Source organism: Danio aesculapii, chromosome 7 (assembly GCF_903798145.1).
Source record: "Danio aesculapii chromosome 7, fDanAes4.1, whole genome shotgun sequence".
NCBI classification, from domain to species: domain Eukaryota; kingdom Metazoa; phylum Chordata; class Actinopteri; order Cypriniformes; family Danionidae; genus Danio; species Danio aesculapii.
In genome coordinates this window covers 22,193,945-22,316,836 of record NC_079441.1, presented here as the reverse complement: position 1 = coordinate 22,316,836, position 122,892 = coordinate 22,193,945, and the positions used below count along the sequence as shown (strand labels likewise).

The 122,892-nt window shown below is 36.9% G+C and overlaps 7 protein-coding genes across 7 annotated transcripts; 3 read left to right on the top strand and 4 right to left on the bottom strand.

The window, feature by feature from the left end:
- Positions 1–1,291: 1,291 nt before the first annotated feature.
- Positions 1,292–8,597, top strand: cideb (cell death inducing DFFA like effector b). Its single transcript, XM_056462799.1, has 5 exons — positions 1,292–1,471; positions 3,915–4,029; positions 4,214–4,363; positions 7,807–8,000; positions 8,101–8,597. The coding sequence occupies exons 1-5, from the start codon at positions 1,446–1,448 to the stop codon at positions 8,240–8,242; spliced, it is 627 nt and encodes a 208-aa protein (XP_056318774.1). The 5' UTR covers positions 1,292–1,445; the 3' UTR covers positions 8,243–8,597.
- A 1,372-nt stretch (positions 8,598–9,969) lies between these two features.
- homezb (homeobox and leucine zipper encoding b) lies at positions 9,970–16,170 on the bottom strand. The gene is made up of 2 exons (XM_056461291.1): positions 15,412–16,170; positions 9,970–12,612 (listed from the first exon to the last, which is right to left on the bottom strand). The coding sequence occupies exons 1-2, from the start codon at positions 15,724–15,726 to the stop codon at positions 10,753–10,755; spliced, it is 2,175 nt and encodes a 724-aa protein (XP_056317266.1). The 5' UTR covers positions 15,727–16,170; the 3' UTR covers positions 9,970–10,752.
- Positions 16,171–18,392: 2,222 nt separating this feature from the next.
- On the top strand, positions 18,393–23,055 carry si:dkey-183c6.9 (E3 ubiquitin-protein ligase TRIM11). Its single transcript, XM_056461289.1, has one exon. The coding sequence runs from the start codon at positions 18,479–18,481 to the stop codon at positions 19,946–19,948; it is 1,470 nt and encodes a 489-aa protein (XP_056317264.1). The 5' UTR covers positions 18,393–18,478; the 3' UTR covers positions 19,949–23,055.
- Positions 22,940–27,240, bottom strand: ccdc166 (coiled-coil domain containing 166). The gene is made up of 7 exons (XM_056461290.1): positions 26,829–27,240; positions 26,698–26,751; positions 25,907–25,961; positions 25,694–25,838; positions 25,402–25,481; positions 23,414–23,590; positions 22,940–23,313 (listed from the first exon to the last, which is right to left on the bottom strand). Exons 1-7 carry the CDS (start codon positions 26,930–26,932, stop codon positions 23,059–23,061), a joined length of 870 nt encoding a protein of 289 aa, XP_056317265.1. The 5' UTR covers positions 26,933–27,240; the 3' UTR covers positions 22,940–23,058.
- A 1,400-nt stretch (positions 27,241–28,640) lies between these two features.
- Positions 28,641–57,967, top strand: si:dkey-183c6.8 (protein O-GlcNAcase). Its single transcript, XM_056461288.1, has 17 exons — positions 28,641–28,926; positions 34,992–35,043; positions 40,316–40,413; positions 44,167–44,297; positions 44,459–44,630; positions 45,419–45,517; positions 46,292–46,561; positions 47,648–47,734; positions 48,352–48,770; positions 51,163–51,337; positions 51,445–51,501; positions 52,866–52,951; positions 53,053–53,157; positions 53,258–53,349; positions 55,651–55,846; positions 56,663–56,819; positions 56,899–57,967. Exons 1-17 carry the CDS (start codon positions 28,887–28,889, stop codon positions 57,033–57,035), a joined length of 2,373 nt encoding a protein of 790 aa, XP_056317263.1. The 5' UTR covers positions 28,641–28,886; the 3' UTR covers positions 57,036–57,967.
- A 3,843-nt stretch (positions 57,968–61,810) lies between these two features.
- si:dkey-183c6.7 (urea transporter 2) lies at positions 61,811–85,185 on the bottom strand. The gene is made up of 8 exons (XM_056462692.1): positions 84,866–85,185; positions 83,231–83,420; positions 81,553–81,681; positions 81,268–81,460; positions 76,858–77,005; positions 62,221–62,352; positions 62,100–62,149; positions 61,811–61,993 (listed from the first exon to the last, which is right to left on the bottom strand). Exons 1-8 carry the CDS (start codon positions 84,978–84,980, stop codon positions 61,811–61,813), a joined length of 1,140 nt encoding a protein of 379 aa, XP_056318667.1. The 5' UTR covers positions 84,981–85,185.
- A 29,423-nt stretch (positions 85,186–114,608) lies between these two features.
- Positions 114,609–122,293, bottom strand: syt4 (synaptotagmin IV). The gene is made up of 4 exons (XM_056461287.1): positions 121,987–122,293; positions 119,900–120,753; positions 117,338–117,458; positions 114,609–115,680 (listed from the first exon to the last, which is right to left on the bottom strand). The coding sequence occupies exons 1-4, from the start codon at positions 122,018–122,020 to the stop codon at positions 115,370–115,372; spliced, it is 1,320 nt and encodes a 439-aa protein (XP_056317262.1). The 5' UTR covers positions 122,021–122,293; the 3' UTR covers positions 114,609–115,369.
- Positions 122,294–122,892: the final 599 nt, after the last annotated feature.

Sequence of the window (122,892 nt, the reverse complement as noted above, 5' to 3'; positions counted from 1 at the left end):
TTTGCCAAAGACTAAAGATATACAATTTTTTTATTTTTGTTGTGACGTGCAACTGAGGAAGTTGCTTTGGTTTTCAAAACAAAAGTCTTTGATAAACAAACGACAACAAAAAGGAAAAAAGAAAAGAAAATGCTATGCTGAAGAAAAAAATCATTAAACTTGTTGTGTTTATATTCCAGTTTGTAATGTAAAGCAGAGTAAGAGGATGATTTTGTCAAATTAAAGAGATTAAAGACAACATACATTTTTTTTATTGTTAATGATCTAAATAAAAAACAGGATAACGTAGTTTAACGATTTAGTCACATAAAAGTAAAAAAAAAAATGCCGATTAATTACACTACAACTCTATTTTCACAATTGCTGTTTATTTTTTTGTAGTATGTAAAAAATGTATATTATAAAATAGGCTAACTGTAAATTTATACAAAAATATTTTGGTCATGTAAACGTTTTTAAAACTCAATAAATAAAACTTAATAAGTACACCTTAATAATAATAATAATAATAATAATAATAATAACAACAACAACAACAACAACAACAACAACAACAACAACAATAATAATAATAATAATAATAATAATAATAATAAAACAATACCTATAGTTTAAATAATAAAACAATTAAAATCAAATGTATTCTGTATGCAAAGGTAAATGTGCAACAAACTAACCAGGTAATGACTACATTCTTTATTTATATAGGGAGAGGTTGTAGGTTTCAAAACTATTAGATTATAATATTATTATCATATTTTTGATTTTTAATAATTGGCAATAGATAATGTTTGCACTTTCAAAACTACCTTGCATACAGGGATAGTTCACTCAAAAATTAAAGTCCTCACCTAAAACAACGCTGCATGATTGAGGTGTGCATTAATAGCATAAAACGATGACAGTTCACTTGAATAAACGCGGTCATTTCTTCACCCTCATGTCCATTTAAAGGCACAGTCCACCTAAAAACTAAATGTTTTAATTTACTCACACTCAAGCGGTTCTAAACTTTTGAGTTTCACAACACAAACGAGTTATTTTGAAGAATGTTTGGGGAAAAAACAGCCATTGACATTCATAGTAGAAAATTAAAAACACCATGAGAGTCAGTGGTTACTGTTTGTTTCTAACATTCTTCAGTATAAGATAGTCTAAATGATGGCATAATTCTAATTTTTGGGTAAACTATCTCTTTATATCATGTACACCCTGCCTCCTTAAAAACACATGGACAATCAAAGAGACCTTGCCCAATGACACAGTGTGTCAGACAAAATCATCAAGCAAAGTCCACTTGGCTTGAGTCACAGAGCACATTACTCTCTAAAAGAGACTCTCTAACAGCTCAGACGCAGAATCACATATATATTCACTTCAAATAGAGTAGCAGCAGGACTGTAAACAAACTGAGGTGGAAAAAAAACAGAGGATCGAGCACCAAAATGGAAGCAACATCCTCACTGTTCAAGTAGGTTTAGTAACATTGATTTGTTGCCATTACTTTGTGTTATTTACAATATACGGTATTACTTTACAATAAGGTCATATTAGGTAATGTATTAGAGGCATTACAAACATTAGAAAATACATTTATTACAGTATTCATTCATCTTTGTTAATGTTAGCTAATGAAAATATTTATCATTTATTAAATACATTATTAGATCATCTTATCAAGCATGAAATAGGATTTTTTTTAAATATTGCAGTAGTAAATGCTGAACTATACTTAATAATGTACATGTTCTGTTCATTCCTAGTCCATTTTAGTACATTAGCTAACAATACTAAAACCTTATTGTAAAGTGTGACTCAATATAGCCTTTTATCTTCTGATGTTTGCTTAGAGAATGAAGCATATGTTTACATGGAACATTTAGATTTGAGCAAAATTTTTATTGAACAACTGAAAGAAAAATACTTGTTGACATGGAGTTGAAACTGTTTCATCCTTTTTCTTGAAGGATTGACCTTTAACTGTTGGTCTCTCACAATACATTTGTTTTACTCCATTAACAGCTCTTTAGATAAGACGATAAGTCTGATTACAGCCTTGTGCTGTCTGTGCTTGTCCTACTTTTAAAGCGACTATAAAAGGAAAAATGACAATTATGGAAATGTGTTTTTATTTGCACCAATGAAAAAAATGAGGATTATAAAGGACTGTATATTGGTCATTCTTATTCATGTAGTGTGAATGTGAAGAATGTGGACACAATCCACCCAAGAACTGGGATAAAAGCTTTGTGTTATAAACAGAACTTTAAGCCATGTTACTCAGATATTTTAGTGATAATCTTTACTTTCACTAAATCTGCGAGTCACTTGAACAGGAGACTTAGATCAGTCTGAATTGTCAACAAATAATCAGACAAGTTTTTTTTAACAGGATAATTCAATTATCAAATAAAACACCTCCAATTCTCTCATAAAAGCTCAGGAACGTCTAAAGAGGATGCCAAGATTTTTAGCGAATAGCGAATTTGTAATTTAATTTTTGGTAAGACATCAACACATGTATCAGTCATATTAACCAATACAAACGGAACTTACTGTACTTCTAAGGGGGAAAATGTCATATAAAGCAAATAATGATCGTTTTCAAAATCATTTACAGAAATTAGCCCAGAAATAAAAATTATTATTATTTTCTTATCGTAATATGACCAATAATCATTATTTGCCAACTTTTCTTTTGATTATGATCTTTAAATAAAAATAAATTTAGCCCAGAAATGAAAATTGTCATTATTTATTCATCCTAAAATAACAAATGATCTTATTTGCTAACTTTTTTTGTCTGATGAACTTTAAAGAAGCAAATGAGATTGATGATAACTAATGTTGCCAACTAATTTTCAGAGGAAGTTGCTAAAGGTGTTGTGATATCATCATGTGATGATTGATGTCATTATGTAACCATGACAAAAAACGTTGACATTACACAGAATCAACATTGCTATACTTAAACTGACAGGCCGTTTTTGTAGATAATGACATTTGAAACATGTTAATTTCTATTTGTTTGTAAAAGAAATGAAAAAACAACATTGGTTTTTGTTATGATTAGATATTTTAAAAATAAAATACTGAGTTTTTGGAAAAATTACATCGTATGCCTTTTTATTAAAGAGTAAAAATGAAAATTCTGTCATCATTTACTGATTATCTACTTGACTTTCAAACCAGTTTGAGCTTTTTAGCTGGAGTTTTTGTTGTTGTTGTTCTGTCAAACACAAAAGAAAACATTTTGAAGAAAGCTGAAAATCGGTAACCATTGAGTTACATAGCATTTGTTTTTCTCACTATGGAAGTCAATAGTTACTGATTATCAGCTATTTGACCAATCAGAGTCATTTGAGGGCGGGTCTTTCGGAGGAACTAGGAAATATGTTTTCATGTTAGCTGAGTAGCTGTATATAATCAAAGTGAGATTTATGAAAAAATAACATGATTTTTTTCAAGTGTAACATGAGCTCATATTGCTTTGCGTCTTATAAACACAATCAAGCCTTAAAATTACATACTGGACCAACCCTTTAACATCCGGCCCATGTCTTGCATGCCACCTTAAGGACGGTGCCACATCTGTCAAACCAGGGCCATGTTTGGCCCACATGCTGTATGTCAGAGCCTGCTGTGCCAGCTTTATGCCAAATCTGGCCCAGAATTCTTTGGTACCTGGGAAGGTGTAGCATGCATAGGCTACAATTACTGAACAGCAGTTAGCTAGCAATATGATTCTCGTAGTATAGCTACGATGCGCTATACTAATCCACTCTCTCCAGGCTGAAGTGCTGTGGCTTAGGGGCAAAATGTAGCTAAACTCTGCACAATGTTGGCCTTCTAGTGTCAGGATTAGACAGCCCTGCTTTATTTACATCGACATTTTGGTCTCCTCCATCTCTCAGGTCAGTGTCTCGGCGCGTTTGGTCACCTCCTCAGCGTCCGTTCAGAGTGTGTTCCTGGAACAGAGAGGTCAAAAAAGGCATCACTGCGGGAACCCTGGAGGAGCTCAAAGAGAGGGTATGAACATGAATCAAAACAGGCAAGCTTGGTTTAGTTTATCTTGCCTGCAGAAGTTCTATCGGTGTTACACATTTCTAGACATTCTACAATGACCTGAATAACTAAAAACATCAGGAACAGTTCAATAATTATGATGTAAATTAGTGGCGTGTTTGACAGAATACTGTAACTCTTACCTCAGGCAGGCCAGGCTCTGCTGATTTCTAAAATGCTGACTCTGGTGTGTGAGGAAGACGGGACAGAGGTGGACTCAGATGAGTTCCTCATAGCCCTGCCGGACAACACTGTTTTCATGTGTCTGCAACCTGGAGAGATCTGGAGGCCTCATCCGGTATGTGCGTTTGTGTTGGGGAGAGTTAGTTTATTCACGTTATTCGTTCAAGCAAATCCTGAATTAGAGAACACGATGTGTACACTCAAAAAAGATTACTGCTGCTTGTTCAAACTACCTGTTTAAATTGAGCTGAAACAACACAATTCTTGTCATTTCTTTGGCCAACTTATTTGTTTTATGTTCAGTCCACTTCAATTTGTAAACCATTAAGTTATCTTAAGCGTTTTGTGTTTGGAAGGAATTGTGTTGGTCCAACTACTTGGTTAGAGGATTTGTGGTTCCCAGGATGCTTTGCATGGGATTGAATTAAGTGAGGGTAATGTTTACAATAAAAGTAATTAATAAAAGTTAATAGAAAGACTTGTTAGAGTTTAATCTTCACTTCAGTTTGAAGATTTAGAAGATTTTTTTTTATTATTGTTGCAAAAAGTTTACATCACAAAACAGGGAACAATCAACATCGCAAGGCATCTTGACCATTAAAATAAATAAAATAAATTAAATATTGTTACAACTGCAACAAGGAGCAGTACAAAAGAATGACATCAAAGGAAAAAAAAACATTGTAACAATAAATATTCTGAAAATGAAGTACAGAGAGCTTCAGTTATTTTACTTTGGCTTCTGAAGTATTTGAAGCTTTGAGCCACTTTGCCGACCTCAGAAAGAAAACATTGAAAAGAGGGTCTGCACCTTTTCCACTTACAACAACGAATATGATATTTACCCATTACTAAAATAAAGTTCACAACATCAGAGAAAGACAAATGTAAATCCCCTTTGTAAAATAAAATATCTTCTAGAACAATAGGGGGGACGGAAGTCATCTTTAAAAGATTTAGAAGATTTTCATGTAATGTTTTGAGTTTTTAGATTACCACCTTGCAGAAGCACCCATGCTTTAGGTCTTGGTAGCTTAATTAGCAAAAATACAGTTTGTTGCTTTGCTCAGTGAGCAATAACTGTCCTAAAATTAGTTCTGAGATCTCAATCGTTTGTATATGTACTCGTGCTTAATAATGTCTCTTTTAGTTAATTTAGGAATAACTTCAAATAAAACTAAGAGACATCGAAATGTACCCCACATTTTAGACATACATGATATTATCAGAGCTTTGAGTTTGAGTTAAATAAAACACAAATGCATTTTAACTTTTATTTGATAAAATCACATTGGACCAACTCGCTTGCATTTAACTGCGTTAACTATTTTTAGTTGGTGCTACTCAAATTTATTGGATATCTTTAATTAAATTGAGTTCATCCAATATAATTATATTTTGAGTGTAGTCACAAATATTAGTCAAAAAACTTTGCAAAATATATTTTATAGGGCTACACTTTATTTTCAAGCTTGCTCGTTGCAGTGTTACTATTCATTTAACTACTGACTAATATTAGTTAAGGAAGTGTATACTGTATGAATGCGGGTTAGGTTTAAAATTAGTTGCATGTAATTATGCACAATCTTTGGTAGTTAATATAGTAAGTACTTGAAATGTGACGGACACCTTCAAGTAAAGTGTTAATGGTTATGAAAAATTTCCATGGTTTATATATAAATTAAAAAAATTCCTGCAGGTAAGGGTTAGGGTAACGTAACGTTAATTTTAGTATTTATTTTTTTTTTTTAATAACCAGCCTGCAACATTATGGGGACATTATTTTATTTTATGGTTGGAAAAAATTATGATGAGGTAACACTCTGTGTAGGTTGTTTAAAAAATAACCACCCTGCAACATTGTGGAAACCTTATTATAAGGAAAAAATACAAGTAACCAAGACAAAGTGTTCTTTATTTGTTTAAGTTATAGACCCTATTCACAAGAGATGTTTCAAACACGGATAATCCTTTACCATTTTTAATATTTACATTTGTAAAAAACATATGTACATTTATAAAGCTATACTTTGTATTAAATCATCTTTGCATCAGATTACAAAAAAAAACCCTAAACTCTTATGCAAGGTGTTTTTATGTATCGCCTAAACAGTGCCATTGTTTACTCTTCTGGCTGCGATTAATACATTACTTGTATTTTTTCCTTTTTTTGAAGGTTGTGAAAACATATAGTGCGTTTTTCTTTTGTTATTTGAGTAAATTGTAATACAAAACATTTATTTGTGGAACTCTACCATTCACTGCTCTCCGAGTTTACTCAACTATCACGACTGCAAACCTGGAAATGTTAAATTTGTAGGTTTCTTTTAAAATAAGCACCCTACACTACCTAACAAAAGTTTTGTTGTCGATCCCAGTTGTAAGAGCAACAAATAATAACTTGACTTAGTTGATCACTTTTCCAAATGACCTATTGGACCCCGCATGGCCCCAAGATTCTCCCAGAATCTGTCAAATTTGGTGAAGGAAAAATCATGGTTTAGGTTTACATTCAGTATGGGGCCGTGGGAGAAATCTGCTAAGTGGATGGCCACATCAACAGCCTGAGGTATCATGAAGACGTTTGTACTGCTCATTACATTACAAACCAGCCCAGTCACCAGACATGAACACCATTGAGCATGCCTAGGGTAAGATGGAGGCATTGAAGATGAATTTAAAGAATCAATGAACTCTGGGAGTCCTGCAAGAACACTTTCTTCGCCATTCCAGATGACTTTATTGATAAGTTATTTGAGTCGTTGCAGAGATGTATGGATGCAGTCCTCCAAGATCATGGGAGTCATACACAATATTAATTCTTTTCTCCACTGCAGCATGACTTTATATTCTATACTGCACATTCTGTTAAGTGACAAGACTTTTGTCTAAGCAAAATCAGACCTTACGGTCCTAATGAAATCATTAAAAATCAAGACATGATCATATTTTATTTTGCTGATTAAGCATAATCTAGAGGCCTTTGCCTTTCATTTTAAGCCACTTCTGATACCAAATGATCAAGTCGAAGTCAAGATATTATTTGTTGTTCCTTAAACTTGATTAGGCGACAAGACTTTTGTCAGGTAGTGTACCAGGGAACATCATTTCATGGTTACAAAATAATAAATAAAATAAAATGATAAAATAAATAAAAAAACGAGGGAACATTCTGTATAACTAATTTTAGGTTAATTAAAAATAACCTTACTGCAACATTCTGAGAATATTATGATTGACAAAGATAAAATCTAAAATTATTTTAGGAGTCTGAGTCCCTCCTTTCCGGATCCCTTCCTCCATCTCTCTCAAATCTCCCTTCTTGTCATAATAAAAGCACAAAATGTCAACAACAAAACTATCTTAAAATTCCCAGTTAACAATCTGAATGCTTTTTGGAAGCTGGAATTTTATATAAACAGTAATTAGATGAGATGATACGAATGCAGATGTGCTAAAGCTTTCACCATTAAAATGTGTGTAGATTTCCTCACATGTATTAATATGTCACTTATATCATTCAGTACAGTATATTTTCGTAACTTACTCTTCTTCTAGTTGCGTCAAAGGGGTGGAAACAAACCAGGTGATAGTAAACCAAGGACAGGAAAAGACATCGCTCAGATAACCTTTGACCTCTACCGTACGCATCCCAAAGATGTGTTTGGCTCGCTGAATGTTAAAGCCACATTCCAGGGGCTTTACTCCGTCAGTGCAGATTTTCAGTGCTTGGGGCCAAAGAAGTTCCTGAGGTAAGGTTGCCCTCCTAATACTGCAGTACAGATTACAGATAGAGACAAAATAACCTTTATAATGACTCTCAACTGTATTTACCTTTCTGTTGTCCATCAGGGAGGCTCTCAAAATGATGTCCACTCTCCTTCACGCTGCTGGTCACTTGCTGATCTCATCCGCTGCTGTGATTCGCCGAATTATCCAAGGGGCGGACATGCTTCAAGCCCAGAATAACAAACAAATTGAGTATTGGGAGTAATGAGAAATGTATCATTTAGAAGACATGAATTTGAGATCAGGAACATGGGAAAGAGATGTTTTTTTTTTCTGAGATGTAAGGATACACAGATTTATATGGTAATGCTAAAGTTTAATTTAGCACAAATGATGCATCAGCTTTGCATCATTTATTGTATGAAAATGTTCATTGCTTTACTACCATTCCAAAGCTTATGATCAGTGTTTTTCAATCATGTACAAAAATAAACATGTTTTTTTGTACTTCATTGAAAAACTGGAGGCTTGGGTGTCACGCGATCCTTCAAACATCATTCTAAAATGCTGATTTGGTGCTCAAGAAACCTTAATTAAATAAAAAAATATGTTTTTATTTAGCAGAGTAATAAATGTTAGTGTTTTTAGAAACTCCAAACTTTTGAAGAGCAGTGTACATTGATAATATATAATAATAATATTATTTTTATGAATTAATGCTAATCTAGTTTAATAATTGGTATAATAAATAGTATTTTTTTCATTGTTGGTTAATATCTGAAAATGAAAATAAGCTGCTCTATGAAAATGCTTTTTCCCTTATATATTTTTTCTATATATATATATATATATATATATATATATATATATATATATATATATATATATATATATATATATATAGTTCAGATGCAAAAGCCTCTAAATGCCATCAGAAATAGTCTTCTTAAATGAGCATTTTTGTTTGTCTGTAGTTTCAGATATTTCACTGGCGATGAATAGGTTATGAATATGTCCTGGCCAAATTCCCTCCATCATGACCTCCCAATCATCCCCATCCACCGAATTGGCTCTACCACTGCTACCAATAGCTAGTGTGTTGTGAGCACACTGGCACCTTCCGTCCAATCACCCAAGTAGATGCTGCACACTGGTGGTGGTGTGGAGAGACCCCTCACCATCATGATTGTGAAGCGTTTTGCATGTATGGCCATACGTGATAAATGCGCTATATAAAATTTACATTACATTACATTTTTATTACCTTTAAAGTCAAATAACAGCATATAAACATAGGAGAACATTTGAAGAACATTCTCATTTTAAAGTTTTTTTTTGCATCTGAACTCTTCATGTTATTATATATCATCTCTCTCTCTCTCTCTCTCTCTCTCTCTCTCTATATATATATATATATATATATATATATATATATATATATATATATATATATATATATAATTTTTTTTTAGGGGCTGGGCGATTAATCTAAATATAATCTAAATCGACATTCAGAATCTATAATCGATCTAATTTTTACTACACATTGCACGCTTGGAAGCTACACCAGAATAGCCTTGAGACGGCATATTTTCCATTACAATAAAATTATTTACATTAAAATATTTGTTTACAGAAGATTCAATAATTATAATAATATAATTTCATTTATATAATTTTATTTTAAGTAAAAGTTTAAATAAATAAATAAAATGATGGTTCATTAATTGTAATCGATTTAAAATATTCAAGCAATCGAGGTTTTGATTTTAGGCCAAATTGCCCAGTCCTATATATAGGACTACCCAGTGTTACTTACTTATAGTGTCTTTATAGATGTACATTAACTTTTTAGCTTTCAATATGTTTATTATGTGATATACTGTGTATTTCTTATTTGTAAGTCACTTCCGAAGATGGTGTTGGCTAAAGAATGAATATAAAAATGTTTTGCCATAACAGTGAATGTTTATCAATAAAATTAAACATATATAAAGATGTTTTAGAATCAATTTATTAAGTAAAACCAAACTGGTACAAAAAGCTTCAGCACAAAAAAAGGACAGTCTCTCTAGTCAGCTCACTCAATGCATAGACTAAAATTTATATTGAAACTACTTAATATTAATTAGTCTTCAAATAATAATAATTAAAAAAGATCACATAATTTGATTGGGGAATTAGAAACCAAGCGCATAAATTAAGTAGTATTATATCAGCTCACTGTTTCCATCACAGAAACAAATCTGCAGAGCACGCCGTGGATCTGAAAGATTGCTGTTATGTTAGAACCTTAAATACAACTGAACTTTGTAAAAGCAAACATCTAGATATCTAAGCCCGAAGTGTAACTCAAACATTAAAATGGCAACACACATGCATTCGCTCTGTTGAGTCAAACCGTGAACCACAACGAAGAGACCTCCGATCGAACAAGCTACAAAACAAAATACGTTTTACAGTAATTCAGTGCCTTGCCATACACAATTTAGGTTTCGATTACTTTTAAGGTACATATTCTATTACTAAATATTTTGTTTTGATTCAAGTAAGATGCTTAGTTTTGGAGATACATATTGCATAACAATGTTGTGAGAGAGAGGTTCTACAAGGCCCTGGATCATAGCATTACATTGGGATGGAAATATCCATACAGGTTAAAAGGTGGTCAAAAAAAAGAGGGGTTTTGTAACATCTTTGGCAGTGATGTGGAATTTGCTTTCCACCAATCTGCACAGCTACAAATGCCATCGTAAGCAGATTTCACTTCTCAGGTCAAAGTTCACCCTCATGCTCAATTGGGGCACTTTCATTATAAAGTTCGTTCCATGTTGCTGGTCCGCTCGCGCTGCTGCCGTTAATTAACGCAGAATCACCCACACTCAAGCCCGAGCTCAAGCTCTCGAAGGAGATTCTTCCTCGCGAGTATTTCCCGCCTCTTTTCTGCTGTTGCGTTATGGCCGCAATGATGCGCTCCCTCTCCTGTGAGGTCATCCAGCGCATCTGATTGTGTTTAACGTGGTAACGTGTGTCTCCGTACCACTGGATGATCTCTGTCCTCGTCAGGCCTGTCTTCTTCTGCAGGATCTCGTAATCGTCGCTTGTGGGCCACTGGCAGCAAAGGAAACTCTGCCGTAACATTTCCAACTGTTCCCTCGTCTTCTTTCGGAGTCGCACGTTGGGTTCTACCAGCCCGCGGCGGAATGATGGGGAAGGAGAAGGTGAGGGTGAAACGTCAACTGATAACGGTTTTGTGGAAGTGCTGCCGTCGTCTAAGTCGCCGCCTTCATCGCTTACTTCATCCTTGGTCTCGTTTGATTGGTTGAGTGGCCCCTCGCTGTCAGCCACATCCACATCAACCTCAAACCCAGCCTCAGTGTCGTCAACTTCATCGTTATCATCAAAATCCACACTGGGTATATCATCGTTGTCCTGACTGTTCTTTTGCATCAGCTGCAATGAGCGATTGTGCTTCGCGAGCTTGTTTAGCCAAGCTCTGCCATTCTTACGAAGCTGATAGCGGCTGTCCGCGAACCATTTGCGGATTTCACGCCGACTGAGTCCAGTCATTTTCTGGAGCCGCTGAACTTCACCATCGCTGGGCCAGGATTTATTTACGAAACTGCGACGCAGGGCCATTAGTTGTGCTTTGGATTTTTTCCCAGGCAAGCAGTGTAGTGACTGTGACAGCTCAGGGAGCTCAGGGAATGATAACGCAGGTGGTTGCTCATTCGTCATCACAAATGATGGATGTCCAAAAGTATCGATCAGCTGGACTCCAGTATTTTGTAGTGGTGCGTTTCTACTTTCACTTTGGAAGTTGGGATTAACTTGAGGAACTTGGGGTGCATGTCCCACACCATTTTTGTACACAACGTTAGAAGGGAGAGAGTGCTGAACACCATTATTGGACTGGGAAGCATTATTCTGCCCGAAACGCAAGTGGGATTGGTCAGTGGTGATGTGATGAGGAACAGTATGGCTGGGTTTAGGTGTGTGGTCTCTCTGATCTGCATGGGTGTTTGACACAGGTGGTGGAATAAAAGCCTGTTGCACAGCTTGCGTTTTATCAACCGCTAAACAATCCTCATCATCATCGATTTCCACACACTCGTCATTTGTTGCTTTTTTCTGAATGTGCCACAGCTTGCGTCTCGTCTCCTGGATGTCATCATCGGCCCAGCTGATTCCGTAACGTACCCGTTGCATCATGAACCACGCTTTCACTTGGTCAGGCGGTAATGCACACTTTCGTGCTAGAGCACTCGCCTCCTGTGATGTGGGGTATGGAAATGAATTAAACGCTTCCACGAGTTCTGACACGGCATCCAGTTCATGAACCTGCTCAGAGCGCACCCAGATCAGCTTTAAGCCCTCCGAGACCAATGGAAGACAGACCAGGTTGACCTGGTTGTGGGTCGATGTGCCGGAGGTCACCGTTGGCCTCTTCTGGGCTCCTGAGGAGCAGGGTGACTTCTCCTGAGGTAATTCAGGGGATGAGCTCTGTGTTCCCTCAGGAGAAGGAGAGTCGTCCATCTTCTCTTCTTGTTCTCTGGCCTCTGTAGAGGACGAGGTCTCATTTAAGTCATCAGGAGTCTGGAGTGAAGCAGATTCTGATCCCTCAGGGGTGATTGGCTGTAAGGAATGAGAAAGAAATATGAATACAAAATCATATGAAAAAGGGCTGTGCGATATGAGCATATATATACAGTTTGGATAAAATTAAAAGTCTATCAGCAGAAACATATTAAATAACAGCATGGTGATAAAGTTGCAAGCTTGAAAGTACTATATGTCTACATTATGCATTTTATTTAACAATATTTTATGTTGGACCTGTAATCATACGCTTAGAAAAAGTGTTTTAGACTTCAATAATATTTATTTTAATATTTCTAATCAAACGCTTGCCCTGAAGTACAGAATAAAGTTATAAATATAATCAAATACAAATGTGTACATTTTTAAATATATAAAGTTGAAGTCAGAATTATTAGCCCCTCTGCCCCCAGTTTCTGTTTAACGGAGAGCAGATTTCTTCAACACATTTCTAAACATAATAGTTTTAATAACTCATTTCTAATAACTGATTTATTTTATCTTTGCCATGATGACAGTAAACAATATTTTACAAGACTATTCCATACAGCTTAAAGTGACATTTAAAGGCTTAACCAGGTTACTTAGGTTAACTAGGCAGGTTAGGATAATTAGGCAAGTTATTGTATAACGATGGTTTGTTCTGTAGACTATCGGGAACAAATTTGCTTTAAGGGGCTAATAATTTTGACCTTAAAATGTTTGTAAAAAATTAAAAACAGCTTTTATTCTAGCTGAAATAAAACAAATGAGATTTTCTCCAGAAGAAAAAATTATATTAGACATACTGTGAAAATGTCCTTGCTCTGTTAAACATCATTTGGGAAATATTAAAAAAAATAAAAATAAAAGGGAGGCTAATAATTCTGACTTCAACTGTACATTGAAAATTAAATAGTCCTTTTCGTGTAGACACACACACAGTATACATACAAAGGTGACAACATTGTCAAAACTATGTTCATATAGATCCATGAAAACTGCTAAATTGCTCTGCAAAGCGACATGGCAATGTCACTTTGTAAAATAGTAATATGATATTAGACAGTACATTTGGGATCTTGGGGGACTTTTTATGTAGATTATGTATATAAGTCTGGAGTTGCTTTCAAAGCAACATGTCTATAAGTTTCAACCTTCTCTGAAGCAGGCTTACTTCACAAAAACAAAATTAGATTGCATCATTTTAAGTGAAGGTGTGACCCAGCAACTTCTGTTTCCTCACAGGGGTGTGTTGAAAATAGCTCATTTGTGTTCTTTGGTCAAGGGTATTTTTTGTGAAGAAACTATTCTGTATAGCAAATAGGGTTGGGCGATGTCGACCAATTTGGCATCGTACGATGTCTATTGTGAAACATTGTGACGGACAATGGCATTGTCGTCATAGGTGGTGGTGAATTAATGATTTCTGAATAAATAATTCATATGGAATTAATTATTTGTAGCCTACCGTTTCAACTACCTGACCCGCATGCTCTTTGTTTTACCCATAAACAAACCATAAATAATTAAGGATAAGTCACACACAAATAACCACCTTTCAATCACTTGTTCCGAGGGACTCTGGCATGAATAAGCAGAGTGATCTGTGTCGTTATAATGGCATCGACAAACTTGGTTGGTAAAAAGGTGCAGAACCAACAGGAAGCAACCAACAGTAAGTCATCTAAGGTTAAAATACAAGTGTAAAAGCGAAAGATTGAAGCAGTGTACTGACACTGTGACACGTTACCTGATAGATTCAAAAGAATGAAGAGTCATTAGATTAATTAAATATTACATTTAAAAACTATAGTGAGATGCGATACAGCTGTACATCCTTGATAAACTGTCCGACGTGCATTGCTCTCTGGGGTTTTGTGCTAAAAAGCACCCGCTGACTGCTGGAGCTCAGACACTGCAGTGCATGACAGTGTGTGTGTGTGTGTGTGTCTGTGTGTGTGGTCACGTGATGTGCGTTTTCAGCGGTATAGTGTGAAAGGAGGGCTTTTCAGAAATGCTAGATGAAACACCTGTGTGGACGTGGATCATTTTCGTTCTAAAATGCCATTTTAAAACTACGACGTATTAGTGTAAATGGGGTCGTGTGTATTTTTCGCAAACGGATTGCTGCTGCGATGGGGGTGGGGAGGAGGATCGCAATGCCGGCTCAGCATCGTGATGTCTATCGACCATTGGCGATAAACGATGGCATCGTCTATCAACCCAACCCTAATAGCAAATACACTTTAAATTTAATACAGATATATTTATTATTAATTTACAAAATCATGTGATTATAGTTTAGAGAAACATACTAATACAAGTTTTAAAAAAATTTAATTCTTAATCTATTTGAATATTTGTGTGTTTTGTCCCCCGAAAGTGATGTTACTGAGTAAAAATGAACAGCCAAAATGCATTTGAGATTAAACAGTCATGAAACTCACCCTTGCAAACAAGCAACAAACACAAGGATGTGCTGACAAATCATTTATAATAAACACTGCAGCATTCCAGAAGACAAATAAGGTAAAATCAGTTAGATTTAGACTTGGATTATGACTGTTTCCAAACAGGTTTTCCTAAACGCTCCCCTCTCAGCCATTGGTCAGCCAAATCCACAGCCCCGCCTTAAAAGCGCACCATTGGTTAAAGCAATGACGCTTTGTCACAGTGTTCACAGCTTCATGTAGGCCTAGTTTGTTTTTACCATGTTTACGTTAGAATACTAAGAGCTGTTTCTGTACATTCACACGATAAATAACACATAACAAACATCTCTAACGATCCTCGATAAGACAGGACCTCAGGTGTATACACAAAAACTGTTATAACATACAAGACAAACCTCACCTTATCTTTAACGAAGCTCTTGCCCAAGACACCGTTAACGCTCGGTGTGTCTGGACCCACCACAGTCTTGTCCGGTCGGGAAACGTTAACGTTAGATCTCTCGCTCATCGCCGAGCTACACAGGCTGGTGACCGGGTGAGCGGCGTGCAGGTGCTGGCTGAGGCATTTAACGTCTTGAGCTTTATAACCACAAATCCTGCACTCGTATGCGTCCTTAGCCGTCTCCGCGGCATCTCCTCCAGGCTGTCCCGCAGGATCTGGAGGTGAAGATCGCGAGCTAGCGCTTTCGAGCTGCGGGGCTGCGCACTGCTCCATGGCAACCTATGAACGACCGAGCCAAGACGCAATTCATACAAGCGAGCACTGAGGCTAACGGCTAAATTTCTCCCACTGCCAAGTCAATGTGCTAGAGCTTCAGAAATGGACGAGTTTCATCTGGATAAAATAAGTGCAGAAGGAGTCGACATTCAAGAAGTGAAGGCTGAGTCCTAATTTATGGCCACACTGCTGGTCTGAGTACAGAACAAAGACTGGCTAGCCTGTGAGCTAACCGAAGAGCTTGTCGTGTTGGCTTCGCACAAATGCATGAAAAAGTGGAAAACAGTCAGCTCAGGTGCACAGCGGGTTAATTTATTGTTTTTCTTTTTTTCAGGAGTTGAAGTTGTTAGAAAAATAAAGCAAGTGAAAGCGTCACTCCCTGTAACTCGCTCTCGCCATCGGGTTGCACAGTTTACCCAGAAAGCTGTCACAGGTTCGGTCTGTCGCATCCTCCGAATGTGAATCCAGAGCAGCTTCAAAATAAAAGTCCATCAAGAGGCGCACTCTTTTTCTGCTTCAAGAAGATTGCTTTACATTATCTAAACATTAGCAACAATATAAATCATATTTACAGTCACATTTATATAATCCTAAACATTAAAAATATATATAATTTAGTTTATATTTCGTTATTTTGTCATTTGTAAAAATATAGGTTTCAATAACTCGTTTGAATTATTTTTCTAACATACTGTTTACATTTTTTTTACAAACGCTAGGACACATTTCTCAATATTTAGGTCACGTTTGCAAAACTCTTCACACAATTTTCCTATAACCGACTTCTAGCTTGGCAAAACTGTTCATTTCACATTCAAAATGCGCTACAACTACCAAAACACCTTATTCAGATCTCAAATAAACTCATTCTTCCAGAACACTAGCAAAGGTTGACAGCTGACAAACACACTTGGTCACTCACAAAACAATGACCTAAAACACTAACATGTAGCATTACACAGTGTTTTCTTGTTAAACCAAGGACACATCTCTGTTTTTAATTGCAATATATATTGTTTATAACTGCAACATATGTTACTGGAATGAATCAGACATGATGCAGAATTCGTCAATATTTAATGTCATTTATTTTATTTTTTTGCACCAAGTAATTCCAAAATAGAGGAATTTGTATACACACCATACACTGACACAGATACAATAGTATGATGATAATCTACTCGCTCTTCTCCATTTGGCTGCAAGTTCTCATCCACATCACATCTTATGTCATATAGGGCAATACACCTAGGAAAGAATCTTCTGGCATGCCTGATCCATCCCAGCCACTATTCTTTCTCTTACAGCCACATCTCTATTTCTGGCTGGGTCCATGTTTATGTCTCAATACAAACCTATTCAGCAGTTGTCTCCTTTTGCAATGAAATTGAAAAAGTAACACCTGTGTAGATGTTTATCTACAATGAGAATCAGCGGTGGCTGGTTAAAGTAATTTTTTAGATTTGAAATGTTTCAATAAAATATTTCTGTTGAATTTTGCTGTCTTATTCAGTTTTGCATGACATTATTGTTTTGAACAGAAGTTTAACAGTTTTGAAAACAGTACGTAAGCAAGTGCAAAGTGTCCTGTACGTACAAAGATTTTTGGCAGTCGTTGTGTCTGAGTGAGAAAATAATTCATAAATTTGAGGGATGTAGTCACTGAATGCATTTTGTGCCAAAACAATGAAAATTGATCCTGAGTTTAGCCCACATAGACTTTTGTTGTGCTCACTGTGTGTAAGTATCTAAGTATTGAGAAATGTGTCCTAGTGTCTGTAAAAAAAACCTGTAATAAATAAATAAATAAATAAATAAACTACATAAAATATTGACGAATTCTGCATCATGTCTGAATCATTCCAGTAACATATGTTGCAGTTATAAACAATATATATTGCAATTGTGAGATGTGTCCTTGTTTTAACAAGAAAACACTGTGTAATGCTACATGTTTTTAGTGATTTTAGGTCATTGTTATATGGGTGACCAGGTGTGTTTGTCAGCTGTCAACCTTTGCTAGTGTTCTGGAAGAATGAGTTTATTTGAGACCTGAATAAAGTGTTTTGGTAGTTGTAGTGCATTTTGAATCTGAAATGAACTGCTTTGCCAAGCTGAAAGTCGGTTAGGAGAATTGTATGAAGAGTTTTGCAAAAGTGACGTCTGTAAAAAAAACTAATACATAATATACTTGTTAATACACATACAGTTTCTATTTGTTTCTATAACAGTGCTGTTTTAGCATTTGAAGTAACAATTGTCTCTTTTTTTGCTTTAGAAACATTAAATTATTAAAGTAAATTTTAATGCAATTGAAGTTTATTTTAAACATTACAAATAATGAATTAATAACTAAATAAATAACAGAGTAATACTTGAACTTGATAAAGAGCTGCTATAAGTCATGTCTAATGTATTTTTATCTTGTCAATAATAAACTCATAAAATCACGTGGAAGGGTGGATCAAGCAGAAATGTCTGTATATCAGAACAACGTGCTGTTCATAAAGTAGTAAAAGAATAAAGGTCACAAAATGAGCCATCATAAACATCTGTATCCTAGCAAATATCATTGCATTAGTTATAAATTAACATGTCCCATACTGTAAAACGCAAGCAAAGGTCATCCGGTATATATACATAAAGAAGAGTTTTACCTAACAGGCTCATAGTGAGTAAAGAGTGAGAAAGAAAGAGCACATTTGTAACCATCACAAAATTAATCAGAATTTTATTATCAGCAGCAAATATGTCTAAATTTCACAAGAAAGCTTTATTTGTGAGCTGTGATTTATGTGTGGAGGTGAAAACCCCGGCGCTGAAGACCTGCCTGAAGTGTGAAATCTCAATGTGTGCTCAGCATCTGCAGACGCACCTGACCACTCCAGTTCTTCTGCAGACCCATGCACTGACCAGCCCTGTGCAAGCAGGTTCCAGTGGTCAAATAGCCAGCAAGTGCTCAGCTCACGGTAAGCTGGTGGAATACTACTGCCTGGATGACCATGTGCTGGTGTGCATGTCTTGCGCCATCGAGAAAGGACATCGGCTGCATAACATGAAGACGCTACCGACCGCTCACTTGGAGCTTGTGGATAAACTAAATGAAGAGAAGAAGACACTGGAACAGAGGAAGAAGCAGGCTAAGCAGCTGGAAATGTGGCACAAAAACCAAACACAGGCTCTGGAGAGCTGCTTCCGTCAGCTGATGGAGACTGAATCAGCCCTGAAGGATCTGGTTTTCAAACGTTTACAGACCTCAGTTTCAGCCAGACTCAGGGCTCTTCAGATGGCTGATGTAGCTGTGAGTTCGGCTCTAAAGGAAGAGGATAATTTCAACTTCTTGCAGAAATTTGCAAGTGTACACAAAGCTATAATGGACGCTCGCATAGTGGATTTAAAAAAGGGCTTGGAGTCAGAACCTGACAGCATGAAATCAATCAAAGAAATCAGAATGAACGTACAACATATTGAGAAGCAGGTGCAGAGACTCCAGAGAAAGTTTCTTGTTTTTGTCGACCCTGAATTTCATCCATTTGCAGAGAATGAACCAAATGCAGTCTCAGAGCTGACCTTTGACCCCCAGACTTTAGGCCCCGGGATGACACTGTCTAAAGATCTCAAAACATTGTTCTACAACTCATCTGGCATCCACAACTCACCAGCCCCATTGAAAACCCAGACTGTTCGCTGCCAGCAAACAAATAGAACATGCAGTCTGCGCTGGTTTCTCAATCTTTCTGAACATTTTGATTGGACCATTGGCCTTTGTGACACCAACGCCAGAGATGGGAACTATGTAAATGTATTTGGACTGAAGAAAGAGAATAGTCGTCTCTTATCTTTACAAAAAGGAGGTGCGAGGGAACACTCTTCAGATTATTATACCAGACAAATACGGTGCCATACATTTGAGACACTGACAATTTCTCAGGAATTCCATGTTACTGGTTCATGGAAGGTAGAAGTAATCTGGGACAATTCTTCAAATCTTCTAACCATTTACAGCAGAAACAAACCAACAAAAGGATTGTTACTGTGTAAGCTCACAGCAGACCGATACACGCAAAATCTTTGCCCGTTTATTACTCTGGAACATACAACTTCTACTCTACAAAACAGACCAAACCAGAGAGTGGATCACAGGATGTATTGGGACCAACAAGGCATGAAACAAGCTGACAATTCATTTACAGAATTACTGTGTGTGCTCAATAAATAATCAGTTAGAAATATATAAAAATGTAAATGAATAAAATGCTGGAAGAGCAAACATAAAACTAATATTACTGCATTAGCTTAGTTTAGATGAGAATGATATTAATACTGACTTCAGACTTCACGATTTTCAAAGTAGTTGCATTACAGATGTTTTCACACTGCATGACTATATGGGGTAGAATTCTGTTGGGGCTGTGTTTATGCTTTAAGAGTTTATGCTTAAAGTTTACATGACTTTAAGAATCGCCGACAACTTTGTCTTGGTCCACAAACTACATCTCACAACCAAACACAAGCAAGAAGTGACATGGTAACACCGCAAGGTCACGTATCTTTTGTTATTAACTATATAATGAGAAAGAGGCCTTTAATGGGATAGAAAATGCACTTATTTTGCTCACCTGGCTTTTGAAGGGAATTAGCATTTTCTTTTCAACTTTTTTTCTTTTTTGACTGCCAAATTTCCACTAGATCCATTTCTTGGGTCCTAATAGACTGGAAATAAGCCCTTTTAACTTCTGCCCTAACCTCCCGCTGGCCTGCAGATACCCATACTAATGGATGCTGCTCTCGGCGTCGCAGTGGCGCAGTAGGTAGTGCTGTCGCCTCACAGCAAGAAGGTCGCTGGTTCGAGCCTTGGCTGGGTCAGTTGGCGTTTCTGTGTGGAGTTTGCATGTTCTCCCTGCGTTCGCGTGGGTTTCCTCTGGGTGCTCTGGTCTCCCCCACAGTCCAAAGACATGCGGTACAGGTGAATTGGGTAGGCTAAATTGTTCGTAGTGTATGAGTGCGAATGAGTGTGTGTGTGGATGTTTCCCAGAGATGGGTTGTGGCTGGAAGGGCATCTGCTGCGTAAAAACGTGCTGTATAAGTTGGCGGTTCATTGTGCTGTGGCAACACCAGATTAATAAAGGGACTAAGCTGAAAAGAAAATGAATGAATAAATTAATGGATGCTGCTCTCTTATTGGCTGAAGGTAATCGCCAACGTTATTTTTAATCAGAATACACTTCACATGGCATGATTTGAGTCATCAGCGATTCTGTCAGATCGCGTCTTTGATAGTTCACACTACGTGATTGTTACTGATGTGAATTTGCCTGTGATTTCAGGCATTTGTCTGCGATTTCTCAAAACCTGTTAGCGAGTCAAAATCAGGGCTAAAATCATGCAGTCTGAGCTCAGCATAAGTCTGCAAAAATACATTCAGATAAATACAAGTTCAAACAATTTCAGAATATTTTCAAATTTGGGACAATAATAAATAAAACAAACAAAAATGACTATTAAATACTAATTATAATAATTAGTCTAGGTTTTAAGAAGACAATGAAATAATACAAAAATAACTGTCTATAAATAATTGATGATTTTAAGCCTGCTTCATTTCTTTGTCAACCAGAATGTAATATCTCGGTTTTACAATGTTAAGAAATGTTGAGTAATATATTTCTGTCATGCATATGTTTATCACTGTCAAGAAGTGTTACTGTAGAAACTCATAACAGGCATTCTGTCGTAATAGAGAATTTAAAATGAGATATTTGTTGTGGCAAACTTAAGCATGTAAATCAGCACGTCACTTTTGTCTTTGATAAGTGAAGTTTATTTCTAAACTAATTCCGAGAGGAGCACGTGCTTATGATTGATCACGGCTGGTCCTGCATTAACTAATGCATGATTCACCAATCAGATGATTCCTTACTGTACGTTCACAACGAAAGCGGCGAGAGCGTCAAAGTAACCGGAAGTCATTCATTTTCAATGAATGGCAGCGAGGAGCAGCGCGGCGCATCTTCGCCAGTGTGGGTGTCTAGGAGAGTTGAAATCAAGTCAACTTTATAGTAATGAGTTATGACGCGGTTTGGCGGCAAGCAATCAAAATGAAGTCCAACGCTTGAGAGGAGTCCAGAGAACACAATCCTGTGAACTCTGGTTCCGATCACAGTTGTTCCCAATGGTTTGATTTTTGCAGTAGCCGGATTTCCAATTATTTGCAATGTTTTCTTACAGGAACACACATTTAAAAAGTTACTGGCGAGTGATGTGCATTAATGTTATATATCTTTAAAACAGCGTGAATCTCATGCGACATCTCATTTCTGCTTCAGGATATTTCAGACATATGGTCACATTGGATAATTAAGTGGAGCAAAGCCACACCACGTGCAACTCAATCTTCCATTGTTAAATGAATTTGATAAAAAGTGCGCAACATTTTCACGCTAGAAAGCATGTTTTATGCAGGAATGTAACTGATATGCTGCAACGGCCCCTTTAAATACGAGATCAATGTAGCAAATTTTGACGCTCTCTCCATCGGAGCTGAAGGCAGACAGCATTGTCGCCAGGTCGGCCAGAGCGACATTTGCCGCTCTCACCACCTTCGGTGTAAACGCAGTTACTCAGTATAAATAACCAGTTTCTTACTTTAGCTAGCTTCGCCTAGAAGAAGCGCCCCTTTCATCCCTACTCCTCCTCCTTTCCCTTTATAGGGTGGCACGGTGGCTCAGTGGTTAGCACTGTTGCATCACAGCAAGAACGTCAGTGGTTCAAATCCTTAACAGGCCAGTTGTCATTTCTGTGCAGCGTTTACATGTTCTCCCCATGCTTGTGTGGGTTTCCTCCGGGTTCTCCAGTTTCCTCCCACAGTCTAAAACATGTGTCATAAGTGAATTGATCAATTTAAGTTAGCACTGTAGTCGAGCTCTTAACCTGCAGTATATCTTTATATAGCAATTTATAATCTGTCATCAGCTCTAAATAAGGGGGGAGTTCTCGAGGCCTACCTGTGCTCAAACTCCCTTCTCAGCCTGCAAACGGGAGGGAGTCCCGGGCTTGAGGATCTTATGAGCTCAGTGCTCTCTCCCTGGACAGCATGCCAAACAAGCTTTGTAATCAATCATTAGCCAAGTATGAACTACTGAACATAAGCAGATATAAACCTGCAGTGTAATCAATGTTTTAAATCAATAATGTTTTGAATAATGAGCTTATTTATTGCAATGTAAAATGCCAAAGAGTATTCTTTTAGCAAATACTTCAATCTCAAAATAGTTTTCATATGTTTGCTGAAAGTCATCTACTAATAAATACTGTGTTGTAACTGAAGGATTATTGTTTTGGGTTCTCTTCTTGTTTGTCAATCAATCCCACTGGTGTGTATTTTGAGCACTGGGAAACACGTTGAGCATGGAGCTTTTGCACATACTCTTTCTCCTGCAGAAGCTGCCGTTGATGGCTCTCAAGAGATTTCTGCTGTCTTTGTAGGGCGTGTAATCTCTGAGCCAGGTTTTCTAACTCCGCTCGTATGCCTTTGTTCTGCTCAAGCACCTCCTTCGAATAGGACATCAGAGTGTGTTTTGCCATCTAGGTAAATGGGAGATACAGTTGACCTAGTCATGCCAACAGTAATGTGACAGTTCAGCCATGTTAATTTATTCACTCACTCACTCACTCACTCTCTCACCTTTGTGATGGAAAAAGTGAAAGCTTGCACTTTTTCCTTTGCCTTTTTCTCATGTTTCTCCTTCTCTTTTTTGAAGTCATTCCTGAGAGCCAGCAGAGTCTTTGAATGATGACTCTGCATGGCAGCCACTTCCCTTTCCAGCTCTGCAATACGACACGACTGCTGCTGTTGTAGAGTCTACAATACACACACATGCAGGTATAAATATAGGCCAGTTTACAACAGCAACTATAACAATAATTATAGTAGCATCAATTGCACAATGTTGTTCTTTTAAAAAAAATGTTTTTGTCATCTGCCTATTTAAATGTGCAAAGCAGGATGAATTACGATTGGCTGTCAATGTTTTTATTCATTCATCAGTTGAAAAAAGTGAATGATGATGCACTGAGCTGTTATCATTATATTTGTTTATACTTTTAGATTTTTAATTTTATTGACTATTAATTTATTTGAATAGTGCTTTCACAATAATTATCATTTATTTATTTAATTATTTAACCAGGAATGTCACATTGAGTACAGTATCTCTTCTACCAGGGAGTCCTGGTCAAGACAGGGAGCATAGGACAGTTACAAAAAAATACATATCACAACACATAGACACACACAAAAATATTAGAAACCATAATCAATTGTCATCACCATCATCATTCTAAAGCAGCTTTACAAATGGTGCACATTATTACATTACAATCAAAATCTGAAAAGGTTTAGGTGTTGAGTATATGGAGGAAAGTACAGCGGTCAAGCATATACAGTTGAAGTCAGAATTATTAGCCGTCCTGTGATTTTTTTTTCTCTCTTTCACACATTTCCCAAATGATGTTTAACAGAGCAAGGAATTTTTTGTAGTACTTCCTATAATATTTTTTCTTCTGGAGAAAGTCTTATTTGTTTTATTTCGGCAAGAATAAAAGCAGTTTTTTTTTTTTTAACCAATTTTAGGTCAATATTATTAACCCGCTTAAACAATATTTTTTTCAGTTGTCTGCTGAACAAACCATCATTATACAATGACAATGAAAAAAAAAAAAAGAAAATATCCATTGAGCGGCAGTTCTGTGGCCACAAATGCCTTGTTGATACCAGAGGTCAGAGGAGAATGGCCAGACTGGTTCGAGTAGATAGGAAGGCTACAGTAACTCAAATAACCACTTGTTACAACTGAGGTATGCAGAAGAGCATCTCTGAACATACAACACGTCCAACCTTGAGGCAGAAAACCACACCGGGTACCACTACTGTCAGCTAAGAATAGGAAAATGAGGCTACAATTTGCACAGGCTGACCAAAATCGAATAATCTCAGACTGGTTTCTAGAACATGGCAATGAGTTCACTGAACTCAAATAGCCTCCACAGTCACCAGAACTCAATCCAATAGAGCACCTTTGGTATGTGGCCGACAAATCTGCAGCAACTGCGTGATGCTATGATGTCAATATGGTCCAAAATCTCTGACGAATAGTTCCAGTATCTTGTTGAATCTATGCCACAAAGGATTAAGGCAGTTCTGAAGTCAAAAGGGGGTTCAACCCGGTACTAGGTAGGTGTACCTAATAAAGTGGCCGGAGAGTGTAGTTAAGCCTTTAAATTCCACATTGAATTCTTGAAAAATATCTGGTAAAACATTATGTACTGTCGTCATGGCAAATATAAAAGAAATCAGTAATTAGAAATTAGCTATTAAAACTATTGTTACAGAAATTGGGGACAAATATACAGGGGGGCTAATAATTTAGGAGGGCTAATAATTCAGACTGCAACTGTGATATCTGTGTGTTTATTTTTAAAACTGTATCTTTACACATATCTCCACAGTTACTGTCCCTGATTTGAAGGGCCCATAATTTTACATAAAAATTCATTTAATTGGAGTTTGGCACAAAAAAGGTCCTCTATGAATACAATTAATACAAAAACCTATTACACAATTGAATAGTTTAACGAGCTTTTTAATTGAATTTTTAAAAACTAATTGACTACCTTGACGTCTTTCAGGTCTGCAATTTCCATATTTAGCTTGGCCAGCTGATGTTCCATGTGCAGGATCTCTTTTTGCAATTCTAAAAACTCCAACACACATTTTAACTAAGTGCAATATTTTTGGTGATTTGATAGTATCTAATCAAATATTACCTAATACTACCTGTAGTTTTTACTTATCGTATAATTGGAAATAATGCAAAGATTTAACAAACAATTTTTTCTGTCATTTACATAAATCTTTAATTTTTATCCTTAATTTCTTGTACCCATTCATACAAACTTGTCTCACCGCTGGCCTTCTCCTCGTGTTTTTCCTGCATGCTCTGTCTCTGTCTCAGCAGCTTCTCAAGTTCCTGATGACTCTGATCACTCAGAGACCCTATTGCAGTCTGTCTCTTCTCTGCTCTCTTAGCCAGATATGAGATATACTCTTCCTGCCCAGCACAGATAGATAAAATATTTATTTATTTATTCATTCAATCATTCATTTGTAAGAACTTACACTTTCCACTTGAGTCTGCGCAGCCTCATTCTGAAGAAAGTCATTTTCTTTTCGTCTGGAGTTGACTGTGTTAAACAGTCAAACACTTGATGTCAAAACAGGGTTGGTGAAAAAACCTGGATAAATTAATTAATTAACAAATCCCAGCATACATTTTTTGTGTTTAAAAGAAGTCTAATAGATGTCTACACATAAACCTCTTGGCTAAAGCACAGCTAAATTAATACTCTCTCTGAAATGTCTAGGAACAGACCAAAATAGACTAATTATCAAGTACGCAGATTTAGACAGACTTCACTAACCATAGTTAAACCAGGGTATTTGTAATAAAAAATACAATAAATTTCACTATAAAGTGGTCTGGGCAAGCTGGCTCCGTGGTTAGCTAGCACTGTTGCCTCACAGCAAGAAGATCGCTGGTTCGAGTCCCGGCTGGGTCAGTTGGCATTTCTGTGTGGAGTTTGCATGTTCTCCCCTTGTTCATGTGGGTTTCCTCCGGGTAGGTGAATTGAATAAACCAAATTGGCCGTAGTGTATGTGTGTGAATGAGTGTGTATGGATGTTTTCCAGTACTGGGTTGCAGCTGGAAGGGCATCCGCTGTGTAAAACATATGCTGGATAAGTTGGGGGTTAATTTCGCTGTGGATGAATGAAGTGGTCTGTCATCAGGTCATCAGATCCCTGAGCCTGGCTAGATGACAAGTGCACTAAACGTCTTTAAAACAACCAAAACACACCGTCCTGGCCTGGTTATGAAGAGTTAACAGTTTTTTTGTTTTTGCAAAGGATACAGTTGTTGAACTCTCATCTTCAGTGTGCGTAGCTCCTCAGTAAGAATGTCATATCTGTGGGTTGAAAAGAGTAATAAACTGTCTACCTTAAAAATGAGTCACTTTTCTTTGGTTTTCTTCAGACATCTTACTCCATGTGCAACAGCGTTTCTTTCTGTGATTCATCCTGTCCTGCGCTCTCAGACGAGACATTTGCTTCCTCCTGCTGCTTTGACTCGCGTTTCTTCTTTGACATCCTTTAATACTATGTTAACTCGCTTTCATCAAACTTAAGACAAAGGAAATTGTGATGTGTTTACTATCATTAATCAAGTTCCGACGCTTTTCACTTTCACAGTTGGTTGAACGGTGTAACCAAGACAACCACAAATAAGGCTAAACTGACTTATCGCACACAAATCAAGCGTTTGTTTTTTTATTATCTGATAATACATAACACTAACATGTTGGACGTATTACCATTTTTAGGACCAGTTTGATCGGAATTCAGTTTAATTTGGGAAAATTCGTGAAAAGGAGCAGCGTTTGATGTTTGTGGTGTGTGTTGATGTTTCATACGCTAACCGCTAGGTGGGGCAAGCTATGTTGCCATGTCCTTCTGTTATAAGTTAAGCTACTTGGACTTGTTTTTTAGTATTTTTTAACATGATGTCTCTTATAAATATTGAAAGATGTAGATTTTATTTAACTCTTTTTTTTAAACAATATATTTGTCATTGTTTTTGCATTCATTCTAATTGGTTTATTGGGCAAACAGTTTTATTGTTTACTTCACTTTGCTAGTCAACTTATTAGCTGCAAGTGCTAATGAATCAAAGATCTCATACAATCAAAGAAATTAGTAATATGTAATGAGGTACAAAAATTTTGGGACGAAGTATTAGTTTGGATACAACAGAAAATATCTTTAAGCCTGGTCTTCTCATGGGAAATTATTAAGTTTGGCCCAATACTTAAGGATAAAAATATATCTTATATAATGAATAATTTGATGTTATTATAAAAATTCTATATTCATAAATGTAATTTTTTTAATTCCCTAAAACTAGTGGTGTTTAAATAAGAATTTGTGATGTATTTGAAGACATAAAGAGAGATGAAAAGCCAAACAGCAAGATTTTATATTCATCATTTGATGATTTTGGTTTCATATTTTGAGAACTTTAACTCCCCTGCTACTTAAGTTTTTTAGCATTTATTTTTTGTAAATTTTTGTTATTTTATTTATTTATTTATTTATTTATTTAATATTATTAACGAGGATGAAAAGATTGTGAATGTAGGCAATTTGATTGTCATCGCAGTCTTTTGTGTAATTCTAAAGAGTATTAATGTCTTTCTGTTACTGTTCAAGGATAAAATAATAAAAATAAAAAATAAATAAAAAAAGAATCAAAGAAATTAGCCTACATGTGTTAAAAAATAAGATGGATTCTGACAAAGAATTTTGTTGGAATTCTAGATAACATTTTCCAGCTGGAGAATGATATAACACCAACAAATAATGGGAATAGACTCAGCTTGAGATAATTTAAATCTACAGATGTTGGTTACCACTTGCGGGCACTGATATAATAGTAATAGCTATCATTGTCTTTTAAGTTTTCATTGTTGATTATAACAGGCATTATTGCAGGTAACCTTTCGAAAAAAATAACTTAAAGATATCATTGAATGCAACATTCACAGTTTATGCCTCTCTCTCTACATAGCAGGAGATTTGAAACTGCATTTTGCTGTTATTTATTATGTAAAAGACAAATTAACATTTTAAGTAATCAGTATTTTAAATAAATTCAAATGGAAATTAAGTTATTACTTTTATATTAAAAAATTTTCACTAGAATTATTATTTATTTTATTATCAAACCCTTATTGGAAGCAAATTGCTGTGAGATCTGGCAACACTGTGTAGAGTGTATTGAGCGAATAGACAGGAGGAGGCAGAACAGGGCTGACTTACACAAGAAGCGTCCACCGAATATAGTTTGCCCATGTTTGACTATTAAAAAATATTACATAACCGCAATAATAAACGCCATTCTTCTCTGTCTTCATGGGTTGCGGCTTCAGTTCACGTGCTCTGCGGTTGCCGGAGGAGAGGAGCCGGGGCTGAAGACTTCAGTCAGTCCGGATGACGGAGGCGCGGAGAAACTGAAGCATCCGCATCCCGAAAGACAATCACAGCGATGATGGAGGGACGACACTTCTTATGTGGGGTTGTGGAGGGTAAGTTTACGAGCACACATCTCTAATCGGAATGCTTGGATGAGTGCCACAAATTTGACCAAATAAATTTGATTAATTCGTTAAATTGTGTGCTTCTAGCGGTGTAGCAGTGTTTGAAGCCTATTGGTACGGTTCTGCGTATTCAAAACGTTATTTACTACACAATGATATTAAAAAAACCAACACACAGCACGCTGCAGTGACTCCCAAAATTAGCCTTTAATATAACCCATTTTTCATTTTATGGGCCAGTAGGACAGTTCATCATAGCCACCGTGGAGCATCCTGGGAATTTATTTCCATATTTATACTGGAGTGTGATTGGAAGCAGCTGGCTAGAAACTATAACACACACACACACACACACACACACACACACACACGCGCGCACACACATGTTTGTGCATATCTCTTAATTGACCTTACTCTTGTTTATAGCTCAGCATCACATTATTGGCTCGGTGGGCGATTTGTGTCTTTTCTCCACTGGAAATGTCACTCTGTTGGATTCCAGTAGCTTTTTCTCACTGACCCACTTCTGTTGTACAGCTGGAAACTTTAAGACCACACTGGGCTGAAAATTCGACTATCAGGGCCATCGCTAGTGATTAGAAAGATAGATAGATATAAGGCTATTTGATATATGACTAAAAATAAATAAGTAATGTCGTATACATGCATTCAATACACTCAAAAAATTGCTTGTTCAAACTATTTATTTTAAATGAGCTGAAACAACACAATTATTAAGATTTTGTTGGGACAACTCGTTTTTTTATGTTCAATCCACTTAAATTTGTCAAATATGTAAAGTTAACTTAATCGATTTTTGTTGGGACAATATGAATGAATTGTGTGGAACTCTGCATTTTTCTTTACAGTGTAGCAAATATCTTAGTATACATATTATATCCACAGTTATCTACATTAGTGGTGTAACAGATCACAAATTTCACGGTTTAGATCACACCATGGTTTTTGAGTCAGAGATCGGTTCATTTTTCGGGTCAGCAAAAAAAAAAGGGAGAAGACAAATGTCAATTGAGCTCCATTTATACAAAAATGTTACTCAAAAATCATTGGTTTTAACAAACATAACTTAGAACTTGTCATTTAAAAAAATAAAAATCAAGAAAGAACCAGCTGGATCGAACCTCGACTGGGCCAGTTGCCGTTTCTGTGTGGAGTTTGCTTGTTCTCCCCGTGTTTGTGTGGGTTTCCTCCGGGTGCTCCAGTTTCCCCCACAAGTCCAAAGACATGCGGTACAGGTCAATTGGGTAGGCTAAATTGTCCGTAGTGTATGTGTGTGAATAAGTGTGTATGTGTGTTTCCCAGTGATGGGTTGCAACTGGAAGGGCATCCGCTGCGTAAAACATATGCTGGATAAGTTGGCGGTTCATTATAGGTGTATCATTTTTGAAAACCTATTCAGTGGCATAATTTTGATGGTTGTTTTTCGCCATCTATTGGTTAAACAATGTAATTGCTACAACGTTCACCACCGTCAAGTTCCATTTAACAGCGATTTTAATCTTTCCTATAAACATCAGTGTTGATATCTAAACTATAAACTGTAATCCTAGTACTTTTATGTTATTTAATAGTTTGTAACTAAATGAAAAGGTGTAAAAACTGAATTTCTCTCGATCAAACGCAGATTTGAATGCAGCGCTTCAAAGAATTAATAAACATGCAAATCATTATCATTTATCATTCATGTCGCGTGGGTTTGAATTGAGATCACAATCTTTTAATGTTTAATTGTGGAGCTCAAACTGAATGCATTAATGCAGGCTTAACAAACAATGACAGAAAACACCTTTAATAACCTAAGAAAGCATTTAGGTTCCACCATAACTTTTTCCATCATCATTATATTTTACAGGGAAAATGCTTTCACGAATGACGTGGGAGCCAGTCTCTCTCAACTGTTATAAATGTTGGATTAACCTACCAGTTCAAAAAACTTATTAATCCACGGGTCACGTGCCTTCCAAACTGTGGGTTGATTCGTGATCCATTACACCCCTAATCTGCTGTACACACATACAGTATCCTCGTAGAAGCACAGAGAAATAGATTTATATCGATAACTTTTAATAATGTTTTGCGAGACCAACATGTTGTGAACTCTGCGGTTATTAAGTGATTGTTTATTCTCTTGTTGAAATCATCTTGCATTGATTCAACTTATTTTTACAACAGTTGTGCATAAAAGCAGAAACTGTGCACAAATGTTACATGATTCTGGACAGCACCTTCCAAGAGATAGAGTATCTCTTTAGTAAAAATCAGTCTTTATGTTACTGTCATACATACATTAACAGTGGGCATAATAAAAACAACACTCATTATTGACATACCAATCATGTCATATTGATAATTACTGAAGCAAATCAAGCAGTGATATATGCGTGGTTTGTTTTCCCTTCAGAACGGCAGCCAGCATGAATAATAAATGATAACCAACCACTGTCTTACCCGTAATGCAGCAAAATCTAATCCTAGAATTCTAGAACGGTTTAATGATGTGTGGTTCAGAACACCCTCTGTAACACTCTACAGTATAACATTTTTGCAATTTAATATTAAAAAAATGTGATGTGTCTTATGAATTTTTTTATGAACTTTCAGTACATATTAGTTTGAGCTAATTGAAAGATTGGGTGGGTTTCCTCCAGGTGGTCTGGTTTCCCCACATTCCAAAGACATGCAGTACAGGTGAATTGAATAAGCTAAATTGGTTGTTGTGTATGAGAGTGTGTGCAAGAGTGTGTGGGTGTTTCCCAGTGTTGGGTTGCAGCCGGAAGGGCATTCACTGCGTAAAACATGTGCTGGATAGGTTGGCGGTTCATTCCGCTGTGGCGACCCCTGATTAATAAAGGGACTAAGCTGAAAAGAAAATGAATGAATGAATGAAAGATTGGGTGCACATTGTAAATATACAGTTGAAGTCAGAATTATGAGCTCTCCTGAATTATTAGCCTCCCTGTGTATTTTTCCACAGTTTCTGTTTGACAAAGAGAAGATTTTTTCAACACTTTTCTAAACATAATAGTTTTAATAACTCATTTCTAATCACTGATTTATTTTATCTTTGCCATGATGACAGTAAATGATATTTGATTAGATATTTTTCAAGATGCTAGTATTCAGCTTAAAGTGACATTTAAAGGCTTAACTAGGATAATTAGGCAAGTTGGGATAATTAGGCAAGTAATTGTATAACAATGGCTTGTTCTGTAGACTATTGACAATATAAGGCTAATAATATTGACTTAAAATGGTTTGAAAAAATTTAAACTGCTTTTATTCTAGCCTAAATAAAACAAATAAGACAAAATATTATCAGACATACTGTGAAAATTTCCTTGCTCTGTTAAACATGATTTGGGAAATATTTGAAAACATAAACAAAATCCCAGAGAGCTAATAATGTTGACTTTAGCTGTGTGTAACCTGGATTAACTTGTTTTAATGTTACCCAAATTAAATACTCTTTTATTTAAGGAATTACATACATTTTATTTTGGTCAAATTTAACCCAATAATTTAAAATATGATGTTTCTGGATAAACAAAAGCTTCAACAAAAGACTGTGCTTTCTTTAAAAATATGCTTCCCTTTGCAGCTAATTCTCACCAAAAACACCCACTTAGACAGAAAGAGACCACCTGATCGACATGTGAAGTTACCAGCCATGCAGTGTTTAAAGCGAGTTTCTTGTGAAAAGTAGTTTTCTTGTGAAAAGTAGAAAAACACTGAATAATATGTATGGACTGCTCTAAAAAAGGATGCAGTTTATTTTATTTAAAAACTTGAAAGTCTATGTGAATTAGGAAGTTGCTGGGACTTTCTTTTTTGGCATCTGTCCCTTATAGCAAACTAATGGTAAGAGGGGCACGATTAAGAATATTGCTGCTGAAGCTGTAAAACTGACATCAGCAGAAAAGAACAGACACTCTAACGCAAAAGCAAATGGTCAGATTTGATTGAAGATTATCAAAACAAATTTTTTTTCAGTGAATTAATTGTTAACCAGAATTACATAATCAGAGATACATAAATATAGTAAACACAGACTTTAATGCTTATCATTTTGCACTTCTACTTTAAGCTCACCCCTGGCAATGACCATGCAGGGCTCAACAATAAGGACTGCCAGATGGCCCGGGGTCTCTCTGTGAGAGATACTCGGGACAGTAGGCAGGATTATTTGTTAATTACATGCAAATACAGTCTTATAATCAAGAAACAATTTGTGTCTTAAGATCCTACTTTCTCTGTGATGTCATAAACACTATATTGACTTTCGGGTCATCTTATCTGATTGGATGTTGTGAGCATGTTATTTTTTCCGTAACCTGGTAACAACCATTACAGTGAAGAGATGGCAACAAGGCGGCAACTTCAAATTATGAGGCTTAAAGAAAACATCTGTTTCTGACTTTACGTGGGTACAACCAGGGTGCGAATTACAGGGGGGTTTGGGGGGATTGACCCCCCACCAATTAAGGCTTGATCCGCCCTTAAGGACATCAAAACAATATTTATGGAGGGATCTCTGATCTATATCTTAAATATGAATAATTAAAAATGTATAATATAAATATACATTTGACCCCACTATAACGGTTCATACCATTGTGAATGCGTAATCGCGCATGCTAATGCTAGGAAAAATATCATTCAACAGTCTGAAACTAGCAGTTCTAGAGCATCAATAGACATCTTAAGTATTCACAAAACATGTTTCTTGTTAAATAGGTGTAACACGTGGATGACAGACAACGTTAGGATCCAAGTGCAGGTTTATTCGGTAGTCAGGCAAGCAAGGGTCAACACAGGTGCAAACAGATGAATAAAGGCAAATCCAGAATCGTAGTCACTATAACAGGCGAGAGGTTGGAAGGCAGGCGGCGAACATGGACAAACAGACAAACTTGGCAAGGGTCAAAACACTGAGAAACAAGACTAAGGAAACCGCGTTGAATTGTCACTTTACAGGTAAACAAGACTCGGCAAAGGAAGTGATTGTGTGTGCTGTTTAAATAGTGTGTGTAATCAGTCTAGAAGCAGCATCAGCTGTGGGAGTCCAATCGGTGGAGACTTGGAGCAGGTGTGTTTGTGTGGCATGACTGAATTTGTAGTTCATAAGATGTAGTCTATGTGAATGTGAGTGTCTACCAGCGACCTCTGGTGGTTAGATCGCTGGTAATCATGACAATAGGTGATTATATCTGCCTGTAGCCTAAAAAGAAGAAAAAAAAGACAATTTGTATAGTTTGACCTACGATAACATTTAAAATAGTCACTAAAAATCCCTCAAAACACTGAAAACCTTATACATTTTATTAATAAATGAGATATATTTTACATTCATAAATTTGATTCACTGAAGCATGTATTACCAAACTGCTATAGCCTACCGAAAAAAGTTGATACCCCCGATCGTCAATGTATAATTCGCACTCTGGGTACAACACGACAAAAAATGAAGTGATGTTTTATACAGTTTGGTGTCAGTTTGGAAAGTTAGCCACCTTTTGTTAAATAATTTAGAACTGCAATAAAATACCTGCACATTTTCCATACTTCCATCTTTTTGTTTGCATAACACTTTGAATTTAGCTCATTATACATTTATTAACTTTTTTAAAATATGTAAATTCTAGATTCACAGATGTTATTTTTGACACATTATTTAAATTATGTGGCTAAGAAATAGCTATTTCTTTTTTTTGGTGGGGCCGGTGAAAATTTTGACAGGGCAAGTAAAAATCTGTACCATTGGCCTTATTGGACTAGTAGAAAAAAATCCTTAGCATTGAACCCTGCCATGGCTGTTATTATATAACAGGTACAGAATGGTGCTGTATGTATGGGCCCAAAATTCTGAGTCTTCCCAAAATTTGTCTGTTTGAGTGGGTTGTAGTGAAGAGGAGGTGGAGAAAAACAGAAATACTAAACGCTTTGTGGCGGTTATGAAATGCTTCCGTAAAAACGTATTTGTTTTTGTCTGCATATTTTGTATATGTGATGTTTTTGTATATTTTACTCCTCAGGTTTCTATGGGCGACCCTGGTCAATGGAACAAAGGAAGGTACTATTTCAGTGGTGAGTATTGGATCTGAACACACTTTAGAATGGGATAATGATTGCTTTTTGTATGCACTTGTGTTATTATTGGAAGAACACAGAACGCATGTTATTGGTATGGAGTTGTGTAATGTCATATAGGACAGTTATTAGGATTGTGTTGGAGATGTGAGGCTGGCCGGGGGGCAGCGCAGAGCAGCTGGTGCGTTGCTGAGGTGTAAAAGAGTGTGGGCAGAGAGACAAATGGCTTTTTTCTGACTAATGACTGGACACTGGTGCCAGCATGACTCCGTTGAGCCACAGTTTCACACGTCTTCATACATTAGCCAAGATGAAAGCAGTGGCAAGGAGCAAGTCTATTTTCTACCATAGCTTTGAAGCAGAACACTGGTAAAGTGGAAATAGAGGGAAATAAACAGAAATAAGATGATGAAATTGTAATAATACTAATTGTAATAGGAATAATTAATATGTGAGTATGTGATAATTAAATATTACTTATTGTAAATGGTTTAATAATAATAATAATAATAATAATAATAATAATAATAATAATAATAATAATAATAATAATAATGAAGTTGAATTTTATTATAATTTGATAATTTTCTTGTAATATCAATTTTTTATTTTTTGCTTGTGATTGACATTATCTTATATTATTTAATATATGTATAGTAATAATGTTTCTAATAATATGTAAATAAAAAATATAATAAAATCTAATATAATATATTTGTTTCCATCTGAAACTAAATAAATTAATCATGCTGGCTTCTAGTCCCTTGTTATTCGATATAATATACTACTACTACCACTACTACTACTAATAATAATAAGAAGAAGAAGAGAAAGAAGAGGAATTAAGAGTATTTAATATATTATCATTGATTAATTTCTTGTGATAGTTGGCTGATTAATCAGGGACTAACTCGAAGGAAAATGAATGAATAAATGAATGAATGAATGAATGAATTTCTTGTGATCAGCTTTTTCTTTCTTATTATTGGAGTGTAATTACATATATATATAATAACACTCCAAATAATATTATAGTTTGTCATAAACTATATTGTTGTTTGATATATTGTATTTTTTTATAACTACAAATTATGAATAATAGCTAATGAGAAAATGTTTTGTGCATATTTATTGAGATAATAAATGTCCAACAGTGGTTGAAGGATAGAGAGAAAAACAATAAGAAACAGGGTAATGGTATCTCTGCTGTAAAGAATCATCTTTTTATGCTGCAGGTTGTTAATCAGTTGTTGGAGTTAATTAAACAAGGAAGTCTTATGATAACAAAGAAACCTGAATCAGGTATAACGAACGCTGCTGTGCTGTGTTGAGTCTCTGCTTTCCTTCAGTCATAAAGCAGTTTTCCTCTCTCTGCTGCAGTACTGATGAACAAACTCACACTGAACTGGCAGATCGCTGTTTGATCTGGAAAACCCAAGTGCTCCTGCCTTAAGCTTAGTGCAGCGTCTGTGATACAAGGGATAGTTCACCCCAAAAATGAACATTTCCTCTACATTTACTCTCACTTAAGTGGTTCTAAACTTTTATAAAATCTTTCTTCTGTTGAACACAAGGCAAGATATACTGAAGAATGTTGAAAAAAAACAGCCATTGACATTTATTGCAGGAACAAAAATACTATGGATATCAATAGTGTTTTTTTTTTTCAACATTCTTCAGTATATGTTCATTTTTGTTTAACAGGAGAAAGTGGAGGGAATAGGTGGAGAATCAGTAAATTTTGGGGTGGACAAAAGTTCCAAGTGGGTTTTTGGATGGCATAAATCAAAGATGCCCAAAGTAGGGCCTGTGGGCCAAAGTTGGCCCATTCTAACGTTTGATTTGGCCTGCCAACCCATCTGAGAAGTAATTGAGAATGATGGCGAGGGTTGGGGAATGCCTTTAACAGACATCGTCATTTATAATTTGACGTAACCTTTTTTTGTTTGTTTGTTTTATTGAGCTACAAAAAAAGCAAACTGAAATGAAATGTTTCAATGAAATGTTGTAAATGAATCTGATTATTAAAATGTAAAAAACGTCACTCGCTAGATAGAGGACTATGCAGAAGACTTCGGTGAGCAAATCAAGGCAAAAAATAGCTAACTCCATTCTGTTATAAATTAAATCGTCTTTGTTTTTACTGTAATAAGTTCATTATGCTGTGTTAGTTAATATAAAGCATAGTTTTCTAGTTATTTTTAAATATTATTAAATAAGTTAGGAAATTAGCCATGGCAACTATATTTACCTTCGCCCCGCTAGCCTCAATCAAGGTTGGTTTTTAGCTTTTTATAGGAAAACGTTTGGGCACCCCTGGCATAATTTAATCTTAAGAACATATTCATATTAGGAATCTTAAGAAACCACTCTCTCACTCACTATCATTCGGCTAAGTCCCTAGTTTGGCTTAGTCCCTAGTTTATCGGGGGTTGGCACAGCGGAATTAACGCTGACATATGTATTAAGCAGCGGATGCAAATCCACCTGCAACCAAGCCATAGGAAACACCCATACACTCTCCTACTCCACTAATTATGTTTATCCAATTCACGTATAGCCCATGTCTTTGGACTGTCAGGGAATCCGGAGCACCAGAAAGAAACCAAGACGAACACTGGGAAAAAATGCAAACTCCAACTTTTTTTGGAATTAAAAAGTTTTTAAAATATTTCTACATGGAACCATCAATTTGAAATAATGGCTTACTATTTGTAAAATATTCCAGAATTGTTGATTTATTTGTATGTGATGCTCAAATCTGTCGGATTTACAATTACAAAATTCAATGGATCGCAGAAAACCTTTACAGTAGAGTTATTTTACTTGAAACAAGTCCATTTTATCAAGGTCTTTGTCTCAGTATCAACTGTATTTGCCCTCAGACATATGCCTTGGCCTTGGGCTCAGTCCTGTTGGTGTGCCTTGTTTGTAAAATTCTTTGATTTGTTCCTGTTTAGGTGGTCTAGAGCACATGACATGACTAAGGGATGTGAGATGTGGTACAGGGCATGTGACAATTCAATTAAATGGACTAAATGTCATGTAACTGGCCATTGTGCATTTGCATATTTGTATGTGGGTTGTTCTGATCAGTGACCGAAATTAGAGTGCGTAGGAATCCATCTTTACAGGAAGAAAGCAGGGAAGCAAAGGAGTGCACGCGCACACAGACACACACACACACACACACACACACACACACACACACACACACACACACACACGCACACACACACACACTCACACACACACACACACTCACACAAACACACTCTCTCTCTCAAGCGATAGAGGCACTGGTCCAAACTCAGCCTAGGATGAAAAGAGTAATAGTGGAGGTGAAAGTAGGGGGCTGAGAATTTTTACACGCTTGACTGAGAGTGGAGTGATTGTGCTGATGCAGTGGATGAAGGGATAGAAGAAGAAAATGGAGGTGTTGAAAGAAGAGGGTGAAAACTGTGCATTAGCATTTTAAATAGGTTGGCGATGGAGAAATCCAAAATTAGCTTTGTTGTGTGTCTATGAGTGTGTGTATGTGTGTGTGTGTGTGTGTGTGTGTGTATAAGCACAGGCTTGTTAGAGGTTAACCTTTGGGGAGGTTCTTTAATATTTTAGATAAGCACTAACTCAGCCTCAATCTATTTAGGGAATGTGCTTTTCTCAGGAGAGGACTCTCTCACACACACATACACACTCACACAACAGTCTATGTTAGGCAAAGATGTAATGCCTCATTTATAGTTAGCTCAGTCTTAGGCTCAGATCTTCATTAAAACATTAATGTGAAAGAATCTCTCTCAGTTCTTGGAAACAGTCATCTTACAGATCATTCCTGAAAGTTATTTTGAACAAAGCATGTTTTAGTTTTTGACTGGGTAGAAAATACATTTATTAATGACACATTTCAGAGTAGTTTATTTATTGTGAACTAAGAATGTCAAACCCTCATGATCGCAGTATCATTTGACAGAATGAATGTTGATCAAAAATTGCTTAACCCTTTATCTTGCATTTTATGCAGTAACTGGCTTTAACTTTTTTTAACTAAAATGAAATCATATATTTAAAATAATTGTGACAAATTTAAAGACTAACTGTAAATTATGCAGAATTTAAACATGTAAACATTTAGCTCCTCCATGACATATTGGTTACCAGCTTTTATAGGAAAAATGAGTACTTCACTCATTGTGTAGATTCAAAACTTTTTTTAAATTATTTGTTTTATTATTCCTCGGTTTTTTTAATACATCAGCACATACAAATACAGTCTCAGCTATACAGTAGGGAAAAAAGGGAAATATACAAACAAGTAAACAGGGTAATACAGTCAGGCTAGGAGCTAAAATAAATAGCATAGAATAGAAAAATCAGGAGAAATTATTAATGTAGTGCTAAAAGGTGTCCATAACTGCCCAAATCCTCTGACTTTTGATGTATGTCATAGGTGGGTTTCTTGAGTGGAAATAGAGTACATATTTGAGACAACCACATTTTAAAGGAGGGTACCTGAGGAGATGACCACGATAGAAGTATACATTTCTTTGCCAGATAGACCAAGATTAAAAACAAATGCTTGGTGTGGGAATCCAACACATTCTCTACTCCACCATATATCAAATACAATTCCAGAGAAAAATTATATTTTGATTCATAACATTTTTAATGCGATGTTTGTTTTTCATATTTTCATATTCAGATTTTAAATTCAAGAAGAATTTAATTAGTGAAGAATCTTTTAATCTGGGGTGACCAATATCACTAACAATATCACAAAAAACAAGTCACAGGCTTTCACAGGCACCTAGAAATTCGGGGAGGACTTCTTTTTTAAGTTTTGTTAAAACCTGTTCACACACTTGCAAAAGCTCCATTAATAGATTTAAATTCTTACATATATCACTCTTGAATATTTGTGTAGAGGATATTGCCATTGATATTTAATGTTTATATTAACAATAAACAGAAAATATGACACTACAAATAATCTATTTGGTTTTTAATTCATAAAGGAACAGATTTCACAGATTCACTTTTTTTCCACTGCAGAGGAATCGACCCTCTGCTGTTGTTAAACTCAGACTCAGTCTCTGCAGGAAATGTGACCCCTTATATTATTAATGGTGCATGATCAATGGGTGTCTCTCTTTCTTTTCCCTTTGCTGTATGTTGCTCTCTCTTCTTTTTCGTGAAACAAGATTTCAAATCTATTTAAATTGTAAATTTATTATTGTTTTCATCAACTGTTGCCTGTTCTCCATTTCAGGATGCAGATGTGGGGTTTGAACACATATCTGTATGGTCCTAAAGATGATCTGAAGCACAGGTTGCTGTGGAGGGAGGTTTATTCAGCAGAGGAAGAAGGTATGTGGATTTATACAGTAAATATATATTGCATTTCTGTTGATTAGAGCAAGAACACTGGGTCTAGGAGTTTATTTACATTTACATTTAATCATTTAGCAGACACTTTTGTCCAAAGCGACTTACAATAGAGGGGGCATCAAGAAGAGGCAATACACACAAAAAGTGCTAATTATACAAAGGAACTGTTGAGCCGCCTTTCCATTGCACACGTCAAACGACAAGTGACAGACAGGAAGTCATTCATTTCCAATGAAGAGTAGTCCAGGAGCTGCATTGAGTTCCGATAATCTCTGAATGCAGGAAAATTCGGATCCAGTTTGAGCTGCGGATACATTGAAATATTCGAACTACTGCTGCGACTAGACTGTATCGACTGATTTCACGCGGCCGCCATTAAAAAAGCTAAATCGAGGCTGCGGTGGGAAGAATCCTGGAAGTGTCGTCTGAGTCACACAGGAATGTTGTGTACCTGGCTGTATATCATATCAGCGAAGAGAAATCGACACAAATTTATCATTTCACCATCTTCCAAGTGACCCGAAGGTCCGTTCTGGATGGAAATTGAAAATAAAAAGGGATATCAGAGCTCATTTTAAGCTAAGTTAAGGGAAATGGCACTACTTAGCAAATGTTTTCTTTCCCAAACACATGTTTTAGATGCTTTTTATCAAACTCAAGTTAACGAACTGAATCTTTTACTATATTACACTTGTCACGATACTGAATTTTGTTACTGAAATTTATACAAATTTCCAGCTAACATTTGAGCACTGTTGAAAGCAACCGCTGATTTGCCAACGTGTTCACCAGTGCTCAACAGAAATGACTGTGATTGGCTGTGGAGTCATCAGTTCACTGCTCTTAACCGATGTTACTGAGTGCAAACACAGACGAGCGATCCGCTGATGAATCGACTGATCTTTGCGTCTTTAAAACGGTCCAGTGTCCGTGTATCTGTTTTTGCACTTAGTGTGGTGAACTGATGACCTTCACGGCTAATCACAATCATTTCTGTTGAGCACTGGTGAATACTATGGCCGTTACTGGCAAATGGACGTTTTTAAAACTTCCGTACTGGGACAACACTGACAACACGAGGGTGCGCTACAGAGGACTGCATCGTTTTATCGCCTACCGGGTGACATACATAGGCTGAAGTAAGCAGGGAAGCCCCCACTTTGTTTACCTGGTGCCATGAACTGAAACCTAGAAGGACACTCTTAAAGAGATTATGATTTTGTTTGATGCCTAATATGCTTTTAATAGTTTGAATTAAACGTAACTGAATGATATTAAAGTGATGTTTACACCATATCCACATTTTGAAATCGCGGCAACAGCTGAAGGTTTGTAGTCCACAGCATGTTGTTGCAATATTTACAGTGTTGATCCGGGTTTCTTCCCACGGCAGCCACGCTTTCATGTTTTAAAATGGCGCCCGCGGGAAATAAGCATATGCGACAGGCCGACCGGATGTGATGTATTCCAGTGTTGTCCTATAAGGTCTGTGTGAACGAGATGAGAAATACAAATTTTTGTAGAATAAAAAAAGTCTATATAAAAAAAAAATCTATTCATAAATGAGTATTAAATTATTCTTTTTTTAATATTGTCTCCACATTCCCTCCAAAATTTTTGGCGGTCTATGAGTTTATTGTATTTATTCATTCAACCATGGTGAACGCACAGAAAATAAAGGCTCTTGCTTTTGCACTCCTTTATTTCAGACACTGCGAAAATCAGCTTCTCTCCCATGGTGCACAACAAAACTGAAAATTCTGTGCAAAAGCCACAAGGGGGCGTATTCCAACAGTCGTGTTCAAATGTCGTGTCCAGTTGAAAGTCGGCTTTAAGCTGCGGTCACACCAGAGTTTGTGTGTGCGAATTTCTGTCGTGAGGCGCTGCGAAAAGGGGCGGGATTAAACAAGATGATTAGATATTTAAAAAAGCCAGTGATTGCTCCATATTTGATATTTCTGTCCTGATATGTCATGTTTTGATCCTCGATTCGTCTCACGCAGTCAAGTGATGCGATTTCGCAGGTCAGAGTTCACCAAGCTTGAACTTTGCACCGCAGCGACATGCGAAACTTGACGCATGACCTTGCGTTTCCGGTCTGACGCATTCGCGTGCGTATGAATGGAAGTCTATGGGAGAAAAAGCCCAGAGTGACCGCAGCTTTAGTGCTCAGAGAATTAAATGCTAGAGTAAGAAGGGGCGAGTGTTTTTTAATCGAGAGAAGAGTGTTTCTACTGGTGGTTTGTCAAGTCCACTCACCTTTGAGAAGCCCACTTAGCACAGAATGCATAATGTGAGCAAATCAACGGCACTTAATCATATTATATAAACATAATTTATTTTAAAAGTAATTTGTTCATAATATTTACATATTAAAAGACCTAATGTATGCCTCTGGTGTCCTCAGAAATGTGTCTGTGAAGTCAAATTACCTCATGGGTAATATACCTGTATAATACCTGTAATATACCATACTGTAAATACCTCTTATATAAAAGCAAGACATTCTGATTAATTCTGAATGAGCTGCTCCCCATTTCGAGAAGTGGTGGAGCCTTTACATCTTATGCTTTGTTTACTTCCAGAACAAACAACTAAATATATGCATTATTTTTAAAGTTTGTCAGTTAAAACAGTTAAAACTCCTGATATATAGTTTTCGGAGTGCCCACACACAGACAAAATATGCAGAAACCTGTCACTTTAATAATTTTTTTTGTAAAAAAAAAAAAAAAAAAAAAGGCATATGTATCAATATGGGGCGACGCAGTGGCTCAGTGGTTAGTACTGTTGCCTCACGCGCTTGCTTGTTTGAGCCCCGGCTGTGTCAGTTGGTGTTTCTGTGTAGAGTTTGCATGTTCTCCCCATGTTGGTGTGGGTTTCCTCTGGGTGCTCCGACTTCCCCCACAGTCCAAAGACATGCGCTTTAGGTGAATTGAAAAAGCTAAATTGACCGTAGTGTATGATTGTGTGTGTGTGTGTGAATGTGAGAGTGTATAGGTGTTTCCCAGTACTGGGTTGTGGCTGGAAGGGCATCCGCTGCGTAAAACAAATGCTGGATAAGTTGGCGGTTCATTCTGCTGTGGCGACCCCTGATTAATGAAGGGACTAAGCTGAAGAAAAATTTACAAATGAATCTATCAGTATTTTAAATATGTGAAACTCCGTCTCTTGAACATGACAACAATCAACTAATGCAATTCTGCCAGGCTTCGCCCACTGTGGATGAAAATTATTTACATTTTAGAAAGGAAAATGTGACTTCAATCAATCAAGACATTTGATAAGTAGTTTAGAAATAATATTTACTGTCACAAAGAATGTCTCCCTTTGAATCAAACTTTGTAATTACAATTTTCAAGCTCAAACAAAAACCATATTCACTAAAGGAAGCAGGAAATATTAAAAAGCACAGAAGAACCTGTGTAAACAATAAGGTTTGAGAGATTGGGCTGTGTTGTGAATACAGTTATTATTTGGGACTAAAATATTATTTACCTTTATGCTTGATGAAAGTAGACTTTAATATCTTAACATGTTTTTTTCAGGTCAGTGTACTACAACTTGACAATGTGTTCATTATAATAAATAATAAATGATGAGGTAGTTTTATTTTTATAATAGAGTATAAAAGAATGTGGTTTGAGGATTGTATTATTTTTATGACCATATCACATCTGGAAACCTGTCATTTTCTCACTCTCTCTTTATTTTTTTTCTCACTGTCTCCAGCTCAGTTGAAGGCTCTAGTTTGTGAGGCACGGTCAAGGGGTCTTACGTTTGTATACGCTCTTTCCCCCGGACAGGACATCGTCTTCTCCAGCTCTTGTGACCTCACACTGCTCAAGCGCAAGCTCAGACAGGTGAGTAAAGTGCTTGCTGCAGTTGGATCAGTTTTCATATTTTTACTACTATATTTTAATATAGTTATTCATATGTTCATAACTTTAGAATCTGCTCAAGTCCTGTACAGTTTTGTAAAATGAACGATAGATTGCATTGTACTCTTTTATTTCACCACTAGGTGTCAGATCTGGGCTGCCAGGCTTTTGCCCTCCTGTTTGATGACATTGATCACTCCATGTGCCAGTCAGATACAGAGGCCTTTTCCTCATTCGCTCATGCCCAGGTCACCGTGGCCAATGAGATCTTCCGTTTCCTGGGGGAACCACCTGTCTTCCTGTTCTGTCCCACTGGTAGACCAGTACATAAATACATCAGGCTTACTTCATTACAGAATAACGAAAAGCTTGACTCAATTATATAAGTCGCTATAAAATGGAAGTTAAGTTTGTCTTTTTTTGCCAATGATATTAAGCTGCAGTCCCGCGCACGTTTCAGCACACACAATCTAGAACACACGATCTAGACAGTGGCGAACCGAACCCTATAAGATTACGACGGATGGTAATGTTATTAACGTCTTCTTGGACCTTGTCATCAACGTATTAGCCGGCAGCTAGCTCTCTGTAACTCTAACATGGTCGCCCATTGAAGTTAAGCGAAACACCCACACACTCTTGCATTCACACACATACACTTCGGCCAATTTAGTTGGTTCAATTCACCTATATAACATGTCTTTGGACTGTGGGGGAAACCGGAGCACCTGGAGGAAGCCCGTCCTGACACGGGGAGAACATGCAAACTCCACACAAAAATGTCAACTGACCAAGCTGGGGCTCGAACTAGCGACCTTCTTGCTGTGAGGCGATCGTACTACCCACTGCGCCACCGTGCTGCCCCTAAGAGCAAATTATTATTTTTTTAACTATGAAGTACACAGATACATGGCTTATAACATAAACGACTATTGACATATACAAAATAGCAGAGTACATTTTGATTTCATGGCGACTTTAATCAGTGATAGCTGCTCTGCTCTTATCATCCTAAAACCAAGCTTAGTTGCCATTCCTTACATTTTCTTTCTCCCCTTCTCCCTCCCAAAACAGTTACTGTGCTGTTATTTATTTTTCCCTAGAGTACTGTAGTTCTCTCTGCACTCCTAATGTGTCAAAGTCTCCCTACCTGCTGACTATCGGGGAGGATCTTCTGCCTGACATCTCTGTCATCTGGACTGGTGAGAGACTCACCAAACATTCCTTTATTGTGTTACTAGTAGCAAAGCACAGAGTGTTGGTGTTGATGAGCAGGATTACAAACCACAAACTCCACTCAAAAGCTGTTATTTACAGGACAAATGTGCAGAGGTTGGTAGAGTTTTCAGTAAATGTACTCCAGTCAGAGTAATTAATTACTTTCACTTTCAGACAAGTTTCTAACTTTGAGAAGTGAAAGTATAGTTTTAAATCAAGATGTAATCAAGTTAATGTAGCCACTTTTAAATATGCTCTTAAAAGTGAATTTTTTTTGTAAAAATGTTCTCAAGTAAATGTTTACTACTGACCTCAACTTTTGTCAGAAACATTGTATTTATTACTTAATCTTAAGTGAAAACCCAAATGTTGTATTTTCTTGGATTGATTTGCTATTAAAAGGCAGCATTTTGAAGCCCTCCAAATATGTTAATGCACTCACCAAAAAAAAAAAAACACTGTAAGAAATTCCAATAGCAACACCATAGTTAACAGATGTAATACAGTTCGCCACTCAACTGGTTGATCAATTACAACAGAATAGGCCAACTGACCAATCAGAACAGTCAGACAGGCTTTAAAAAAAGAGCGTTTATCAAAAACAGATTTAAAAGAGAGATTTATTTAAGGTGCTGGACCAATGAGAAAAACAACAAACCCAGAAATAAAACTAGTAAATGAGAATGATGTAGATACTTCACAAAATCACTTACGACGTCAGTTTTTGTATTCACCTTTTGACCATTATTTTCCTATAGGGAATAAAGTGATTTCTCGAGAATTGAGTGCTGATTCACTAGCAGAGGTCCAGTCGGTGCTTCGAAGGCCACCCCTCATTTGGGACAACCTCCATGCTAATGATTATGACTCTCGACGTGTCTTCCTGGGGCCTTTTAAGGGCCGCCCTCCTGGACTCAGGGCCCACCTGAGTGGTCTGCTGCTAAATCCAAACTGCGAGTTTGAAGCCAACTTCATCCCTCTGCATACACTGGGAAGCTGGTATAAAGAAAGGAAGGAGACAGGGAAAGGTGAGAGCAAAAGAGGATAATAGATGTTACCATATTTTAAAGTATGGGTACTAGCAATGCCAATTTTATGAAGAATTAAGACCCATTTCCAGGGACTTCATAAAATGTACATGTTGAATGCGATGCAAGTGTCTAATCACTTAAAGGTCCCATGAGTTGCTTTGAAATGTGCGTTTTTGTTTGATGTAAATTTAACTTACACAGGAAGATAAGGGGGCAGCATGGTGGTGCGGTGGGTAGCACAATCGCCTCACAGCAAGAAGGTCGCTGGTTCGAGCCCCGACTGCATCCGCTGAAAAAACAAATGCTGGATAAGTTGGCGTTTCATTCAGCTGTGGCGACCCCAGATTAATGAATGAGTGAAGATAAGGTGTAACACAGTGTATCTCCTCCCCTTTATAAAAAACAGCCAATAGCTTTTTGTTTTCTCACAGCTCATTAAATAAAAAGCAAATGAGAAGCATCCTGTACGGGGCGGGATACGTCTGATACAAGAGTGCATTTGATTGGTCAATAGTTTTCATTCATTTATTCATTTTCTTTTCGACTTAGTCCCTTTTTTAATCTGGGGTCGCCACAGCTGAATGAACCGCCGCCAACTTATCCAGCATATGTTTTACGCAGCGGATGCCCTTCAAGCTGCAACCCATCTCTGGGAAACATCCATACACACTCGTTCACACTCATACACTACGGACAATTTAGCCACCCAATTCACCTGTATCGCATGTCTTTGGACTTTTGGGGGAAATCCACGCGAACGCAGGGAGAACAAGCAAACTCCACACAGAAATGCCAACTGACCCAGCCAAGGCTCGAACCAGCGACCATCTTACTGTGAGGCGACAGCACTACCTACTGCGCCAACGCGTCGCCTTCTCAGTAGTTTTGATGAGAATTTTTTTAGGCGGATTTAGGTTTATATTGTGGATTATAGATTATAACTAGATTATAAATAACCTTAAGACTAACATATTTATACTATCTAAAACACTTTATTTTAATTTCACAGGGATTTAAATAAAAATCAGCATGTGTAGAAAGGACAGTTTTGCCATTTGCTAACCCACAGTGACCTCTGTATAGGTGACAAAGAGGCCTATAGTGTTGATAGAGCTCTGTCAACTGCTCTGCAAGACTGGATGAAGGAACTCAGCCTTCCTATGCAGCCTGGTAAGCATTGGAACAACCAGAATAGGCTATCAATCAAATTTGAGTTTGATAAACAATTTACGGGGTGTTACTCATATATATATATATATATATATATATATATATATATATATATATATATATATATATATATATATATATATATATATATATATATATATATATATATATATATGAATAAAGATATAATTTATATAATTTATGAATAAAGATGTAGTTAAATGTAAAAACTAAATAAATGAATAAATGTCTTTAATTATGTATTTTTTATTACTTATTATTTATAATTTATTTATTTATTTTTACATTTAAAGCGTTAGTTCTCCCAAAAATAAAAATTAAAAAAATTTTTATGACTCTTTCTTCTGTTGAACAAAATATATATATAAATATTATTTAAGTATTGTAAAAGTTGCTGGGACTTTTTACTTTTATACTTTTTATTTTTATACTTTTAGAAGTTGCTATTTTATTCCAATTAACATTTTTTACTATTTATAATACTGTTAATAACTATCACTTATTTTTAAATTAATAAATTCATTGAGTGATTTTATTTTGTAGTATCATTTCTAGTCTGATTACTGGTCACTGATTTCTCAAATCATCTTTTGTAGGACGTCAGCTGAGGCCAACAGACCTCAAGCCCTCAACACTTTCTGTTAAATCAAAGTCCTCCGATAGCTCAGACAATCAACATGGAGCCCAGCCCAAACGTCCCATAACCTCTTCTCAAAGCACAGGGGCTCTTTCTAGCGATGAAAACCTAGCAGACCCTGCTATAAGCCAGGATCTGAAAGCTGGGGAGAACCAGGTCTGCAGGAGCTCCAGCCATGAAAAGTCCTCTAGGAGGGGGCTGTGTTCTGGACGAGCTCCTCTCAGCGAGGCACAGGTCCGACTGCTGGTTGGCCTGTATTACCTGCCGCATGAACATGGGCCGCCCGCACAAAACCTGCTACAGGACCTCACGTGGCTCAAAGCCAACTGTCACTGTGTCAGTGTCAATGGAAATGGCAAGAAAGCCTCACCACAGAAGGTGAACTAATGATTCATGACATTTTATGTGCTATTAAAAGCTATTGGGGCATTCTATCACAAACGTGCATTATCTGTCCCTAAAATAAAACATAAATACAGTGTATAAAAAGTATTTCATCCCAAAAAGTTTTGAAATGAACTGATGGTTGATTTATGTGAGTTGTTCTGTAAAGGAATATGTTATTCAATTGGTTCTAAGATTTTTTTTCTTTATTAAAAACACTTTACAAATGTACAAACCCTGTCATTGTCCTTGTCCTCAGCTCAATTGAACTTACAGCTTTAATAGTTTTGTTATGCTAAAAACTGTTATTTAGTAAAACAAACTTCAGAAATAGCAAGTTTAAGTTGTTGTCAGTCACATCAATTGATTAAAAACATTAAATTATAAATAAATTATACAAATAAATACTACAAATATATAATACAAATAAATGTTCAATTGTACCCATGTTTCTGTCAGTCCTGTCACATTTACATTAAATTTAACATAAAATGCGTGCAATACACCTTTAAGGCTATGAATCAAAGGAAGTGACATAATTTGATGGAGAAGCTGACAGTGATCAAGGATGGATTCTATCACTGAATTGTATGATTTTATGCTCGTTTTTGAATGCTTTTTGAAGAAGACAAGCTTAAAAGTCCTGTCACATTTTGTGAAAATGTACGTTTCTGGTAGAATGTTCCTATTATTGGAGTATTGATGCAACATTAATGTAATATTGAATGTGTTTGCAAAACTCAACCTAACAATATAAAATACATTTTATTAGTATTTATGGTATTGATGTACATTGTATTTTCAGTTGTTTAAGGGATCCCACCTTGATGTCCAAACGATGTCGAAAACAAACCAAAAACACGTCAAAAATTATAAACCTACTTTGATGTCAAAACCTTAAGATAAATTTGACATCTAACATTGGCATAAAAAAACCCCATCACAAATCAATTACAGGACAGTCCTGTAATGATGCCGATTTTAGATGTCAATTCGATGTCAATTTGATGTCAATTCGATGTCTTTTGCCATCAAGGTAGATTACATTCATTATAGGGATTCAAAATCCAGTGTAAATTTGTAGTTAAAGCTTTCAGATGAATACAAATTCTCTTATATTATTATTATTATATTTTGTTTCGCTATTTTGGTGGTCAAAACGGCATAAATGTGTGGATGTCAATCGGACGTTAAGGATTTGACATCAAATTGACTTGCTTTTTTGACGTGGTGATTGATCTAATTTTGATCTATTTTTACAGCTGGGATAGTTCACCCATTTGCTGTTAATTTAGTAAACGTCAGGCCATCTGTGATATATTTTGACATTTTTTCTTCAAAAAGGTTTTTTTTAGCTGCAACTATGGTCCTTGGTGCTTCATAAAATGCAAGTCAGTGGCTGCCGCTGTCCTGACATTTTATCCTACCCATCAGATTATGCCAATAACACTGTATTTGAATGGTTCTGAGGTTGGGGTTAAGAATTAGGAAGGTTAAGGCGATATTACAGCTTCATATAACACTACCCCACATTAAAACTTACACTGGTAGCTAATTTTGATGAGTATATCATATTGTGTCATCAAAATGTGCTACCTCCTTTTTAAATAGGATAATCTGACAAGGTAGGACAAATTGACAGAACACAGGCACTTTGAGAGTCAAAAAACATATACAGGCAAAACTAAATTAATACCTGTGGCTTCTGACAATTTAAACCCCTGTAAACATGGTTAGGAACATTTGCCAAGGCTGTAGATAATCTCAAACTCGACTCCTTGAGGAGCGCAGCTCTGCACATTTTTTCTTCAACCCTAATCAAATACAGCTGATCTAACTAATCAAGGTGTTCAAGACTGCTATAGACTATTAAGCAGGTGTAAGTTGGAGGTGGTTGGAGCTAAACTATGCAGAGCTGCGGCCCTCCAGCAATTGAGTTTGAGACCACTTCTGTAGATTGTAGCTAATAATATCAATAATAATGGTCAGGTTTTGAATGTTTCGCTTCACACGATCTCATTGCATCATCATGAGCCACAATTTTGCTTTCCCTTTATATGTGTTTTTTAATTGAAAGACATTATGAATGTATTGAAACTACTGAACGAAACTGAACTTAAACTCTGAAAACTGGACCAATACTGTTCCAATGGACTATAATCTTAATAATACTATAATCTTAATAATGTTAAGCTGCTTTTACACAATCTATATTGTAAAAGCGCTATAGAAATAAAAATAAAAATAAATAAAGATGTATATTTCAGCTAAAGATCTTCTCAGTGTTCTACTGACATTGAAGTTCTGTATTTTAGACAGCCACGGGGTGATTAAATTTTTCATTTTTGGGTGAACTGTACCTCAAATGTTTCTCTTGTTCTGTCAGGTAGAGGAATGGCGTGCTCGTGCGGGCCGTTTTCTGGCAGCGTGTGATGATGTGGCTTTACTTCACAGTGCTGTTGTGAACAGCATCAATAGGGCTGTTCTCTATGACCTTTACCCTTATATCTGGGACCTGAGAAACACCCTGCTGGTGGCCAAAGCCTTCATCTGCTGGCTAGGTGAGAGAAATATTAAGGATGTGATTTATCAAATTCTTTGATTTTTTAATGTTAAACACCATTTCGGTTTTGTCATATCTGCTCACACTCAAATTTTTTTTTCTCAGAGGGTCGAATACTGAGTGAAGGTTCTCCATTAGGATCCTGGAAGAACTGCTTTCACTGTGAGTGTCAACATGTACCTGTACACCGACAGTAGCATGTTCATTTCTGCTTAGTTTTATCAAGTTATATACAATCTTTGTGAGAGAAGACCAACATTTTAGTATACACTACTGTTTGAATGTTTTGGGTCAGTATTTACTCAAAACATTTTGAAAGATGCATTTATTGAACAAGGATGCATTAAATTGGTCAACGTGACAGGAATACAATGTTCAAAAGTATTTGATTAACTTTTTATTGATCAAAGAATCAACAAAAATGATCAAATTTCATTCAATTCAATTAATCTTTTCTTTAGTGCTTTTACAATGTAGACTGTGTCAAAGCAGCTTAACATAGAAGTTCTGGTAAATTGAAACTGTGTCAGTCCAGTTTTCAGAGTTGAAGTTCAGTTTAGTTCAGTTCAGTATGGTTTAATTCTCACAGTTGAAAGTCCAAACACTGAAGAGCAAATCCATTGATGCGCAGCTCCACAAGTCCCAAACCATGCAAGCTAGTGGTGACAGTGGCGAGGAACAAACTTCACCAATTGACGAAAGTGAAGGAAAAAAAAACTAAAGAAAAACCAGGCTCTATTGGGAACGACCATTTCTCCTCTGGCCAAACTTCTTGAGCAGAGCTGCAGTCTAGGCGCCGGAGACTAGAGAACGCTGGACGTCCATTGTGGAGAAGCTGCAGGTGGGAGAGGTCACCTGCTGGTGTACAGGCTGGCCCTTCAGGATCAATGCGAAGACTCGTCTGTCACTGGGGTTCTACAGGAATTAGTCTCATGCTCTCCACTTCTCCATGACCACCACAGCAGCTGCTCAGGACACGGCCTGGTCCAGGATTATGGAAACCTCGGGAATAATTCAAACAGACTAACATAAGCGCAAATGCTGTTCAAATTATAATGTCTTTTCCATAAAAATAATTCCATAAAAGTATTAAGCAGCACAACTGTTTTCACCATTGAAGATAATCAGCATTGATAATAATGTTCATTGAGCAGAAATAGAGTATATCAGCATATAAGCTGGATCATGTGACACGGTGGACTGGAGTAATGATGCTAAAAATCAGCTTTGCATGAATATATTGCAAAACAAATGTTACAATATTTCCAGATTAAAATTATTTTTCACAATATTCGGTTTCTCCAGGATTTTGCAAGGACATTTTGTTTTATATATACTGTATATGCACTCTAAAATGACTGATTTTGTGATGTCTTTTCTCAATAGTTTTTTTCAGTAGGCATTATTTTCTTAAATTCTTGTGTTTGGCTGTGAAAATACACACAAGTCTTGTAAACTTCTTTTGTTTTTGATCTCAAGAAGCACTGGACACTCATTCTGATGAGTCTTGAATGAATTGTTCACAGGGTGTGGAGCTTCCTCTGGGGCAGAGCTACATGGTGTAGAGGCAGAGCCATGGGTGTTTAAAGGGGGTCTATCTGGAGAGGTGCAGGTGGGTATGACATAAATATTGATTCAGGCTTGCTAATGAGTTTCATTGTTAATTGCCAGTCTTTCCTGCCTCGTTTTTTCTGTTTCTTGGGTGTGAATCAGATGCTTCTGCCTGTGGGAACCAGCAGTGAGTTATTCAGTCACCCTCCTCCTTTGTTCCCCACCTCTCGACTCTACAACATACGACCATTCCTGCAAAAAGACAAGGTGACTCAGGCATATAAGTTAACCCAAGTACTAACTCTGACTGAATATACATATATGACGTACATGACTCACATTGTTGTTTTTTTTTTCCCAACTCTAGGTGGAGCTTTACCGAATGGTGCACCAGCTGCATCAGAGGGGTAAAGGAGGTCAGGATGCTGCCTTCTGCCATCCAGACCTAATTGGAGACAGGTAGGACTTAGATTTGCTCTCAAGCATATGTCAGCCCCTGTGTAACAATCTGTGCATTTTAATTGTCTCCAAATGCCTCCATTTGAAATTAAATCTTCTTATTGCAGTTACTGATTTCTGAAATCATATTATTTAAATGTTAGAATTTTCACTGTATAAACAAAACATTTCGATTTGGAAATGAATCAGGAAACAAGTAATACATTTCATTTGAAGTATATTTAGCAAAATTATGACTCAGGACATTGATTGAAATTAAAAAATATAAACATACTCAACATGATTGTTTTGTGGAAGAAAACCCCTTACAAAAATACTGTAGTTCTTTTTAAGAATACTGCAGTTTTTTTAAAAGGAATACTGCAGTTTTAGGCAACTTCTGAAAAATTCAGTTTTTTGGATTCGAAAAACTGCATTATTTAAGTATATTGCTGTATTACTACAATACAATCAACTGAAGTACATCTACTTCATTGCTACTGAAGTACTACTACAGTACAAATGCAGTACAACTACTGCAATAGTACTGAAGTGATACTACTACTATTAATGCAGTACAACTACTGCAATGGTACTGAAGTACTACAACTAGTATAACGCAGTACTGCTACTGCTATACAACTGAAGTACTACTACAGTACAACTGCCATACCGCTATTTCAGTACAACTGAAGTACTTCTACAATACAACTGCAGTACAACTACTACTTTTCCTGCTCGGTGGACAATGGTTTCCAAATGAGGTTTCAGTACTTCAGCTGTATTGCTGAAATACTGCCACAATATATTATATTGCACTTCTCAGACGTATAATTAACTACAGAAATATACATCTACAACACTGCAATACCTAATTGCAATAAATTATATAACATATCACTATATTGTCCCTCTCAGTTTATTTAATGTTACTTCAGGTGTACTGCAGATTTTACTACTTTATTGCATTGTAGTCGAACTGTGTTTATACCTCATTACACTGCAATTTTGCTGTTGCATTAAATATACCACAGTTATCCTTGTATATAGGCTACTGCTGTTGTACTGTTCAGTTCACTGCAGTTATTTTTTACTATTAATTTTTTGCAAATAAACTCCTAAAAAATCTAATTAGAAAATTACTTGAATTTAAAAAACATCCCTGAAAAAAGTACTTAATATTCTTGGAAGATGTTGAAGAACAAACTCCTTGGCACACAAGTTCTGCACAGTTCTTACCACACCATTGGTATATTAGACTACAGTGGCACAAGTGCAGTAAAGAGGGAGTTTACTTGTTTTTACTCCAGTTTTCTGCAACTTATACTGCTGTTGAACTTTATTGTACTGTATTTGAACTGTTTATACTTCATTGTATTGTAATTTTGCAAATGTACTTAATTTTACTGCAGTTATACTTCTAAATACTGCTGTTGTACTACAGTTTTACTTCAATTTACTGGTTATTTTTGTAAGGGACATTACAACTTGAATTAATTAACATAATGTTATGTCACATTTTTACTGTTTATACAGCATGATCAAATAAATGTAGCACGAATAAACTTGGCCACAATTTATAAGGATTAATTAGTGAATGTGTTAACTTACATAAACAAAGAATGGACAATATGTCTACAGCATTTATAAATCATAGTTTACTTAATTTTGACATTTCAACAATTAATAACAATGTTTTAGTAAATGTTGAATTTATTAAAATTACAACTTTTGCGCTTCTTAACAAGGACTAACAGTGAATGACTGTGTATTCTTTCATTAATATTAACAGAGATGAACCAATACTGACAAATATATTAACTGACATTAACTAATGGAACCTTTTAAAAAACCATTCAGGTATATTTTCATGTATGATTTATTTACACAGTTTAGAGAAACTTCAAAAAAGACATACGTATACATAAACAGGAACCCTTTTCTAAGGCATACAAATAAATAAACAACAAAATACTAATTATCTGAGAAAAATAAATATAGAAAAGCCAATTTTAGGAGGTAGAGATACCCAAAATCTGCCAATTTTTAATAATGGTACTAGATATTAGATGCTAGATATAAAAATACTGCTAGTCTGCTGGAAAAAAATATTGAATTACATCTAGTTTCCTGAAATAAGGTATCCTTTATGAAATGTGCATGAGATGGCAGGTGTAGAGGTTATTCAAGTAACTTTATAACCTTAAATTTTGAACAGTAGTACACAAAAAGGGAAAACTTGTAATGTCTTTCTTGATCCTGAGAGATTATTAAGGTATATGAGAAATATCAGGCTCCCTCTGGTGTGTGTTTGTGTTTCAGGTGTCTGGGTGCATCTCTGGCCTTGTGCCCAGAGTACAGCTTGGTGCTGGAGGATGAACTGGGTGTATGTGGGTGTGCTGTGGGCATTCTGGATGTCCGCTCCTTTGCCAAGCGATGTCAGGCCACCTGGCTACCTGCTATGAGGGACAAATATCCATCACGACCCCATGCAGCCAGTGGACACAGTGCAACAAAGGTAAGGGTTATTATGAATAAACACAGCCACACTTGCACCACAGCATTTGCAGAATAACTTGATTTTTCAAATAAGAATGTTAGATTTGCAATACAATTATATGTTCTTAAGAACAAGCAATGAATTGAGTAAGACATTAATGTCAGTATATGGTATGTATGAAATGTGTCACTATTACAGTGAAACATTTTGTGTTTTTAAAACATATGTTTAACATTTTCTAAGGTTTATTAAATAAAATAAAAATAAAAGGCCCTGATTAAATTATATTATAAAATATTATGGGGCACTTTGGTGGTTCAGTGGTTAGCACTGTCACCTCACAGCAAAAAGGTCGCTGGTTCTAGTCTGGGCTGGGTCAGTTGGCACTTCTGTGTGATGTTATCATGTTCTCCTAGTGTTGGCGTGGGTTTCCTTCGGGTGCTCCCGTTTCCCCCACAATCCAAAGACATTTGCTGTAGGTGAATTGAATAAGCTAAATTGTCCGTAGTGTATGTGTGTGAATGAGTGTGTATGGGTGTTTCCCAGTGATAGGTTGCACCTGGAAGGACATCCGCTGCGTAATAAAATAAAAGACAAATAAACAAATAAAAGCGCATGTGCATGATGTACAAAGATTGTATGCTCAAAAATCTTGTTGTGTGCATACAATACATGCATAATGAGCAGGTGTTATTCACATTAGACGTATTGTATTTTTACCCTAAATTAAAAATTTTAATATAAAAAGTATTTTAAAACGTGTGAAAAATGTAAATTTCTGAATGCATTGACACGTTGTTTGAAATGTATTTTTTTCTCTCTTCAAACCAATAGGAGGCGCTACTGCATTTCTATGAAGAACAGGATTACCCAGACTCCTTGCTGTATCATTTTCCATCTCAGCTCAGGCTTGAGGCTCTTCCTGAGCTGGTGGACTGTAGCGTCAGTCGTAGCCTCCTAACAGCCCTGCTAACAGCACTTAAAGCTAACGGTATGCTAATCTGAGTGTAATTTGCTACTTTTTAATATGGCTGATATAGTGGTCTTTATAAAAGTGTTTTTTTTTTCAGGTTCACAAGGTGTTTTCTGTGAGGTTCAGCCTACAGATGGATTGCGAATTGAATTTCTGACAAAGCTGGGGTTTCTGGAGATCCTCCGTGGAGAAGCACGACCAAGAGAAGGGGTAGTTTTAGGGAGGCTGTTATAAGCAAATATATAAAGTATAAAAAGATCCAAAGGGAAAAAAGTTGAAATATTTGTGGTCTGAGCTGTGGTTATAGTTGAGATTAGAAAAATGGCTGGGTTTTAAAGTGCTTTAGTGAAGTGTTAAGGTCTATTCACAACTCTGAGGAGTAAAAAAGGAGTAAATAATAAATAAATGAATAAAACAATGCATTCTGCATGCTGTAAAAGTCCATCTATTAGCCAAATGACAAAACTAACAGCATGGTCGAAGGTTAAATGTGTGTAGGCCTTTTCTAGTGCTTCTGAAAAGAACTTATTTATTAGAATTTATTTATATTTGTTTTTCAGCTCTGAATTTAATCTGACATTTTTAAGCGACCGTCAAATTTAGACTGTATTTCTAATTGTAAGAATGGATCACATTCATCATTTATGACTCAATTTAGAGTTTTGATTTATATCTGATCCCATACTCTTCAGTTATATGTTTATTAGGGACCAAACACCACTTAGAGTTCCACGCCCCGGGATTGCGTTTCTTCTCACGGAGACTATCTTGACATTCTGAAGTTAGTCAGAGGATGCAAGGTTAACTAATACCCTAATACCCATCAGATATAAATCAAAACTCCAATTTGAGTCATAAACGACGAATGTTATCTGTTCTTACAATTAGAAATACAGTCTAAATTTGACGGTCACCTAAAATTGGAGTCAGATTAAATTCATATTAAAAACAAATTTAAATAAATTCTAATAAATAACAGAGTTCTTTTTAGAAGCAGAAACTGCTTTTATTCTAGCCGAAATAAAATAAATAAGACCTTCTCCAGAAGAAAATAGGAGGAAATAAAATAAAAACAAATGGTACCCTTTGTTATAGCCCCATGGCCCAATGTGTTCTTATTTTGGTCCTGCAAACAACCATTAAAAAAACTATTAAACTATTAAAAAGTAAACACTATTAATTAATATTATTAGCTTATAATAATAATAATAATAATAATAATAATAATAATAATAATTATTATTATTATTAAAATTATTATATAGGCCTTGCTCGCGAGCAATCATGCAAACCAGGTTCTGCTCGGAAATGGCTATCTTTGCTCAGCATCAGGTGCAGAGCAGCAAGACATTTGGCAGCAAACTATGACCTTATTTTAATGACAAATGTGTAATAATACTGCTAATTTACATTTTTATTTAATTTATGCACATGCAATGAATGTAAGCCTGCTGATCAAATGATAGAATATGTAAACTTAGTTTATATATATGATTAAATAAAAATAATTAAAAGCCTGGGTGCTGATCCGCAGAGGACTATTATTTTGGGGCGATTCACAAGCTCAGATTTGGTTGATCAATCAGAGGAAAAATGGCATTTCAGCACCACCTACATGTGTTTAACGAATTTTAAAGTTGTTTATCCGTTTCCTACCCTAAACCAAAAGACGAAAATCGAGCCAAAGTCTTGTTTTTTCCGTTTTTTTGTAAGCAAAAGAAAAACCGAACAACTTTTTCCTTTTTTTTTTTGAAAGCAGGTATGGAATGGACGGATGATGATTAACCTTTAACCATGCTGTTTCGTCATTGGGCTAATTGATGGACTTTTATAATGCTATAATCAAATCCAATATCAGACCAAAAAATAAACCTAAGTTTGTTTTTAATTGTTTGGATGCATTTTCTTTTAAAAGTAAAAAAATAACATTGTCAGGAGAAAAAAGATTTACCAAAACAAGTGATGTACTGGACAAAAGAGCAGGATTTACAAAATTAAACTGACAGATGTCATATGAGTATCAGAGATAACGTATGTAGACACTTTTTGTGAATGTGTAAAAAATTCCTGGCATTGATTTACATTGGATTTGGTGTGAAAAGGGCTTTAGGCTTCATGGTCAAAGCTGGAAACAAGCTAAAACATTAGGGATGAAATGAGAACTTAATAGTGATCACCTGTTTACAGCTTCATCCTCGCTAATCAGCATTCTGTTTACTTTCTCACTGCATCTAAAGCTCTCCTACTGGCTCTGCTTTTGGGGATAGAAACCAATGTGCTGTTTTACTGGCTGTAGGAGCAAAAAGCACAACGCTACTCTTTTTTTTATTCAACACGCACACGCTATTCCCTAAAGCCATTTATGGACAGGCACAGAAAGCAGACCCTTGAAGACCCGTAATAGTTCCTCCAGTGCACCGAAGGACCCTGACCTCCACTGCTACAAGATTGATGAATCACAGTGCATCTCACTGGGCTTTTTATAGCTCTTCCTTTGAATGAAAGCACACACACACACACTCTGAGAGGCAAAATTATTGTTAGCTTTGACTTCTCTCTTTGTCCTTTCATAAACACACACACAGACATTGTATGCATGTCTGCCTTCTGGTCTTGAACCAACGGACTTCTTTAATCACCATGGCAATCAGAAAAGAAACATAATAAAGAATACTGCTTTTTTAGCATCTTTGATTTGATATCTTTTCAATTTTTTGTTACTGTTTCTGATCTTTTTTGCTTTTAATCTAATTTCTTGTGAAACACTTTTGATTTTGCATGTTCTCTTTTAGGTCATCCACTTTATACGCATTTGTGAGCACTTTCACTATTTCTGCAGGAGTTGATGTTGGAATTGTGATGTACACTGGAAGGTGTCAGCTTAGGTATGTTATATTTTATGTTTGCATTTAATGTTTTTAAGGATTATGGTACAGTGTAAATGCAGTTTTTGTAACAATGGAATAAAACATGTTTACAGCATCATTCAAATCTTTCCTTTCTCACAAAATGTCATTTTTTATGTGTTTATTTGTCTGTGTTTATGTATACAATTATATACACACACATATACACTCACCGGCCACTTTATTAGGTACACCTGTGCAACTGCTCGTTAATGCACATTTCTAATCGGCCAATCACATGGCAGCAACTCGATGCATTTAGGCATGTGGACACGGTCAAGGCCATCTGCTGCAGTTCAAACCAAAAGGTGATTTAAGTGACTTTGAACATGGCATGGTTGATGGTGCCAGACGGGCTTGTCTGAGTATTTCAGAAACCATGGATACACTGGGATTTTCATGCACAAACATTTCTAGGGTTTACAGAAAATGGTCTAAAAAAGAGAAAATATGCAGTGAGTGGCAGTACTGTGGGCGCAAATGCCTTGTTGATTCCAGAGGTCAGAGGAGAATGGGCAGACTGGTTAGAGCTGATAGAAAGACAACACTAACTCAAATAACCACTCGTTACAACTGAGGTATGCAGAAGAGCATCTCTGAACACACAACACGTCCAACCTTTAGGGAGATTGGCTACAGCAGCAGAAGACCACAGCGGGTGCCACTCCTGTCAGCTAAGAACAGGAAACTGAGGCTACAATTCACACAGGCTCAGCAAAACTGTAAAAAAACAATAGAAAATTGGAAAAAGGCTGTCTGGTCTGAGGAGTCCCAATTTCTGCTGTCACATTTGTATGGTAGAGTCAGAATTTGGCGTCAACAACATGAAAGCATGGATCATGGTGTAGGAGATACTTTCTTGGCACACTTTGGGCACATTAGTACCAATTGAGCATTGTGTCAACTCCACAGCCTACCTGAGTATTGTTTCTGACCATGTCCATCCCTTTATGACCACAGTGTACCCATCCTCTGATGGCTACTTCCAGCAGGATAGCGCGAATCATCTCAGACTGGTTTCTTGAGCATGAAAATGAGTTCACTGTACTCAAGTGGCCTCCACAGTCACCAGATCTCAATCACCTTTGGGATGTGGTGGAATGGATGTGCAGTCGACAAATCTGCAGCAACTGCATAATGCTATCCTGTTAATATGGACCAAAATCTCTGAAGAATATTTCCAGTACCTTGTTAAATACATGCCACAAAGGATTAAAGGATTAAGGCAGTTCTGAAGGCAAAAGGGCGTCCAACTTGTTACTAGTAAAGTGTACCTCATAAAGTGGCTGGTGAGTGTATATACACACATATCCAAAGACACCTGGTTCATTTACATAATATAATATTTTATATATGTTTACAAAAGCAATTTAAAGGTTTTTTCAATAGTGTATACTTTTTTGTTTTACATTTACAATTCCCCAAATTATATTCTGTTATAAGACAGCAGATAAGAAGGTCGCTGGTTCGAGCTTCGGCTGGGTCAGTTGGCGTTTCTTTGTGGAGTTTGCATGTTCTAGTTTGAGTGGGTTTCCAAAGACATGCGGTACAGGTGAATTGGGTAGGCTAAATTGTCCGTAGTGTACGAGTGTTAGTAAGTGTGTATGGATGTTTCCCAGAGATGGGTTGCAGCTGGAAGGGCATCCGCTGTGTAAAACATGGGCTGGATAAGTTGGCGGTTCATTCCGCGGTGGCGACCCCAGATTAATAAAGGGACTTAGCCGAAAAGAAAGAAAAATGAAGAAAGCAGATTATTCTTTTCATTTTAAGTTACTTTAAAATTTACAAATGTTTCTGAAAATACAATTGATTTATGTGTATAACAACTACTCGGGTAAGCATGATGCACTTTCTTTTAAGAGAATATGACATTGGACAAAAGGATAGAACTTGAAAGCATTTTCAGTATTCTTATTACAACATTTAAAAATAGATTTATTTAAAATAGAAGTCTCTTGTAACACAAAAGCCATTTTTGTTACTTCACTTGATCAATTTAATGCACACTTGCTGAATAAAAGCATTTTATATGTTAAAAAAAGCTATGCGCATTCACAGTTGGGTACTTTTATATTATAAATAATACATACATTTATGTAAACACTATGCATCAGTTGTAGTCGTGTAGTCATTGGTTGCAGACCATTCCTTATGTGAGCGCAAGTTCATCTCAGGTGAGGTTACTTTTCCAGTGGGGATTCTGTGTTCTTTTAGGTTTTTGCCTGTCAGCAACAGTACCAGTGTGCCAATCAGAGTAGCAGCCCAACTGCTTGCTGGGAGACCCACCTGTCCAGGAGAAAGAAAGAGACAAACAAACACCAGCTGAATGCAGAGCTCAAACCCAGAGGGTGAGCTAGACAGACTGTTTATAGGTGTGTATTTGTCTACTCACAGCTCCTAACAGGTTGCTCAAGGCAATGTCTGTGTAAGCTGAAAGCAAGGCTGCAGAAAGAATGAATAATTTAATTGCAGAAGAATGAATACTACAAAGGAGGGGATTGTGGATTACTCACCACTTGCAACAGATAAGAGAAGTGTTCTCCAACTAAATATAAAAAACGCTCCAACAACCATGCAGCCTAGAGCCCCATTGAAGCCTGATAGACCAGAGTATAGAAATCTGTGCTGTACTGACATAGACAGACCTGCAGGGGGAAACGGAGAGCACTTGACTTCATACAGTTGTTGATTCATTATAGTTGTTTACTTACGATGAGTAGTCGTTTCTCTAGTCTCACGACGATTGCTTGATTGTCTTCGGTTAAAGTTATTCATTCTGGCTCACGAGTGCTCACTTTGACAGGTTTGTTTTGTTTTATGTGTTGTTGTTTGGGACTTATTTGCCACATTACCAGAAAACAACAAAAACTCAAAAACTTGGCTCAGTCGGAAAAAGTAACGTACTCTTTCGAAATTTAACCACGGTTTTACGTTACTAAAAAAATAAAACAAATTTTTGTTGTATAAACATATTAACCACAAATTATTCTGATTTACTATACTAAATTATACTATTTATACATAGTTTTGCACTATTTAAACCATGGTTAATTTTCGTTTGTGTGGCCAAAACAGAGTGAGCTTTGGTAATAACCAGACAAATGTTTAGTTATTATAATACTAAAGTCTTGCTTGAAGCTGGGTTAGGAATACATATATTATTCACACATATAAATATATATTTATAGATTTAAAATATGAGTCTTTATTACACCCTCACTAAACAAAGTTTTTGTAAATCATGGTAACAGCTAATTAACCATGACTTTGCTCAACTAAATGTGACCACACCAGTCCTACAGCACCCAACCCGCTCTGAGCTGGGATGGAACCCGTGTCTTTTCACTTGGGAGTCAGTTGCTCCAACAAGGAGGCTAAAGACCATGACCTCTAGTGTTTGTCGCTAGAGCACCTTTTTTTTAGAGGACAGAGGAGTGAGGTTTACCCGCTTAACGCTTTACTGTCTGGCCTCTGTTACATAAACATAGTTTATCTATTGTAGTAAAACAAATTATAATAAATACACAAATAAAATAAATAATATGATTAGTAAAGTTTCACTATGATTAAATCATGGTTAATTTTCAAAATGGGAGTTAATTTCTTTGAATTGATGGTAATCAAATTAGTTTTTCAAAAGTGTTGTCCAATAACAAAGTGATTGCTAAGATGTTTAATGTCAAATTTTCATTTAAACATTAACGAAACCCGTAATAGCTAATTTGTTACCCATTATAATATCATTTTTATTTTGTTTAGATGGCTGATTTAGTAACCTGCAGACAAGTTTTCAAACACAGCCAATTTTTGCAACATAATCTTGCAAGGATTACATATTTTTGTCTGAATTTTTGCATTTATGGTTTCATCCTGAAGTCTTTCTTTTTGTGAAAGGGGTTTGGTTAAATGCTTAAAATAAGCTTGGTGGCTAAAATGAATAGAACATTTAAATGAATAGAACAAAATTTGCTGGTGTGGACACCAATTTAATTATTAGATTTTAACATTTAGCATAATGCAGTCTTAATTTAAATATGCTTAAAATTATTTCAGTTAAGCTAGATTATGAAATCATGATGGCACAATCACGCTTTGTTTCTAATCAGTCACTGTAGGAAGGAAGCTAATCTTTGAGTTTTAGCTATTAATCGTTAATGGTAGCTCTATGGCTAGCAAAATGACATCTATGTACAGTATGTGGTGACTGGCTGATGGTAAACAGACTCTGGAAATGAGTGGCTAGTGAGCATTCTGTAAACATTAGCATCGCATTACATGACGCAAGGCTATGAGATGAATGGGAAAGATAAAGGATTAGCTATCCCTCCATAAATGCACAGAAGACTCGCATAATGTATATTTCAGAAATAGTATCACTAGTATGCTGTAAAATTCATGTTGCATTGACGGTACATTATTTTTATTGACACGTATGTTCATATTTTAATTCCATAAAGAAGCTATTGTGCATCTGGTGTGATGTAATTTCTCCTTTGGATTGGTTTGATTGGATGTTTTACTGGAGAATTTAGAGAATAATATTTCTGGGGTCTTGGTTGTAGTCCTGATTGTGGCATGTAGGTGGCAGTGTATATTCATTACAGTTTAGTCAGCAGAGTTGCTGCCCCCATGTTCCTGTCCAAGCTTTCAGACTTCAACATCCGCCCACCATTCCCTAGAGCTTTCTTTTATTGTAGCACGTCTTCTTTCTCTCCCTAATGCTCTCTCTCTCTCTCTCTCTCTCTCTCTCTCTCTCTCCTTTCTTATGCATTTCCTTCACAGCATGAAGCTATTTAATAAACATACCTCTTGAGAGCTCTTATTTATGGTTTCTCATATTCTACGTTTTTTGCTTAAGCAAGCGAGGCTTTAGAATATACAGTTATATTACTCAGCAATATTGTTTGTAAATATAAACGTACTTAAATGTGACCTAAGCAATTGTAGGGACCTTATGATAGTCCATTATTATACTGTCTTTCTGCCAGGAGGCATATCTATCTATCTATCTATCTATCTATCTATCTATCTATCTATCTATCTATCTATCTATCTATCTATCTATCTATCTATCTATCTATCTATCTATCTGTCTGTCTATCTATCTGTCTATCTATCTATCTATCTATCTATCTATCTATCTATCTATCTGTCTGTCTGTCTGTCTGTCTGTCTGTCTGTCTGTCTGTCTGTCTGTCTGTCTGTCTGTCTGTCTGTCTGTCTGTCTGTCTGTCTGTCTGTCTGTCTGTCTGTCTGTCTGTCTGTCTATTAGATGATTCAGATCCCTGTAGATCTACTTTTAGCAGTAATGGCTTAAAGGGTACCTATTATGCCCCTTCACACAGGATGTAAAATAAGTCTCTGATGTCCCTAGAGTGTTTATGTGAAGTGTCAGCTCAAAATACCCAACAAATAATGTTTTCTAATTCATTGAAGCTGCTCTATTTATGCTTTCATCCTAAGAGGCCGATCACACTGAATGTGCCAAAAACACGAGGCGCACCAGAAGAAAAAAAGAAATGTGGTGTGCTTTTTATCTCTAGGCAATGACTGAATCAGCTGCGTATTGTGCGCGAGTGTTGCTGTTGAAATTGTTATAATTGTAATATTTAATAATGTGTCTTATTAGGTCCGCTTTAAAGTCCTTGTTTTCTGTATGAGATGACAATAGCATTTTGATTAGCTGTGCCTGCCTAAATTATTTTTGTTAATGCTATAATGTTGTTCATCTGAGGTTTTATTTTCCAAATTGTTAGATTATTATCAGATGAATTTTTTATGTCCTGATTTGGAAAAATTGGAAATTCATAGGGTGTCCTAATTTTTTAATCTGCCTATATATTGGTTATTGGCTTTCAATAATTATTGGTCATACACTGTAAAAAATTAATTCAATTCAATTCATCTTTATTTCTGTAGCGTTTTTACAATGTAGATCGTGTCAAAGCAGCTTAACATAGAAGTTATAGTAAATTGAAACTGTGTCAGTCCAGTTTTCAGAGTTGAAGTTCAGTTTAGTTCAGTTCAGTGTGGTTTAAATTTCCCTGCTGAATGCCCAAACAGGACAAAAAGTCCAAGTATTTATATGTTGCTTTAACTTATTTTAATACATTAATCAGATTTTAACTACATTTTATACACAACTGCGTTTATACAATGCTTAACTTAATACTTTAGTCAGTTTGATTGATGTAAGTTGAGATGACTATGAAAGTTACTTCCACTAAAAAATTTAAGGCAGCAAGATTTTTTTACTGTGTAGGTATCGGCCAACATTATTCATATAAATGCATCCTTATAAGTATAAATACATTTTCACTGGCCCCAAACTTTTGATCAGGGATGCGTTTCTGAAAACCATTGTTAGTTGCATCGTTACAAACATAGTTAGTTGATTTAGCGTTTCCCAAAACCATTGTTCCAATGAACATTCGCAAACTGTGTCACAAACTTGTGTACTTGTAACTATACCAGAGCTGCAGTTAGAAACATAGTTCCTGGCTTTGTTCTATTCCCAATTATCCCCCTATACCCTATTCATTTAGAACATTCTAACATTTAAACTTGGAATGATTAAAAAAAGTCATCTCTCTTAGGTGTAATTTGCTTTCAAAGTATTTTTACAGTTCAGTCTTCATATTTACAGTTGCTCAATTTTACCCTTTGCAGTGCAGTTTGAAAACATTGATGTTATTTTGACAGCTGTGACTCATAACGAAAGCTATAGGTGACCTATTATTTAAAAACTGAATTTATGTTGCGTCTCCAAAGCTTGTGAAAACAAAATACGTTAATGGTTTTAATTTATAGTAGGTTATTTATTAAGTATCTTATTAAGTATCTGTACTGTACATCTATATGACATGGGCCTGTTGGTTAGAACATTTCTGCAGTGGTTTGCATGTGTCAAATTGTAAAAGTAGACTTTTTAAGAAATAAAATAAATAAATAAACAATATCCTACTAATTAATAATCATCATCATCATCATCATTAATATTATTATTAAAATAGGATTTTTTTCATTTCCTAATAAATATAAAATTTCATTTTTTAATAAATCGCCTCATTTATTTATTTATTTATTTATATGATTTATATATATGAGATTATGTTAGCTTTTGTAAGTGATTTTATGTTTTAGAATAGAATATGTAATGTTCTCAATAATTTTTGTGAAGGAAACACGCCCTATGTGTGCCGTTTACATATATTTCAATTAATATGGAAAACAAGTGCATGTTTTTACCAAGAATCATACTGGATTTTTTTAAATGCGTATGTGTGTAAAATAATATAATTTACACAAAGAATTTATGGGTTTTTTCGCTAAAGAAGTTGTCACCACCCCCTTTAGAGCATCATTATGGGCGTTTTACGTTATAACTAACGTGGTTCAAACGATAGATCTGCGACAGAGAAACTACGGGTTTTGGGAAACACTTTTCACTACATCATTCTTTTCTCAAACGATGAATCATACTATGATAGTTCAGCCGCGAGTTACGTTGTTGTTTGGGAAACGCACCCCTGTACAGTATATACAAAACCATCATTGAACAAAAAGAAAAAAATGTTAAATACATTTTTATGTACTCTTTTGTGCCACATTCATTAACCTTTGTGTGCTGTTGGGGATATTTTCATCCACTCTGGAGTGATTTTGAGTTTTAATTTAGCCACAGCTTTCTCTGAGTTTCAGCAAATGGAGTGATTTTTGGTGAAAAATTTTATTTTGACACATATTTTGGCGACATGCTCATCAAAACTCAACAATGCACTCAGTAAACAGTAAAAATTACACATTTTATCTCTTCCCAACAGGGAACACTACCAGCAATCAAGAATGCGTGATTAAATGGTGTCAAGGCTTTGCAATCAAAAAAATATTGTTATAATGGACGTCAATGTGGCAAAAACAGCCACTAACATACAGAAAGGGCAGTCAATTTGAGCAATACACACTGAAGTATTCAGCAGCACTGAAGGAAGAAAGAGCCCTGACGTGAAACATCAGCACAAGTGTATCTTTCTGACTGCACTTTTGGGACTCTTTATGTTTCTCAGTTTTACAGCGAAGGGCTCCTCAATAAGGGATGCCAATAAAAGAGCTCTAAGATGAAACCGTGGCATCAGCAGCAGGAGGGAGGACAGGACACACCCAGATCCCTCGCTTTCTCTTCTCGTCTGAACAGGAAAGCAATGTGACCCATGAGACTCGTACCGTCTGTCCACTCCCGCTTTCTGTCATGTATTCGCTTCAGTTTTTATAAACAAATGTTGTTTTTGTAGCGTCACTGGAGCCGCTTGATTCTGCATTCTCACATAAGGAGGCTGTTGACAGATTTACGGATTTCAAGCTGTTGCAAATTGGTAAACATGCGTAGACGACTTAGTAATTGTAAAACAGATTGCGTTACGTGTAAAATATCTATTTTCATGATTAGTGTGTCACTGAAAGAGTTTGAGATTTGAGGAATAAAAGCATAAGACAAGCGTGCCCTTGATTATGGATGCTGCAGGGAATCTGTGTCAGGGTGAGAGCGGATTCATCGCCAATGCAAATGCTGTGAATCATAGAGCACGCAGTATTTCTTCTGGTGTTTCCATAACTCACTTTTCTGTCTTTGATGCAGTTATGCAACAATACAATGCAATCATATATGATATCTATGCAAGTCTGTAACCTAAACTCAAGATCCCTGACCCAGAGTGAATTCTATCTTTTTTTCAATATCACCATGGATACAGGCTTCTCTTTGTGCATATGTATGTGCGGGATCATCATTTGTGAACCCGTGCAAACTTCAGTGGATTTATACTATGAGTCATATAGAGAGGACAGCATGAACAGCCTGTCTGCTAAACAGCAGATCACATTATCAGTGGACCACACTTCATGCTGTGGAAGGATTAAGAGTCCCTGTACGGTTTCAATTTGGTGAAATATCTGGACAAACGAATATAACGCAACTGGATTAAAGGGATAGTTCATACAACAATTGAAATTTACTGCATTTACATTTAGTGCATTTATTCACTATTAATTTACTCACCGTCAAGTGGTTGCAATCCTCTGTCAGTATTTTTATTCTGTTGAACACTAAAGATGACATTTTGACTTCCATTATAGAAAAAACAAATACTATGGAGGTCAATGGCTACAGATTTCCAACATTTTTCAGAATATAAAGTTTTTTGTTTAACAGAAAAAAGACTTGAAAAAATAAAGGGCGACTAAATAATGCAGAATTTAGTTTTTGGGTGAACTATCCCTTTAATGGAATTATGGGTTATTTTGTGTCACATACTCATATCTTTCCCAGGGCAAACATATAGTCCTAATAATTCATACACTAATGAATTTTGGCATCCCCAGCACCTAGACTGCAGCTCTGCACAAGAAGTTTGGCCAGAAGAGAAATGGTCATGCCCAACTAAGCTTGATGTCTCTCAAGTTTTTTTCTTTCACTTTCGTCAGTTGGTGAAGTTTATTCTTCACCACTGTCGCCACTGGCTTGCTTGGTTTGGGACTTGTGGAGCTGTGCACCGATGGGTTTGGCCTTTCAGCAGTGAAATTAAACCACACTGAACTGAGCTAAACTAAACTTTAACTCTAAAAACCGGTCTGACACATTTTTAATTTGCTAGAACTTCTATGTTAAGCTGCTTTGACACAATCTACATTGTAAAAGCGCTCTAGAAATAAAGATGAAAGATGACTGATGTTTCACACACAAATCAAATGTTGGGTTAACAGCCTGTTTACTCCAAAGACAATAAAGACAAGAAAAAGTGTATTATTTAAAAAAAATGTTGAGAATAGCAGAGACCATACCAAAACTATAGTAGCACAGCAGAGAGTATCCTAGGAATCCGATTCATAAAAATACTATTGACTTTAAAGAGCACCTATTTTACCCCTTTTTCAAGATTTAAGATAAGTCTTTTGTGTCTCCAGAATGTGTCACAAGTTCCAGATTATTTATTATACCTTTTAGAATGTTGGCACTGTTTTTAAAAGGTTTTAAACTTGTAAAACTCATTCTTGATCACATTTGACGTACGATTTGACTGATTTGACTGATGATCACAGCAGGCTGAACAGATCTTTTAATCCCAGTTACTTTGCGCACGTCCTGTTTTGTTGATATGATTATATGCGTTACTACGAAGACATGTTAATACACGCTGTCAATCAATTCGGTGGGCGGGGAAACCGCACTTCTATGTCACGTTGCGGTGAGCCTCAAAATGGGAGGGATTTGAATCTTCTTTTAACATTGAATCTTCTTTTAACAACTCAATATGACTGTGGACACACTATACCTACACACAATTCTGTCCAAATGATTTTGTGTCCAAATGATTTTCGTCATAGGTGCCCTTTACAATGCACATGTAAAGTGGCAGATGAAAAAGCAGCACATACTTGTAATAAAGAGAATGCCATCATGCACAATAATGTGCTAATAAAGTTTTTGATTTTGATGTTAACCTGAATTTGTATTTTTAAATTGTCACTAATTGGATAAAGGCTGCACATGATATGTTTACATAAAATCAATAGCCCAGTTTCATCCTAACATGAAGTGAATATTTTCAAAAAAACTAATGGAAATTTGGAGGATTTCGATCAAGTTGTTAGAGTGGCTGACTGTAGTATTGGTAATCTGGTAACCAATGGTAAACAACGCAAGCTTAATAGTCACACTGCATCAAATAATCATATTAACCTTTTTTTTCTCTCGCACAAATCCAAAACCACCTCAAGTAGCCTAAGTCTAAAAACTTTTTTCCATTTTTTTGAATGTTTCCATCTCTCGTTTCTCATGCGATAACTTCAAAATGCACATCAAAACTGGGAGATTGAAACCCAATTATTGTGTTCTATGGGCTTTATCCTGAATAGATAACTCTAGACTACACAGATAAAAATGACTCTGTAATGAAGTAAATGCTACAGAAAAAACGGATCTAATTCAATTCCTGAATTAAATAGTTAAGTAAATAAAAATAAATAAATGTCCTATTTCGTAAAGGCACTGCTTATCCATCCATGTTTAATTTGATAATCATATTTTGTTTACCTCATCATTTTTAATCAAAATGTTCCACTCATTCTACTTGTTAAAATCACCTGTGAAAATTACACTTCAATCCTTCAATCTCCTCCTCCTCAATCCACCACAAAGGTTGCATTTTATTTTGATTAAAACCTCCACATCTCACAATCCAATCAACCACCAATGGACTGAACAGGAAATAAAACAGCTCATGTAATTAGTTTCAGGTTATGAGGCTGACAATCAACACGTTCAGCATTATAGGATACAAGACAAGCAGGCACAGGATCTGAACATTCAGCTTGATCATCATTGGGAAGAACTCAAGCACAATATCAGTGAGAGTACAATCTGGTAAAGAGACTCGACTTTTTCTCTGTAGGTATTTCTCTTGTAAAATACAGATGTAATTTCACACTGTAGTAAGAGAGAAATTCTACACCGCTGAGAAGAAAGTGAACCATTAATCAATGAAAAAAGAGGAGGATGGTAAAATGAGTGGAGGGATGAGAGTGGTATTGATTTGAGGGTGAGGAGAACGATCAGTGTGTCTGTGTATGTGTGTGTGTGTGGAACAGTGTTGGCCTTATTCTAGTTATTCCTATAGAAATTTTTGTGTCTGCGAGTTTTGAGGATACACTGTAAAAAATGTCCATAATTTCACGGGTAAAAAACTGTAAAAATGCAACAGTAAAAATCCGTAACCTGGTTAACAGTATGTTTCCTTAATATATACAGCGAATTACCGTAAATTGACTTTCCCAGAATTCCCTGTATGGCACATCACTTTTTATGCTTTTTGTTGACATTAATATGGATCTTTTTAGTTGTTTCCCCATCAGTTATGTACATTAGCGATTTATCTTACATCTAATGTTGATAAACAATGTTTATTTCATGACTTTAATTTTATGCGTGTTTCCACACTGGTGTTTAGTAGCTGTGTGAATGACACTGAGCACCTTCTATACACTGAAACTCTTTTCTGCTTGTGGGAAAAGTTGTTTGTGATGAGCATTGGTTCATTATGTAACTTTCTCATCACCTCCTGCATATGGCTGTGTTAACGTGTCAATCTGTGTAACAAGAGATATGTAGATGTTGGTAATTCAAAATACAGACATATTACCTCTATAAATTAATGAAATACAGTAGTTTACTGTTAAAATGAGGAATTACTTTTACGGTATGCAGCGTATTTTTAACGGTAAAATACTGGCAACCACAGCTGCCGTTTTTTTACCCTAAATTGTATGAATTTATTTTTTACAGTGTAGATTTTGCTTTTATACAAGTTGGTCTTGTGAACTTGCACGGCTGACCAACACAAAAGTGGCTTGATTTGAAAGTGATTAGTGTGTGAGCTCTTCTTTATGCATCTCAACACTATTGAGAATAGACAGTGGGCTTTTTGCAAATGAAATGTGGCTGGAATTTTGATAATGTGACCACTTTATGGTACAGAATCATGGATCTTGTGAAGCCTCCGGGGACACTGCTGTGTATTTTTTTGCCGTTTGTCAGGACAACTTGTTGTTTTGTTGTTGCAAAAAGTAGCTTGGTCCTTAAAATTGTTTGACGACCAACTAAACAATGAACAATTTAACACCCATTATGTTTACAAGTTTATTTTTTTTCTTATATTTTAAGATTATATTATATGTGTAATTGTATCAATTGTAATTTCTTTTTAAAATTCTACTTTTTGTATTGTTATTATATGTTAGGCACCTAGGGTCTGAGAGTAGCGCAATTTTGATTCTCTATATGTCCTGTACATGTGGTTGAATTGACAATAAAGCTTACTTTGACTTGACTTTGACTAAAAAAACAACTATGTCATTGTCATACACAGGGCTGGACAATAATCCAAATGAAATCGTAAATGTGATCAAGCTAAGCGGTGATTGTCATGTACATAATATCATGAAAGCACGGTTGTGTGATCTTCTCTGAACTCCAGAGTGCGCTTTCATGTGAAACTCCAAAATACAAATATACACCATGAAGAAGTATCCTGGTAACATAGCGGGAACAAGATTTACAAACAGGACTAGCAAACACAGGAGTATGGAAGCTTCTCAAAGAAATATTTTGTTCAAATACTCAATTAAAGTTACGAAGTTATGAAATGTGGTATTTTCACATGCATTCAGATGTATTCAATTCAGTTCAATCAGTTTATTTGTATAGCACCTTTTCAAACTAATTAATGTTTCATAGCAGCTTTACAAAAGTTGCTCGTTATTGCATTACAATCAAATTCAGTAAGTTAAGGATATTAGTTACCATAACTTTATTAGTTATTCATTCATTCATTTTCCTTCAGCTAAGTCCCTTTTATTTATCATAGGTTGCCACAGTGGGATGAACTGCCAGCTTATCCAGCATATGTTTTACGTAGCAGATGCCCTTCCAGCTGCAAGCCCCATACACCCCAAAACACAGATACACTCTCGCATTCACACTCATACACTACAGCTAATTTATCTTATTCAATTTACCTATAGTGCATGTCTTTGGGGGAAACAGGAGCGTCCAGAGGAAACCCACACTAAGCATGCAAATTCCATACAGAAATGCCAACTGACATAGCCGGGGCTGAAGCCACTGCACCGCCCAACTTTATTAGTTACTTATAACTAAAATAATGTAGCAGCAACACAGAGCCATAGTTCACTGAAAAGCGATTATCTCGATTATCTCGGGACTAAATTGGCTATGATTTTGAATGCGAGTTTGAGTATATCTTGTCAGTGAATTAAGGCTTTGTATAGTAATTGCTGCTCCATCTGAATACAGGTGCTGCAGGTTTTCCAGAACCAGCTTTAGTGAAATATGTGCATGAAAATCATCTTCCATTAATCGCCCAGCCCAAGAATGCTAATAAATCTGAGTTTAGTTAAAATTTAAGACTATTTAAAACCTAAGAAAAGAAGCAAGGCATTTGTTTAAAAATGTATAAATGGGGTCTTTTAAATTCCAACTAAATATGATCGGTAGCAAAAAAAATAGTATAATTGGAATTCAAATGAAGCTATTATTCTGAGAAATTCAGCAATAATTTAATTAGTAAAATAACTATGATTTTTAAAGTTTGTGAAGAAATGCTTTCAATCAGAAAGAGACTATAGGGAGAGTTTGCAATACAATACAGTAATATTTATACACTTTAAGGGGACCTATTATGCCCCTTTCTACAAGATGTAAATTAAATCTCTGATGTCCCTAGAGTGTGTATGAGAAGTTTCAGTTCAAAATACCCCATAAATAATGATTAATAACTCTTTTAAGCTGCCCCTGTCCAAATTGTGTCAAATTCAAATGAGATTGTACTCCCAGCTCTGTTTTGAAAAAAGGGCAGAGCTTAAAATGCCCATGCGTTAGAATAGCAGCAGATTTACAATGGCTATTTTATGCTAACGAGGGAGAGATTGTTACTAATGGGCAGGACTTCCCCCATCCAATAACACGTAGAAAGGGAGAATGACAATCAAAGTGTTTCTGCAGACTGTTTTTATGAAGTGTGATTATAAAAAATGTATTAATCATTTTATTACCAGTAAAGCATGGTTATATACACACACTATTGCCACACAACTGTTTAAACACCTTATAAAATTTTGTATAATAGGCCACCTTTAAAACTACACTTTAAAATATGTATATATTCTAACATTCAATGGCTCTTCAACAATCAATCCTAATGTGCTCGTAAAAGTTAGATTTTCTTTCTTTCTTACTTTTTAAAAAAGTAAAACCTTACTAAGCCCCGACTTTTGAACAGCGAGGTATGTGCAAGGGCCCTGGTGATGTTCAGCTTCCTCCATCAGTCTCAGCGTGTTCTGCCTGAGGTTTTGGAGGCTCTTGACAGTCTGAAGCACTGCACCGGCCCATCCATAATCCAGCACTGCCTTCGCTGCTTCTCTCTCCATCTGTTTCCCTCACTTCAAACCCTCTAACAATCTGAACCCCTTCCAAATTAAATTTCAATGTTCTGCTGACACACAGACACAAGGAGACAGCCAAAAGGAGATTCTCCTTTCTAAAATCAACCCCCTCAATACTAGAAAGAGCAACAGTCTCTGTCTCATACACACACACACACACACACACACACGCACACACACACACAAACACATAGTGAGTCTCAGATAATCTCAAAGACTCTTTTATGGAATATTACATGAGAGCTTTGAAGTTTGGGAGTGTGATTCACACTGCAGGGGATGAAACGAAACGGTGTGTATGATGTGTGTGGGTGATGAGCTGAAAATTAGGTGTCTTACTTTTGCCTTATCCCTCACACACACACACACACACACACACACACACACACACACACACGCACACACGCACACACCACACACACACGCACACGCACACACACACACACACACACACACACACACACACACACACACACACACACACACACACACACACACACAAAGACAGAGTCTACCCCTCCCCCGGTAGTGTCTATGTGTCTGCGATGACTCATGTTTTTGTATGCCTGTGTATGTATAATATAACAGAGGAATAGAGAAATATATGAGAGGGAGAGAAATGTATGAGTTGCAGGGTAAAAAAACACCTCCCAGTCTTAAGGTGGGAAACGCAGCAGTAAAAGTGGCTAATTATCAAGCGGCAGGCGCAAATGATGGTCTTCTGCATAGTGGGCGTTTGAAGAAACTGTTTGGAGCTGCTAATCACAGCTACACTGTTAGAATGCTCAGCACTAAACCAGAGATAAGATTGACCCACAAATATCTGATTCGTTCTCTGTTTAAGCATGTTGTTTCTATCTCAAATATTTTCTAACCACCATGGAGACACGCTGCAGGAAAATGAACTGGATTTAACTTAGATTTAGATTTGTCTCCAACAGCTCAAAGGCATTCAAAGTTCTGTCAAAGGGAGAGTTCTCAAAAGAATGGACATAATGTCATCATTTACTCACCCTTTGCTGGTTTCAAAGCAGTTTGAGTTTTTGGTTCGGTCGAACACGAAATAAGATATTGGAAGGATGTTTGAAACCTGTAACCATTGATTTTCATAGAATTTTTTTTCCTATTAAAGTCAATGGCTTCTGGTTTCCAACATTTTCAAAATATTTTCTTTTGTGATCAAAAAAGTGGAACAAGTCAAGGGTGAGTAAATGATTCTGAATTCAGATTTTTGAGTAAACTATCTCTTTAAAATGACAATATTTGGCATACAGAAACAGTAATAAACTCTAAAATGAATCTGAATGACATTGTTTAAATAATGCTGTCTTATAAAATATTAATGAGAACCCTGCAGGCACAGGATGTCAACATGACGTCATATTGACGTTGTACCTCAACGTCGTGGGGACGTTGGATTTTGTTGAGAAAAGAAAATCAGGTTGACGTCAAAACCAATGTCCAATCTTTTCTTCTTGTTTTTTTTACAATAAAACTGTGTAGTAGTGCAAAAATTAAATTAACCAATGTTAACAAATGAACTTTTCTGTTTAGTTAACAAACAGAAGCCATATATACAGTCGTATATGGCGTAGACCAGATTAACGTCAAAATATGTTTGAAAATACCCGGCCACTATATTAGGTACACCTGTCCAACTGCTTGTTAACGCAAATTTCTAATCAGCCAATCACATGGCAGCAACTCAAAGCATTTATGCATGTAGACATGATCAAGACAATCTGCTGCAGTTCAAACTAAGCATCACAACAGGGAAAAAATGTGATTTTTTTTTGTAAACTAACAATGCTGTGTGTGTAAAGCATTCTTTAAATGACTTTAACAGTCATTCTTTAAAACAGTCAAACCATCGTCAATCGTTTGGCAGAGCAAAACTGTTTTTATTTATTATGAAACTGTTCTTCGCGCAATGAAAAAATAATTAAAAACTTCTTCAGGTAACTCAAAAAAAGTTTTTCTCTATTGTATAACTGTGAAAAATCTTTTTTGGTTCGTCCAGGTACCTTTTTTTGAAAAGTGTAAGACAAGCTAGAAGAAGATGTAAGGAGTTTGTAAAGCTCACTAGTGACTGCTCTAGCACTTCAATTGATATTCCTTGTTTGTTTCTGACTTACCTGCCATAGTGCTCATCACAGACCCGAGGAGGGCGTTGATGGCCAGAATGGGTGAGAAGATGAAAACGGCGCCCAGGATAAGCAGAGATGGACCAAGAGTCCCACAGGCAAAGATCTGCCCTACGCCCAATACCACCCCCTGCAGGAGCTAATGGGAACAGCAAACACACCTGCACATGAGGACTGTTCTACACTACATTCAACAAGGTATTAGAGTTGACAAAATAAGGAGATAACATAACAGAAATAAAGAACAGAAATATTACTTTTACATATTACTTTAACATTACCATTCAAAAGTTTAAGGTTGGGAATGTTTTGAAGGGTGGAACTTTAGCTCACTAAATCTGGATTTGTTTGATCAAATATATAGTATATTGTCAAATATTATTAGAAAGCAACTGTTTCGTTTTAAAATAGAATCAATTCCTGTGATGGCAGAGGTCCATTGTTTAACATCCATTACTAAAGTCTTCAGAGTTTCTGCTCAAGAAACATTTCTAATCATTACACATTTTGAAAACACTTAGAATTTTTTTGTGACATTATAAATGTATATACTGTCACATTTTAATTTAGTGCATGATTTGCTACACAAACTATTTTATAAAATCACACCCCATAATTTTGAACAGCAGAGCAGAAAACGAATTCAATTTATATGACAAGGGCTCATCAATGTTTTCTTTCCTGCTCTGATGCTGATGTACTTTATATTGTAACAGGAAGGACAAATCTATTTTTATAGCCATGAGCCATTTGCTTGACTCTTAAATGTCTTCACTCCATTTCCCCAAATGAGACTGATGTACACTTTTAAATGTTTGTATCTGCTAACAGATTTCACAAGCATATCAATTAAACAAAATCAGTATATTCATATGAATATAGATAATTTTCCATATTATCATCATTTTTATCAAACGCTCACTCTGATCGTATATTTTATGAGCAAATTTTACAAGGCAGCATTAATGGGCTTTTAACTCGCATCAAATATTCATGAAGGTGAGAGTGAAAAATACATATACAGGTATTTTTTTATTTTTTTTTATTTCTTCCTCATTGTCCTGTCATTTCTGGATTAAGCTGTCTCCATGGAGACATGCTAATAGCACCATACATTACTTAGTGCATAAATATGTGTGCTATAAACAGCCCATAATAGAAAGTTGCTATAGTGTACGCCAGAGTGAGCAGATCAGCCATTCAGCCAGCCGGGGTAATGCAATAAATACAAGAATCATCATGACATAAAAGATCTAAACACATACACGCAGGTCTCAGGAGAGATGCGAGATGGAAAGATGATGAAGACAGATGGAGGAAACAACAGACTTTTGTGTGTGAGGATAAAGGAGGTTAGAGAGGCAAAACAGGAAGACAGCAAATAAAAAAGGCAGAGCTGCAGTGAATGAGAGGCATGAGCGAGGGAGAATACAATAAAACCTAATCAGCAAGATGACTGGATAGATATTTTAGGAACATGAATGGCCCTTTTGCATCATTCAGGGTTTTCATCTCTTTCATTTTCGTCATTTTTTGCATTCGTTTCATCTTCTCACCTATAGACATATGACGATATTCAATCATTCAATATATCATGATGATGAACACGCACGGTGCCGATATTGTGGGTGCTTCAAAATACTGTGAATAATTATTTATTATTTAAAATTTTAGAGTGTCTTTTAAGAATATTCAGATTGTTGTATTAGTGGTTGTTCATACCAACACTAAAATGGTTAAAGACTTAATAGGCCACTTTATTAGGTACCCCTAACTAGTACCGGGTTGGACCCCCTTTTTGCCTTCAGAACTGCCTTAATCCTTCGTGGCATAGATTCAACAAGCTACTGGAAAATTTCTTAGAGATTTTGGTCCATTTTGACATGAGAGCGTCACTCAGTTGCTGCAGATTTGTCGGCTGCACATCCATGATGCGAATCTCCCATTCCACCACATTCTAAAGGTGATCTATTGGATTGAGATCTGGTAACTGTGGAGGCCATTTGAGTACAGTGAACTCATTGTCATGTTCAAGAAACCAGTCTGAGATGATTGGCGCTTTATGACACTGCGTATTATCCTGTTGGAATTAGCCAGCAGAAAATGGGTATACTTTGGTCATAAAGGTATGGACATGGTCAGCAACAATACTCCGGTAGGCTGTGGCGTTGACACAATGCTCAGTTGGTACTAATGGGCCCAAAGTGTGCCAAGAAAATAACCCCCACACCATTACATCATCATCAGCAGCCTATACCGTTGATACAAGGCAGGATGGATCCATGCTTTCATGTTGTTGATCCCAAAATTGAGACATCAGACCAGGCAACGTTTTTCCAATCTTCTATTGTCCAGTTTTGGTGAGCCTGTGCGAATTGTAGCCTCAGTTTCCTGATTTAGCTGACAGGAGTGGCACCTGGTGTAGTCTTCTGCTGCTGTAGCCTGCCTCAATGTTGGACGTGTTGTGCTTTCAGAGATGCTATTCTGCATACCTTGGTTGTAACGAGTGTTTATTTGAATTACTGTTGTCTTTCTATCAGCTTAAACCAGTCCTGCCATTCTCCTCTAACCTCTGGCATCATCAAGGCATTTGCGCCCACAGAACTGCCGCTCACTGGATATTTTATTTTTTTTCGTTTGTGACTATTCTCTGGTTCACTCTTCAATGCCAGAGACGGTTGTGTGTGAAAATCCCAGTAGATCAGCAGTTTCTGGCACCAACAACCATGCCATGTTAAAAGTCACCTAAATCACCTTTCCTTCCCATTCTGATGCTCGGTTTGAACTGCAGCAGATCGTCTTGACCATGTCTACATGCCTAAATGCATTGAATTTCTGCCATGTGATTGGCTGATTAGAAATTAGAAATATTGCATTAACGAGCAGTTGGTCAGGTGTACCTAATAAAGTGTTATATTCATTCATTTTCTTTTTGGCTTAGTCCCTTTATTAATTTGGGTTCGCCACAGCTGAATGAAGCACCAACTTATCCAGCATATGTTTTACGCAGTAGATGCCCTTCCAGCTGCAACCCAACACTGGGAAACAAATGTCAGTAAAGAATCAATTTTTTGACACTGGATAACACTAATTAATATTTTTACAGGACTGTGGTGGTTGGGTTTAGCGTTGGGGTGGAGGTAGACATAAAAAAATGCAATTTATTGGGTAATTTAATAGATGGCATAAATAATACTCGGTGGAACTACTGTTTTTACATTACTGTGACGTTTGGGGTAGGGTTTGATGTTACTAAAATACAATTAACTGGAAATTTTACAAAGGGGTGTTGCGGTGGCGCAGTGGGTAGCACAATCGCCTCACAACAAGAAGGTTACTGGGTGGATTTTGACTTGGCCAGTTGGCATTTCTGGTGGAGTTTGCATGTTATCCCCGTGTTCGCGTGGGTTTCCTCCGGGTGCTCTGGTTTCCCCTACAAATTCCATCAAAGAAATGATGGATATTCAATAAATAATATAAATAATTCTTATTAACATTCAGCCGCAACCGTATCTGACCTAGCAGCAACCAAAGTGCGCATCAGGTGGACACTACGCTATCCCATGATGCCATGCGAGAGAATTTTTGAAGGTCGTTGCTAGATCGGATATGGATGTGGCCGGAAGTTAACGAGAATTATTTATATTATTTATTAAATTTCCCATTTATTGTATTTTATTAACGCCTACCCCCACCCCAACCCTAAACCAAAGCGTCACACTACTGTAAAAATATTAACTATTGTTATACATTCATTCTTTTTTTTTTCGGCTTAGTCTCTTTATTAACCCGGGGTCGCCGCAACGGAATGAACCGCCAACTTATCCAGCACGTTTTACGCAGCGGATGCCCTTCCAGCCACAACCTATCTCTGGGAATCATCCACACATACACTCATACACTACGGACAATTTAGCTTACCCAATTCACCAGTATCACATGTCTTTGGACTGTGAGGGAAACCGGAGCACCCGGAGGAAACCCACGCGAACGCAGGGAGAACATGCAAACTCCACACAGAAATGCCAACTGTCCCAGCAGAGGCTCGAACCAGCGACCTTCTTGCTGTGAGGCGACAGTACTACCTACTTCGCCACTGCGTCACCCTTATTGTTGTACAGTGCCATAAAAAATGCTATTATAATTGATGTGCATATCGCACTTCCGGCTGGCTGCGTATCCGATCTAGACTTTACCATTCTTGAATGGGAGTGAAGCGACGCAACTGACGCGGGTAGGTCACGTGATAATGACAAATGGCGAATGTAGTACGTCAGAATTCTATTCATACTATTCACATTAATACTATATAGAACGTACTTTTCTAAAAGTTAATTCAGTAAATTCAAATGTAGTACCTACTCGAGTAATATGCGATTTTGGACGCAGCCCGATTCTCACCTGTGGAACATGGAGTTGGGTTTGGTTTGTGCTCTCTGGAGCCCTTGGTGGATGGGCAGGATAGTTTGGAAAATAGGGGTTGGAAGTGCCGGTGCAGGCCAGATACAGTACAATGACTGTGTTAAATGGGAAGACACTCACTGGTAAATCCCAGTGGTCCACAATTGGAGCCAGACTACTAGAAAGAAAGGTTCTAAGACATGAGAGATATGAGTTGGTTATTAGGTTTTATGACAAGTAAAAATAATCTAATAATATACTTAATTAGGATTACTTTGGACTTACGTTGCAGCTCCTCCAAGACATGCAGGCAGCAGGAGCCACCAGTACCAGTCTCCAGCAGAGCTGAACACACCCATCAGCAGAGCCACCAGCATCCCATTAAAACCATGAAGACCACTGGACACCTCCTCACTGCACACACAGGTTAGGATCATGTGTGCAGACTGAAATCAGCATGTGCTTCTCTTCTAGCAGTCATGTGTTTAGATAAAAGCACAATCCATTTTCTACACCTTAATCCTCCTCAAACAAAGTTTCTCAATCCAAACTAGATGATCTGTGTTTTTTTTTGCAATTAAATAGGATTTTAACATTGAATAATCATTAATTTTATGTCGATGATCAAATATTCCACCTTTAGAGTCCGCGTGAACCAGAAGTTGTTGAGATTTTTATTTCAGTATGTTGATGTACTTCCAGCTGAAATGGAATATTGAGTAGGGGACGGGGATTTATTTTTCACAATCATTCCCTCATTGCAAACTAACGGTAAGGGGAGCATGGCTAAAAATATTGTGTATAAAGCAGTCAAAGTGATGTCATTAAAAAAGGACCGCCTCTCCAAAGGTAGAAGCAAATGTTCAGACTTTGATTGAAGATTACCAAAATAATGTTTTGATAATTGTTTACCTAAAGGATAGCAATGTGTGCAACACGGTAAATTTAAATTTCATACAAACTTAAAAAGGCACCTATGATGCAAAATAGGATGCAAATCCCGGTGATTTTAAGGCCCACCGCATCATGTCTGGTATCAATTTATAATGTTAATTCCTCAATTGTTTTTTTAGGATTACATGCATGAATACACAAATGCAATGTAAATGAACACTGTTTGCATTTTTAAACTTAATTTGTGCTTATATGGCATATGATGATGATGATGATGATCAATGCTTTCCCAGAACGTTGTTGCTTTTAATATTTATTTCATCCTGTTTTGTTTTGTTCTGTTGTGTTTTGTTTTTTACTGCCCACAAGCAACTACTGTTTGATACAGATCACTAAAAATCATTGCCATCAAAGTAATGTGGTAATTCATCAACATAATTCTATCATCATTTACTCTCTCTTCACTTGTTAAAAAGTTGTTTAAGTATCTTTCTTCTGTTTCACAAAATAAGATTCTCAATGTTTACTCTCAATGAGTTTCCAGACAGTGTTTTCTTCTGTTAAACACAAAAGAAGATACTTTGAAAAAAGTTGAAATCCTGTAACCATTCACTTCTATAATATTTGTTTTTCCTATTATGGAAGTAGTTAACAGTTTACTTCAAAATATCTTCTTTCTGTTTAACAGAAGTAATAAACGTATAAAGGTTTGGAACCAATTGAACGTGAATAAATAGTGAGCAAAGTTTTATTTTCCCCTTACTAGCCTTTTAAATCTGGCAAAAAACGGACATCAATGGTTTTTGGAATAATATTTTTTTGCTAAAATCGCCGGTTGTTGTCCCACCATCGTTCACTTACACCCCAGCTGTAAAAGCAGTTCATGCTGCAGAGGTTTGTTTGTGTAGCTGTTTAAGTCCCAGTATTCCTGATACACGCTTTTGTATTTGTTTGCGCTTGCTCCAAACATGTGTTTTATTCATGCATGGATGCCTGAGTATGCAATAATTTGTGCATGTTTTGCTCTATGCATATGCTTTTGTGCATGTGTGGGTGTGTAATTCCTCACCAGTCCTGTCCCAGGATTATAGCTGTAAAGGTGGAGGCCAAAAGGCCGAGCGTTCCCAGCAGAGCCTGCCAGGGGCTCTCCAGCAACAGCGCTGCCAGAATCACAGCTCCACTCAGGGGATTGTTCAGCAGAATCACCCGTGAGATCCCACGCAAACACCACTCCACCAGCTGCAGCAGGTAGGGTTTATCTGGGGGGAGAACTTAGCAAAATAAGGAACTAAACGGGGAAAGTTTTTCTCAAAAAATCGAGAAGAACATTATATACACCGCTTGACAAAAGTCTTGTCGTCGATCCCAGTTGTAAAAGCAACAAATAACAACTTGACTTCTAGTTGATCATTTGCAAAAGTGGCAGAAGGTAGATTTTTCAGATGAATCAACTGTTGAACTGCATCCCAATCATCACAAATACTGCAAAAGACCTACTGGAACCCGAATTGCCCCAAGATTCTTTAAGAAATCTGTCAAGTTTGGTGAAGGAACAATCTTGATTTGGGGTTACATTCAGTGTGAGAGATCTACAGAGTGGATGGCCACATCAACAGCCTGAGGTATCAAGATATTTGTGCGGCCTATTACATTACAAACCCCAGGAAAGGTAAAATTCTTCATTAGGATAGCGCTCCTTCTTATACTTCAGCCTCCACATCAAAGTTCCTCAAAGCAAAGAAGGTCAAGGTGCTCCAGGATTGGCCAGCCCAGTCACCAGAATGAACATTATTGAGCATGGCTGGGGTAAGATGAAGGAAGAGGCATTGAAGATGAATCCAAAGAATCTTGATGAACTCTGGGAGTCCTGCAAGAATGCTTTCTTTGCCATTCCAGATGACTATTAATAAGTTCTTTGAGTCATTGCAGAGATGTGTGGATGCAGTTCTCTATGCTCATGGGAGTCATACACAGTATTAATTCTTTTTCCACTGCACTATGACTTTATATTACTGTACATTATTTGTACATTAATCTAGAGGCCTTTGCCTTTCATTTAAGCCACTTCTGATACCAAATAATCAACTAGAAGTAAAGTTATTATATGTTGTGAAATGCAAAAGATGTTCATGATATTATCTCTCTTCATTTCAAGAATATGGATGGTTAGCACTGTTAGCCCCACAGCAAGAATACTGCCAGCCCTGGTCCTGCCAGGTCAGTAGGCGTTTCTGTGAGGAGTTTGTATATTCTCCCCGTGTCCGCGTGGGTTTTCCCCGGGTTCTCCGGTTTCCTCCCACCATCCAAAGATATACATCATGCATAACAATCAAGCATTTGTCTAGCCCCCTTTTTCCTCAAGTGTTCCCTTGGCTACTGCAGACGGGGAGTTCTGAGATCCACCGAGCTTAAGCTCCCCTCTCGCTCTGCGAACAGGAGGAAGCCCCAGGCTCGAGGATCCCTTGAGCTCGGGGCTCTCTCCCGGGACAGCATGCCAAACAAGCTTTTGATGGATCATCAGCTAAGTGTGAACTCTTGAAACAAGATATACATAAATACATATGGATTTTTGTAGTCATTTTTGTGTAGGCTATAATGTTCTAATACATTTTACATGCAAAAGCACTGGTGCATTATATATATATATATATATATATATTATTATGTCCTGAATATTGTGTAATGTGTTGTAAGGGTCACTTACCCTGCATGTGAGAGTGTAACTGTTGCATTTCTCCACTGCAGTACAGCAGGGCACTGATGACACGCTGTTTTAGGCCTCCGGACTGCTCCGGTGTATTTTTTTCTGAAATCCTCATGGTGCCAATCGAAACCGCGCAGCATTTAGGAAGTTTCAGACCCAACTCTGACTAATCCGACTTCCACTGACCTTTTCCTTCTTTTTTTTTTTTCTCGCCGTCTCCCCAGTCCTTTCTTTCAGACATGCGTCGTTCTCTCTCACTTCCTCTGTTCTCTGTGCACATGTAAAGGTTAATATCACATCTTAATTAACTCGTGCTGTTACACGTTTTCAAACTATATACAGTACATGGACAAAGTTCACCTGTGCCATCTTTTGCTTTCCTCTCAATCATTCACAATTTTTTTGTTACCATAATGTTTTCCTTGTTCTGTAAAGCAGTGAATTGGAGAGCAATCGCAACAAGGGGGAACATATCGGCATTCTGCCTTTGTTGTTGTTAATTTATCACTTTAGTTCTTACAAAATTATTTTCTCCTCACCTATTTGCAACTGGTTGTCTGTAAAGGACCGCTAAGAATGAAAAGTCTTTAAAAATACATAGACATTAAAAAGTAAAGGAGAAGAATTTCATTCATGTGTTTGTTTTCTTCAGAGATATGTATTATTTGTGAATCTAGCTGTGTAGAGCTACATTATGTAATCTGCAGTTCTTGCTGAAAGAGGGACCCACGGTTCAGTGTTTGGACACGTCTGTTACATAAAGACTGTTGCCGGAACAAAAAGAGATTTATTCTCAATGTAAAAGAGGTCAGTAAGAAAGCAATTTGTATTCCAAGTGAGTCTGTGTTGAAATGTTCATACATAAACCTGTTTCTAGTCTTGAGCTCTATAGAGGCGGGTTTTTTATAGATACCATATTTTTCAGATAATAAGTTACATTTTAATTATCTGGAACCTACTGTGACTATACAATGTCCTGGGACATAAATGATGTTTTGGATTAACATACAGTGCTCAGCATAAGTACACCCCTTAAAAATCTACCTTTTAAATTCATATTTTCTATAGGAAGCTATACAATATTATATTTGTGCATATACATTAGATTAGACAGTACTGAAGCCAAATCTGGAGCTTATCTAACAAAATAACCTACGATAACGGTCCAAAAACTAGTACACCGACATTAATATGTTATAGAAAAATAACAAAATTTACAAAATAGGAAAAAACTGAAAAATTTAGTTGAAATTTTAGAGGTTAAATTTTTTTGCAATATTTTGCTTAAATTTAATTGTATTTTCTTTGAATTTCTAAATATGTTTGGTGACTAAAATATTATTTTAAGAAATCTTGGGTCTTGCCCAACTGAGTCTGGTTTCTGTCAAGGTTTATTTTCTTCACTTTCGCCAATTAGTGAAGTTTTATTTTTTTCCCTCTCCGCTGTCGCCACTAGCTTGCATGGTTCGGGATCTGTAGAGCTGTGCATCGTTGGTTTTGCTCTTCAGTGTTTGGACTCTCAGTAGTGATTATTAAACCACACTGAACTGAGCTAAACTGAACTGAACTTAAACTCTGAAAACTGAACTACACTGTTCCTATTTACTGTGACCTTTTATGTGAAGCTGCTTTGACACAATCTACATTGTATAAGCGCTATACAAATAAAGGTGAATTGAATTGAATCTATCTGTTTAATACATCTGTTTTGTTTAAATGCACCAAAATACATTACCTATATTCACAGAGAAATTGATAAAAATATTCATTTTCAAAATGGGCTGGACTCAATTATGCTGAGCAATGTAGCAATACTTCACTGTAAAAAAAGGTAATGTCAAAAAGTCAAGACAACAAATATTTGTATGTTGTAACTTATTTCAATACATTATTTAGGAAATAAACCTAATTTTTAAGTTATACAAAGTTAATATTTTTAGTCAGTTTGATTGATATAAGTTGAGATGACTACAAATGTTAATTTAATTCAACTTAAAAAATATAATGCAGCAAGATTTTTTCACAGAGTGAAACAGAGTGTTCAGAGTCCATGTTTGAATGTTTGTTGCAGTGGTTATTATGTTTAACAGTATGTAGCTAAAACAATCTTGTCAAAAATCATATTGTAACACGGTAAAATGGAGGTGAGGATCCAATGGCAGCGTCTTTATTACACAGAAAATGGCCAGGCACACAATGGTCAAACACAGGAGCAAACAGTTAGAGATGGCTGATGTGAAACTGACGTTTCGACACAGTGTTGAGATCCCGAAGCGCAAGTGTTTCAAAACACGGTACCGAAGCATGATCTTATGACTTATGTAGGTAGTGGACTGCGTGTGTGCACCAAGGAACTGTGCTGCAAATGGCCCAAGTTCGAATCCTGACTTGTACAAACACTCTTAAATTTAGACTTTATGTATTTTAATAATGTTACTTTTTATGACCAAAACAGACATATTTATTCACAAACTGTTCATTCGGATGTCAGACCAATATTAAAACCAATCACGTTACAAGAACAGAGCATTCAGAAAACAAACATCTATGGCTGCATCACCCTGGATTTGAACCCATTATCTCTGCATGCTAGTCTGGAAGTCTCACCACTTCATTAAATCACTTGAAACCTCAACTCTATAACTTGGGGTTTAATACCTCAATTTGCTTAACTGTCTCTTTGCTGAAGCTGCACCAGAGAAATACAAAAAAAAAAGACCACTAGGTGTCACTGTAGAGCCGGGTTTCGAAACATTTCAAACTTCGACACATTTGCGTTGACTGTTTCAGTGTTTCATGAAGCTTTGCTTTGCCCACCACTAGCGAAAGGTCTGTTCGGGCGGCTAACATCAGACATCAATAAACCAAGCAAATAATCAAACATGGCAAAGCAAGGAAACACTTTGTGATGCTACAGCTAAAACAAGACTCAGCACTGTGTGTGTGCATGTGTGGTGTATATATAGTTTCTGTAATAGATCCTTTAGCAGCTTCAGCTTTGCGTGTTTGCAATCAGTCGGAATCAGGAACCGGTGTGTGTGTGCGGTGCATGTTGGCAGTTGTAGTTCGTTTGGTGGCAGATTTGTAGTTCTCCAGTGATCCGCAGTAGCTAGATCACTGGTGACTGTAACACATATCCTGGATATATCCATATCTAAATGGTTAAAGAAAACTTTCACTTTAATTTGAAATGTATTAAGCATTTGAATTTATAATAAATGATGTATTTTTATATTGTGAATGTCAACCTACATCTGATTATTTCATTCAAACATTTTCCTTTTCTGTTTGTTCTGAATACAGTTAATATTTTTACTTTTAAGAGTGATTAGAATATGATACATGTTTATATTACTTGAAAATCTTTCATTTTATTTAGGACTACTAGTTTTGCATTATTTCCAAATGAAATTAGTAAAATGTGACCCAATTTCTGGTTTTGAACTATGACTTATACCCTGCCTTCACCTGAAACAATTTAATGGTGATCACTTAACCGAATACTTACAATACAATACAATATATTCCTTAAGTATGGTGGGGGCGTCTTGTCAAGAAGCTATACCTTAATCACACATGGTCCACTTGTCACATCAACCAAAATGAGACTGCTGAACAGAAAATACATGCACATGTATATCTTGAGTAAAAAGAATCTATGTCAACCAAGTCCCCCTCATTGGTGATTGGTTTGTCTTGAATCATATGACTGATAGTTTTACTGTTTTAAGCACATTTTGAGTTTGTATTGATTCTTTAATCATTGGCTACATGATCTTTGAACTGAGCATCATTACTCTGCACTTTTAAGGAGCATTCAAATGTTATACATATGCTTTTAAGTTCTTCTGAGGCTATTATACATTGTTATACATTATCTATAACATTAGATAATAATAATCACAATAGATTTATCATTTGAATTATTGACTTGAGGCTTTTTTAAATAACTGAGTGCCAGTCAGCAGAAATCAAATAGAAATACAGAGTCACCAACACAAGCGGAGAGGGAAATGAAAGTTAATTGTTCCACTTGGTTGATGTTTACTGATTAATTGCTTAAAAAATGGCCTTGACATTCTGTTTGTATAATCAAAAAGAAAACCAAATGCTAGCAGTCAGATATGTCTGAAAATAGGTGTCCAACTCTACACTTTAAAAAGGCAACATGTTGTAACCCAACATTGCATCATGGACATCCACAGCTGTTGTGATAAAAATGATCATTGAAATTGAAATAATTGAAACCTGGCTAATTGAAAAGTTAATTGAAATAAATTAACCCAATGTTGAGTTTGACCAGGCTCAGTGGTTAGCTCAGTGGTTAGCACTGTCGCCTCACAGCAACAAGATCGCTGGTTCGAGTCCCGGCATGTTCTCCCTGTGTTGGTGTGGGTTTCCTCTGGGTGTTCCAGTTTCCCTCACAGTCCAAAGACATGCGCTATAGGTGAATTGAAAAAACTAAATTGTCCATAGTGTATGTGTGTGTATGAGAGTGTATGGATGTTTACCAGTACTGCGTTGCAGCTGGAAGAGCATACGCTATTGTAAACATTTGCTGGATAAGTTGGCGGTTCATTTGGGATTGGCGACCTCTGATAAATAAAAGGACTAAGCCGAAGGAAAATGAATGAATAGGTTCGACCATGTTTGATACACTATTGGGTTACATCAACCTAGCATTTTGTAGTGTTGGAATGTGTGAGGATCTGAATTACATGTTTTCCCCAAGCATCTTTTGTTCATGCATAGATATGTGCTGGTTTCCGCAGAGTTGTTTTCCAAGCACGCTTTTCTTTCTTTTTTTTACACTTTTTTTTTCAGTCATTAATTTTTTAGTAAGGGCATCTGTATGTGTGTGTGGGTTGAGGAAAGCCAGCAGCAAACACACCCCTCCATTGATTGATAGTCACCCTAACTCAGAGTCTCCGAGGCTCTGATTGATGAAGAGATGATGGAGTGAGATGGGAAAAGGAGAAATCAGAGCAAACTCTAGAGAGGAACAAAGCAGTAAATAGAGTCTGGTTGTTTTGATGGATTCTTTCACATGTTAATGTTGGCTAAATAGTGCATGACAGATTCTGTTTGTACACTCTAAAAATGCTGGGTTGTAATAGCTGAACAATGAGTAAAATATGGACAAACCCAAAGCTGGGATCATTTTTATGAAGTTTAAATGATATTTTTAACCCAATGGTTGGATCTGTCCATATTTGATGCAGTGTTTGTGTTAACACATCCCAGCATTTGCATGTGTGTGTGTGTGTGTGTGTGAGGTCTTTTTGAATGACATCAAGGACAAGGTGATCTTGCGATTTGAGGGACAGTTTCCTTGCATGCACAAAACTGGTCGATGTTTGCTCATTTACAATGTCACACACACACACGCACGCACGCACACACACACACACACACACACACACACACACACACACACACACACACACACACACACACACACACACACACACACACACAGACATCCAGACTCTAATTAAGGATGCACAGGCTGTCTGGCCAGTTGTAGATCATTAGCTGGGCACGTGCTGGAGTCAGAACACAATTATCTGGCTGTGTACAGCAGTGGCCCCGTGATCTGTGGTCACCCCACTCACTTGACTCGGATCTGAGTAAAGCTGCTGTGGGAGGCCTCTGCTCAAGCTTAAGACTGTGTGTTGTTTTCTTAAAGGCACAGCATCCAAAAAACAAAAATCTGTTCTTTTCTTTTCATTCCAAGTATGTGTCGTTGCTGCAGCCTGGAGAGCTCCGAGTGAAAAAGGCTTACACGACCGGGCGTATATTAGGGTTAAGGCTAGATGGGATAAACAATGAATACTGGACATGTGCACACCAATATAGTGAAGATTTTCTGACTGTGCAACAATGGTTACATTTTTTTTTATTACTGTAAGGGGTAGGTTTAAGGTTGGAACACAAAGCCCACGGTCAGCCTTTGGTCAGCATCAGTCCTGCTAGTTCCACATGTCGCCTCTTGTCGGGTTAACATCTGAGCTCATTGGCATAATTCATTATGTAGAATCAGCATCGGACCGTTGGATGAATAGAGTACTCTAACTGGTTATTCAGCAACGAATCAGAGCACGAGTGTGACATTGTGATGTAGCAAGTAAACAATTGTAGTCAAGAAATAACATAAAGGGTGTAATTTTGCATTTTCACATTCATTCTTTCATTTTCCTTCGGCATAGTCTCTGATTTATCAGAGGTCGCCACATCGGCATGAACCGCCAACTGTTTCGGCATATGTTTTATGCAGCAAATGCCCTTCCAGCTGCAACCCATTACTGGGAAACACCCATACACTCTTATTCACACACTACGGACAATTTAGTTCATTCAATTCACCTATAGCGCATGTATTTGGACTGTATGGGGAAACTGGAGCACCTGGAGGAAACCTACCCGAACACAGGGAGAACATTCAAACTCCACACGGAAATGCCAACTGACCCAGCTGGGATTTGAACCAGCGACCTTCTTGCTGTGAGGCGACAGTGCAGACCACTAAGCCACGCTACATTCCACAAATATGTGCGAACATTATGGATTATTACATTATCAGACGTATTTGCAGGAGCGAAACCCTCCATAGTGAATGACAATTACTGTGATAATGGTACTGAATGTTGCTTTGTTGACATTTGCAAGCGTGCGTTGGAAGTTCCAATCTCCCGTTGTGAACGAGAAAACAGATACTGGGACCGGAAAGACACGTCCTCCCATGCAGGCACAGAACGTGCTCGCTCGTCTTTTGGTCCAGACAGAAACAGACATGAACACAGTTGGGTTTCGTCTGCGCTAGTTGTTTGGTCTGTACTGGCTTTTAGGCATGGTGTCGGTGTAGGTGTGCACATTAATGAAATAGAATATGTTGGTCTCATGGACAAGACATTAAATAAATCAATCAAAAACGTCGGGAAGCTTGTACAGCCTGCTTTGAGCTCAGGTTCAACGCATTTGAAGCTATCCTTCCATTTTGAAGCTGGCACTTTCGTTCTTTGCTTAACTCTTTTCACTAGAAAATAAGTGTTCTGGTCTTTCCAAAACTGTATCTCTTCATTGAAACTTTCCTTTTATAGATTTGTTGTTTTAAATCCTTACAATGAAAGTCAGAGGGGCGACACGGTGGCTCAGTGGTTAGCACTGTGGCCTCACTGCAAGAAGGTCACTGGTTCGGGGGTTCTTAGAAGTCATCAACTCATTTCATACATTTTCTTTTCAGCTTAGTCCCTTTGTTAATCTGGGGTTGCCACAGCGGAATGAACAGCCAACTTATCCAGCATACGTTTTATGCAGTGGATGCCCTTCCAGCTGCAACCCATCACTGGGAAACATTCATACACACTCATACACTACGGACAATTTTAGCTTACCCAATTCACCTATACCACATGTTTTTGGACTTGTTGGGGAAATCGGAGCACCCAGAGGAAACCCACGCCAACACGGGGAGAACATGCAAACTCCACACAGATATGCCAACTGACCCAACCGAGGCTCGAACCAGCGACCTTCTTACTGTGAGGCGATTGTGTTACCCACTGAGCCACTGTGCTGCCCATCACCTTAAGTTTACTGAAATAAACATTTTTACTTAAATGAAACCTAACTCAACAAATACTTTTTTTTGTGTTGTTGAGTAAACAACTATAGTGAAATGGATGTAATTTACTAAAAGTTTGCAATGACATAAGGGGAATGAAAGAATATTCTTTTTGGGGGAACAATCTATTTTATTCTATTAGTTTAGACCAGGTGTTGATTAACTGGGATATGCAAGGGAGAGCAGGTAAATGTTTAGAGAAAAAGAAATGTAATTTATAATGAATAAATAATTAATTTAATTAGATTAGATAAAATAAGCAAACAGAACATAAAATAAATGTAAATACAAATTTAAATATTTTTAAAAAATTATAAAATACTTTATACAATTGAAATAAATTAATTGTATCCACATTTTGGCTGAAATAAAGAACAAATATAACAGTGAAAATTCAATCAAAATTAATAACAAAATACATTTTTAAAAAGTAATGTAACTTAATATAATCTACATATTTCCAAAATTATTTTAAGACACATTTATATATTTTGCAGTAAAAATATAAGATTTAGAGATCCCTTTTGCATTTTTGGATGGGAGTGGAATGTAAATATAAATGTAAATGAGTTCCTCACATGATCATGAAGAAAAGTAATCATCTTCTTATATCAAACAACCATTTATAGGTTACATATTGCGTATATCTCTGTATGTGTGTTTGTATGGAAGAGCGTAGGTGGGCTTGGTGAGCTGGAAACACTTAAATCAGTTGCCTCGTTTCACAAGACTGCTACATAAACATACACACCAATATGTTTTATGTATTTGATTTCGGTATAATCCATCCTTAAATCTACTTCTAAACACAAACCCCACAGAAAACAATCATGCATGATGAGAAATTTCATGTATTATTATCCTGTCCGAAATATTTTTGTCCCCACAATGCAGTGAATACCTGAACCACACACATACACACACTATTACTCAGTGTCACTGATTAAATACGCAACATGCACCTTTAAGGTTGCGCCGACAAACCAGACAAATGACCTTGCGATACACAAGAGTCTAGTTTCATTTAATGAAAACGTCTAAGCAAAGGGCATTTATTTCTTTACCATTAATCAGTGTGCTTGTTGCACATATCTGTTTTTAACTTGCATAACCTCTCATTGTAAGTTGATATATCCTATATTATGTCATTCCTATATGACATACTTGCCATTTGTTTTCCCAGATGATTCATTCACTCCGCATTTCATTAGATTGTTTCATTTTTCATTGTATCTAACCATTTTTTTTGAGATGGGATGGTGAATGTAGAGAATTTGTCTCGGGCCATTTAGCACCACCACCAGTCTCGGTGTCCTTTTAAAGGTCGCAACAAGCACAAATTAGGTTCCAGATAGTACAAGGAAGAGATAAAGCATGGAAGTTGGGCTGGCCGATTAGATCTGGGACTGATCGATAGAGGATATACGATCTGGTTCAGTTTTCTGCAGCAGAGAGAGACTAATGTTTGCAGAGAGAGAGAGAGTGGTATAAAGAATGTATGGCACAGCGGCTCGACTGACTAATGGTTGTTCAGAGCAACTCTTCAGATGACCACAGGGAATAGATGAGTTTAGCGGGAGAGGGTGGAAATGAGATATGGATATGGATGGAAAGGGAGTGAGATAGTGTGTGAGGATATAAATTGTTCGAGGGATCCTTTTAACACCAGAGGAAACTGAGAAAACAGTTTAAACCCTGCTAAAAAATTTGCCTCCCTCAACTCCTCTTTATCGTCCTCCTGATCTATTTTTCTTCACAAGATCATTATATTGAAGACAGTTTCTCTTCACACTCTTAGCCTCAGACATGGACTACTGACAGACTGCAAAAGACTGACTGGTCGGTTCATGCATACTGCACACAAAAATTATAGGTTTTTATTTAATTTGCTGCCTGCTGTGCTGCAACCCAGGTATCCAACCCAGGCTCATTCTGAAAATGTACCTCTATATACATTTCTGGAGAGCACCAAATACGACTCAGGAGCTAAATTTTTTTGCAGTTTTTGTTTTCGCGAATCCACCAGAGGTCGCTGTGTACTCTCTGCATCTCAAGTCTACCGACGTACATGGTGGGCTAACTGGACAATCTGGTAACAGTGGGAAAGTCGTCCATTAGAGCTGTGCGATTTGGGGAAAATATCTAGTTGTATTTTTTTTTTTTTTTGAAAAATATAGCGATTTTGATTTGATGTGCAATTTAATTTTGTAGTCAAGCTTCAGCTCAGTAATCTGTATAAATGCACTGCTAAAATGAAGTGAATTTTAGTTAAAAAAGGAACTACAAAGGTAGGTGTAGATGTTAATAAAACACAATACGTTGGACACTGTGTCATGAACAAGGCATTAAATAAATCAATAAAGAGCCCCAGGAATTTTGTACATTCCTATTGGTTCATAAATTCCACCCATTTGGATCTGGCTTGGGCGACACGGTGGCTCAGTGATTAACACTGTCGCCTCACAGCAAAAAAGTCACTGATTCGAATCTCGACTGGGTCAGTTGGCATTTCTGTGTGGAGTTTGCATGTTCTCCTCATGTTCGTGTGGGTTTCCTCCGGGTGCTCCGTTTTCCCAGAGCAAGACATGCGATAGGTGAATTGAATAAACTAAACTAGCTAAAGTGCATGTGTGTATGGATGTTTCCCAGCACTGGGTTGCAGTTGGAGGGGCATCCGCTGTGTAAAACATAAGCTGGATAAGTTGGTGGTTCATTCTGCTGTAGAGATCCCTGATGAATAAAGAGTCTAAGCCGAAGGAAAACGAATGAATGAATGGATCTGGCTTTGACCAAATAAAATATGATATACTGACCAAACTCAAATAAACAACCAATTTCTGATTCTCAAGACTGAGACTCTCATTGCGCTGCTCTTGGTGTCAGCCACTCTTGCGGAACAAGAGTTTTCAGGGAAATCCCAATAATCCACCATGAAATCTTTCATCCATTAAAAGCGCTGTGTTTGGCTGTGTGTGGGTGTATTGTGTCCCTTCAGTCATGCAGAAAAGGGGCATCTGCCATGACTCACACTGCTAGCTCTTCTGGGCAATGGGACAATTCTCACAGATGTATAATGTATGTGGGAACCGAGGAGACGGCTTATCCAAAAATGGTTCCATTAAAAAGATACCAGAAGTAAATAATGTTCAGTTCAGTTACTTGAACAGTTCAGTTCTCACATAAGGATTCTTCCTCCTATGCTGTAGTAAAATGACCTGACAGAGTTTACTGCAGTTCATCTCATTGAACTGTGCCATATTACTACTACTAAGATGACAGATGACAGACCTAGACCTTGTCAAAGTGGCACCATTTTAGATATGTGATAGGAAGAAAATCTTGGTTGTTAAGTTTTTCCAATCCTTCCAAAAGACTTTTTGTACACAAACACGAGAGCTTATAATGTTGTAAGTTTTAGAAGTGATGTGATGCTGGATATTTAAAAAGCACATGCATAAGGCTATCCCTCACAGTCTTGCTTTCATCCTCATAAAATACCCTGATTAAGGCTTTTGAGCACAGAATACTACCGAATACATGGCACATGAGAACAAAGAGAGTTTAATGAATCAAAATCAAGAACACAACCAATGTGGCACCATTTTTCTAATCCTACTTCAGAGAGGCTGTATCTCTTGAAGGCCACATTTGAAGGTTGATTACTACTTGAAGGAGATGTCAAATTGATGCAAAGGAAACAAACAACGGATCCTATCTCCAGATTGCACAGTATTTGTACTTTTTTAAACATCTTGAACTTGTAACTTCACACAAAGCACTGCATCAAATTTCCAACCCAGACTCATTCTGATTACGTTCCTTATATAAATTTTTGGAGAGCGCCAAATACATCTCAGGAGCTACGTTTTTTTTTTTTTTGCAGTTTTTGTGAATACCAGAGGCCGCTGTGTACACTTAATCAAATCTCAAATTTCTCTTGTGAGTTCCATTCACACCTGCTGTTCTCACGTAAATCCACCAGAGGCTGCTGTCGACTGACTGATTAACTGACTGACCAATACCCCCACCCACCCCCTTCCCTAAACCCAACCAATAGTGTTTTAAATGCACCCATTGTCCCGCCCACCCACCTCCCTAAACTCAACCGACAATGTTTTATGAAGCAATCCAGAAAAATAAAGCTGATTTTTACCCCGTTTTCAGATTTTTACCACATTCTCACCCTGTTATTTACTTGTTTATTTTTATTTTCTGGCTTCTGTTTTTATCTTACCTGCTTTCTGGAACCTTTCTTCACCAGACTCAAACCCCCTTGTCACGGTCAATTCCTCTCTGTGTCTCAAGTCCACCGTCGTACATGTCGAGCCACTGGAGAAACTGTTCACAGAGGAAAAGCCGTCCATACGGAGGTAAGTGGTCAGTTGGTAAGCGAGAAAAAGAACGGCATCATACCGACTCGTAACATTTGTCTTAAAGATGAAATGCAGCCATACGTTCCTCTGGCTACATAATTCACAATCTCCAGAAACGTGTATATAGGGCTACGTTTTTAGAATTAGCCTATGTTCCAAATTTCATTCATACATCTTTAAAATATTAACATTTTACTATAGTATTTTCTATGGCTGAACATGTTCAGCTATTGCTCCTCACGACGCTTATTAAATGTCTTTTCATTTCATTTTACGCTTCAACAACTAAAAGTTTGCTTAAGTCTATTTTACCTGGCTGCTTTTTATGTATTATTATATATTGTTTTTTTTATATTACACTATTAAGGCAGCAGCGCAGTATCTCAGTGGTAAGCACTGTCGCCTCACAGCAAAAAGATCGCTGGTTCGAGTCCCAGCTGGGTCAGTTGGCATTTCTGTGTGGAGTTTGCCTGTTCCCCCCGTGTTCGCGTGGGTTTCCTCCGGGTGCTCCAGTTTCCCCTACAGTCCAAAGACATGCGGTACAGGTGAATTGGCTAAACTAAATTGTCCCTAGTGTAAGACTGTGTATGGGTGTTTCCCAGTACTGGGTTGCTGCTGGAAGGGCATCCACTGTGTAAAACATATGCTGGAACAGTTGGCGATTTATTCTGCTGTGGCGACCTCTGAAATAGAGACTAATCCAAAGGAAAATGAATGATTGAATGAATGAATGACTATTACGGCAGATAAAGGAACCTCATGACATTGAAGATAATGTTACACCAACCATTAACCGGGAGTTTTTCAACTTTAAATCATCTTTGGGAGCAACGGGAGCCCCTGTTGCTTCTGGGTGGATTTCTTAATCTGGCAGAATCATGGTCATAACAGGCACAAATATAGTGTATTTTCAACCTGGAATTGAACGGGACCAACACTAATCTGAATGAGTTGACGGCAGAAAATGAATTTATCTCAAATATGATGAAGTTGCAGTTTTTAATGCCTCATAAAAAGGCTTTTGCAACCCTGAAAAAAAATCCATTTGCAAGAGCAGTTTCACATTTAAATGAAATTGCATATATTTCCCCCCTAAATGTACTGAAGTAATCGGTAATAAATCGTGCCAGAGTCTGGAACCGTTCTTTATGATCCCACCTCACCAATCTATTTTACAACACATGGCAGATCAGCTTTGGAGGGCAGACTAAGGTCCAGAGTTTTTATATAACTAGAAGGAAAGCAAATAATACCTTGTTTGTTTGCTCTCTAGTGCACTTTTTTCAGAAGTGTATGAATTTCAAATCACACACTTGCAACCCAGGCTCATTCTGAAAATGTACCTTTCTGGAGACCGTCAAATACGTCCCAGGAGCTACGTTTATTTTTGCTTTCGTGAATCCACCAGATGCTGCTGTGTACGCTTTTTGAGATTTTAAATATCTTTTGCGAGTGCCATTCGTGCCTGCTCTTCTTTCGGAAATCCACTAGAGGCCACTGTTGACTGACTGTTTGACTGACTGAATGACTGAACGACTTACTGACTGACCGATCGACTGACCCACCCGCCCCCTTCCCTAAACCCAACCAATAGTATTTTAAAAAGCACAGATTGACCCAGGACTCGAACCAGACTCGAACCCTGTCGTCGTGGTCATCTCCTCTCTGCGTCTCAAGTCCACCGACGTACAAGGGCAAGCTACTGGACAAACTGGTAACAGTGGGAAAACCGTCCATACGGAGGTAAGCGGTCAGCTGGTAAGTGTGAAAACAAATGGTGTCATACCGCCCCGTAGCGTTCATTTAAGAAATAAAATGCAGCCATTCTGGCTACATAATTCACAATCTCCAGAAATGTATATGGGGCTACGTTTTCAGAATGAGCCCATGTTGCACACTTGCATTATTTAAAAAAAAATATATAATTTTTTTTTACCAGTTTATATGTGTGTGGTGTGTGTGTGCGTGTTTTTGTGACATATCAGGACATAAATCTGTATAATGAAATAGGTGTGACATATTACAAGAAGGTGGTAAAATATAAGAACATTGCTGATGAGCTCATTTCTTAAAAAGCCACCCACTTTGAATGTTATCACTCAATTGAATAGGCGTTATCAGTGGTTATCAGCTGATAGATATGGGCCAGAAGGGGCCTTCTGCGCCTACTAGTAGGCTCGGAAGGCTGTTATCATCCATCCACATTGTTAATCAGCTATACTAATAGAGAAGACTCCAGATCCAGATCTGTTTTTACATTACTGTGACGTTTGGGTTTAGGGTTGGGTAGGGGTAGACATTAATAAAATACAATTAATGGAAAATTTAATAAATAATATAAATAATACTGGTTAAGTTCTGGCCACAGCCGTATGTGATCCATAGCTGATTAACACGTTTATATTTAAACGTCTTTTCATTTCATTTTACGCTTCAACAACTAAAAGTTTGCTTAAGTCTATTTTAACTGGCTGCTTTTTATGTATTATTATATATTATGTCTTTTTATATTACACTATTAAGGCGGCGGCGCAGTATCTCGCCTCACAGCAAAAAGATCGCTGGTTCGATCCCAGATGGGTCAGTTGGCATTTCTGTGTGGAGATTGCATGTTCTCCCCATGTTCGCGTGGGTTTCCTCCGGGTGCTCCAGTTTCCCCCACGGTCCAAAGACATGTGGTATATAACCATTTGGATGGATGAAAACAGCCTCCTGAGCCTACTAATAGGCACCGTAAGCCCCTACTGGCCCATATCTATCAGCTGATAACCACCGATAACGCCAGTCGAGTGATAACATTCGAATTGGCTGAAAAAGCTTATAAATCAAACACAATAAATTTTTTTCAGGAAGTAAAACTGTTCACAGTTTGCTGTGAGGGTTGGATTTAGGGGTAAGATGAGGTTAGGGCAATAGAAAATGCAGTTTGTACAGTATAAAAACATTGGAAACCTATGTAATGTCCCCACAATTCACAAAAACAAACGTGTGTGTGACTGAGTGTGTGTGTGTGTGTATTCAGTTGCTGGTGTGCTCGTGCATCCATAATGTCTCCCAGTGTTTTGTGGGCGCTGCAACAATTTGTCATGTCACACTCCTGCCAGTATGATTTCAGTCCACCGGCCGTACTTTCTCCCAGTCACGACTGCTCCCTCTATTTCTCACTCCCTCCATCCTTCCCTCGTTCGCCCTCTCCGTCTCCATAACAACTGCAGGAGTTTAGCCTTGACAGTTTGGCGGATTGGTGTTCAGTAATTCATACTCTCTCAGGTGCAGCTGCCTTGTCTTCAATTCACTGAGACTCTCCAGGCAAAAGCCCTTGTAATTCATCAGCACTCGTCTGCTACCTAAAGATCTCTTCTGTGATACTGCATCTGACATGCATTAACAAACATACAGTTTACGGTGGAGGATTTTCTTAGATCTGCTCTAATATCCACTCAACTTTTTGACTGGTGAGTGGGATGAGTTTAGCGCTGAAAACTGGGTCAGCATAATTCATACTCCTCCCACTGTGTGTGTGTGTGTGTGTGTGGTCATGTTCTGTCAATACTGTGAGATTCAAAAGACTCCAGAAAGATTATAAAACCAAGGAAGATGTCTTGACAAAGATAAGATAAATGTCATCCTAAAAAAATAATTCTTATATTAGGGCGACACGGTGATTCAGTGGTTAACACTGTTGCCTCACAGCAATCAGGTCGCTGTTTCAAGTCCCAGCATGAGTTTGCATGTTCTCCCCGTTGTTGGCGTGGGTTTCCTCTGAGTGCTCTGGTTTCCTCCACAATCCAAAGACAATGCTCTATAGGTGAATTGAGTTGCAGCTGCAGGGCATCCGCTGCGTAAAACATATGCTGGAATAGTTGGCAGTTCATTCCGCTGTGGTGACCCGTGATACATAAGGGACTAAGCCGAAGAAAAATAAAATGAAATTTTCCTTATATTCTTACAATATCCTTCTAATAGGGACTTGTTATATCATTTCACTCACTCACTCTCAGAATCTAATGATGTCCCAATGATAGGGTACAGGGAACTGCCACCGGGACAGTATGATTTGTACTTTTTAGTAACAGATATGTACACTTTAGGTACCAAAGTGGATTTCTGGGTCACATTGTTCTTCAAAAATCATCCTGATTTTGGTCCTTAAAAGAAACCATTTCAAAGAGTAATGCTGCTTTATAGTTAAATAGTTAAAGCGATAAACTACCGCTCACTAAACATGGCTGCATTTTAACAGTCGAAAAATGCTAGAGTAAACATTGGTTACCCTGTTACCAATGTTTCCCTATTAAATATGTTGAATTACAATTAATTGACTTCTTTAGAATTCTCTGATGACACTTTTTATGTTTTTTTCCACGTTACTGTGGTTCCTTTTTGTTTGTTTGCTTTTTCTTATCGGTTATGTTTGTCAATTTTAATTGCTCATCTAATGTTGATTAATAGTTTTTATTGCACTGCTTTATCTTTATATATAGCTTTATTTCATTTAAGGTCTGCCAACAACAGATGACAGCTTTTTAACGTAAAAGTTTACAGAATTTTTTTTTATAATGTTCAAATGTTTGGGTGAGATTTCTTCAACCCAGGCTCATTCTGATTACACACCCCTATATACATTTATAGAGAGCGCCAAATACATCCCAGGAGCTACATTTTTCTGCAGGTTTTGTTTTTGCAAATCCACCAGAGGCTGTTGTGTACGCTTTTTTAGATCTCAAATTTCTCTTGCGTGTGCCATTCGCTTACATTTTTTTTATGCTCTTCTCACGTAAGTCCACCAGAGGCCGCTGTTGACTGACTGACTGACTGACTGACTGACTGACCGACCGATCTCCCAACATTCTTCTTCCCTAAACCCAACCAATAGTGTTTTCAAAAATGCTGATTGACCAGCGGATTGTTGGATTTCTTAATAATTCAAAACTTCTTTTTTTTTTCAAATTTAACTCTTTCTTAATGACCTGCCACGTTAGATGTTGCCAACATAATCACAAATTATTTTACCAACATTTTGCAACAGTCTCTATAGTCGTCTAGTTTAAAGGGATATTTCACAAAAAAAGAAAAGAAAATTCTGTCATCATTTACTCACCCTTTAGTTATTCCAAACCTGTTTTTTAGTTTTTTTTGTTATTGCAAAATAAGCTGGAAACATATAACCATTGACTTTAATAATATATTTTTTTCTACTAAAGATGTCAATGGCTACAATGTTTCAGCTTTCTTCAAAATATCTTCTTTTGTGTTCAACAGAATAAAGAAACTCTTAAAGGTCAGGAACCAATTGAGGACAATTAGTAACCCGTGCAACCATCAGTGAATTTGCAGAGTTCTATGAATAGTCTGGACCCTATAGTCAAAAGCTAAAAGTATCCATTCATTTAGTATCAGACAAAGGACCTTACAAGCTGAAATCCACTCCTGTAAAAGGTCTCTAATTAAAGCTGTTATTTATATATTTCTTTGGTCAAGAGTGTGTTTGTGTGTGTGTGTGTGTGTGTGTGTGTGTGTGTGTGTGCGTTTGGAGAGGAGAATGAGAGCCCTTTACGCTCTTGTTTAATTGTCGTTGCAGTTGAAGGTCATGTAGTTTCATCGGTGTGAGTCAGCATTCTGCTCCTTCAGTGGCCCATCATGCACTTGAACACATTCACCCATAATTAAAGACATTTAGACTAGAAATTGGCATGAATATTTTGGTCCATTGTCCCAATAATGTTCCATTAATCCAGTCTCTTACTCTTGCTTTTCCATACAACCACTTTAAATGCATGCAGTAGTTCAACTGAAAATAGGAATATGAAATAATATTAAAAACAATCACAAATTAAGGAACCCTCAGTAATATGTTCTATAAATGTACAATATAATGAGATTTTGAGATTTGTGGTCATATTTATTCATATTACAATAATGTATTTTTATAAACATGTAGGAATAATAAATAATAAAGCATTGTACAGCATTCATTAATCATGGTTGGGCATTTATTAATGCATTAATAAAATCCAAAGTGAACATTAGGTAATGCACTTCGAGTTAATATGAACAAACAATAAACAACTTTACATTTAATTGTCATCATTATTTGGTCTTATTGCTCAATGTTAATGTCACCATCAGCTGCAATCTAGCAGTTGCAGATCGCTGGAGAACTACAATCCCATCATGCACCTTATACACACACCAGTTCCAGTTTTCTCACTGATTTCACACAGACAGCTGGAAGCTCATTACAGACTGTTTGCCAGGAATATAAATACACCTCACATTCCCACACACAATGCTGAGTCTTGTTTACCTGTAACTTTACAAAGCGTTTCCTAGTCTAGTCTTGCCGTGTTTCCCAACCCTTCTTTGTATATTCTGTTTGCCACCTGCACCGACCTCTGCCTGTGACCACGACTATGCTTTTGGAGTACCCTCATGATATCATTTGTTCCTGTTGACCATTGCCTGCCTGACCAAGCTGTAAACATGCGCTCGATTGGGGACCCTCAACTCTGTTGTACCCCGACTTCCTTGTTACAGCTAATTTCAATGCTTTCATGTTTATTTATATTAAGCAGTTTTATTTTAGCCACTACATAAAAAATCTGCATCTTTGCATACGTAGTTTACATTTTCTGATGACATTTTTCATTTTTCACTTTTAATATTTCAGAAGAATATTAAAAGTTAGTCCAATGTTAGGTGTTTTGACAGATGGGTATTGCAACAGGAAGCTACAACTCCACCTCTGCATCTGCTTTTTTTTCTGTCACACATTCACTAAATAAATCCTCAGCTTTACTCATAATCTGTCATTCCACTCAGGTTCACAACCAGGTGATGGTACACACAGTGAGAATTCCGCTGATCTGAGACCAGTTTTCCGTATTCATTTGAACAGATCTAAATGGATGATGCAAAGCCTTAATTAGCATTTTAGGTCCCACTCAAATGAATCCCCCTGAGCTTGTCTCTGGGGAGATTCGTCAGTAAACGAGAGTCTCTCTCTCTTGTATGTGGAGGCGTTTGGGTGTCAAGAATGACGAGGCAAAAATAGAAAAACGGAAAGCCCTTTTTAGATTTTGTGCACAGCCACAGATGCAACACACAGATGTGTTGTCTGAATTTTATTCATAATACCTTAAGGCACTGCTATACCATATGAAAATCTGTTATATGGAAGTATATGCAAATTACATATAAGATACAAGTATATGTAATATACAGTGGGGGACAATAAGTATTGAACATTTCATGTTTTTTCCTGGAGCTGTTGACATGGAATTGAACCAGATTTAGGTAAAAACCCAAACAATAAAAACATAATAACATAACAAAACAAAACTAATCTGAAAGATTATTTATTTATTCATTCGTTCATTCATTCATTTATTTTCTTTTCAGGTTAGTCCCTTTATTAGTCAGGGGTATGATGGGGGAACGAACCGCCAACTTATCCAGCATATGTTTTATGCAGCGGATACCCATCTAGCTGCAACCCAGCACTGGGAAACACCCATACACTCCTATTCACACACATACACTACGGCCAATTTAGCTTACCCAATCCACCTATATCGTATGTTTTTGGGCTGTGGGGTAAACTGGAGCACCCAGAGGAAACCCACACGAACACAGGGAGAACTGTAAAGCAAATGTAAACTCCACACAGTAACTGACCCAGTAGAGGCTCGAACCAGCGTCCTTCTTGCTGTAAGGTGACAGCACTACCCACTGTGCCATCAATCCGCCATCTGAAAGATTAGCTATGTATGATAACAATAGAATGACACTAGGAGAAAGTACTGAACTACTGAAACATATTTAATACTTTATATAAAGGCTTTTTTTGTGATGCCAGCTTAAAGACGCCTTTCATATGGAGAATGAAGTCACATGAATTGCTCAGGTGTGATTTTTCACACTTCAACAAAATGTAAAAATCTTGATGTTCTATGCGTCTATCAAATCTGAGCTTTATTTTGTATTTTCCATGCTACAGCTTGATTTTCTTTCTTCGAAAACATTTGAGAGTTTCATTGGCTGTGTTTTGGATCATTGTCCTGCTAAAATGTTCATCCTGGTTTCATCTTCATCATCCTGATAATGTAGATGTTGGACTGAAGCAGCTAATATTTATTTACAATGACGAAGATCAGCTTCTTACTACTGCTTTCTTACTATTAGAGACTTCAGCTACTGCCTGGGCTTTCACTGCCTTTCTACACCTCCCTTTCTTCATGAGTTTAACTTTTTTTTTCTGTGTCATTTCATATTATTACACAAAACTTTTTTGCAAAACATAAAATTTGTAAATTAATTCGTTTTGTTTTTTCGAAAAGTCTACAGCACATTTAGAAATTTGTTTTCTGAGAAAAATCATGACGTGTTTTATACTTATTTTTCAGAACATTGCAAAATTTGCTATTACATATATATTTTTTTGAACTATTTAATTAAAGATATACATATATGTCCAAATATATATCTATGTAGTTATATATGAATATACAGCATATTTGAACATATATAAAATTATATTGAACATATATGTATATATACAGTGGTCAGCATAATTGAGTACAGCCCATTTTGAAGTTGAATATTTTGATCAATTTCTCAGTGAATATATTCAATGTATTTTGGTGCATTTAAACAAAACAGATTTATTAGACAAATATATTTATTTAAATAATATTTTGGTCACCAAACATATTTAGAAATTGAAAGATAATACAGTTAAATTCAATAATAAAATTAAAATATTGCGAAATAAATTACAACCTACAAAATTCCAACTAAATTTTTCCATTTTTTGCTTCTCTTGATTTTTCCTCTTTTTTTAATTTGTATTTAATATTTTTCTATAACATATAAATTTGAGTGTACTAGTTTTTGGATAGTTATTGTAAGTTATTTTGTTAGATAAGCTCCAGATTTGGCTTTAGTAATAACTAAACTAATGTATATGCACAAATATGATATTATAGAGCTTCTTATTAAAATATGAATTTAAAAGAGAGATGTGTTAGGGGTGCACTTATACAGTATACGCTAAGCACTGTATTTGCATATGTACGACATATATTTCATATATGTGAAATCTAAATGTAAACTTGTATGTCATATATGTAATTTACATAGATTATATCAGATTTCTATATGGATGTGTGTGAGTGTGTGTTCTTCAGGCTGAATCATATTTTCGTCCATTTAATAATTTATTTTATGACCAGACAGTCGCCCGCTGCTCTGAATACCAAAAAGTCAGGCTGACCTCATATTCCTCATATCCTTTGTCTCTCTCATATCACTCTAATGTTTCATCTGCTTCTCCATCAAACATTCTGCTTGAAGACTCTGTGTTCTCTCCTTTTAATCTCTTTTTTATACTCTATGTTTGCCTTTGTTCTCTCTCCTTCTCATTTCTACCTGTCACAAAGCAGGAGGCAGGCAAATCGGAATTAACAAACAAAGATACAAAGAGGGCTAAAACTTGCAACCACTGGTGGGTTTAGATTACTTAGTAGCAATAACAAGTTACATAAGGAAAATCTTTCTTTATTCTGTTAAACACAAAATAAGATATTTTGAAAAATGCTGGAAACCTGTAACCATTGACTTCCATAGTATTTGGTTTTTTACTATGGATATCAGTGGTTACCAGTTTACAACATTCTTCAGTCTGAAAGCAGTTTCAGCTGAAAGAAAGTTGCACTAATTGATCTTAAAATATATCTCTGCTTTTGTTTTGTCTCAGTATAGACATTAGTGATAATTTTTTTATAAAACACATTTATAAAAATTACTTATGACCTAAACTATGACCTAATCCTGGCTTAGTCTAAGACAGGGGTGTCCAAGCTCGATCCTGAAGGGCTGGTGTACTGCTGAGTTTAGCTTCACCTTACCTCAACACACCTCCAAGGGTGTTTTTAGAAGAGCTTGATTAACTATCGCAGGTGTGTCTGATTGGGGTTGGAACTAAACTTTGCAGGACACCGGCCCTCCAGGACTGATTTTGGCCCTTATAAGTATAATCAAATAACATAATTATTTAGTTAAAATTCTTAGTCAATTTTATTTATGCAATAACCAAATATTTTGAATCTACTTAATTTTTTTGTAAAATTTACTTAATTCTTAAGTATTTTTCAGTAATTTCACAACTTTAAAATGTATTCGATATTTTAAAGTGTAAAATTGTTTCAACAACAACAAAAAATGAGTAGATCATAGTAAGACTTCCCGTGTAAATGTGTCATTTGTAATTGAATTTTTCAGAAGAATACAACTTTTCTTAGTATAATACTTTTTCTGTCATTATTTCACCCGCTTCGGATGTTATCACTCAATCGAATGGGCTTCATCAGTGGTTATCAGCTGATAGATATGGGCCAGTAGGGGCCTTCTGCACCTACTTGTAGGCTCAGAAGGCTGTTATCATCCATCCACATGGTTAATCAGCTATACTAAAAGGGAAGCATCCAGCTCTGTTTTTACATTTTTGTGACTGTTGGGTTAAGGGTTGGGGTAGGGGTAGACATTAATAAAATACAATTAATTGGAAATATAATAAATAATATAAATAATTCTCGTTAACTTCTGTCTGCAGCTGTATGTAATCTATAGCTGATTAACCACGTGGATGGATGATAACAGATCCTAGTAGATTCTGATACTAGTAGTCACAGAAGGCCACTGCTGGCCCATATTTATCAGCTGATAACCACTGATAACGCCCTTGGCTGATTATTTTGGTGATCAAAAGGGCATCAATGTGTGGATGTCAAGGTTTTGACATCAACATGCTGCTGGGATGAAAGGTAATATTTGACTCTTGAAATAAGTGTTTGGCCTGACCAAAATGTTTGGGATTTTATTCTATACATGGGAACACTTTAATTCTACTGAAAACAGCATTACTCGCCAAATAATCTTTTTATTGATGTTTTTGTAAAGATTTTTAGAATTCCTAATTTATGAATGAAGCTATATAATATATGATCACTACTACATGTATACACCTTTTCTAAACATTATTTACATCTATTTAAGTTCAAATCATTCTATCGTCAGAAAACCCTTCACTTGCACTTTATTTCCCTCTATCTATTGGTTGTTTCTTACTCCCCACTTTCATGTTGAGCTTTATTGGCAATAAATATTGGAGATTCGTCAGTAAACGAGAGTCTCTCGCTCTTGTATGTGGAGGCGTTTGGGTGTCAAGAATGATGAGGCAAAAATAGAAAAACGGAAAGCCCTTTTTAGATTTTGTGCACAGCCACAGACGCAACACACACAGATGTGTTGTCTGAATTTTATTCATAATACCTTAAGGCACTGCTATACCATATGAAAATCTGTTATATGGAAATATGAGCAAATTACATATAAGATACAAGTATATGTAATATACAGTGGGGGACAATAAGTATTGAACATGTCATGTTTTTTCCTGGAGCTGTTGACATGGAATTGAACCAGATTTTGGTAAAAACCCAAACAAAACAAACATAATAACATAACAAAACAAAATTAATCTAAAAGATTACATGTATACACCTTTTCTATACATTATTTACATCTATTTAAGTTCAAATCATTCTATTGTCAGAAAACCCTTCACTTGCACTTTATTTCCCTCTATCTATTGGTTGTTTCTTACTCCCCACTTTCATGTTGAGCTTTATTGGCAAGACAAATGACAGCACTTGTGTATTGCCAAAGATGGAGCTGTTTACACAATAACCTTCTTGCCTTGTTCATTCGCTCTCTCTGTTTCAGCCAGAAGACAGCAATCACTCCTTTGTCATTTCATGAAATACTGCCACATTTAAAATGCATTTCCATTACATCTGAGTACTATAAAAAAAAATCACAGAACACGTACACACAAACATACACACACACACACACAGTCTCAGTTGATTCACAGCTTGATCTTGCAGGCCCTGCAGAGCTGGACGGAACGGGCTGTGTATTTGTGTCTGACTGCAGGAGGTGGTCTCTAATGTGGACGTGGCTGGTCTTTTCAGATAAAGATAACAAGTGAGGTGCCAACATAGCATTATAAAGCATAAATTTTATTCAGAATCAATAGTGTATCGGTTTTCTCTAACGCTCATGTCATTCCAAAGTGTCCAACATTACACATTTTGTTAAATGTATCTGGATATTTGAAATGCACTTCTCTTTAAATTTCAGTGCAGACTACTTACACTATTCTTAAATTGACATAGAATACTTAAAACAGGACAAATTGGGATGTATGAAACGAATAATTTCAAATCATAGTGCTAACTTATGCTGTGTATGATCCTTCGCTGTCAGTCTGAACAAGCCGTAAATTTTCCTTAATGTTCTGTTTTCAGATGTTAGAAGAAAAACGTAATGCCTGGTATTTTAATGTGACATTGTAGAACAAGAATGATTGTGACGAGCGAGAGCTGTTTTCTTTCCACTGCATTCTTTTCTTTCTTATTGTTCTCTTGTTTTCTTTGTATTCTGCTGTAACAGAATGAAAAAAATACTGCACATATTTCATAGGATAAATCTCATGAATAATTCACTTGGAAGAGCTAACACTCTCTAAATCCTCACTTTTCTTTCCAGTTTTGGTTTTTTTAGAATATCATTCTTTTATCCCTTCACTTCTAGTGTTTGGTGTTTACTGGAGAATATATAGAGCAACATTTATTATCAGTCAGAATGACAGAAATAATCATTCAGTGTTGCAGTAAATAAACTTCTATTACAAGTAATGTAATGTAAGTAATGGGGTTATTCTTGTTCTGTTATCCATCCATCCATCCACCCATCCATCCATCCATCCATCCATCCATCCATCCATCCATCCATCCTTTAAACCTGTTTACTGCCTTTAAACCTATAAAACGGTCAAATCAGTGTGAAATCAAAATTTACAATGTTTATTTTGCTAGTGCACACTTATATTCTTCAGGTGAACAATTAATCTGTGCAAGTAAAATCAACTGTAAAACATGTTTCTTTTGGTAATCTTCAATCAAAGTCTGACCATTTGTTTCGGCGTTTGGAGTTGTGGTGCTTCTCTGATAATGTCAGCTTGACGTCTTCAGTCTGATTATTCCAACAGAGGCTCATTTGGAAAATGTGCCCTGGGTTACATATTTGAGAACCGAGAAATATGTGCTTGCTGGTACATATGGCTGCATTTTGTGTGTAAAACAAACGCTACGGGGTGGTACCACTGACTGCCTACCTCCTAATGGATGGCTTTTCTGGCATGACTGGTTTGCTCAGTAGCTCACTGCAAATGGTGCCAGACTTGATTCGAGTCAGGCGATGATGATTCTAGAAACCATTCATTCATTTTCCTTCGGCTTAGTTCCTTTATTTATCAGAGGTGGCCAAACTGGAAGGAACCGCGAACTTATTCAGCATATGTTTTACACAGCGGATGCCCTTCCTGCTGCAACCCAGTTTTGGGAAACACCCATACACACTCATTCACACACATACATTACGGCCGATTTAGTTTATTCAATTCACCTATAGCGCATGTCTTTGGACTGTGGACTGGGACTCAAATCAGCAACCTTCTTGCTGTGAGGCGACAACCACTGAGCCACTGCGTTGATCAACTTTTGGGTTGATGCACTATTAATTCTGAAAGAAATGTATACTTTGCCACCTCACAAGTTAACTTAATCTGTTGAAAGCTTTTCCCTTCTAGTTTGATTTTGAAAACACTGGTGGGTTTAGGGAAGGGGTGGGTGGGTCAGTCAATATTAAGCTGATGTATTATGCATAATGACAAGCTAACCAGCTTCTCTCATGGACACTGTTATGTATTTTTCTTTTATTTAGTTAAACAATAAAACAAAAGAAAAGTTATTTGATTTGAAGTAGTGAGTGTTTCTTTGTGTTGTTGAATATGTCTCTATTTGTTGTGTGTATATGTTTGTTTATTTGTTTGAGTTTTTTGTTTGTTATTTTGGCTTTACCCTTGCAAGATTCTTTTTATGTCTTCTTTAAACTTAAATGTCAAATAAATTTGACTTCTTTGGTCAATCGTCTTTGTTGTTGTTTTTCCTTTTGGATGGGAGATGAGACTCCGGGCTCCTCGTTAATTTTAGAGGTGTCCTATTTAATTTAATTTAATTTAATTCAGTTTTATTTATTGTTACAGGTCTGGCTTGCTTCTTGGAGCCGGGCAAAGTTTAGAAAATGAAACAGACATGCTCAAGAATGCCCTATGGTGGATTTACGAGAAATGGCATGTAAAGTACCGTATTTGAGATTGTCAAATATGTAGACAGCGGCCTCTTGAATATTTGTGAAAATAAACCCTGCAAGAAGACTTAATACATATTTCTTGGTTCTCACAAATGTAGTGCTGGACACATAATTCCAATGAGCCCTTGTTGCAATATTCTTACCCACGTCCCTCTTACTTTTAGTTTCTATGAGGGAATGATGGTCTCAATATTCAATTTCAGCTGGAATTAGATCAACATACTGAATTAAAAGTCTCAGCAAGTTCCAGTTTTCATTCATTCATACATTTTCTTTTCGGGTTAGCACCCGGAGGAAACCCACACGAACATGGGGAGAACAAGCAAACTACACACAGAAATGCCAACTGACCCAGCCGAGGCTCGAACCAGTGATCTTCTTGTTGTGAGGCGACAGCGCTACCCACTGCACCACCGTGACGCCCTACATGTTTTCATTCATTTTGTATTTATTCTTTTCTTGATGAATGAAATATGAAGAAATAGAGTTTTCTGTTTAAATTCCACAGGCTAATTACAATATGTTGGATCTTAGATTCACCTGTAGCTCTATTCACCTTATTCTCTGTGTACGAGTGGGCGCAGCCATTTGAATCATTTTTATATCGAGACTTCCGGTCTCATTCAATTCCATTCATTTTTAAACGTTAAAAACAGCTCGTTTTGCTGCTTGGTGTTGCAAACTGATATTTTCTTATTATATTATTCAACTTTGTCTGTATTGTCATGCAAACACTTGTTTGTGAAGTAAGTAGTTTGACCGCTTTCTGCCGTTTATTATTCCTAGTCATTTCTCCCATAGGTAGCTGAATCGGAAGTTCTAAAGCAATCGCAAAAATGCACGCACTTCCACATTAAAGAATAAGGCCAATAGACAGCAGTAAAGCTGATCAGTTGCTCACATGTGCAGAAACTCACAACAGACTCTGAGCTCTTTGACTTTTTCTCCATTCCTTTGTGTGAAAGTAGATCTGTCAGATGTGTGTGTGTGTGTGTGTGTCTTGTTTATGTGGTTTATGAGGACACAAAATTGTATATTCACATGGGTATGACCCATTGTACTCCTATTAAGGTGGTTTACGAGGACAAGGCTTTAAAATCAAACTTGGGCATTTTGACATTCAAATTTTGCCACAGGTTGAGGGATGGGCTTAGATAAAAATAAATGCCTATGGAGAGTCCTTGTAAACCATATACAAGTATGTGTGTGTGTGTGTGTGTGTGTGTGTGTGTGTGTGTGTGGTTTGACCGTTGCCCTGTGCTCTTTCTGATGACCTCTTCACTGATGTTCACCTGGAGAGATGCCAGCTGATGCATCATCGCATATGACCTTACGTCAGGAGCCCAGTCTCTGACGTTTCTCCTACATTTATAGCCCCTGCATGCAAAGCACAGAGACATACCTTTCACAGCTCCTGTCAGTTGAAGATTTCCCTCTCTCCACCTTTCCTCTGACTCTTTTAACATTTCTGTCCTCACATCTTTGTGTGTGATTTCTTTTTTCCCTTCGCTCTCTAATGTTCAGTTAATAAATTTTTAATCTTCAAGAGCGTTTGACTGTTGCATTTTAATCTCAGCATACGTGTCATTTTTTGAGTTACTGACGACATTTGTTGTCATGTTAAGAGAGTTTGAGTCTCGCGAGGGTGTGTGAAGCTCTTATGAGGTAATTGGGTATTTATGGCTAGGATAGGAGCTTGCGCGTTTGCTAACACGTGTTTTTAGCAACCTGCAGCACTGATGCAACACCACAGTACTCAGTGGACTGATGCTGATGGCTAGGAATAGAGCTTTAGCTCATTTTGTCACAGATCCAAGAGAAACAGAACATTCTGGCCCTTCCTGATGTTTTCAAGCCTTGGCAACCAGCTTACAGCTTTTGTGAGGATAGGAGGTGTTCCTGATATTATACATCAATGAGTTTAACTCCTGCTTACTGCCCTGACTGCAAAAAATAAAATAAAATAAGGAAAAATAAGGGAGGGGGAAACAGAACAGAAGCTCACCAAGGCTACATTTCTGTCATCAAAAATACTGTGATGACAGAATATTGATTTTAAAATGAGATTTATTTTGATTGAATGTTTAACAGCAGTTTCTCCAGTATTCTGTATCACACGATCCTTCAGAAATCTTTTTAATATGTAGATTTGGTGCTCAAGAAACATTCCTGACATAATATTTAAAAGTAAGTGTTGCTTAATATTTTTGTGGAAGCCTCTTTTGATGGATTATTTTAATGAAAAAAGCTTTTGTTTGAAACAGAATGTCTCTTTTGATCAATTTAATGCATCCTTCACTAAAAAAAAATTATAAAAAAGGGTCAATTTGCAGCTTTGTTCTTCAGAACGTTAATTGCACATTAAATATACTGCTCAAAACTAGACAGGGAACACTTAAACAGCACATTGTTACCCACGTATATTTAAGCAGTATATATTATAAAATATTGCTTCTAATTTATAAAGCTTTAAATAATCTAGCTCCTGTTTATCTAACCAACCTTCTGTCTCGCTACAATCCAACTCACTCTTTAAGATCTCAAATCTCAGGGCTTCTGGTAGTATCTAGAATAGCAAAGTCTACTAAAGGAGGTTGTTGCGTGATGTTTATGATATGAGGAGGAGGGCGGGTCGTAAATGGCCTGTGGGCCGGCAGTTTGAGACCCCTGCGCTAAAGACTATGCAGTGCTATTAATGCGATCCAAGATCTGTGAAGAGATGATCTATAATCCTAAACCTGTCCGTATCCTGAGCGGATGCTGTGGCGGTCATGGAGGAGCAGCGAGCATGAGACTGATTCCTGACAGACCACATTGACAGACGAGTCTTTGCATTGATCCGTGGGCCAGCTTGATCACCCGCCAGTGACCTACTCACACCTGCAGTTCTACACGATGGACAACCAGCGTTCTTCAGCCTCCGGCGCCTAGACTGCAGCTCTACACAAGAAGTTTGGCCAGAGGAGAAATGGTCGTGCCCAACTGAGCCTGGTTTCTCTCAAGGTTTTTTTCTTCACTTTCGTTAATTGGTGACGTTCGTTCCTCGCCACTGTCATCACTGGCATGCTTGGTTTGGGACTTGTGAAGCTGCACATCGATGGATTTCCTCTTCAGTGTTTGGACTTTCAGCAGTGAAAATTTCACCACACTGAACTGAACTAACTCTGAAAACTGGACTGACACAGTTTCATTTTACTAGAATTTCTATGTTAAGCTGCTTTGACACAATCTACATTGTAAAAGTGCTATAGAAATAAAGCTGAACTGAATTGAATGGAATATATGCGCATTACACCCTCTCCTTTCTCTCTACTCCTTCCTCGCTAATGCTAATCCCCCTAATTGATTTGCCTGTGACGCAAAAGCACTGACTCAGACTTCCCAGTCATCGCAGTAAATAACATTCAAATGAATATTGCTCCATCAGGAGGAACGAGCGTAGATTAGCTAAATAAAATAAGAGACGTAATGATCTTTCTCAGAACTGGATGTTTTATAGTAATACACAAATATACATCACTTCCACCGTTGTGCTCACAGTGAAGAGAACGACACTCTGTCTCACTGGAACCGAACTAACACATTTACACACACACACACTCGCATTCACACAAGTACACGCGCTCCGCATGCAGTCCTGTTCAGTTTGTGCAGTCGTCCTGCTCCATCAGTCTCTGCTTGTTGTGCCTAATTTAGGCTGCTTCCACACCGTGTTCACTTACAAAAAACGTCAGGCAGAAACACAAACCAAACCGAGAAATCAAGTATAAAAAGAAGAGAGTTGAGAAAGAATGAGTTTCGACATCTGAATAAACAAAGATAAAAGCATCTCTTAAAAAATAAACAGGTCATTCAGTTAATTTACATCATCATCGTCATCACATTACCAGGATTTTCTTTAATTGTATCGCATGATGGAGTATTGTACTGTATACTAACAGTGAGTAGAGAAGAACAGCAATAGCAACATGACATTCGGTACTGCACAAGGTGGTGATCGATCGGGATTTCGAATGAAGCATGAAGAAAAAAGCGGCATCGGGCATCTGAGAGCGTCTTTGGAATCATTAATTGGTCGGGTTTGGCTGGCGCCTCCCCCTTTAGAAGAAGGCCCGCCCCAATGATATGACTGAGATCAGTTGATTGACAAGAGGACATTACTCGCGACATAAGTCCACAGTTCAAATCCTGCCCACTCAACCATGATTTCCAACGACAGTTCCTGGTCGGCTAGTCTTCGGAAAGCGCGTGCCACTTGGCGATCTGTCGCCGCGGGTGGTCGCAGATCTCGCGCCAGTGTTCGCCAGCGGTGCCAGGAGAGGAGGTGCCCAGAACAAGCCGGCCGATGACAGGCGTACGAGATGTCCTGTCAGAGTCCAGCAGGAGGAGCTCCACGCTGGTGTCTCGCAGGCCGTCTTCTGAGGGCAGGTCGAAGACGAAGAGCTCGTTGAAGACTGGGTTGGGCGCGCACTTTTTCACATGCGTCTTCTTCTTGCATATGCGCTTCTTCCCCTGGAACAGGTTTACCTTCACGTAAGGGTCTGCAAAAGACAGGGAAAGAGATATAAATGGAGTCAGACAAAAATCAATACCTTGGTCAAAACGCTGGAAATGACCGTTTGTGCACTGGGAGATCACATCTCTGCTGTACAATGGGTTTTATAAGTGGCTGACGCTGCTTGAAAGGTGCTGTGATGTACTAATTAAACCTTAAAACTCATTTATAAATGATGTAAACAGTCAATAAAGTACAAACAGCTAATATTTCAGCTAGTTGGCAAGGGAAATGTGTATTTAGTTTGTTGTATTTACATTTGCTGTACTAATATAGTTTAGTTTTCTCAAGAATACAGCTGAAGGTTTGTCATTTTCATCAAACTCTATGTTGTTTTTTACGCTATCTACTTCAGTCAAATCGCTCTGCCTTTCTAAAACTAACATTATCAATTCTATTTTCAGCTGATTCGAATGTTATCACTCAATTAAATGGACGTAATCATCTATCCACATGGTTAATCAGCTATAGATCACATAGTCGCAAGTTAACGAGAATTATTTATATTATTTATTAAATTTCCCATTGATTGTATTTTGTTAACTTCTACCCCTACCCCAACCCTAAACCCAACCGTCTCAGTTATGTAAAAACAGATCTGGATCTGGAGTCTTCTCTATTAGTATAGCTGATTAACCATATGGATAGATGATAACAGCCTTCTGAGCCTACTAGTAGACTCAGAAGGCCCCCACTGGCCCATATCTATCAGCTGATAACCACATTCAATTGAGTGATAACATTCGAAGTGGGTGCTATTGTCCATTCTATCTAATGCAGATATTTATCGAAAATTACTTTGCTCTTCTAACAATATTAATCCCATTTTCCATTATATCCATCTTCTCACACCAACGTTTGCTATTCTGTTTTTTCAAACTACTTTGCGTTTGGTCTTTGTGAACTAAATCTGCTACGCTGTTGCTGCTGTTGATTATACCTTGTTGAAGCATTGACTTGCTACCTCTAAGAAATTCACAGAAATGCTGGTGTGCGCATGTATGGTGTACTGCTGCTGCATAAATAGCCACACATAAATGCCGATCTAGACAGGTGGTGCTGGGGGAGGTGGAGGGCAGATAGCCGGATTACGTTGACGATAAGATTTTTTTTTGGTCAAAACTCAACCTTCTGTAACTATCTATTTTATTTTTTAATGTATCAGTGCTCAGCATAATTGAGTACACCCTATTTTGAAAATGAACATTTTGATCAATTTCTCAGTGAATATATTCAATGTATTTTGGTGCATTTAAACAAAACTGATTTATTAAACAGATATATTTATTAAAATTATATTTTAGTCATCAAACATATTTAGAAATTGAAAGATAATACAATTAAATTTAGGCAAAATATTGCAAAACAAATTACAACCTACAAAATTCCAACTAAATTTTTCCATTTTTTGCTTCTCTTGATTTCATATTTTTCTGTAACATATAAATTTGGGTGTACTCGTTTTTGGACCGTTATCGTAAGTTATTTTGTTAGATAAGCTCCAAATTTGGCTTTAGTACTAACTAAACTAATGGATATGCACAAATATAATATTGTATAGCTTCCTATTAAAAATATGAATTGAAAATATATATATTTTAGTATGCCACTAATTAGCTCTGATAATCAAAGACTGTCCTCACCTGAGGGTCCGTTGGAGTCAGCTTTGGGCAGATGACGGGCTTTCAGCACCACTACAGTCAGAGTGCTGGTGGTCGACTGATAACACAGGGACAGAAGCAGCTCTCCTCGACCAGCACTCCTCTGTAGATCAAAAGAAAGAGGATTGATGTTTATTAACACATTATATTGTGGTGTGGACACAATCTGCATCATTACCCCTGAAATATCTCTTATAATATCACGTATGGGCAGTTAAACATGGGCTGGTTAGAGAGACAACTTCCAAAACACTGCGTTGATGTTACGAGAAACTGAGTGTGAATCATTCCCTTGGCACAACACCAATGCATGACTCCAATTATGTGTGAACACGGCACCATGTTGCCTTGGCAACACATCAGCAGGGCTCTGCCACGCCGATGACTTGGAATGTCTCTCAGCCAATGAAACATAATTATATGTGTTTAACTGTATGCGGCCACAGTCACCAGTGGAAGATAATAGCTTTCCTTTCAGCTCAAATGGAGTGAATTCATACGTGCATAACAGTAAAATTGTGTTGCCAAAACAAGATTTTGTCAAAGATGTTGACTTCTGCCCGGTTCACTATTGTTTCAGTCAGGTATGTGGGCTTTTGGTGCCCAAGTAAGACTTTTAGGAATTCAAGAGTGCATTAAAGCGTGATCACAATTGCTGTGGCACTTGGTGAATAGAGCATTTCTTGACCACCTAAATACACTAATCTCTCTGTAAAGGCAGAGGAAATGGAGTGGTCAATTTATTAGGCAATTAAAAATGTACAATGTGTGGGATTTAAGATTGATTTTAAAGACATCAATATTTATTGATCCGAATAGACAAACAGACATAAGTTTTTCATGGCTTGGGTGTGTCATTGATTGTCCACATTAGGCAAGACCAGGGGTGGCTACTCTTTTTCTTTTAAAGGCCCAAAAACCAAACTTTACTGAGGGATGTGAGCCAAATATTTACCAAACCAAATATATCACATCATATAACGTTAAATTGGACATTATTTACATCGGACGTTATTTCCTATTATTCTGTAATATTTAAAAATAACTAGAAAACTTTGCTTTTATTCATATTAACTAATGCAGCATCATTTTTAACATTTTATAATAAATGTTTTATTACAGTAAAAACTGTACCGCAATAGAGTTCCACTGAAAACACTAGTCAATCTGCGCCTGCTTTTGCCTTTGATTTGCTCTCTGATGTCCTGTGCATCGCTTGTTATCAAGTGACAGTATTTACATTTTAAAGTCTGATTCATTTACAACATTTAATTGAAACATTTATTTTCAGTTGACTTTTTTGTAGCTCAGCAATAAAAGGGTTATGTTCAGATCGAATTAAGGATCTCTGTCAAAGGCATTCCCCCCAACCACTTCACCATCATTCTCATTCTCTTTTCAAATCGTATGATGGGCCAAATGAAAGGTTACCTTCACCGCGGGCCCTTCTTTGGGGATCTCTGGGCAAGACTAATTATTAACGGTCCTTTAATGTCAAATGACCTGGGACTGGTGTGTTAAGATCTATAAAAACAACTAAATTTGATTTCAACTTTCCTGAAAAACATAACATTTAGAGCATTCATTTGTGGAAAAACGGGAATATCTGCTTGTGTGTGCAAAATAAACACATTCTATTTCTCCAAATATTGATTTCATAACACTGTTGAAGGTGTTTAGTACTGTTTTATCTAAACTTTAATGTAAACAATTGAACAATTTGACCCTTTTGTTATTTTACTGAACAAAAATGCACTAAATGTTAACATTTTTATTTTAAAACTGAAAGAAATGCCACCAGTAGGTTATAGAATAAAACCAAAATGATAAATGGTGCACTCTACAAAATGCTGGGTTGTATTAACCCAACTGTGGGTCAAATATGACCAAACTCAAAGTGGGGTTATTTTTTTCTTATTATAGCTAAATGATTTTTTTTAAAAACCCAACTGTTGGGTTTGTCCATATCTGGCTCAATATTGGGTTTTTAGAGTGTATGATATACAGTGCTCAGCATATATAAGTGCACCCCTCACAAATCTATTTAAATTCATATTTAATAGGAAGCTATGCAATATTATATTTGTGCATATACATTAAATTAGTCAGTACTGAAGCCAAATCTGGAGCTTATTTAACAAAATAACTTATGATAACGGTCCAAAAAACAAGTACACCCAAATTTATTTGTTATAAAAAAATATTAAATACAAATTAAAATAAGAGGAAAAATCCAGAGAAGCAAAAAAAAAAGAAAATTTAATTGAAATTTTGTAGGTTGTAAATATTTTTTTGCAATATTTTGCTTGAATTTAATTGTATTATCTTTCAATTTACAAATATGTTTGGTGACTAAAATATTATTTAAATAAATATATCTGTTTAATAAATCTGTTTTGTTTAAATGCACCAGAATACATTACCTATATTCAATGAGAAATGGATCAAAATATTCATTTTCAAAATGGGCTGTACTCAATTATGCTGAGCACTGTATATACATACACAAACACACACAGAAAGTATAATTAAAGCTTTTCTTACCCTGATATTTTTCTTAATAATGTCCCGGCTCATGAGGACGCGCCCCTCAGATAGGTCAATATCAGCCAGAGGAACAAGGGTCTCTCCGATGACCTCATCACGTGAAAATCGGTCGAAACTCAGCACCATGAAGTGCAGAGCCAGCTGGGAAACCCGTGCATATGGGATTCCGTAGAAGCTGAAGGTCTCGTCGAAGGCCGGGTCCAGAGTCTTCCTCAAAACACGTGTCTTCACCTTGTGCTTCTTCTCAGGCAGCAGGGTCAGCTTAATATAGGGGTCAGAGGTCAGTGACTGTTCATCTGTGGGCGACAGACCATGTGCCTCCTTGATGTGAACCATGAAAGCCTTCTTCTCAAAGTTGTACTCAACCGAAAAGAAGAGCGTTCCCAGACCACCCTCCTTGTCCTGGGGTTTCTCCACGGCTGGTGTTGGTGTCTGACTGGACATGACGCTTTCTGGAGTACCAGCCTCCTGGTTAGCAAATCCTCCCTGAAGAGCCGGGATGTCTATGTCTGGTGAACTACGCACCTTCAGTTGGAGAGTAGGTGGCTTTGTGGTGAAGTTTCCATTTAGGTCTCGTTTCTCCAGGTCTAGATGGAGGTCTGGCCGTCCACCAGAAGGACTTAGGGTTTGTTTTCCATGGGCTTCTGGTGTTTTTTCTCCTCCAAACTTCTTCTTTCCACTCAGGCTTTCAGGGTAGATGTCAACCCCCTTCAGCATGTGGACGAACTTGTAGGGTGGGGTCTTGTTGCTGCTTTTGTTGGCTTTGCGTTGACAGCAAATCCATGCAAAGATGGAAACGCTGAAGACCAGGCCAAACACACTGACCACTGCCACGCTCACAGGTACCTCCGCTATATATGTAGAATTGAAAAAATAAATAAATAAATAAATAAAAACACTTATTTATTTGTTATTTTATAGATATATGGCTATGGAAAATGTGCTAATGTTTTATTCTATAAAGAGCTGATGGCATTTTGTCCATATTTCAAATAAAGGCACTCATCTGTGGTATTTTTGGACAGATTATGTAAATTATAGACAGTAAAATATAGACAGAGATGTAAATTATAGTCATTTTGTCTATTGATTTCTTAGCATTGGTACAGGGTTGTTTAAAAACGAATACATATATGACATATGTTTGTTAATTTATGCCAAATAAAGTTTTAAAAGAATTTTTTTTGTTTTTTCTTTGAACGTAATGTCATCATTTTGCAGAATAAAGTAAAAATAGTTTTACCCAAACACATAACTATAAATCAGATAAATTTAGATTTTTAAAAAGTGTTTAAGTGTTATATGGTCTCTCTGCAACATTAAAACACCTTTAACATGTAAATCAGAGTCAGATGAACTTACATTGGTTTCTAACACTGGCATTTTAGCAAATTAGAAAATAATAAAAAAGTAAAACCACGTTTTCTAACCAATATATAAATAAATAAATGGAGCGTTTTTTCACAGCTGTATGTAGTTATATTGTCTCTCTGCAGCATTAAAACACCTTTACCATGTAAATCAGAGTCAGAATGACTGGCACAAACACTGGCATTTGTTTCTAACGTTGGCATTTTTAACACTTCGAAGAAAAATAAAAACATTTTTTCTAACCAAACAAGATCTCAGGAGTCTCTCAATTCACAATTAAGCCGTTTATAAATAATTGATAATAAAATTTTGGCTACGAAAGCTTATCAAGCTAATCATGTGGTAGTGCAGTAGTGTCTGGGAATCTGGAAATTTCCGTTTTCACGGTGGGTGCAACACCTCGAATTAGCGAATGTGCTCAAGCACCCTTTCCCCCCAGAAAACCACTTCACATGTCTATTAAGTGATAATTGAAAGCTACAGACAAACATTTCAACGCGTTTTAAATACATTTTCACATTTTACATTAGTGATGTCATAGATTACTAATAGAGCACGCGCCTGTTTATGACTGTGCCCGCGCATCAGGGAGAAGCTGCGTTACAGTAGGCTAATTATTAAACCTCGTTTCTAAAAATATATATATATGTATGAATTCTATAAACATGCACAAATACCATTTTATCATAGATATATAACAAGGATTTACACACCAAAATGTGCTTCTTCTGTCGTCACTGGTGCCATTGTGTACGCGCGCTCTGTCCAAGGTCCTGAAGAGATGCTGCCGCTCACGATTCCTCACCGCACGTACAGGCGCCCGTCGAGAGAGACACAAGACTGAATAATTGAATGGTTGTAGTAGATTAAAAATGTACGCCTGTTTATTGTCGCTCCAAAACAAAATAAAGCAAGACGTTCCCTCTTTCCCAGAGGTTTCCTCACACCCGCCCAGTGCTGATACTCGCTGCGCTATGAGTGTGTCTGACAAGCGACGCCTCAGCAGACCACGCCCTCCTGTGAGCTCATCTCTTCTGACGCAGATCTGACGAACGCACTGCCTGAAATCACTACCCTGCATAGATTATATAGCCAATTAATTTCTTTTATTGGGTAAAGTTTTCTTTAACACTTTGTGATTTAAATGAATTATGACTTAAAAATGCGTACAACAAAAAGTGTAAAAACTGAAACTTTACAATAACCTTATAAGTTAATACAATTTTGCCTCTGTAATTATTTTATTTTCATATTTTTTCTGTATTTCTTACAATCCAAAATTTGCTTTTGCTGCTTGTTTAAACTGCTTATTTAAGATTAGTGTAAAATTACACATTTGAATGGTTCACTTTTTATATATATTGTAGGGGAGCGCGGGGCACAAAGTAACACAGGGTTAAATGTAACAAAGAGTTTTAAGGTATCTGCTTAGCGTTAACCATGGCATGCTTCCGTGGTTTTTACCACAATGTCGGCAGACGTCTTCCTGCCAATTATTAAACTTATTGAATTATTGAAGTTGGCGAAATTTGGATGAGAAACACAGGAGAAACCATTTTTGCAGCATAAAAGTATTTTTTATTATAGTCAATGTTTTTTAATTAAAAAAAAATCTGTGA

Bases quoted from the DNA above. Each gene is read 5' to 3' on its own strand.
- cideb (XM_056462799.1), top strand. From the start codon at position 1,446: ATGGAAGCAACATCCTCACTGTTCAA. The intron at 4,364-7,806 runs GTATGTGCGTTT...CTCTTCTTCTAG, and splicing joins AGATCTGGAGGCCTCATCCG to TTGCGTCAAAGGGGTGGAAA. The intron at 8,001-8,100 runs GTAAGGTTGCCC...GTTGTCCATCAG, and splicing joins GGGCCAAAGAAGTTCCTGAG to GGAGGCTCTCAAAATGATGT.
- homezb (XM_056461291.1), bottom strand. From the start codon at position 15,726: ATGGAGCAGTGCGCAGCCCCGCAGCTCGAAAGCGCTAGCTCGCGATCT. The intron at 12,613-15,411 runs GTGAGGTTTGTC...CATTCCTTACAG, and splicing joins AGAGCTTCGTTAAAGATAAG to CCAATCACCCCTGAGGGATC.
- si:dkey-183c6.9 (XM_056461289.1), top strand. From the start codon at position 18,479: ATGTCTAAATTTCACAAGAAAGCTTTATTTGTGAGCTGTGATTTATGT.
- ccdc166 (XM_056461290.1), bottom strand. From the start codon at position 26,932: ATGTCAAAGAAGAAACGCGAGTCAAAGCAGCAGGAGGAAGCAAATGTC. The intron at 26,752-26,828 runs GTAAGATGTCTG...TTCAACCCACAG, and splicing joins GAAACGCTGTTGCACATGGA to ATATGACATTCTTACTGAGG. The intron at 25,962-26,697 runs GTATCCTTTGCA...AGTCAACTCCAG, and splicing joins AAGATGAGAGTTCAACAACT to ACGAAAAGAAAATGACTTTC.
- si:dkey-183c6.8 (XM_056461288.1), top strand. From the start codon at position 28,887: ATGATGGAGGGACGACACTTCTTATGTGGGGTTGTGGAGG. The intron at 45,518-46,291 runs GTGAGAGACTCA...ATTTTCCTATAG, and splicing joins CATCTCTGTCATCTGGACTG to GGAATAAAGTGATTTCTCGA. The intron at 48,771-51,162 runs GTGAACTAATGA...TTGTTCTGTCAG, and splicing joins AGAAAGCCTCACCACAGAAG to GTAGAGGAATGGCGTGCTCG.
- si:dkey-183c6.7 (XM_056462692.1), bottom strand. From the start codon at position 84,980: ATGAGGATTTCAGAAAAAAATACACCGGAGCAGTCCGGAGGCCTAAAA. The intron at 83,421-84,865 runs GTAAGTGACCCT...TTCTCCCCCCAG, and splicing joins GTTACACTCTCACATGCAGG to ATAAACCCTACCTGCTGCAG. The intron at 81,461-81,552 runs GTAAGTCCAAAG...CTCATGTCTTAG, and splicing joins TGTCTTGGAGGAGCTGCAAC to AACCTTTCTTTCTAGTAGTC.
- syt4 (XM_056461287.1), bottom strand. From the start codon at position 122,020: ATGGCACCAGTGACGACAGAAGAAGCACATTTTG. The intron at 120,754-121,986 runs GTGTGTAAATCC...CTACATATATAG, and splicing joins GACAGAAGAAGCACATTTTG to CGGAGGTACCTGTGAGCGTG. The intron at 117,459-119,899 runs GTAAGAAAAGCT...TTTGATCTACAG, and splicing joins TTATTAAGAAAAATATCAGG to AGGAGTGCTGGTCGAGGAGA.